Raw genomic sequence first — 144179 nt, forward strand, 5'->3', positions numbered from 1 at the left:
ATGTAAGAAAACGACTTGTGTGAGTTTGTAAACAATCATTAGGTGGTGCCGCATTACAACTTTGTTTTCCTGGCTGCCAACATTTAATTGTAAGAATACTCTTTTAACGCACTTCGTATTCCTAACATTTGTCTCCTACAGTCGTAACTACTGCCAGAACCCATAAAGGGTAAGAGATGTCAGCTCTTTATTTAGGTCTTTCCCCATCTTTTTTAGACATAAAGCGTCATTTCTTTAGTAATACTGCGTATAATTTTTATAAATATATGTAATATTTTACAGCAGTTGGGCTTTCCCCATTTAGTATATCTATATGTTCACACATTATATATGCAGCATTTTCCTTTCAGCTTAGTCCTCTCCTACTCTCCCTCCCCCCTTCCCCCTTACCCAATGAGAGGTGTCTGGTCTTTGTATATAATAACGTAATGATGTGCAGTATCCTGTTTAGAAAACTAAGAGCTTCCTTACTAAATTATAACTTTGTGTTTTGTATACCGGTACCATTAAGTAGTTACAGAGCTATTGTACCACATGCGTTCACTGACTATAAACAGTGGAGTGAAGATATTCTTAACAAGTAAACGATGGAGCCCACGCGCTCTTTATACCGTTTGGTCAGTTCTATACCGTTCTAACTGGACTTTACTCTCCGGAGGTCGAGAAGTCCTTGAACCCTCTGGGCTCTGCCGCTCGATAAGCATGCCGCGATCTTGGGAGAGGGCAGAGGATCAAGCATGGTTGTCATATTTTCAACAAAAATGATGTAACTTCGAGGCTACGTTATCATGAATTGATTCAGGGGGGGGACGCGTAGGGACATAAACACAAGAGAGACTGTATTGGCGTATTCTTCCGTACTATTAGGCTACACGAGTAGTTTTACATCAAGAAACTGCGAAGGTTCGACATTGTGTTAAAAATTTTCGGTAATCGCAATTTATCAAAAATGAAAATAGCTAGTGATAGAGAATGTTGAACTTTTAGGCTACAGGTGCCACGCTTTTATTTTCCTTCGTATGATCACGTGGTGAAGGATTTTATCTGCCGGTCTGTTTGTTGATAAGAACCTCTTTGGCAAGAACTGTGTTCAGTGGCAAACTCAAGTTGGCTATCCGTGCGCGCAGTAAGAGTTGCAGAATTAGGTTTTCAAACTTTACGCAATGGTTGTTTCCGTGCATGTCATCTTGCGATCTAGGCATATTTCGGCTCTTACATGTCGTGTGCTGCATAAAATAAGTAATGTAGAGGCCGGCAGTTGTAGTAAACGGGTAAACTTTGCTAGATGTCTCAGCACGACAGTTCCGAAGACAACAGGAGGTAGGTGCAATGATTTGGACGATTAACCATTACACACAGTCATTTTATATGTTGGAATAAAGTGCAAAATAAGTTCAGTAGTTTTAGGGTTATTTCTTAGTGCTTTGGCCAGATGTCTACCGTCTCGTCAGTCAATGCGCATGTGTTCGGCAGTTACAGTGACTGAAGTTTCTAGTTGTATTAAATTTGTCAGTAGTTATTGTGAGAGGAGAACATACTCAGTATTAAATGTCACACCTTTATGTTGCCTCAAGGGAAAAAAATTGCAGTTAAATATGCAGCTGAATTTTCTATTCTCTTCAACTTCACTTTATCTACCGTCAGTATCTTCATTTGGTAACGAGTCATTAAAAACAGCTCCTTTGACTTAGGGGCTTTGTACTGTTAATCTGCTGTTAACCGTATGAAAGTCTTTTCTATGTCATGTTTCATAGTTGTGAATATCCACGTTTCTTTTTGTGGCCTTATTGTCTTCTTTCACTATCATTATAGTTTCTGGTATATACGTGGCATAAACTGTGAGAATATTGTCTAATGAATAGGTGTTTGCAAGAAGCTCCTGATTTTTCTTTTGCTATGATCCTCAAGGCTTGCTTCTACAGTATGGAAACCCTTTTCATATTAGTTTGGCATGTCACAAGAAAGGGCACACTAATCTATAGGCTTAATATACAGTCCATTTGGTTTCAGGATTAAGGTAGCCTATAGTGACAATCTTTGTAATACTTTTTTACAGACATAATCAGCTTGCTGCTTCCATGAAAGTAGATTGCATATGCATAAACAGTGTGACTCTTAGGCTCATAGGTCCTGTATTCAGATTCTACCATAAGTGAAAGTAACTTAAAATTTTAAACAAATATTTAGGAACAAGTCGCTACTAACTTCAGTAACATAGCCTACACAGAAATTGTCTTTCACAACAGCTCGGAAGCGCATTTATTATTACATTAGCACCTTAATTAACTACATCCACGATGAATACTGATTTCCATTCTTACTGCATCATGTGATCAGTTTACTTAATCATCCTTTCTGCACAAAACACACAAATGTACACTACACCATCATACAATCAGTAATATGTATAGGTAATCAAAACATTAGTGCTGTCACTGAAACTAAATTTCTAGGGATTCGTATCCAGGAAAATCTTATATTGATCTCTCATATCACATCCCTAAATTTAAAACTAACAAAAATGAGCTATGTATTAATAATTAGTGGTGTATACTTTGCTCGTGTACATTCAGTACTGAAGTACTGTATCATTTTCTGGGGAAATGTACAACAGCCAAAACTGTTTCAGGAAACAAAAGGCAATTATAAGTACAATGAAATAAGTGAGCGAGCAGCAGAAAACGATGTAAACCTATCTTTAAAGATCTTACCCCTTCCCTCCATTTATATACTGGAAGCAGTCATGCATGTAAAAAAAGAGAGAGAGAGAGAGAGAGAGAGAGAGAGAGAGAGAGAGAGAGAGAGAGAGAGAGTAAAACAGCACTGAGAAAAAGACCTCTTTCCTCAAGTGTCCATGATTACTGTACCAGGTCAGTGACATACATGTTAGTCATTGTAACACCACATTATACCAGAAAGGTGTATATCTTGCAGGGACAAAACTATAGAGCAGATTACCATGACATATAACGTCTCTTCCTGAATGACAGAGCTTTAAAAAGTGTGTGAAGACTTCTGAAAAACTGCATCTATTCACACTCACAGTATCTTATGCTAGAAAAATTTTAATTTGTATCTTTAATTATAGAAATAAATTATAAATATACAGTGGTTAATTAAAATTGTAAGTATTAACTGTATAGATCCAATTTGTTATAAAAATTTAAATGGTGTTTCTTTCCTGTTTGTAAAAGCAATAGATAAGGTTTTCTGTCTGATATCCTGTGTACGATATAAGTACTGAAAGAGAGATTTATATGGACAGATAAATACATAAATTGCATATGAATTTGCAACAATTAATGAAACTGGAAAATGTTTACAGGTTTTACAGTATCTTTGTTGGCCATAGTTTAAAACTGCACCTTTTTGCATAAAAAACACAAATTAGAAAATTGAGACATTTAAAATTCTCCTGATGAAAATGTGTTGGATCATCCCATGGTAACTCACTACAAAGTGATGTTTATGTTGTAAGTTTTGGACAGTTAACAGAAGGAAATGCTTCTATTAAATATTTTTTATACCTCAAAACGTACTTCATACAGAATGCTGTATAAACCTAGATCACAACAGTTGTTACATTACTATATTTATAAAACCAAATCTTATAACTATTCTTGGTAACTCACATTACATTTCCAAGAAATGGCTTTTGCATATGATATAGAAAATACAGTAGTCTGCTCTGTTTTATGTGAACATTTCTTGTTTTACACACAATACCAGAAAATCTTATAAGTATTTTAACAAAGTTCCAAACATTTAATCTCCAATAAAATAAATATTAAAACATAATTAACAAGTAACTCATATTATAATATACAGTGACACGTTACATTGTCGCAGACCACAGTCAAACTTTAAATAACCATGGCAATTTACAACACTTGGAGGGTTCATTTTTCTGACAAGCTTGTCTTTAGTGTAGTATATCTCACCTTTACTTCCAGGCCACTTCCAAAACTTCCCATCTTTCATCATAACATCAACTTTAAACTCACCATTTTCATTCAATTTTAGTAACATTATCAGGAAAATATGTATTGTCATATTTTACCACCACCCAGTCATCTACTCATATATCTAGTGATTTTTCTGTTCTATTAGTGTTTTCCTCTGCAGCTGATCAAGTTATGTGTCCTACAACTTCATTATTATAGAGTTCCAAATGATAAATTTTAGAAATGTTCAAGAAAGGCTTGCAGTTCTTGATTAAGGCCAACAGATGTAGTTTTTTGCTTCTTTGGCTAAAGTCTTCTTCACCCATAAGAACTGCTATCACATTAGAAGAAGAATTCAACAATGCTTTTACAAAATCTGTTGCATTGTTTACAACACATTTCGTGCTTTTCACATGAGACCAAACTTGGTGTTTGACAGCCCCACCAATTCCATACACTGGCCAATGAGAAGTTGCAAAGTACTTCCATGTAATTCTTTTGGCATGACTCTTACTTACAACTTGTATAGCCAATATATCTGCTTTTGAACTGGAAAGTAAGACCATCTGACCCAGTTTGCAACTTCTCTAATATTTTTTGGTAGTTCTTAAAGAAGTCTATCAACATAGGGATTGACAGTGTTTTAGTGTGGTCCAGATTATCAGATACCAACATGCAGGGGTGAGAAGTACCTGAATACCAAATTATGGCAGTAAAAATACTAATTAGATTCTACTGCCAATGGCACTTTGAATTTCATATTGACTTACACATGTAACATTTTCAGGAAATTCAATTTACATCATGGCAATTAGCATTGGATTCCTTATCACTTTGATAGTTCTTTGAGTGTTCTCTCTTAGAGTAGCAGTGCTCTAAAAGTTTAGGTTCAATGGTAAGAATATGATCAATAAGATTCTGTAATGTACCTTCTTCCTCTACTTTCAAAATTCTGCCATCACTCTCGTACCACACATACCATTTCATGCCGTACTCATTTACACCAGTACACAAATCAAGAAGTTTAACTGCTTTTCTTGCACTTTCCCAACCAACAGTTGGTTGTAGGCTCTGCATAGAAAAAAAATTCTGGCCAGTCACTGGTGCACTCAGTTATTGTAGGTACTATGCTATGAAGAGAGTTAATAGCACAGATGAAATTCTTGTTATATCTGCAGAGACATGCGTTGGAAATTTATTGGCAAGCATGACATGTTTGGGTCTTAATTCTCCAAATTTACTTTTGCCAATCACTTTGACATTTTCTTCACAAAACATTGCATGGACTTCTTTCAAAGAAAACGTCAAGTATCGTACTTGCAACTTACTCTTACCTTTGTCATCCTTTCATAGAATTTGCTCACTGCACTTATTGTTTCATCACTTATTTTTTGATTAGAGATTCTTTCAACTTCTAAAGGTTCAACAGATGTGTGATACAAACTTCCAACAACACCTTTTTAATTCTGGGTGATGCTGGAAGTACACATTTCACTTTTGATATGGCTTTACCCAATGAAGACCATATTTTTATATGGTGGAGAAGCAGAACTACTCGGTATAGCTGAAGATGCTTCCTTTAGGCACTTCCTGTACTTGGCAACTCTTTCTCTAACATTCAGTTTCCTGTCTGCAGCAATCCGTTCTTGTTATTTTACTAAGACATTTTTCCTGTTCCAGCTTCTTTTTCCTGAATTTTTTCATAATTTCCTTGTGTTTGATTTTACACTCTCCATATCTGCCTTCATCATTCAATTTCTGTCTTCTTCTCCTTCTCATCTTTTCAGCTGCACTTAAAGGCATTCTGCAAAAATTGAAAATGTTGCGAAGTAGAAATAGCTATTCCCTATGGGAGTTTATGTGGCATATGGAGATAAATATACGTTAAATATGTTGAAATATATTGTTAGTTGTGTTGTATGTAATTCAGAACCAATCTGACCGCTCAAAATTATAACTAAACCTACAAAAATTATAGTAACTCATGTTACATAAATGAAGGTAACTCACATTACTTGAATTAAATATCCTATACCAGGAGAAGGCTTCCAGGAGGAAATTTGAGACACCAAATTATCAGTTAGTCTTCTGTGAAGGACAGAATGGCATGTTTCAATACTTTATGTATTTTGTGAAAATCTTTAAAAAAAATTGGCATTTGGTAAATCATATTACACATTTTTGTATCTATCATGCGTTAATTGTTTGCTTCTAAAAATATACCAAAAAGAAGTAGAAGTTATGCACTTTAAAGTGATATACAAACCGTAAAGAATTATTATAAATTTCATGATTTTTTCTTAGCTTGAAATTGATCAAATCTTCTGCATGAACAAACTTAACAATATAGTCTTCAAAACAGTGGCTCCCACAAGTAAACAATAGGTTTTAGAGGGAAAAATCAATCTTGTCAACAAAATTCAATGACCAACCTACATATATTATAGGGGAAAAGATTCCCACAGGAAAAATTAATTTTTTGATAATGATTCTGCATTTACATGGAATGACCCTGTTGTATAGTAGTCTACTTCTTTATGTTAACAAATATTTATTTGTGCTGCAAGAAAATTTACTGAAGTGATAGCTGTGCATAGATTTTTTAATTTTGCAGTCTGTTTTACCTAGCCACACTTAACACAATACAAATTTTCCATTATCACTATTTATTGCAATAGCAACATACACTTTTAGGTTTTAACCTGATAGGGACTCAGCTACACCATAGTAACACATCTGCAGTAGGTAGGTATGAACAACTGTTTTGAATGCCGAGATATTTTTGATAATTTTGATGTCACAAGGTAGTTTGTTGTACAGCTTGTTTCCTGCTTGGCGTGTTCCATTTTATTTGTGTTGTATTTGAATATCGGGCATATATATGTCTTCTGTTATGTGAGTGAATATCTTGCTTTCTGACTCCAAACTGATTTTTATTGTCTTAAGGTTTTCCTAACAAAAAGCAAAATATATAAACAATCCAATGGAGGGACTTCAATAAAGGCTTCCACAAGCTTTTGTGAGCTCCTCTTTTCATGGCTTGTGCCACTCTTTTGGGTCGAGAAACAACTTGCTAGCACTAAAATTCCCTGAGAAGTTTACATCTTGCCGAAGTTTACATCTGCTGTGACAAAGTATAGATTTTTTCTTGTTTGCTTTGATGTGCGACTTGAAAGAATTTTAATGCAGTAACAGTGGTGTTCAGTTTATTGGTTACATATTCTGTATGAGGAACCCATCTCAGATACTCGTGGATCCATATTCCAAGAAACTTAGTAGTGTTCACATTTTGTGTTTTTCTGGTGAATAAATATAGGTGGGGCTAATGGCTGCTTATTCTGTATTGTGCGTAGATTCATAGTAATTGTTTATTGGATATTTATTATTAGATTCCAGAATGAGATTTTCACTCTGCAGCGGAGTGTGCGCTGATATGAAACTTCCTGGCAGATTAAAACTGTGTGCCCGACCGAGACTTTCCATTCTGGAAACATCCCCCAGGCTGTGGCTAAGCCATGTCTCCGCAATATCCTTTCTTTCAGGAGTGCTAGTTCTGCATGTCTCGCAGGAGAGCTTCTGTAAAGTTTGGAAGGTAGGAGACGAGGTACTGGCAGAAGTAAAGCTGTGAGTACCGGGCGTGAGTCGTGCTTCGGTAGCTCAGTTGGTAGAGCACTTGCCCGCGAAAGGCAAAGGTCCCGAGTTCGAGTCTCGGTCGGGCACACAGTTTTAATCTGCCAGGAAGTTTTATTATTAGATTGTTTGTAATTTCTGAGGTGCGTATTTAGATTTCATTCCACAATTGCTGGACAGTCATTCCTTTGACTAACACACTTGTCATCAGCAAATTTATTATACTTGTGATGTGGGCTGGTTGGTCCCAGCTCGTTTACATAGAGCAAAAACAAAACTTCTCCCTGAATGGAGCCCTGTGGTACACTACACGAAGTGCACAGTTTTTCAGTTTGATAGGTCTTCATGTTATTTCATTCTTGGAATGCAGTTTTAGCTATTTGCTCTCTATTTTGTGTGGAAGACTTTAACCACTCATTAGCTAGTCCTCTAGTACCTACACATTGTCATTTTGTAAACAAGATGGTGTGGCTTATGACGTCAGATGCCTTTGAGGGGTCTAGAAAAATTGCAGAAATACACTCCCGATGGTAAATGACATTTAAAGTGTCATTTAGGAACGCCAAAATTGTAGTGTCAGTAGATCTGGGCTTAAGAAAACCTTGCTGAGTGTCTGAGAAATAGTTAATTTTTCCTGTAACGTTTATTAATCTCTTTGGTAGATTTTTCTCCGTTATTCTGGAACACCCAGATACGAATCATATTGGCCTATAGCTGGATAATCCATTTTTATCCCTTTTTTTGTAGAGAGGCTTTACTCTGGCTGTTTCCAATTTTTGGGGGGATATGACCTCTAAATGTATTTGCAATTTTTCTGTGGTCTGATAATACAACTGATCTTTTTGAGGTGTTATTATACTGAGATTCTACATTTTTTTGCTGCTGTTTCCCTACTTACAATATTCCACAAGGTGTTTATTTTATTTTCAGAGTTTTATATGTATTTCCAGAATGAAATTTTCACCCTACAGCAGAGTGTGTGCTGATTTTATATGTATTTGTTTTGGCTTGTTTTGTGAGCCTGTTGAGGATTTTCTTGTAGGATGTGAAATATGGTACAATTGTAGAGATGAGTTCTATTTAGACATTTTGCGTAGTAATCTTTGTCTTTTGTCTGCAGGTATTTGTATTACAAAGACAATCCAATTACTTTTTTACATTTCCTTTTTATATTTTCTCCTTTTTCAGGAGGAAACAGAGATACAAGTAATAAGCTACTAATGAAGCTATTGAAACTGTCATCAGTATTTGAGTATTTGTCTTTCTTCCCAGTTTTCTTTGCTCAAGCAGTGGTGAAATTAATTTGTGAATGAGATCATGGCAGAGTAAGGAGTTGTAGTTTTTTTTTTTAAATATGGCATGCATAAGTCTCTGGGAGGTGTATTTTCAGTGGTCGTAATATTTTAGTCCTTTTCTGTGGTACAAAGCACTTATTTCGAGGAGAGTTTTCCCATCTTCAAATGTAATACATTTTTCCAAAGGGGAGGGTGATTCTAAATCGTTTAATTCAAAAAAGGAAGAGCTTCATTCAGCCTAAGATCAAGCCTTGGTTACACAGTGTTCTTACATCCCCCCACTACCCCCCCCCCCCCCCCCCCCCCATGGTTGGCGTCCACTTAACACTGTTTCCTCCTTCTGCATTGACTTGACTATTTGTTGCCTGTTTTGAAGGTAAATAAAGTTACAATTTTTTGCATAGCTCAGGGTTTTAACGTTAGTATCCTTTATGAGGTCTAAAAATACAGCTGTTAAATGTTCTTTATGTTCCATCGTTGTTAAAAAGAAAGCTGCTGTTTACGGATCGGAGTCTGGAAGGTCAGATCCCTTAATAGGACAGGTAGGCTAGAAAATTTAAAAAGGGAAATGAATAGTTTAAAGTTAGATATAGTGGGAATTAGTGAAGTTCGGTAGCAGCAGAACAAGACTTCTGCTCAGGTGAATACAGGGCTATAAATACAAAATCAAATAGGGGTAATGCAGGAGTAGGTTTAATAATGAATTAAAAAATAGAAGTGTGTTTAAACTATGAACAGCATAGTGAACACATCATTGTAGCCAAGATAGACACGAAGCCCACAATAGTACAAGTTTATATGCCAACTACGTCCGCAGATGATGAAGAGATTGAAGAAATGTATGATGCGATAAAAGAAATTATTCAGAAGGGAGGTGAAAATTTAGTAGTCATGGGGGGCTGGAATTTGATAGTATGAAGAGAAAGAAAAGTAGTAGGGGAATATGGAATGGGGGTAAGGAATGAGAGGAAGCCACCTGGTTGATTTTCGCACAGAGCATACCTTAATCATAGCCGATACACGGCTTAAGAATCACGAAAGAAGGTTGTGTACATGGAAGAGGCCTGGAGTCACTGGAAGGTTTGATAGATTATATAATTGTAAGACAGAGAAGTAGGAATCAGGTTTTAAATTGTAAGACATTTCCAGGGGCAGATGTGGACTCTGACCACAATCTATTGGTTATGAACTGTAGATTAAAACTAAAGAAACTGCAAACAGATGGGAATTTAAGGAGATGGGACCTGGATAAACTGAAAGAACCAGAGGTTGTAGAAAGTTCCAGATAGAGCATTAGGGAATGATTGACAAGAAAGGGGGCAAAGAAATACAGGAGAAAAAGAATCAGTAGCTTTGAGAGATGAAATAGTGAAGGCAACAGAGAATCAAGTAGGTAAAAAGATCAGGGATAGTAGAAATCCTTGGGTAACAGAAGAGATAGTGAATTTAATTGATGAAAGGAGAAAATATAAAAATGTAGTAAATGAAGTAGGTGAAAAGGAATACAAATGTTTCAAAAATGAGATCGACAGGAAGTGCAAAATGGCTAACCAGGGATGGCCAGAGGACAAATGTATGGATGTAGAGGCATATATCACTGAGGGGTAAGATAGATAGTGCCTTCAGGAAAGTTACAGACATTTGGAGAAGGAGAACCACTTGTATGAATATCAAGAGCTCAGATGGAAAACCAGTTCTAAGCAAAGAAGGGAAAGCAGATAGGTGGAAGGAGTACATAGAGGGTCTAAACAAGGGTGATGTGCTTGAGGGCTATATTGTGGAAATAGAAGAGGATGCAGATGAACATGAAATGGGAGATACGATACTGTGTGAAGAATTTGATAGAACACTGAAAAACCTAAGTCAAAACAAGTCCCCGGGAATACACAACTCCATTAGAACTACTGCTAGCCTTGGGAGAGCCAGCCCTGACAAAACTGTACCATCTGGTGAGCAAGATGTACAAGACAGGCGGAATACCCTCAGGTTTAAAGAAGAATGTAATAATCTCAATCCCAAAGAAAGCAGGCATTGACAAGTGTGAATATTACCGAACTATCAGTTTAATAAGTCATGGCTGCAAAATAATAAATAGAATTCTTTACAGACAAATAGAAAAACTGGATTAGCTGACCTCAGGGAAGATCATTTTGGATTCCATAGAAATGTTGGAACACTTGAGGCAATACTGACCCTACGACTTATCTTAGAAGATAGATTAAGGAGAGGCAAACCTATGTTTCTAGCATTTGTAGACTTAGAGAAAGCTTTTGACAATGTTAACTGGAATATTGTCTTTCAAATTCTGAAGGTGGCAAGGATCAAATACAGGGGCAAAAGGATATTTACAATTTGTACAGAAACCCGATGGCAGTTATGAGTCGAGGGGCATGAAAGGGAAGCAGTGGTTGGGAGGAGAGTGAGACAGGGTTGTAGCCTATTCCTAATGTTGTTCAATCTGTATATTGTGCACGCAGTAGAGGAAACAAAAGAAAAATTTGGAGTAGAAATTAAAATCCACGGAGAAGAAATAAAAGCTTTTGAGGTTTGCTGATGACATTGTAATTCTGTCGAAGACAGCAAATTACGTGGATGAGCAGTTGAACGGAATGGACAGTGTCTTAAAAGAAGGATATAAGATGAACATCAACAAAAGCAAAACGAGAATAATGGAATGTCGTCGAATTAAGTCGGGTGATGCTGAGGGAATTAGATTAGGAAGTGAGACACTTAAAGTAGTAAAGGAGTTTTGCTATTTGGGGAGGAAAAAACTGATGATGGGTGAAGTAGAGAGGATATAAAATGTAGCTTGGCAATGCCAAGGAAAGTGTTTCTGAAGAAGAGAAATTTAACAGTGTGTATAGATTGAAGTGTAATCAGGAAGTATTTTCTGATGGTATTTGTATGGAGTGTAGCCAAGTGGAACATGGATGATAAATAGTTTAGACAAAAAGAGAATAGAAGCTTTTGAAATGTGTTGCTACGGAAGAGTAGAATTGGGGAGAAAACAAATTTTGTGGCACAACATGATTAGGAGCAGGAGTCGGTTGGTATGACATGTTCTGAGGCATCAAGGGATCACCAATTTAGTATTGGAGGGAAGTGTGGAGGATAAAGATCATAGAGGCAAACCAAGGGATGAATACACTAAGCATATTCAGGAGGATGTAGGTTTCAGTAGTTGCTCGGAGATCAAGCAGCTAGCACAGGATAGAGTAACATGGAGAGCTGCATCAAACCAGACTCTGGACTGAAGAAGAAGAAGAAGAAGAAGAAGAAGAAGAAGAAGAAGACACATGTTCCATCGAAGTAGCAGCCACATAGACGAAATTAAAGCATAGTTTTCCTTCAGTATTTTGGCACATAGTCCTAAAAAGATAGAACAGCTGCAAAATCAGGAAGGGTTTCAGCTATTTCTGCTGCACATTTATTTAACATAGGCTCAGGATTTTTGTTAAGTGGTAGACCTTGAAAACTTCTTTCTTTTCTTGGTTATGAAAAAAGTTCTTGTTCTTCTGTATCATTTGCTAAAACCAACTTTACACGATTTCCAGCTACTTCTTTGAAAGAGGGATTAAATTTATTTTTTACTTTGTAAAGGTTCATTATTTCCTCTGCATATTTGACCAAAATCAAGTTTTGGTTTTCTCTGAGTGTTTTTTTTTCTTTTTTCCATGTAGCAGTATCCCACACTGACCATTATTTTGTGTGGGATATTTGTTATGAGGTATGCTTTTGTTTGCTTTGGTATTTCATAATGTAATCCTTTCTTCTTTGGGGACCTATGAATCCCTAGTATAACTGGCTACTCCTCCAGTTCTTCCTCATTAATTTCCTTCTTTTGATAGGGAAGCATAATTGTGAATAGTAGGATAATCCATTAACTGTTCACTGGTGTTGTTCAAAACTTCTTCCCATACCTTCTTAGCAAGGCAGTGTACAGATAAATTTATGTTCTGATCACTGTAGCTTCTTACTTCATTTGTTACATAATAATGTGAAATATGCTCATGAGCATTCAGTTCAACTGAATTTGTTAAAGGCTTTAAGTTGTATGGTCACCAAATTTTTTAATATTGACCTCTTCATTGCTCCTCTTTATTACATTTGTAAATACCTGGTTGTTGGTTATGGCTTAGGTAGTTGTTATTTCTGTTGGTTTTAAGTTCAGAGTCAGAAGTTGACTTAGCAGATCTTTTTTTTATTTCCATTGAAAGTAAATATTAAATATTAAAAATGTCATATACAATCAGGCTCTTGTGTCCTTTTTGTCAAACTGTAAAGTGGTATCTCTGTTTATGGGAAAACAAATGTTATCCTTGGATAGTGATTTTCAGCACTGGCAAACTCAGAGCACGTTAAGGCTAGTTTCCTTCACTTCAGCATGCAGCCTTATTTTCCAACCAAATGCGCTGTTTTATACGCCAATGCTTTGTGCTTACCACCTTGAGTTGTAAGGGATAAACACCATGTGATAAATGTGGTAAGATCTCCCATGAAGGTGTTGGTTGTTCATATCCCCCCCCCCCCCCCCAAAAATGTGTGAACTACTCTGGAAATCACCCTGCCTGGAGTAGAGACGTCAGTGTCTTCCTTGAAGAAAGTAAGATACAGGAGATAAAAACAACTAAGTATGGCATATGGTGAGGCAAAATATCTACAGCACCATGCAGCCCCAAAGTTTGCTACTTCCTTTGTGTCTCATCTTAAACAGCCAGTTCAAAGGGAGATGCTGCTACACAAACGGGGTTACTAGTGTCAGCATAAGTACCTGCAATATCCAGTTCACTCATGCTGCTGCAGTTAATTTGTAACCTTCACTTCCTCCCAGAACGTCAGGCAAGGCTGTGGTAGCTAACATTGTGGAGCTCCCTTCTCCAAATATTCCATCTAACACTGCCATTATCACTGTGGTTGTGGCTCCAAAGCCTACCTCTGGCGAAAAAGTAAAGATTAAGCATCCACCACAAATGGAGTCGAGAAGTAAACTGTAATGGAGTTTGATATCAGACTGTGGCAATCATGTTGCCCGAAGACTGAATCTCACCCATTATAGGCTCGCCTTCCCAGCAGGAGGACAAGTTGAAAGTGCAGCCCGTGTGATAGATGGCTCCCATATTACAGTGGTACATTTATGGGTTCAGGACACATGAAGGAACTGAAACAGCTAACATTGGAATGCCCCCTGTACCTGTGTTTACAAGAAACATATTTTAAAGCACTGGTGCCCCTGTGCTACGGGGATAGACCCTTCACTGAAAGGATGACCTGATTGGGGACCAAGCCAAGTGTGGGTTGCTGTGTTTGTCAATAGTGCACACCATTCCTTTTGCTCTACCCTGGCTACTGACACTGCATGCAGTTGCCATTGAAATTGATGTATGTCAGAGGATCACTATTGGCTCACTTGTATCTACTTCCACAAGATGCATTAGACTCAGAGGCTCTCACAGATCTTATGGGACAACTCCCGCAACAGTTTCTCCTACTATGAGATTTCAATGCCAGTCATGTCTTGTGGGTCTTGACCTCTACTTGCTCTCAGGGTCAGGTTTTGGAGGGCATTATGACATCTCACGAGCTGTGCATCCTCAACACAGATACTACCCATGCATTTCTATGCTGCAGCTACTGGGCCATTCTCAGCCATTGACCTCTCTTTCTGCTCTTCATCCCTCGCAGACACTTTTCAATGGGAAGTCATTGATTACCTTCATTCCCACTCCGCATCCACCTAGTGGGTGGAGCATTCTCTGAAAAGCAACCACCAAAATGGATGGTCAGCAAGGATAACTGGATGTTGTTCTGCCAGCTGGCTGTGTTTGAATACCATGAGTGTGTCCAGGATAGGTGGACCACATTACATGAGTTATCATGCCACTGACATATCCATCTCAAAGTCTGCAAGTCACCTTAAGAGGCAACCTGTACCTTGGTGCACAGATGAGTAACACCCAATAACCCTGGTCAGACATGCAACTCTTCAACTGCTTAAGTACTGCCCAACAGCAGAGAACCTTCTGGTAAACAACACTCAGAGACAATGCACAGGTGCTGACAGAGCATTTTGCAGAAACTACTGCCAATAGCAGCCAGGATCCAGTGTTTTGCTACTACCCTGCAACTGTAGAGATGGGCAAGTTGAATTTCAGATCCAATAATTGTCTTACAACTATCTTTCTGCTTATGAGAGCAGGAATTGACACTGTCGGAGACTAAAGATACTGCACTCAATATCTGGTACTGCATGCTGAGACATTTGTCAGCAGTGTCAAAGGAATCCTCGTTGACTGTTTTAATTTGATATGGCAGACAGGTCACTACCTCAAGTCACACAGAAAGACTATTTTTGATCTCTCTCCTCAAGGACCACAGGTGTACCAGTAGTTACCCAAGTATTGCTTTAATGAGCTTTGTAGCAAAAACCTTGGATCAAATTGTTAACTGTCATCTGATCTGGTTATTAGAGACCAGGCAACTCCGTAGTATCTGTGTGGATTCCGGATATTTTGGTCTGCTGTCGACAACCTGATCCTATGAGATGCAGCTATTCAGCAGGCTTTCCTATGTAAACATCTCTGTATCGGCATTTTCTTTGATATCGGTAAAGTGTACGATAGTACTTGGAAACACAGTATTCTCGCACAGCAGCTTTCATGGTCACCTCCCCATCTTGATACAGTCTTTCCTGTCTCAGTGGTTTTTTAGGTACTGAGTTGGTGACACATTGTCGGATCATTGAGCAGGAGAATGGTGTTCCTTAGGGTAGTGTTTAGTTACCATCTTTGCCATAGCCATAAACAGTATCTACCACATAGAGCCCAGTACAATGATTCTTATTTGTGGATGATTTTGCTGTCCCCCCTCCTCCTCCCCCTCCCCCCTCCTCCTCCCCCTCCCCCCTCCTCCTCCCCCTCCCCCCTCCTCCTCCCCCTCCCACCTCCTCCTCCCCCTCCTCCTCCCCCTCCTCCTCCCCCTCCCCCTCCCCCTCCTCCTCCCCCTCCCCCTCCCCCTCCCCCCTCCTCCTCCCCCTCCCCCTCCTCCTCCCCCTCCTCCCTCCCCCCTCCCCCCTCCTCCTCCCCCTCCCCCTCCTCCCTCCCCCTCCTCCCTCCCCCTCCTCCCTCCCCCTCCTCCCTCCCCCTCCTCCCTCCCCCTCCTCCCTCCCCCTCCTCCCTCCCCCTCCTCCCTCCCCCTCCTCCCTCCCTCCCCCTCCCTCCCTCCCCCTCCCTCCCCCTCCTCCCTCCCCCTCCTCCCTCCCCCTCCTCCCTCCCCCTCCTCCCTCCCCCTCCTCCCTCCCTCCCCCTCCTCCCTCCCTCCCCCTCCTCCCTCCCTCCCCCTCCTCCCTCCCTCCCCCTCCCTCCCTCCCCCTCCCTCCCTCCCCCTCCCTCCCTCCCCCTCCCTCCCTCCCCCTCCTCCCTCCCCCTCCTCCCTCCCCCTCCTCCCTCCCCACTCCTCCCACTCCTCCTCCCACTCCTCCTCCCACTCCTCCTCCCACTCCTCCTCCCACTCCTCCTCCCACTCCTCCTCCCCACTCCTCCTCCCCACTCCTCCTCCCCACTCCTCCTCCCCACTCCTCCTCCCCACTCCTCCTCCCCACTCCTCCTCCCCACTCCTCCTCCCCACTCCTCCTCCCCACTCCTCCTCCCCACTCCTCCTCCCCACTCCTCCTCCCCACTCCTCCTCCCCACTCCTCCTCCCCACTCCCCCTCCCCACTCCCCCTCCCCACTCCCCCTCCCCACTCCCCCTCCCCACTCCCCCTCCCCACTCCCACTCCCCCCTCCCACTCCCCCCTCCCACTCCCCCCTCCCCACTCCCCCCTCCCACTCCCCCCTCCCCACTCCCCCCTCCCCACTGCCCCCTCCCCACTCCCCCCTCCCCACTCCCCACTCCCCCTCCCCACTCCCCCTCCCCACTCCCCCTCCCCACTCCCCCTCCCCACTCCCCCTCCCCACTCCCCCTCCCCACTCCCCCTCCCCACTCCCCCTCCCCACTCCCCCTCCCCACTCCCCCTCCCCACTCCCCCTCCCCACTCCCCCTCCCCACTCCCCCTCCCCACTCCCCCTCCCCACTCCCCCTCCCCACTCCCCCTCCCCACTCCCCCCTCCTCCTCCCCCCTCCTCCTCCCCCTCCTCCCCACTCCTCCCCTTCCCCCCACTCCTCCCCCCTCCTCTTCCTCCCCCCTACCCCTCCCACTCCCCTCCTCCTCCCCCTCCCCTGACAAAGAAAGAATACAGAAATGTAAAGCTTTCACAAAGAGCTGTTACTATTGGAGGTATATTGGTAATAAATCTCTCCAAAATATTAAAGTAGCAAAATACGTAACAAACAACAATCGGTAGATAGGGCTAATACAGAAAGTAGCAATATTAAATGAAACTGAGTGAATATATGTAAGAAAGCAGATAAACAGAAACAATCAGTGTGCAAGTGTATGTTTGTGTATAGGCAGATAAAGAAACCAATGTTCTGAAATGCACAGTGATTACAAAAAAGAAAGAAATCTGTTTTTGAGTCTGGTTTCCTTGTTTTCCTTCCAGTAATAGCAAAAAACTTATCATGGATGCAACGTACAGGGACATCATAATTATACTCAAAATGAGTAATATTTGTATTGAACAATACTGAATAGTGTAGGCAATCATCTGTTTTGAATTAGAAACAACTGTCCCAAAATTTTCCATAACTGCCATACAGTGTCTTTAATAAAACAACACAGAAATGTTCAAGGACATGAAAACACTAAAAATTCATAATATATCATAGTGTTCATATTTAGCTTGCTATTGATGTGTTTTCTTTGTAGGTTTAAGTACACTTTCATTTCTATTCTCGCTTTGTACAATATGTAATTGATGTGATGGCAGAGGTGCTGCCTGTTTCTTACTTTTGTGTGGAAACATGAGACAGAGAAAGAGCTTATTACGTTTAGCTTGAATAACTTGTTAAATGTGATTTTTTTCCCTTGCAGATCTGAGGTTCAGTGCAAAACACGAATGGATATTGTATGATGGAAAAGTGGGCACAGTTGGAATTTCAGACCACGCACAGGTGAAAGATGTTCATTCACTAATCACATTCTGATTATGAAAATAAGCATGGGATGGAGGAGGTTTTATCTTTGCTGAATTGTGTGTCCTTTAGTGTAGAAAATTTTGATTGGAAAAATTCATGCCTTGCAAATTTCCATGTAGAGGATTTTATAAATATGATAGTAATAGTGTTTATAATAGCCTTATATTGATAAAGTAACTGTCAGATTTATAAAAAGAACAACAAAATCGGTCCTTGCTTTTTGTCTTATCCTAAGGAAACTTGTTAGTGTATAACTTCTTTTAAACAGAAGTTAGGCTGTCAAAAGTTTTCCTCATTTGCATCTCTTTATTCATTTCGTTTAAGAAAACATGTGAAAATATATTACAAACCAGTATTTTGATCCTGTGAAGTGGCTGCAGTAACAGCTGTGCATGGAGGAAATCTAAATGAAGATTGATGTTACTTGGCAAGGCAGTGTTTATCCACCATTGGGAAAATAAGCTTAGTACGTGAGGAGGTACAGTCACGTTTCGATTCAGAGGAGCGCACATTGTTATCTTGCAGTGTGAGTGAGAAGTGATCACAGAAAATGCCTTCATGGGAAGCTGTGAGAACTTGATGTCAACGTCAAATAAGAATGAGAAAGGTGTGATGTTGCTAACAAAATACAATGGAATGTGAAAGCAAATGTTAACAAGCAAAAGTTAAGTCAGTGTTGTGCAAATTACAGGAGGAAGAACATGATGCTGATTGGAGCTGGATTCAGATATCTGCCCCAGAGCAGAATAAGTAAAAGACACACAATAAATATTTGATATAGAGAAATGTGATACTAGACAGTAATTTCTGCAGTATTATGAACAATACAGGGAAATACCATCTTTGCAAAAACTTCAGAACTTTTGTTGCACAAAATTGGAATTTCAAGCTAGCAAAGATACTCTGAGGAAGAAAGTGTTCCATCTATGTTGTTGTTGTGGTCTTCAGTCCTGAGACTGGTTTGATGCAGGTCTCCATGCTACTCTATCCTGTGCAAGCTTCATCTCCCAGTACTTACTGCAACCTACATCCTTCTGAATCTACTTAGTGTATTCATCCCTTGGTCTCCCTCTAAGATTTTTACCCTCCACGCTGCCCTCCAATGCTAAATTTGTGATCCATTGATGCATCAGAACATGTCCTATCAACTGGTCCCTTCTTCTTGTCAAGTTGTGCCACAAGCTCCCCTTCTCCCCAATTCTATTCAATACCTCATCATTAGTTATGTGATCTACCCATCTAATCTTCAGCATTCTTCTGTAGCACCACATTTCGAAAGCTTCTATTGTCTTCTTGTCCAAACTAGTTATCGTCCATGTTTCACTTCCATACATGGCTACATTCCATACAAATACTTTCAGAAACGACTTCCTGACACTTAAATCTATACTCGATTTTAACAAATTTCTCTTCTTCAGAAAGGCTTTCCTTGCCATTGCCAGTCTAAATTTTATATCCTCTCCACTTCGACCATCATCAGTTATTTTGCTCCCTAAATAGCAAAACTTTTATACTACTTTAAGTGTCTCGTTTCCTAACCTAATTCCCTCGACATCACCCGACTTAATTCGACTACATTCCATTATCCTCGTTTTGCTTTTGTTGATGTTCATCGTATATCCTTTCAAGACACTGTCCGTTCCATTCAACTGCTCTTCAAAGTCCTTTGCTGTCTCTGACAGAATTACAATGTCATCGGTGAACCTCAAAGTTTTTATTTCTTCTCCATGAACTTTAATACCTACTCTGAACTTTTCTTTTGTTTCCTTAACTGCATGCTCAATATAGAGATTGAATAACATCGGGGAGAGGCTACAACCCTGTCTCACTCCCTTCCCAACCACTGCTTCCCTTGCATGTGCCCCTCAACTCTTATAACTGCCGTCTGGTTTCTGTACAAATTGTAAATAGCTTTTCGCTCCCTGTATTTTACCCCTGCTACCTTCAGAATTTGAAAGAGAGTATCCCAGTCAACATTGTCGAAAGCTTTTTCTAAGTCTACAAATGCTGGAAACGTAGGTTTGCCTGTCCTTAATCTATCTTCTAAGATAAGTCGTAGGGTCAGCATTGCCTCACGTGTTCCAACATTTCTATGGAATCCAAAATGATCGTCCCTGAGGTCAGCTTCTACCAGTTTTTCCATTTGTCTGTAAAGAGTTTGCATTAATATTTTGCAGCTGTGACTTATTAAACTGATAGTTTGGTAATTTTCACATCTGTCAACGCCTGCTTTCTTTGGGATTGGAATTGTTATATTCTTCTTGAAGTATGAGGGTATTTCACGTGTCTCGTATGTCTTGCTCACCAGATGGTAGAATTTTGTCAGGGCTGGCTCTCCCAAGGCTATCAGCAGTTCTAATGGAATGTTGTCTATTCCCAGGGCCTTGTTTCGACTCAGGTCTTTCAGTGTTCTGTCAAACTCTTCACGCAGTATCATATCTCCCATTTCATCTACATCTTCTTCCATTTCCATAATCTTGTCCTCGAGAACAGCGCCCTTGTATAGACCCTCTATATACTCCTTCCACCTTTCTGCTTTCCCTTCTTTGCTTAGAACTGGTTTTCCATCTGAGCTCTTGATATTCATACAAGTGGTTCTCCTTTCTCCAAAGGTCTCTTTAGTTTTCCTGTAGGCAGTATCTATCTTACCCTAGTGAGATAAGCCTCTACATCCATACATTTGTCCTCTAGCCATCCCTGCTTAGCCATTTTGCACTTCCTGTCAATCTCATTTTTGAGACGTTTGTATTCATTTTTGCCTGCTTCATTTACTGCATTTTTATATTTTCTCCTTTCATCAATTAAATTCAATATTTCTTCTGTTACCCAAGGATTTCTACTAGCTCTCGTCTTTTTACCTACTCGATCCTCTGCTGCCTTCACTACTTCATCCCTCAGAGCTACCCATTCTTCTTCTATTGTATTTATTTCCCCATTCCTGTCAATACCATAATGTTCCATCTAAGAGATCTGATATTAAAAGAAACCAGAATAAATGAGTCATCATGTCCAGACGAAAGAATGTACTTGCAAAAAGTGCAGACTACATTAGATTTTTTATGAAAAATAAGGCTTTCGAAATTAAAGTGGGTGTTAGTTTTAGATGAACTGTGGATTCATTCCGAGTAAATAGTTGTTGTAAAGTAACAGTATGCAAATAGTATTCTCAAACAGCAGTGTTGGTTAGTGATTCATTCGTGTGAATGCAGAGTTTCATTTCCTGTTCACTTCTCCTCTATGTCAGCAATGGAAAAGTCAGACTTATCATATAGAAATGTAGAAAAAAAGGAAAAAAATATATAAACCTAAGGAGACCTAAACTTTTGGCATTAAATAAGTTCATTCCGCAGACAAAATTTTGCAAGAAAATGGTTCATTTCCTATTTCTGCCGTACTATACAGTTCCTAACAAAGAGATAGAGGGGCTGGCCAGTACTTACCTCAGCTCAGTACAGCCGATAGAAACACAAAAAACAACCGAAAATTTAAGCTCCTAGCTTTCGGAATAAATGTTCCTTGGCTTCCCTCTGACAACCATGCCTCCATCCTTGCTACCTTCCCTGTTTTCTTTTCCCTGTTGCTTCATAACCTGGGTTGTGAGTAACTAAATCCACTTTCCCTTCTTCCCTTTCTTTCCTCTCTCTCCTCCCTGATGAAGGAACATTTATTCCGAAAGCTAGGAGCTTAAATTTTCGGTTGTTTTTTGTGTTTCTATCGGCTGTACTGAGCTGAGGTAAGTACTGGCCAGCCCCTCTATCTCTTTGTTAGTAATTGTTTCACATCTTTATATGAGATTTTCCATTAATTAGTACTATACAGTTCTAAATCCTATAGAACTGCTGTGGAATCTTTGAAAGGATAAGATCAACAGTCTGAATGTGTCAGACATTTTGCTCAGTAAACTAAAAATAACACACTATGGTTTTGCTCCTAATAAATAAATATTGTGCGTCACATAGCATTTGGCAAGCCTTTTGATATCAAATATTGCTTAGGTGACTTGTATGTCAATTTCACTGCTTCTATATTAGGGATAGCAGTTATTGCTGAAACAGTTGGTTTTTGGTTATATACTTTCTTTTAACCTGACTGTTAAGACTGCTCAAAAAACTGGTTCCTGAAGTAGCTGAGGGTAGATTTTTTTATGGCTATTATTTCCAATAATAAAGTGAACAAAGATTGAAAAATTCTGATGCAGGTGAAGGAGAGAGAGATCTCCATCGATATGGGGGTTGAGGCTGTGGCAGGAATTGCTCTCATTGTCTCCAGCAAAGATGGTGAAGGACTTGGACTATTGGGTGGGGAATTGTAGGACTCCCCTCCCAATAGATGGAGGTGCACTACAAAAATGAAGCAGCTTAGGTAGCAGAGTACTTGGGGAGTCACATCGGTTTTTTTTAGGGTAGGTAGTAGTTTGAGGTACTCTCATGAACACTTGCCAGAAGGTACACAGACAGCAAAATTAGACAGTGTTCTGAGTAAAGACACTTTGTCAACATATTATCAGTAAATTGTTGAAGTATTTGTAACTAAGTTCCTGGATTTACTGCTCTCCAGGAAAGTTCTTACACTCTAAGTATACTTAGGACCAAGAACTGGCGAAACCTGAAGTAGGAAGCTCTAAGACATTTACCAAGTCATGGACTGTATGTCGGGAAGACAGATTAGATGCTACGGAGGGGGAGGGGACGGAAATGATGATTTTTGCAGCTGACAAAAATATTCTCTCTCTATTGAGATTGTATTTGAGTGTGACAGTGAGGGTATCTGGTCACATATAACAGGTGTATTTGAAATAAAAGCAATTGTTCGATGTTTTTACCAGCCACCCAAATCTGATATTGTGTGTGTGTGCGTGCGTGGGGGAGGGGGGGGGGGGGAAAGAGGGGGGGAGATACAGACAGGCAGAATTGCGAAGTGATTTTCCGCACAGTTTTCTAAAACCTGTCTTCTACATCTACATGGATATTCCGCAAATCACATTTAAGTGCCTGGCAGAGGGTTCATCGAACCTCCTTCACAATTCTCTATCATTCCAATCTCGTTTAGCGAACGGAAAGAACGAACACCTATATCTTTCTGTACAAGCTCTAATTTCCCATATTTTATCATGGTGATCGTTTCTCCCTATGTAGGTCAGTGTCAACAAAATACTTTCGCATTCAGAGGAGAAAGTTTGTGATTGGAATTTCATGAGAAGATTCTGTCACAATGAAAAACACCTTTATTTTAATGATGTCTTGTCCAAATCCTGTATCATTTCAGTGACACTCTCTCCTGTATTTCATGATAGTACAAAATGTGCTGCCCTTCTATGAACTATTTCGATGTACTCCCTCAGTCCTATCTGGTAAGGATCCCACACTGTGAAGCAGTATTCTAAAAGAGGACGGACAAGTGTAGTGTACACAGTCTCCTTAGTAGATCTTTTACATTTTCTAAGTGTCGTAACAGTAGAAGGCAGTCTTTGGTTAGCCTTCCCCACAAAATTTTTTGTGTGTTCGCTTCAAATTTAAGTTGCTCGTAAATGTAATTCCTAGGTATTTATTTGAATTTATGGCCTTCTGATTTGACGAATTTATCATGTAACTGAAGTTCAACGAATTCATTTTAGCACTCGTGGATGACCTTTCACTTTCCATTACTTGGGATCAATTGCCAATTTTCACATCATACAGATACCTTTTCTAAATCATTTTGCAATTTGTTTTGATCATCTGATGACTTTATTAGTTAATAAACAACAGCATAATCTGCAAACAACCTAAGATGACTGCTGCGATTGTATCCTAAATTGTTTATATAGATAAGGAACAGCACTGGCTCAGTGACTGTCAAATCCAGACAGCACCTGGAACATGCTTGTCGGACAAACCGGAAAGGCCTTATGTTTAATGCAGCTTGGGAAGTCTTCCTCCGCTTGCTATGCCCTATGGTGACCTCCCACTCAACCATGGGTGAGGGGTGGGTTGGCCTCCGGTGAGGAACGATCTGAGGACTTGGACGTGCTGGACGGCTGTTGGATCCCCACAGCTGGCCCACAGCAGTGGTGTCCACCCACTGCAGCCTCAAGCTGTGTAACTGAAGCCATCACAGCCTGAAGCTGAGAGTGAAGTGTCACGTAATAGGCTTACATCCGCACACAACAATCGCAGTCCCTGTCCACACTAAAGACCGCTGAAAACTAAACTAAGCAGATAAACGAACTATCGGCTTGTGCCATGCAACTCTACTGTAGACCCTGACGAAAATGCAGGAACTGTGTCTAATAATTTAGATTAATACGCAGAGTTTGAGAAACCTAACTACTGAAGCATTCAGGTGAAACTATATAAGTCATCCCTGATTAGTAACTTGAGCAGCTAGTTTGACAGCCCACACTCAGTGGGAATATTTTAGACCTTGTAGCTACAAACAGGCCTGACCTTATTGACGGCACCAGTATTGAGACAGTGATAAGTGATCATGATGTTATCTTAGCAACTACAGTTACAGAAGTTAATAAATCAGTCACGAAGGCTAGGAGAGAATTTGTTAGAGCAGATGATCTGTGGTTAGCAACTGACTTGGACTATGCATTGACATAACTTAATTCCAGTATGAGGGGAAGTACATGCGTAGGAGGGGGATTAAGGATAGAACGGATCCACCATAGTTTAACTGTGAAATTTGGAAGATGCTGAGGAAGCAAAAGCTGTTGCACTCTTAGTTCAAAAGAGAATGTGTAAATATTGGAAAGCTAAAGGTAGTGGAGATTTAGGCATCTGTAAAAAGGTCTGTCAAAGAACAAGAGAAAATTCTGGCTCTAATAAAATTGCTAATGTTGTCTAATGCTTCCATCTAATCACTCGTTGACCAATCTGTTGAGGCAGTAGAGGATAGTAAAACAAAAGCTGAAGTTTCAAGTTTCGTATTTAACAAATAATGCAGGAGATCACGCAGTCATAACTTTTTTTGACAATCACACAGACACCCATATGGACAACATAGTAATAGGCATCCTTGGCACGGAGAAGCAACTGAAAGAGTTGAAAATAAATAAGTTGCCACATCCGGATGGAATCCCAGCTTGGTTGTAGAAAGAGTACTCTACAGCACTGGCCCTTACTTATCTCGTGAATCTCTTGCCCAGCGGAAAGTCCCAAACAATTGGAAAATACTGTTGGTGACTCCTGTATATAAGAAGGGTAAAAAATGGACCCAAAAAATTAAACCTATGTCCTTAACATGAGTTTTCTGTAAGTCTTGAATGTATTCTCAGTTCAAATATAATAAATTTTTGTGAGACAAGAAAAGTTCCTGACCACGAATTAGCACGATTTTAGAAAGCATTGTTAGTGCAAAACAAAGCTTGTCCTTTTGTCACATCATATATTGTGATCTACGGATGAAGGGCAACTGGCAGATGCCACATTTTTAGGTTCCTGAAAAGCATTTGACACAGTGCCCCACTGCAGACTGTTAACAAAGGTGCGAGTATGTGAGCAGCTCGAAAACTTCTTAAGTGATAGAACCCAATATGTTATCCACCACAGCAAATGTTGGTCAGACAAAGGTATCATCAGAAGTATCCAAGGGGAGTGTGATAGAACGATTATTATTTTCTATATCCTTAAGTGATCTGGCGGGCTAGATAGTCGGCAATCTGCAGGTATTTGCTGATGACACTGTGGTGGTTCAGGAAAGTGTTCCCATTGAGAGACTGTAGGAGGATACAATGACTGAGACAAGATTTCTAATTGGTGTGATGAATGGCAGCTAGCTGTAAATTTAGAGAATGCATAATGTTCAAATACAGAATTTCTAGTATGCTGCTTAAAAGTCACGTTATTTAAATATCAAAGTGTAACCTTGGAAAGTAATATGACATGAAACGAGTATGTAGTACTTGTGTTAGGTAAGGCAAATAGTCAACTTCAAATTATTGGGAGAATTTTGGAAAGTTTTGTTCATCTGTAAAAGAAAGTGCATATAGGACACTAGTGCAACGTAATTCTGAGTATTGCTGAAATGTTTGGGATCCGCTCCAGGTTGGTTTAGAGTAAGACATGGAAGCAATTCAGAGGGGGTCTGCTAGGTCTGTTACTGGTAGCTGTGAATGGTGCACAAGTGTCATGGATTTGCTGCAGGAACCCAAATGGGAATCCCTGGAGGTAAGGCAACATTCTTTTCAAGGATACTATTAACAACATTTAAGTTGACTGCAGAATGATTCTACTGCCACAAACATGCATTTCGCTCTAGGACCACAAAGTTTAGAGAAATTAGGTCTCATATGGAGGCATATAGACAGTCATTACTCCCTTGCTCTATTTGTTAGTGGAACAGGAAATGAAATGATTAGTAGTGGTACAAAGTACCCTCTGCCTCGCACCGAACAGTGGCTTGTGGAATGTGGATGTAGATGTAGAATACTGGCACTGCAAGAGTGGGAGGTCACAAGTCAACGAGTTCCCTGCATTTTTTTTTTTAAATGTGATAAGATTATGGTCTTTAGGCCTTCTCTTACGTCGGACCAGGGTTTCACACAAACAATATAGGTGTAGCATTTAAATTTGCCTTGTCTTCCAAGGAACATTTTGGATGTTTTCTACTTATATGATGATGTGCTTCCTCTGTTTTCATCACTTAAAGCAAATACACCATCACACTTCATTACTACCATAAAGCACTTCCAAATTAGGAATGATGTCATTCTGCAGTACTACCACTATCCAAGGATGACAGCAAAAAGCTACCATATAGACCAGCTGTGGGTGTGTGTTCCTGCATGTGCAGGCCTGTTGTGTAATAGGCCATGCCACTAGATACATTGTCTTAGCAATGCTCTGCCAATTCTGATGATGCTAGTATGTGTTTGTTGCTATTTTGTAACTTGTAGGTTTTTATAAACCTACACTGATTGCTTTTCCCATTTTCTATAATAACTGAACATTCCAGAGCAATAAAATATTCTAATACTGCTGCAGTGGCAAATTGATATGCTAGTTTTTTTACCCAGTTCCCAGTAAACATGAAAATAACCTGTTGTAACTGAAATCAAGCAAATACCATTTATCCAAAACTAAAATACTGATATTGGTTTAACTTGTCAGTTCTTCCCTTCCCTTTTCTGCACTCGAGCAACTTCTCAGTCTCAAAAGTCAAGAGAATGCTCCTTCCAGACCTTGAAGTTATCACTGGAAATTAGACTGGACCCTGACATTAGCACCCAAAAACTCTGCTAGACCATGCAGGCAGATTAATTTTATTGCTGTGGCATTAGTTTTAGTGATGTGCCTTTAGGAAATGAAAAATGCTATTTATAATGAATAAAAAAGTTTGTGAATACTTGTGGAGGAGAGAGACTTTGATGGTGGAGGAAACTGAAAATATAACAATGATTTGGCATAGATTCAAGCAAGGAGTCTACACAATCACCTCTGACTGAATGAGCAAACGACAGATGTGAACATATACAGCTGTGGAAAATACGTCACTGCGAAGAAAGTTTTACAGATATTGCCCATGAAGTGTCATGAACAGTCAAGATGAGATACACTGTGTGTCTTGTTTACGTCCTTGGACATAAACATTTACATCAACATTCATACTCTGCAAGCCGTCATACAGGTCCTGATGGAGGCTACGTTGTATCTTTACCAGTCATTTCCTTTTCTCTTCCACTTACAATTGGTGGAAGGGAATAATGACTGTCTATATGCCTCCATAAGAGTCGTAAATTTTCTTATTTTGTCTTCATGGTCCTTAAGTGAATTCTACATTGGTAGCTGTAGATGCATTGTACAGTCAGCTGCAAAGGCCTAAGTTTCTTCAGTAGTGTTGTGAATTGTCTTCCCTTCACGTTTTTTCATTTGAGTTCATGAAGCATCTCTGTAATACTTGTGTGTTGATTGACTGTACCAGTAATAAATCTAGCAGCACACCTGAGAGTTGCTTTGATATTTTCCTTTAATTTGACATAGTGGGTACATTGTGTCGTATATAGATGAACTAGACTGTCCTAAAATTCTCCCAATAAACCAAAGTCAACCTCTTCTACTACCTTCCTTACATACTCGTAACCTTTCATATTTCTTTGCACCATTATGTCTAGTTACTTAATTGATATGACTGTGTAAAGCAGCAAACTTCTAATACTGTATTTGAACATTGCAGTTCTGTTCTTCCTACTCATCTTCATTAACTTAAGTTTTTCCACATTTAGACCAAACCACCACTCATAACATCAAATGGAAATGTCATCTTGTATCCTTATACAGATGATGAATGATGATACTTTTCCATGTACTGCAGTATCTCCAGCAAACAGTTGCAAATTGCTGTTCACTCTGTCCACTGCATCACACACACACACACACACACACACACACACACACACACACACACACACACACACTACTGGCCATTAAAATTGCTATACCACGAAGATGATGTACTGCAGATGCAAAATTTAACAGACAAGAAGAAGATGCTATGATATTCAAATGATTAGCTTTTCAGAGCATTCACACAAGGTTGGCGTCGGTAGCGACACGTACAATGCGCTGACATGAGGAAAGTTTCCAAACAACTTCTCATACACAATCAGCAGGTGACCAGCGTTGTCTGGTGAAATGTTGTTGTGATGCCTTGTGTAAGGAGGAGAAATGTGTACTATCACATTTCCGACTTTGATAAAGGTCAGATTGTAGCCTATCGTGATTGTGGTTTATCGTATCGCGACATTGCTGCTCGCGTTGGTCGAGATCCAATGACTGTTAGCAGAATATGGAATCGGTGGGTTCAGGAGGGTAATACAGAATGCCGTGCTGGATCTCAACAGCCTCGTGTCACTACCAGTTGAGATGGCAGGCATCTTATCTGTATGGCTGTAACGGATCGTGCAGCCATGTCTCGATCCCTGAGTCAACAGATAGGGACGTTTGCAAGACAACCACCATCTGCACGAACAGTTCGATGACATTTGCAGCAGCATGGACTACCAGCTCGGAGACCATGGCTGCAGTTACCCTTGACGCTGCATCACTGATGAGCACCTGCGATGGTGTACTCAACAACGAACCTGAGTGCACGAATGGCACGTCGTCATTTTTTCGGATGTATCCAGGTTGTGTTTTCAGCATCGTGATGGTCGCATCTTGTTTGGTGACATTGCGGTGAGTGCACATTGGAAGCGTTTATTCGTCATCGCCATACTGGCATATCACCCGGTGTGATGGTATGGGGTGTCATTGGTTATACATCTGTCACCTCTTGTTCGCACTGACGGCACTTTGAACAGTGGACATTACATTTTAGATGTGTTGGCTCTACCTTTCGTTCGATCTCTGCGGGACCCTACATTTCAGCAGGATAATGCACGACTGCGTGTTGCAGGTCCTGTGCGGTCCTTTCTGGATACAGAAAATGTTCAACTGCTGCCCTGGCCAGCACATTCTCCAGATCTCTCACCAATTGAAAACATCTGGTCAATGGTAGTCAAGCAACTGGCTCGTCACAATATGCCAGTCACCACTCTTGATGAACTGTGGTATCGTGTTGAAGCTGCATGGGCAGCTGTACCTGTACATGCCATCCAAGCTCTGTTTGACTCTATGCTCAGGCGTATCAAGGCCATTATTACAGCCAGAGGTGGTTGTTCTGGGTACTGATTTCTCATGATCTATGACCCAAATTGCGTGAAAATGTAATCACATGTCAGTTCTAGTATAATATATTTGTCCAATCCTTCGACACTTCCCTGAGGCACTCGGGCCGTTCCGCTTCTCTCTGATGTACAGGCACCACTGAGGACAGTGTAATGGGTTCTATTAAAAAGGTAATCAAGCCACTCACATATCTGGGAACCCATTCTATGTTCTATGATATTTGTTAAGTCTGCTGTGGGGCCACTGTGTCAAATGTTTTTTGGATCATGACAGTACTGGGCATCTTGGACAGGTAACCAGTTCATATGTTTCACTTTGAGCATTTTTCTAATTGTACCGAGATCTAATATACATTACCTAAATGTCATGTCAACAAGGTATAGCCAATTTTTTCAGACACATATGCTTTAAGTTTTGAAACTAAATTTACTAAAATTTAAAAGATAGAACACAGTAAATGCAGAGGTGCAAAGCTTTACATTTCATAAACAAGTCTTCTGATTTGTATCATTGATATTCTTAATTGTACCACTAAAAAATTTTCTCTTTCATAGCAATAAATTCAAAAATTTGGTATGAGCAATATTTATTTTAATTTTTCAGACATTAAGAAAGAAATCTGAGCCCTTAATACATATTCATTATCTAAAATATTAGCCTACTTTTGGACTTACACTGAACAGTTTCAACATTAACTATTCATTCAGGTTTGCAGCTATCACGTTACAATACCTTTTTCTTTGCACATCCTGTTGCTCATCAGGTATGCAATCATACACCACATCTGAGGCACTTAATCATGTGCTGTTTAGTTTCCTTAGACAGACTTTCATTTCTCTCATATTCTGTATCAAGGAGTACATCTTGTAAGGACCACCGGTGATTGCAAAAGCAGATGATGTTCCTCTGCTTCTTTTTCTTTGTCCTTCGGGAGCATGTCTAATAGCATCATTACCCCTCTCCATGTATTCTTGGCACCAAAAACCATATTCCGTTGGTACCGCTACATGAAAAGACTGTAGTGTTGTAAGATAAGTTACAATCTGATAATATTATCATCAGCAGCAGCATATTTATAGTTACTAATTCACTCTTACTACATCACTGGGGCTCTAGTAACTAGTTTTTATTTTGATGAAAAACTGAGGAATGTCTTTTTTTTAATTATGTGATTACTAACATAACATGACATAATTGTGTTTCAATAAAATGATGCAACATGTGAAGCGCAGTAAGACAGTATTTGTAATTGTAATTATAGATATGACATCTGCTCCATTTTAAGGTTACATAAAATGGAAGAATAAAGCATTTGAAATTCAATCTTCCAATAAAAACCATAAACAGGACCTCTTCATTGGCTACACATGTAGCAGTACAATATTATTAGATCAAATCAGTTGGTAAAATATGTACAGTGAACATTATTTTAAAATGTGCTGCTGCAGTATATAATAAAAGTGGTGGTACAATTTGATATATTTTTAGACATGCTTTTTACTGCAAAGGTGCTAGGATTTAAAATTTTTCTGTGCTGTATTATTACTGAGTAAGTATAGTTATACGCTGTATAAAGTGTAAATAGACTTGACATACCTGTAAGAGTACAGATGCTTAACATCACAAATATTTACTTCATCAGAGCACAAAATAAATTAGTTCCTCCATGCCAGTATTCTCAATAGTCTGGTGAATGGCACTTACAACAGCTAGATACAATCTAAAATGCATTCTGTCCATGAGGTATTATCATGCAGATATTTTGTTTTGCATGTCTGAAAGAAGACTGTGAATTCATTTGATTTCAACTGTACTAGGTTTTAGTGATACATGAAAATTTGTGCAAGTCAAGGAATCGAACCTGAATTTCCTTCAGACAAGCACTTGCAATAAGTGGGAAATCATGGTTTGAGTCCCAGTCCAGCATTAAGTTTCACATGCTGCTATTGGGTAGTAAATCTGTGCATAATGCAGCTGATGTCAAGAAATTTGCAGTCAGCGCGTTACTTTCTAAGCAACTGATATGCAGTCTTCACTAGAGCTGCTGAATAGTTTTGTTAACACTTCATGATTGCATGTAGTCGCGCGGGATTAGCCAAGTGGTCTGAGGTGCTGCAGTCGTGGACTGTGCGGCTGATCCCGGCGGAGGTTAGAGTTCTCCCTCGGGGATGGGTTGGTGTGTTTGTCCTTAGGATAATTTAGGTTAAGAATTGTGTAAGCTTAGGGACTGATGACCTTAGCAGTTAAGTCCCATAAGATTTCACACACATGTGAACATTTTTGATTGCATGTAAAATTATATATGTGAATACACTATTCATTGCAAAACATGTTAAAAACCAATAATTAGCAATAGTATTCTAACTCTCCTAGTTTTAAAATTTGTTAATCCACCATTCTTAATGTTATTAATGTTAGCATACATTTTTAGGATTCGTTGGGGGAAGTGGTGTATGCCCAACTGCCAGATGTAGGAACCGTTGTCAAAAAAGATGGTGAGATTATGTTATTGATTTATTCACATTCAAACAATGGAAAATCCAGCATGGAATGTAACAATACCAGAGAAGGAAAGTTGCTACTCACCATATAGCAGAGGCACAAAAAAAAAAAGATTCACACAATTAAAGCTTTCGGCCATTAAGGCCTTTGTCAGCAGTACGCACACGCACACACGCGTACGTCTGCAGTCTGAGAGCTGAAACCACACTGCGAACAGCAGCACCAGTGCATGATGGGAGTAGTGACTGGTTGGGGGTAAGGAGGAGGCTGGGGCGGGGAGGAGGAGGGATACTATGGTGGGAGTGGCAGGGAGTGAAGTGTTTCAGTTTTGATGGAGGGCAGAAGGTGCGGAGGGGGGAAGGGGTAAGTAACGGAAAGGAGAGAAATAAAAAGACTGGGTGTAGCAGTGAAATGACCACTGTGTAGTGCTTTAATGGGAACAGGGTGGGGGCTGGATGGGTGAGGACAGTGACTTAATGAAGGTTGAGGCCAGGAGGGTTACGGGAACGTAGGATGTACTGCAGGGAAGATTCCCACCTGTGCAATTCAGAAAAGCTGATGTTGGTGGGAAGGAAGGTTCCAGAACCTCACAACTTCTCCCCCATTTGCTTCACCTAGTCGTACTCAACCCAACAAGTCACCTTCCTAGATGTTGACCTTCACCTCAGAGATGGCTACGTCAGTACCTCCGTCCATATCAAACCTACTAACCACTAGCAATACCTCCACTTCAACAGCTGCCAGCTATTCCATACCAAGAAGCCCCTTCTGTACAGCCTAGCCACCTGTGGTCGTTGCATCTGCAGTGGCAAGCAGTCCCTCTCAAAATATACCGAGGGTCGTGCTGAAGCCTTCACTGACCGTAATTATCCTCCCATTCTTGTACAAAAACAACTCTCGCATGCCTTATCTTTCCAGTTTCCCACCACCTCCCAAAGTCCCACAGTCCGGCCACAGAGTTAACTCAGTACCATCCGGGTCTGGAGCAACTGACTTACATTCTCTGCCAGGGTTTTGATTACCTCTCGTCGTGCCCTGAAATAGGAAATGTCCTGCCCACTATCCTTCTCACGCCCACCCCCTTTCCTGTGGTATTCCACCGTCCATCCAACCTGCACAATATACTCGTCCATCCTTACACAACCCCTGCTCCCAATCCCTTACCTCATGGCTCATACCCCTGTAATAGACCTAGATGTAAGACCTGTTCCATACATCCTCCTGCCACTACCTCTTCCAATCTGGCCACTAACATCATCTATCCCATCAAAGGCAGGACTACCTGTGAAACCAGTCATGTGATTTACAAGCTAAGCTGCAGCCTCTGTGCTGCATTCTATGTAGGCAAGACAACCAACTTGCTGTCTGTCCACATTAACGGCCACCGACAGACTGTGGCCGAAAAACGAGTGGACCACCCTGTTGCTGAACACGCTGCCAAACATGATATCCCTCATCTCAATGACTGCTTCACAGCCTGTGCCATATGGATCCTTCCCACCACCACCAGCTTTTCTGAGTTGCGCAGGTGGGTATGTTCCCTGCAATACATCCTATGTTCCCGTAACCCTCCTGGCCTCAACCTTCGTTAGTCACTGTCTTGACCCATCCAGCCCCCCTCCCTGTTCCCTTTCAGCACTACACAGCTGTCATTTCACCACCACACCCAGTCTTTTAATTTCTTTTTATTTCTCTCCTTTCCTCTACTTACCCCCTCCCCTCTCCTGCCCTCTGTCTAAACTGCAACACTTCACTGTCCGCCATTCCCAGTGTACATCCCTCCCCCACCCAGTTGTCACTCCCATCATGCACTGGTGCTGCTGTTCACATTGTGGTTTCAGCTCTCTGAGACTGCAGACATGTGTGCAAGTTGTGTGTGTGTGTGTGTGTGTGTGTGTGTGTGTGTGTGTGTGTGTGTGTGTGTACTGCTGGCCGAAAGCTTTAATTGTGTGAATCTTTTTGTTGTGCCTATCGTGACTCAGCATCTCCGCTACATGGTGAGTGGCAATTTTCCTTCTCTGGAATTATTGATTTATTCATATTAAATATTTGAGATTTTGTTGTGCTCTAAATCTAAATTTTGGAACACTTAATTGCTTTACCAAATATAATTGTTGTAATTTAATCTCTTTTGGTTTTGAAAAGCAACAGTTATCATGAACAAATCCAGATTTGTCTGATTATTTTTTAATATAAATAGTTAAGAGTGGTGGTGTATTTTAGTTTCTATATAGTTTTAATGTGCTGTGATTCCAGATGAATGTGGTGCACTGGAAAGTGTGAAAGCTGCTAGTGAACTGTACAGTCCTATATCAGGAAAAGTAGTAGAAAAGAACACATCTGTCGAAGAAAAGCCTGGTTTGATAAATAAATCCTGTTACAAGGAAGGTAATAATATAGTTGTAAATTAAGAGAAATCATTGATACACTCCAATCACTTTTCAGTAATGTAGTTGTTTATTCCAATATTAAATCACTTTACATGCTTACATTTTTCACATGAGAGAGAACATAATAAACCTTTCACAAATACCGTGCACACAGTAAAAAGTTGCACTGTTATTTTGTCCTTTTTTCTTTTTTAATAAAAAGAGCTTGAGGTAATAGTTTTAATTTTTTCCTTAACAAAAAGAAAGAAAAACTGTTATTGGGTTGTTAAACTGCTTCCTCCAGTGTTTTGTGATGTAACTGTGTAACTTCAGCGACTGCCAGAAATTTCTCATTTTTTCCCGTACAATTATATAGTCAAATTTTTGTGTCATGGTTAAGTTACTGTTGGAGAGCATGGCTTCAGCGAACTGATTTAGCAAGAAAAGGTGGCTAACTTTGATAGTTCACATTTAGCCACAAAAATCTTGTATTTCATAATGTAGTTGCTAAAACTGAAGTATCATCAAATGTCATTCTATTTAAGTAGTTTCCCTTTATACTTGGCATAATATTGTACACTGATCAGCCAGAACATTATCACTACCTACCTAATAGCCAGTATGTCCACCTTTGACATGGATAACAGTGATGACTCATCAGGGCATGGAAATAATGAGGTCTTGGTAGGCTGCTGGAGGGAGTTGGCATCACATGTGCACACACAAGTTGTGTAATTCCCGTAAATTCCAGGGAGGAGAGCTCTGATGCCACATTCAATGACTTCCCAGATGTTTTCAATCAGGTTGGAGGGCCAGCACGTCAGGTGGAACTTGTCACTGTGTTCCTCAAACCACTCCAACACACATTTGACCTTTTGACATGGCATGTTATCCTGCTGAAAAATGCCATTACCATTGGTAAACATGAAGGGATGTATGTGGTCTTCAACCCTTGTATGGTACTCCTTGGCCATCCTGGTGCCTTGCACAAAGTCCACTGGACTCATGGATGCCCACGTGAATGTTCCCCAAAGCAGAATGGAGCTGCCACCAACTTTTATACATTCCAAAGTACAGGTGTCAAGGAGCTGTTCCCCCAGAAGATGATGGATTCACACCCACTTATTGATATGATGAAGGTGAGAGATTCATCAGACCATCCAATGCTGTCCGTGTGCCAGTGTCCAGTGCCAATGGTCATGTGCCCATTTCAGTCGTAGTTGTTGTTGTTGTCGTCGTAGTGCTAAAATTGATACAGGCAGGGGTTGTCGGCTGTGGAGGCCCATTGTTAGAAGTGAATGGTGCACTGTGTGTTCAGACACACTTGTACTCTGCCCAGCATTAAAGTCTGATAATACTTCCACCATAATTTGCTACCTGTCCTGTTTTACCAGTCTGCACAGCCTATGATGTCTGACATCTGCCATGCGGGTGGCCACCCAACCCATCTCATCTGGACATGGTTTCACTTTTGTTTTGCCTTGTGTTGAAGATGGTCACCACAGCAGTACTGAACACCTGACAAGTCATACCGTTTCCGAAATGCTTATACCAAGCCCCCAAGCTATCATGATCTGCACTTCGTCAGACTCAATTAGATCATGCGCCTTCCCCATTCTAAACACAGAGAGCATGCTCACTGATACCACACACACACACACACACACACACACACACACACACACACTGTGCATGTGTCTGACTAGCAGTCATTCCTCACCAGGAGATGCTGCTATCGCCTGAATAGGTTTACATAGATAGCGGGTCGCTGATCATAACATTTTGGCTGATCAGTGTATATTGCCGGATGTATAACTGGAAGATGCCATCAGTGTTGAGTAATGATTGCAGTATCATTTGTTAAAAGGCTGTTCTTAGAAAGAATTCTGTTCTTAGAAAGTATTCTGTTATGAGCTACCTCATCTACAGTGAGACCTGGTTGGCAGGTACTCAGAGCACACAGGGTAAAGTTATGATTGTGGATGGGGCCGTAAACAGTTACTGTGAGTTGCACAATCAAACACATAACTTTATTTTCTATGAACCACTCATTTACCCATTGCTATAAAAGGTCACAATTAAACAATACAGTTGAAGACCTAGTAAAGAATATGAGATGCTTTCTGGGCTGAAAGCCCAAAACCACACCAAAAACAAGAACGGCTGAAGGCCTGGCTTAGAAATCAAAAGCAATTAGAAATAGAAAGTAATTTTTTTCCTTAGGGAAAGAAAACCATGCAATTGAAAAAAAAATTAACGGCTGAAGTTCTACACTACAAACCTGAAGGACAACTATAATAAAACATATTAATAAACAATTTTTCCAACCAAGAAATTTTATTAAACTTAAAACAGAACAGCCAAAAGTCTAATTAAAGAAATATTAACTTATTGCACAGCTGAAGGCCACAAAAAAATTTGAAACAAGAAACAAACAGTTTAAAATAAACCCCTTCCTTCTTATAAAAAATTGTGCCTGTAAAGAGTACTCACGACTGAGAGCTTTATTAAAAGGGCTTCACATAAATCCTCAGCTGAAGGCCACACACAACACTGGGGTGTTAATGGCCACAGGGCAGAAAATACTGCTGGTGCACTTCACTGGCAAGTAACAGTCAATTTAATAATTAATCACAATATAGGAAGATGGCTGCAAGATTTCACCGACTCCAACACATCATACGTTGGTGCTAGCCCGAATGGCCCAGGGAGCAACAACCTGCAAATGAACGAAGAGATGTCACAGTAGTTGAGATTTCTTAACAGATTAACTGATTACTCAACTCCAGTGTCTAGGTTCGGTGGGCAATGAACTTTGTCGCTCTCGCAGCTAGCACCTCACAATTCGACAGTGCATGCACGCTGCTAGCAGTTCCGGCCTGGCCTCGCTCTGTGGAGACTTCCTTGTTGCTCTGTCCCAACCAACTGACTACCTCAACCCAGCACGCAGACACCATTAAAATAAATGCTCTGTCAAAACCTCACAAGCTACACACAGTTTTGCAAAAACACTTCCACAAACAACTTGAACAATACTAAAACCTCTCACTGTGGAACAACTAAGAGGAATCACAAGTAAACATACACAGAGAACCCGGAAGTGATAGTTGACCAAATACATGTCGTCCGATTAGACGAATGACTGAATGACTAACCTAGGTCATCCCCACTGAAGTCAAGTGTGCCGGCAACGGTCGGGCGAGTCATGGCTGTCCGGACCTCACTGCTGCTCCGACCCTACTCAACTCGCTCGACGGCAGTACCACCAAGACAAGATGTGAAGCAATAACAGCACAAACATGAGCTGCGCATGGCTCACACAGCAAAAATGAGAATGTGACAAAGAAGATGCAGTCTACAGTTAGTCATTTGCTTAGTTCAATTTTAATAATAGGACAGGTGGTGAACTGCGGTGGAACTAGCATGAGACTTTAACGGTGGACAGAGTGCAAGTGTGTTTGAGTATGCAGTTTACCAAACACTTCTAACAATGGGTCTCCATAGCTGACTGTCCATGCATGTGCCAGTTGCATAGGGTAGCATTCAGGAAATACACATTGACTCGCTGGCGGATTGCAAAGATAAGTATCAAGTCAGCTCAAGATTTCAGTGCTTTTGTTGAAATATCATAACCAGAACAGTTATTACTTATGAACCCTCTAACATTGGATGTGGCAAAACTGATGTCTGTAGCTAAAACTGCAATGCCTTTCTAAGTAAATTTAACTTCTTTCCTGTGTTTTCTGCTATTTACAGGAAGAATTTCTTTGTATTTAGAGGCCAATGATTTCAATTTAACGTTCTCACTACTGATGTTGTTAGAGAGTTGAATATCATTTACCTTACTGAAGTCACTTGTTTCATGCCTAATAATGTCCCCAATTCCCCATAATGTTCCCAATTATTTGCTTTGTTGTGGGAATTTCGATTTTCTTTTGGAGGTGTGGTTACAGGGTAAAAATTTTTTAGAAGAATTGTGTTTTGCTACCTAAATTATATAAGTAAACAAATCCAGTTTATTTTGGATGTTTCAGTTATGACACAGACTGATGGAAGGTTGGTACAAGCTATTCAGACCATACCCACAATAAGAGGAATGTCTCGTTAGAGTCAAAAGAATTTGCCCACTTAAACTCGGTTATTAAAACATCTGAAGCAGGCCTTTGAGAAAAATAGGTGTTCAGGAGAGAAACTAGAGTTGTATGACAGTAGGCCAAAGAACAAGGATAAAATGCAGCCATGGGAGAACAGTTTTCTCCTTTATATTAAAAAAAATAACTGATCAATTCAGAAAGATTTTATAGAAATGTAACACCAGGCCAGTTTTTAGGCCAACAAAGAAATTATTTCAAGCCCTCACAGCTGTAAACCATAAATCACGTGGTCTGTTGGCATGTGTATACTTGTGTGAGGTCTACATCAGAACTAAAAAGAGGTGTGTTAATACACATTTGGAAGAACACATTAGCCTTCACTGACTTGGGGAAGTAGAAAAATTAGTTGTAGTAAAGCACAGTCTTTGGTCAGGAAATCATAAAGTGAAGTTTTCCAAAATCAAAATTTATCAGCAATGACTGTTATCAGTGGCTGTATAGATAAACCACTGAAATAGTGATACAAGGATTGATAGATAAGCTTCATCTCTGACAAGTATTACCTCTGCTGATCATGTGTAAACTTTCACAATGCCCCTTTCCACAGAATTCATGTTGTTCTCTGATATCTCTCCCATCTGCCAACAAGACTAAATTGGAACCAGGACCACCTCTGAAGACGTCCAACCCAGTTCTGGATGAAGCATCATGAACGAAAGTTTCATTAACCACAACCATATATCCCAGAAGATTCACCAGCAACTAAAATATATTCTCCTTTTTCTTTATTTATACAATGGAAACACTTTGCCACTAATCCAAAACTAACATAAAACCAACACTGAATCTTGCCTCTCCCAGTTCATGCCTCAGTCCAACCTTTACTCTCTGACTCAAGTCAGCTACTTGCTAGTTACTTTCCAGCAAGTCATTACTTGCATCCTGGCCAAACCCCCTCCTCTTCTATATCCCTATCCAATAACCTGTAGCTCTCTGGAGAGAATATAGTAGCCATTCTCAGTCTCAAGTCAAACCCTGATTTGATCATTCTCCCTGTGAACAAAGGCTCCCCCACTCGTACCGAATTAGTGTGATTACTGACACAAGGTATTGTAGCAACCTGGGTTGAGTGAGGCCGCTATATTGTAGATGTGGTGGAGTATCGGGTTATGGAGGCAGTGGAGCTGATTAGGAGATCTCTGCTGCAAGATACAGCATATTTTACTCATCTTGGATAACAACATCAGAGTACGGTAATGTCCCTGGATTCACCCTTTGCCAGTGTGGGGTCCACTGTTGACGTTAGAAGGTTTTAGTGATGGGATGGCCATTTTGTGTCTGTGTTCTGCACTGTTGGCACTTCTTCTCACTCAGCAGTGTGTACCTGAGCTATCATTATGTGGCTGTGAGTGAACAGTGCCAGCAACACATACGTCTGCTGAATTACCGTAGGCGGCCATGGATTAGCTCACCCTGCTGTGGAGGGGTGGAGTCAGTACTCCACCCTGTCTGGGAACTGCTGCAGAATTTTGATGCTGTTGTGGTGCGGGGGAAGGGGGGGCAGCAGACTTAGAATCAGGAGTTGGTTTGGTGGATCTGGTTGCCCAGACTGGTGTTAGCTGCTGCCTGGCAGATAGCATGTTGGTGGCCGACCTGGACTCAATGTTGTGGAGGGTCTACCAGACTGCACATAACTGTCATAGAAAAAGAGTGTACTTATAGCAATTAGTAGGGCCCTTGTTGTGCCATTACACTGCTTCCATGCATATACAGATGAGAACCACATCTGTTTTCCAATGGTATTGAAATATACTGCAGGTCACCATGTCATTTCATTACGTTTCTGTGATGTCACCGTGATGGTGCAGCTTAACCTGACTGCGGCAATGAAATTACGTATCAGCACCTCTGTAGCTGGCCACTTGCCTCACATATGGCTGCTCTCTTTGGGGGACACGTGACCAGTCTGCAACAGAAGACTTCCTTACAAATTTGACACACGTTATTTTACAATTTTTGCTCTTACATCAAGAACAAACTTTTAAAAAGGAGCATATTCCTCCCCTACAATTCCCAGCCCATTGGTTCCATGGTCCTTAAGCTACTACATAAAACTTCCATTCTTGTTTCAGCTACCTCTTAACCATTAAACCCCACAAAACAGTAAATGACTATTTACATGAATATTGTCTTATTGTGCCTTTATGACGTCTTGTATGGTAAGCAGCAATACTCATTTCTACAACACTCACAGTTTCTTGTTCTTCAAATTACAATTGAGACTACAATCAATTACGTCTAGCTTTTGCACTCATCATACCTTCTCATGTACGAACAGCTAACTAGGCAAAAGGTATCTTATGTACTGCAAGATCGCATTGGCAAGCTGTCCTCCGCCTAAAGTAAGTGAATGCTGTGCAAACAGTCACTATCACAGTGCATGTAGATGTGACATTAGAGATCTTCATGTGCTGCTGCTCCTTCCAAGATCACTGAGCATGTGAAAGCATTTGCTCTACAGAAATATGCCCCTCTTGCATGTCTATTAGTTGGTCTAAAGGCAGTATAAGATGAGAATCCAATGTTTCACTCAGGTAGGTCTAGGAGGACTACTAGTGACTTCTCTGGCCAGTACAACTATGGCTGTGTGATCTTAGTTTCCCGTGTAGCAGAGGCTGCCAGATGAAATGTCTGTCCTGTTATGTCACAGTATATCCTGTTAATAATTATTCTACTCTTGAGCTTACCTTGCTTTCACTAGTTTGCTACTATTATTTCGGTGCTGTTTACAAAAACCACCCAATGCAAACCTGCTTGCTGAAAATAGGGTCATTTCTTCAATATGTCACTTGGACAATCCTGACCTGCCTACCTAAATACAACAGCTTCTGACAGTGATAGTTTGATTAGCAACATCACCATGTGATTGCCACCATTTTCTGCGATCAGCACTGCTCCTTTTGTCTTTACTTGTACAAATTTCACCAAATTTCCTCAATTCACAACTTAATCTGGCTTGCCCATTGCTAATTGGAAACCATTCTGTTATATACAGCTGCAGTACATCTGTCCTGATTTTGATCTGTGCCATATGGTAATAACAGTGATAGGTTCAACATGTTTGGTTGAACTAAAAGTTCCATTTCTGGCAGCAACTCCTCCTACACTTTCCATAGGCCTACCAAGAACTGATTTGGCAGTAACACAGCTGGACTCGCCCATCTGTGTGCCGCATGTAAGGCCTCTTCCTGCAACTATTTTACCACTACCAGAGTGTTCCACAAGCTATTGGCCGAAGACTGCAACAGTCTTGTTACTGCCAATATCCTGTCCAAAATATCCACCTGAGCCTCTATAACTTCCAGGTCCCAGTTTATTGTATTTACTGCTGTCTACATATAATGTAGTTCCCTGACATCTGAAAACACTTTTTAATAACCTTTTCCCTGTGTGTTACCAATCCCACTTAAGACACGATACTGTGCGTGGTACTGCTTCCACTCTTTGCTGTATTTGGCTTCACAGTGACTGCTGCAACTTACTGTACTCACACCTCATTTCCTTCAACATTTCTCTCTGTTCCATTTCCCTTCATAAATTCTTAAAAATATCTTCTAAATGCCTCACCTCATTATGCATTTTCCAAGTGTTCTATCAGCTTCAATGCCCAACGAGTGCCTTATCAGCACCATGTCCTCTTGCCTTCTAAAAAGTGCTCAAATTTCCAATGGTAACACCTGCAATGCCCCCACTCTACTCCTGGTGAAGAGGTGCAATACTGATTATATTCTATTCATCATAAGAATAAACCTGATGTAAACATTATGCCCTGTATCCTTCTGCGTCTGCGTGAATGTCATTGGATTTTGTTTCACATGGAGTGAAAGCCAAGCCATGACTGGTACAGTCAAGTACGATCATAATGATATGTTTTATGCTTGTATCAATGCACATAGACTGAGCAATAATGCGAGACAACAGCTTTATCGGCACATTAAACTTGGGACAGCACCGGTGAACCAGCGGTCCAACTAACCTGTAATGATGTGAGCAATTGCAGTTCAGGCATAGAAAGAGATGAGCAAAGAAACAATATATCTTTGAACATCATTTAACTCTTAAACAGAATGAAATAATATTCCACAAAACTCCAGCACTACTGTGTGCTTCTAAGGTGTCTAGACGGGAAACATAAAATGGTCTCATTCTCACCTGACATGGTATTCTAATTACGAATAAGGGTGGTGAAAGTTTCTGACTTAAACACAGGGTAATTTTTTTCTGTGTGTGCTGCAAAAGCATACTGCAGGGATTTCATTATATTGTTGAATACTGAAGCCACTGAAGATATTAATTACAGTATGTTGTCTGGTAATCTCTTAGCTTCTTCCTTATCTGAATCTGAAAAATACATTTCTGTTTTGGAAGTGTCACCTGCCATGTTGATAACGTGCCTATCAACAACAGAATCCATGAAACCAACCAGGCACCACGTTTTCTCCTCTTCTTTCATGACAAGCTGTTCTATATGCGGCCAATATTTGGCAGTGATGCGTGAAAAACCTGTGTGCATTAGTTCCAGTACATCTGACAGCTTAACTGTCTTGTTATTTCTCGGGCCAAATCCTGTAACTCCAGATCATTCTATTGGGTTCATATTGTAATGGTACAGTGGCAAATGTAAAAATTCAGCATTTGTATGGTGCGCTCGATGTTGTGAAAATGATAGTTTTTCATGGTTCTACAACACTTATCTAAATCTGTGGTAGAAAACGATGGACATAGCCCAAATAAAGTGTGTCTGGTTTTTTATTTATGCCTTAAAAATTAAATTGTTATGTTTCTGTAATTTAACCAACTTCTATCAACAATCTTTCATAAAATATCAATAATTAAGAATTTATATTTGAAATGAAAACAGGAATACCGCATCCTATATGCAATTAGAAGCAAGATGATGTGCATTATTCATAAAAAATTATGATGAATTTTACAATTACAAGATGTAGGTATTTCAAATGGAATGAGAAAAAACAATGCCTTAGATGAGATTTGATAGAGAGAACCACGAACTGTAATACACTACAGATTCCATTACACTACAGATTCGGCTATACACTCAGTATGTGTTTGTGTCTCAACTGTTTATAATACTGTCCCTCGGAAAACATCAAAGCTGACTATCTCCTAAAATTTATGAAAAACATTGAGAACAACCTATTCCTTGGGATTTTTAACAGTGTTCCACACGCATGTTTCATGACTGAACAGGAAGCAGCCTCGGCCATTTTCATACTGTGCATTAACAGCGCAACAATCAGAGCACAACATTGCAGAGGCTGTGACTGTACATGATTTTTTAAATAAAAACTACATAGCTACAGTGTGATTAAGAAAAACGTTGATGACTGTTGATACATTTGAACATCCTAAAGTTTCATTTAACGTAATTTAGTAATAATATACCTAATACGTAAGTGGGGCCTACTTCCAAGAGCAAACAACACCAGTGTACGTGTGCTATGGTTTCTGTGTCCAATCATTACGTTTTTGTTTGTTCGCATGATGTTTATTCTTATGATGAATGGAGTATAGATAAGGACTCCCTTCATCTCTTACTTCAACCTCCAGCAACCTGGGAACAGGGAACTCCCATTGTTCCCCTCCCTCTCTCCATCAAGAGGTTACCATTATGTAGTCATACAAAACAAAACTCAGCCCTAAAGTATCAAACTTACACACAACTGAACATAAAAGTATAATCCTACATATACCATGAACAAAACTTCTTCCTACAGTCCTCATCTTCTACTGATACGCTAATCCTTATGCCTCTAAATGGCATATATACTCTACCCAAATATAAACTATTCCATCCTATTTGCTTGGTCTTAATCCATATGGAACCCCTTGTAAAGATCGTGCAATGTTTCCATACATCCTCTTATTCCTACTCTTACCCTCAATGGATGACGACTCCTGAAACAACGCATCTGGAACACATCGAAATGACTTTAGATGCCCCAAATGCACAATAGTTATTATAGTCAGTAATTGAAGCTTGATGTTTACTGGCAGTGTTGTCTCAGCTATCTAATACGGCCCTTGATAATGAGTTACAAATTCTTTGGTCTTATCCTTCTGCAGGTACAGGTTCAATAACATTATCCAATGACTGATTTTATACTGTGGTATTATAAGCTACCTTGTATGCTGCTAACCTGGTTTCAGAATGGACTTTTGAATTACATGTCCCAATCATTATGGCGTATGCCCACATAATGACTCGACGTCCTTCCATTTGTGGGATGTACCATCTCCAGCTCCATCTCACCAGTAGTGTGAGGGTGCAATGGACTCCTACATAACATCTTAATCTTAGCACATTACACAGCTCCTTTAACCTTAACAAATCAAATGTAAAGTTGGTCCCTTGATCAGTGATCATAGTTTGTGGCACACCAGGTTTGAGCACCCAGCTGTTGGACCAATGCTGCCTGTTGTGTAGGGATTGAAATCACTTCCACAATCTAGAAAAATTATCAATAATGGTTAATCCAAACTGATTGCTGACTGGAGTCTTGCTGTATGGCCCAAGGACATCCAACCCAATGCCTTTAAAAAGCTCCATTGCTTCTGGTAACTTCCTTCCACTGCATGTGTTGCATACAACCTCGTACATACCAATCTGCTTTTCTTTCGTAGACCTTTACCGGTAGCACACCATTACTCACCTGTTCATTGTTCTACTACCCCTGTGTCCTGATAACAAGTGGTCATGCACTCCTTTCAGTGCTTCCTCTTCAAGATTTCCTGGCGCTATTACTCATTTCTACTACCTCATTGTCTTACACAATAACACCTCCCGCACAGTGAATTGTGGATGTGATATACTGCTTAAATTCCAAATCTGTCTGTTGCACTGCTTGCCATTGTGCAAGTTCATGATCCAGAGTCTGTATCACTGTTATTTTTCAACTTAAACTATGTGCATTTGTGTATGTCTTACCAGACTTGTGTATATCTTCATACTCATTCACATAACTTCAATTACCATCTAGCCAGCTTATTAGAAGGGTCCTTAAGCCCTAACAAGTGTTTAAGGACTGCATGGTCCATTACTACTTTAAACCTTTTTCCATACAAATAACATCTAAAATAAGTGAGTCCATATGTCACACTAATTACCTCATTTTCTGTTAACGAGTAGTTTTCCTCTGCTCTGTTCATCCACCTGGAGGCATATGGTACCGGATGTTCCTTTCCATTTACCATCTGACTGAGAACACACTCTATAGCCTGACTGAAAGTGTTCATTGACAAGAGAAACTCTTTCCCATAGTTCAGAAAAATTAGCACTAGACTTGACATCAATGCTCTCTTTAACTCTTTGAATGTACCTTGGCATTCCTTCATCCATTCAAACTTAACCCCCCCCCCCCTTTTTTTACAGTCATGCAAGTGGTCCCACTGTATCTGCAAATCCTTCCATGTGAATTATCTATAGTAATTTTCTAAACCCAAAAAAGATTTTACTGCTCAGCATTACTAGGTATCAGAAATCCCTGTACTGCCTGCATCAAATTCGGATCCATCTTAATCCCTTCACTGCTAATAACATGCCCTAAATATGTAACTTCTAATGCAGAGCAACATTTTGCCGTGTTGTAATGTTAAATTCACTGCTCAAAATCTTATAAAAGGCTGTTGCTTTTGCTCTGCCGTGTCCTTTGCAGAAATGATTACACAACACAGATTCACTATGCACTAGTGAGGTTTCAGCTCCCTCAGCACTTCATCCACCAAATGCTAAAATATTGCTAGAGCATGTTTCAACCCAAACTGCATTCTGCAATACTGAAAATGGCCCCAGGGAATTGAGAATGCTGTTTTTGGATGGTTCTCTGGGTATACCTATGTCTGACAGTAGTCAAGTACCTACAATGACACAAATTGTCAATAGTTTCAGTAATGTTTGGGTTTGGATATACATTAGTTATGGTTTTGCTGTTAAGACGTCTGTAGTCCCAACAGAATCTATACATTTTGCTCCCATCTGGGGACTTTTTTTAATACAACTATGGCAGGTACACTCCATGGACTAGTGCTGTCCCTTCTTTTTTTAAATGCCCTTGATGAAAAAACATATCTTCAAATTCAAACAATAATTCTCCATTTCCAATCTATCCATACCTCTAAGATGCTCGAACTTCCTACACAATGCAGTTTTATTGGTGGTTTTCACATTACTCTTGTGCACACTGACAGTCCCTATCTGTATCATCCAAGACTTTCAAGCTAGCTACCTACATTCTCTTGGTGAGCATTACTCCATTGGCACCAATATTATTGAAAATCATGGGCATGGCCTTCCCATCCAGTTACTCTCATACATATGTGTACTAAGCTTCTTATGAAGCAACATGATGAGTCTAATATATCATTTTCTGCCAGTGGTTATATCAAGGACAGTGCATTTACTCAGGCCAACTTCTCAGTATCTTGCAGCACAGTAATGTGCAAATTAATCCTTGGTACTGTTGACTGCGGTTTCAGTAGTTCGACCTTTAAGATTGGTGCACTTCGCAGTTTCTGCTTAACTAGCGACAGTCCACCTAGCTGGAACTTTGTCCCCCTAAGTTCAACTACGTGTTGCCAAAGGTCAGTTTTGTCGTGCTGTGTTGCCAGAAAGTCTAATCCTGAGATCATGCCGTAACCGTCACTGACTTGGGGTATAACGTCTACACATTTCCTAAAATGCTGCATCACCACCTGAAAATCTATCATTGCTGAACCCAAAGATTTCGCATCACCATTTCCAACTCCACATAAATTATACCACAGAGGGCTTAATGTGCCCCTGTGTGTAACAAAAACTTGTGCTTTCTACCACTGTACTACCTTCCACCTCTGCATTCACATTTGCTGCATCGAAATTTATCAGGAACTGCGTGTGGGTGGCCTGAAGTGTCCATTTACGTTTACCACCTGCTTACTCAAGCTGTGTTTTCCCTTACTATTTCTACAATCATGTTGGTGTTGTCCAACCACACATCTATTACACTGACGTTAGTGACATTGCCTCTGAACTTGACCTTTCCTCCTACATCTGTAACACCTCACATCAGTGGAAAATACTCCTCTATTATTCCGTATTCCTGTTAAATCAGTTTCTTCAAACTGGCAAATTTGAGTCCAGAGTATAAATCCTTTGGCGTACCTGCTCTTATCCTTCTACACACATCAGGCAACAAGCCCCTCAAAAATATGTCCAATTCTCTCTTCTCTGCTTCATGGAGTATGACAATTCTTCTCGTCACTGTCCCCTAATTTGTACGTCTGTACGTTCACTTTCCGTATTCTGTTTGCAAAATTCTCTACCGACTCATTATACTTTTTTGACATATTACCCAACTCCTCGCAAAAAACCTCACACTGTTTTGATTCTTGCAATTTTTCAGCAGTCATTTTTTCAATTCATCAAATGTCCATGCCTCTCTTAGTCCCTCTGTACATCTGACACATATTTTGGATTGCCCTACTAACCATAACTTTATCAACTGTAATAACTGATCCTGTGACCATCCCCTAATATTAGCTGCTAACTGTAGGTCATCCAAAAAAGACATTATGTTGTCAGTCAACTTTACAGAGAAGGGTGGGATCTAATAGAGTAGTAGTTTGCTCAGCTAATTCCAGTTCTCCCTCCATAGCTGCAAGTTTATTACACAAGTCAGAATTTTCTGCTTTAAGTTGCATCATTTCATTAACCAGTCCTTGAATTGCCTCCCAACTAGTGACACCCTTTGCTTGAGATTCTGCTGTTGCGGAATCTTAATCTCCAGTACACACCAAAAGATACAAAACACAACAGGTTTTATGATCCCATACAAACTTGTGCTGATCAGCCAGAACATTATGACCACTTACCTAATAGCTGGTATGTCCATCTTTGGCATGGATAACAGTGATGCGTCATGGTGTGGAAGGAATGAGGACTTAGGTCGCTGGAGGGAGTTGCCACCACATCTGCACGTATGCGCGCACGCGCGCGCGCGCGCACACACACACACACACACACACACACACACACACACACACACACAATCTCTCTCTCTCTCTCTCTCTCTCTCTCTCTCTCTCTCTCTCTCTCTCTCTCTCTCACGTCACCTAGTTCCCTTATATTCTGTGGAGGGGACGTTGAGCTCTTACCCCACAATGTCACATCCCAGATGTGTTAGGCTGAGTTCAGATTTGGCAAACTGGAGAGCCAGCACATCACCTCAAACTGCTCCATCACACTCTTGGCCTCGTGACATGGCAAATTATCTTGTTGAAAAATGTCACTGCCTTCGGGAAACATGATCGTTATTTAAGGAATTTACATGGTCTGCAACCAGTGTATGATACTCCTTGGCCATTGTGATGCCTTGCAGAATCTCCACTGAATCCATGAATGCCGACATGAATGTTTCCCAGAGCATAATGGAGCCACCGCCAGCTTGTGTCCATCCCACAGTACGTGTCAATGAGCTGTCCCCTGAAAGATGAGTCACGCCCTCCGGTCAGCATGATGAAGAATGTACCAAGATTCATCAGACCATGCAATGCTCTGCCTTTGCGCCAAAATCCAGTGCGGATGGTCGTGTGCCCATTTCTGTAGCTGCCGATGCAGTTTTAAAATTGACATATGCATTGGGCATCAGCTTTGGAGATCCATTGTTAAACATGTGGTGCACTGTGCATGCATTCAGACTGACGTGTACTCTCTCCAGAATGAAAGTGTGATGTTAATTCCACCACATTTTGCTGGCTGTTCTTTTTTAAAGTCTGCCCAACCAATGATGTTCGATATCTGTAATGAGGGGTGGCCACTCAACCACATGATGCCTGAACATGCTTTCACCTTGGTTTTGCCACTTGTTGAAGACACTCATCGCAGAACTCCTCAGAACCCAACTGTGTGTACAGTTTCCAAAATGCTCATGCCAAATCTGTCACAATCTGCCTTTGGTAAAACTCATTCTGCAGACAGCATGCTCACTAACACTGCGTTTGCATCACATGTGTCTCTGACTAGCAGTCATTCCTTGCCAGGTGATGCTACTATCCCCCGGATGGGTTTATATTGATAATAGGTCGGTGGTCGTAGTGTTCTGCCTGCTCAGTGTATATCTTGCATCTTACCATCACCTGTCCTGACTCTGTGCACAATGGAGCATATGCCTGAAGTGATGAAAATTAACATAAATTACTGGTACTGACCCTGTATACAATGCAGAATGCAATAATGGTTCTCTGTACTACCATAGGATTGCCGAACATCAGCAAGTTCCCACTGGCTGTAAAAATGTAACATTCAAATCACTATACTCCATGCTACTTACACACAAAACAGGGAGGGGGGGGGGGGGTGAGGGAGGAAACAACAAATTGGGACAGTGAACCCAAGGTGTTGGATGGTTGTATATGTCTCTGCTAGTGTTGTCATGCTGAAGACGGTGCTCCATGAACGGTTGAACTCTTTGAATTCGAAACTCAATTACAGAATGCTGTTTCTCACTTACATTGCTGCTTTACACTCTTCCATTTTACATGCTAAAATTTGGAATCTTCTAGCAGCAGATGGGTGCAAACGTGCAGACATGAAGAATAAAGATGTAAAATGTTAATAATGTTTGAGCTATAAAAAAAATTTACACAAAAAATTTGGAGACATTACTTACTAGCATGTCCTCATAGTTATTTTCTCTTAATTGTAATTTACTTCCCGGGTTCGATTCCCGGCGGGGTCAGGGATTTTCTCTGCCTCGTGATGACTGGGTGTTATGTGATGTCCTTAGGTTAGTTAGGTTTAAGCAGTTCTAAGTGACTGATGACCATAGCTGTTGGGTCCCATACTGCTTAGAGCCATTTTTTGTACTTTACTTGTAGTTAAGCTCTTTGCATGCTTTCTCCTCTTGTATGTGGGGCATTTTTGTTTAGTGTTTTTGACTTTTTTCTTTATTATTTCTTTTGTCTCCATATCCTGTTGTTCATTATAGTATTTATCATTTATTATAAATTATATTGCAACTTATTTCATTGAATTGTGACATCACTGTTTCACATAGAATAGTTGGTTCCTTAATACTAAGCAATGCAGTCTCCTGCTGTTTCTGAAAGTTGGTGTTAAATATAATTTACATTAGACCTGTATATGATGCACTACTACTGACAGTATTTCAAGTTAGTTAATTATTGTGTTGATAGTTGTGTAAGAAACATGCAGATTGTTTGTCAAACTAAACTTAATAACCAAACTTATTTCTGATTTGATCAGTTGGAAATGTTTTGTGATAGTCTGCAACTGTGAAAACAACGAGGTTGTTTATAAATAACTTTTGTGCTACCAGTCAAAATTTTTCTTATATATACCTTACACTGCGTGTTTCGTGAAATTATTCCCATTTTCAAGTGCGTTTTTCCCTGTGACTACGCCATTTTGTCATGTTTTTAATTTCGGAGGTTCTGCTTTAATCCGTTGAATTTACTGCAGTGTATAAAAACACACACAATTTTCTACATCTACATTTATACTCCGCCAGCCACCCAACGGTGTGTGGCGGAGGGCACTTTACGTGCCACTGTCATTACCTCCCTTTCCTGTTCGTCGCGTATGGTTCGCGGGAGGAACGACTGTCTGAAAGCCTCCGTGCGTGCTCGAATCTCTCTAATTTTACATTCGTGATCTCCTCGGGAGGTTTAAGTAGGTGGAAGCAATATATTCGATACCTCATCCAGAAACGCACCCTCTCGAAACCTGGCGAGCAAGCTACACCGCGATGCAGAGCGCCTCTCTTGCAGAGTTTGCCACTTGAGTTTGTTAAACACCTCCGTAACGCTATCACGGTTACCAAATAACCCTGTGACGAAACGTGCCGCTCTTCTTTGGATCTTCTCTATCTCCTCCGTCAACCCGATCTGGTACGGATCCCACACTGATGAGCAATACTCAAGTAAGGTCGAACTAGTGTTTTGTAAGCCACCTCCTTTGTTGATGTCCTACATTTTGTAAGGACTCTCCCAATGAATCTCAACCTGGTACCCGCCTTACCAACAATTAATTTTATATGATCATTCCACTTCAAATCATTCCGCACGCATACTCCCAGATATTTTACAGAAGTAACTGCTACCAGTGTTTGTTGCACTATCATATAATCATACAATAAAGGATCCTTCTTTCTATGTATTCACAATACATTACATTTGTCTATGTTAAGGGTCAGTTGCCACACCCTGCACCAAGTGCCTATCCGCTGCAGATCTTCCTGCATTTCGCTACAATTTTCTAATGCTGCAACTTCTCTGTATACTACAGCATCATCCGCGAAAAGCCGCATGGAACTTCTTGCTGGCCGCGGTGGTCTCGCGGTTCTAGGCGTGCAGTCCGGAACCGTGTGACTGCTACGGTCGCAGGTTCGAATCCTGCCTCGGGCATGGATGTGTGTGATGTCCTTAGGTTAGTTAGGTTTAAGTAGTTCTAAGTTCTAGGGGACTGATGACCACAGCAGTTGAGTCCCATAGTGCTCAGAGCCATTTGAACCATTTGAACGTCCGAGAATATCTACTAGGTCATTCATATATATTGTGAAAAGCAAAGGTCCCATAACACTCCCCTGTGGCACACCAGAGGTTACTTTGTCTGTAGACGTCTCTCCATTGATAACAACATGCTGTATTCTGTTTGCTAAAAACTCTTCAATCCAGCCACACAGCTGGTCTGATATTCCGTAGGCTCTTTGTTTATCAGGCGACAGTGCGGAACTGTATCGAAAGCCTTCCGGAAGTCAAGAAAAATAGCATCTACCTGGGAGCCTGTATCTAATATTTTCTGGGTCTCATGCACAAGTAAAGCGAGTTGGGTCTCACACGATCACTGTTTCCGGAATCCATGTTGATTCCTATAGAGTAGATTCTGGGTTTCCAAAAACGACATGATACTCAACCAAAAAACATGTTCTAAATTCTACAACAGATCGACGTCAGAGATATAGGTCTGCATCTGCTTGACGACCCTTCTTGAAGACTGGGACTACCTGTGCTCTTTTCCAATCATTTGGAACCTTCCGTTCCTCTAGAGACTTACGGTACATGGCTCTTAGTAGGGGGGCAAGTTCTTTCGCATACTCTGTGTAGAATCGAATTGGTATCCCGTAAGGTCCAGGGACTTTCCTCTGTTTTCTATTCCTTGGACACTTATTTCAACGTCACCCATTTTTTCGTTTGTGCGAGGATTTAGAGAAGGAACTGCAGTGCGGTCTTCCTCTGTGAAACAGCTTTGGAAAAAGGAATTTGGTATTTCAGCTTTACGTGTGTCATCATCTGTTTCAATGCCATCATCATCCCGGAGTGTCTGGATATGCTGTTTCGAGCCACTTACTAATTTAACGTAAGACCAGAACTTCGTAGGATTTTCTGTCAAGTCAGTACAGAGAATTTTACTTTCAAATTCACTGAACGCTTCACGCATAGCCATCCTTACGCTAACTTTGACGTCGTTTAGCTTCTGTTTGTCTGAGAGGTTTTGGCTGCGTTTAAACTTTGAGTGAAGCTCTCTTTGCTTTCGCAGTAGTTTCCTAACTTTGTTGTTGTACCACGGTGGGTTTTTCCAGTCCCTCACAGTTTTACTCGGCACGTACCTGTCTAAAACGCATTTTACAATTGCCTTAACCTTTTTCCATAAACACTCAACATTGTCAGTGGCGGAACAGAAATTTTCGTTTTGATCTGTTAGGTAGTCTGAAATCTGCCTTCTATTACTCTTGCTAAACAGATAAACCTTCCTCCCTTTTTTATATTCCTATTAACTTCCATATTCAGGGATGCTGCAACGGCCTTATAATCACTGATTCCCTGTTCTGCACATACAGAGTCGAAAAGTTTGGGTCTGTTTGTTATCAGTAGGTCCAAGATGTTATCTCCACGAGTAGGTTCTCTGTTTAATTGCTCGAGGTAATTTTCGGATAGTGCACTCAGTATAATGTCACTCGATGCTCTGTCCCTACCACCCGTCCTAAACATCTGAGTGTCCCAGTCTATATCTGGTAAATTGAAATCTCCACCTAAGACTATAATACGCTGAGAAAATTTATGTGAAATGTATTCCAAATTTTCTCTCAGTTGTTCTGCCACTAATGTTGCTTAGTCGGGAGGTCAGTAAAAGGAGCCAATTATTAACCTAGCTCGGTTGTTGAGTGTAACCTCCACCCATAATAATTCACAGGAACTGTCCACTTCTACTTCACTACAGGATAAACTACTACTAACAGTTGATTATCAATCTTTATACATAATTAGTGGTGAAATTTGGAAGAACTTGTACTTAGTTTTCTTCTAGTCCACTTGTGCAGAGTCGTGCACATATTAAACATGACACACAATTTTCTGTACACATTATATATTGAGAATAACAAACTTGCATAAACCAACAGTTCCAATGATGTTTTGAGATGTAGTCACCGAGATAATGTTACAGGTTTTCTACAGAGTGTGATATGTTTTTGTACAGAGGATATTTATCGTAATTGGCTTATATCTATTTACAATGGTGCTTATTTCTGTGTGTTACTATTTTTGTTTAAGTTTATTGCCAAAGAATCTGAATTCACTGATTCACTTGTTTAAGAATTCATCTTCACATTTTCTGTAATGGAAATACATCTCCATTTCATCTAACATATCCATTTTACGCCCTTTATTTAGTTGGAGGAGTACTTTGACATTTTGTGTGTCTTAGGCCTTAATGTGCTCTGTGTAACTGGCCTTGAAATCTCGGCCTGTTTGTTACATCTAAACATGGAGCATTCCTGGTATGTTACTTTGTGTATTCCATGGTCTGAGTATAGGTCATGATAACACAGTTATGTTTTAGTTTATTAGATGTAGGGAAACTCAGTTTTTACTGTGTGGTTTTTGAAAATATTCGGAACCTTCTGTGATACATTGCCAATGTATTGAATGCTGGATATACATTTTTTTTCTATGGCAATGTTTGTGTCTGGGTAACATAGCTGATATAAATCACTTTGAACTGAAATTATTCAACAACCAATAACCCTGTCTAAAGAATACTGAATTTTAGAGGCGATATTTAGATGCCTTACTAACTGTAGTATAAGGGGATGCAAAGGATACAAGACATTCTAAAATGGCTTCAGTAGCGTACATTAAATTTACAGTGGAGCATGAACAAGACACGACACATGCACATTCAAAATTTATAGGAAAAATACAATGACCGACAGCACAATCCCTGCAATCTCATGCCACCGAAACCTCCAAACAGGCAGCATACAGGTCAACGCTGCTTAGGCAACTAAAATACCTTTGAGCCAAGAAAACATGCAACAATAAATAAACATAGTGAAACAGGTAGGAGTTGCCAGTGATTATACTGCTTCCACGATTGACACAGTCCTAGACAATGTGAAGGAAAATGCAGACACAAACCACAACACAAGGAAAAAATCAAATATTCGTCTAACATCCCATACATTGACAATATATCACAGAAGATTGCAATTGTTTTAAAAACACCACAAAGAAGAAATAGTGTTTCTACTTCTAATAAACAACAAAAAAAAGCTAATGCGTAACAAAGTATTATCATGACCCATACCCACACTCTGGAATATTCAAAGTAACATTCCAGGAATGCTCTTCATTCCACTTAGGACAAACAGGTGGAGATTTCAACACCAGGTATACAGAGTGCATTAAAACCTACATATGCAACACACACACACACACACACACACACACACACACACACACACACACACACACACACACACACACACACACCAGCAATAGTGACACACATACACGATACTACAGGACACTCATTTGGAAAAGTAGAGCAAAAGTCAAAGTACTGCCCTGTCTAAATAAAGGATATAAAATGGATTTTTAGATGAAGTGGACATAGAGGGGATAGGCAAAATAATGTGAACAACTGTACTTACTTTGGGAATGGTTGGACCGCCATTTGCCTGTAATACAGCTGTGATTCTTCTTGGAATGCTGGCATATGATGATAGTATAGTCTCCAGTGGAGTGATATGCTGTTCTTCGATCAGAACCTCTTCTAACTCCTGTAGTGATGAGGGAGGCAGAAATCTGCTGTGGAATCTGTGCTCCAATACCACCTGCAAAGGTTCAACAATTTTCATATCCAGGGACTGTGCTGCCCAGGGAAGATCCTGTAGTTCAGTTGCATACCACAATTTAACTGTCCTGACTGTGTGAATGGGTGTATTATTGTCCTGAAATAAGGCATCATTGTTGGGAAACATCATTTTGAATAATGAGGTGCACCTAATCACCGAAAATGTTAACAGAATTGTTAGCTGTAATGTGGCCTTTCAGAGTATTAATGGGACCAGCAGAAACCATGATATGGCCTCACCATCACACTTCCACCTCCATGCTTTTCTGTTACCATCAAGCAATCAAGAGTGTAGGCTCTTTCGGTGTCGTCCTGACGTAAACCCAACCCTGTGTTGGAAATAACGAAAATGTTGACTTGTCAGACCATATGACTTTTCCCACTGATCGTCTAGGATTTATGCTACTGACACCATGTTTTACGCTTCTTTGAGTTGGTTGTCATCACTAATGGTTTCGGTATAGCAGCTTGTCCATGAATATTTGCTTTATGGAGTTCTTGGTGGATAGTGTCGATAGACAAGGGGTATCAAAGCTGGCTATTGAACTCTGCAGTCACTTTTGTCATAGTACTTTCGCATTGTTTTGACACAATTCATGTTAGTGTATGACAATCTCTGTTACTTAGTTCTGATTTGCATGCACTATTTTATTTACACAATCATGTCTTTCCATTTTTTTTGTTTAGGCTGTCAAGACTGTTGAAACATTTTCTCTTGAAACATTCAATAAGTTGGCTGCTTTGGTTACTGATGCTCCAGCTAATTGAGCCCCCACAATCTGCCCTCTTGGGAACTCTGTCAGGTCTTTCATTGCACGTTGACCTTGGCCTCTGAATGCAAATATAAAGTGTGCACTACTCATAAACAACCTGCACTCATGCCTAGTCTGTACTGATTGTGCACAGTCCAGTGTGACACGTGCTTTACCTGCGTTGTTGACTGTCGATCACAACTATCCCATTACTACCATTGTTCACATTATTTTGCCTATCCCCTGAATGTTTACATAACAGAAAATATGAAGATAAAACATTAAACAAAAACTTGAAAGTGAATCAGTGAATTTCTTCAGATGCTTCAACAATATACTTAAATAAAAATAGTAACGCACAGAAATAAGCACCTTGGTAAACAGATATAAGCAAATTGTGATAAATACCATATGTACAAAAGTATATCATACTTTGTATAGAATCTATAACATTATCTCTGTTGATTACATTGAAAAAAATCATTGGAACTTTTTCTTTATGTAAGTTTGCTCTTCTCAATATATATGGTGCACAGAAAATTGTGTGTGATGTTTTAACATGTGAAACTCAGCACAAATAAACCATATAAAAACTGTAAGTACAAGTTCTGCCAAATTTTGGAACTAGTCATGTATAAAGATCAATAATCAGGTAAAATGTTTTTATATACTGCAGTAAAGTCAACAGATTGAATTAGAACATCACATATCAAAAACATTATAACAAAATTGCATAGTACACAGAGAAACTCACTTGTAAATGTGAATCATTTCCTAAAATGCTTTGTTTGAAATGTAAACAAAAGCAAATGGTGACAGTTAGCAGAAAAGGTATTGTGCTCTGATCACAAAGTAACAAATCATCTCTGGTAAGAGAAAGATGTTTCTGATTATATTCCTCCCATATCCCTCCCCTTTGTTGCTTAATACTAATTGTGAGTACAGTATGTATAACATCATCTATCTGGATTCACAGCTGACGTCAGCTGTTCTTCTTGCTCAGATTGTCAATAAATTTGTTCTTTGAACACTAATTTTTGGCAGTGCAGTGACAGCTGTTTAAAGATCAGGAATGAATAATGGATAAAGATCAGGAATGAATAATGGATAAAGATCAGGAATGAATAATGGATAAAGATCAGGAATGAATAATGGATAAAGATCAGGAATGAATAATGGATAAAGATCAGGAATGAATAATGGATAAAGATCAGGAATGAATAATGGAAAGAAGTTAATTTTGAACTGTGTGTTATTTATCTGAAGTATTAATGGATTGCATTGTCAGTTCAGCTTCTCAGCCATAGCTAAAAAATCTTGATAAGATGATTTCAGAAGAAGGGCAAAGAAGATCTTTTACCTGACAAGTGATGTGAAGACCAGGCCAGATAGGCAGTGCTATCATGTTTACATTTGAGGTGCGGGCACGGGAGGAAGTAATCACTTACAATCGAAACAGAATGTACTGCATATCTCATCTTAGCTGCTCATGACACTTCAATGGAACCACATGTAAAACTATTTCCCCCCATTATGAGATCTTTACCTTTCTCAGCTGTCTCTTTCTTTTTGTCACCTGCTGTTTGCCATAAAAGGTAACTTTAGAATCCATGCTTGCTGATAGCTATTAAGTCTCCTCATCCTTTAAAGTCTCTCTCCTCTAGTACTTAAGACACACTTTTTTCATGATATAAAGCTGTCTATGGTATCCTAATTCCACAGTGGCAAAATATCTGTACCAGGCTGAGTGATATATTAAGTTCGTTTATTACTAGTTTGGAAACGATTAATCTTTACTTATTATGACCAGGAATCTTATTCTTTACAAGATTCCAGGCCAGTTCTGTGCTATTTAGGTCTAGATGGTTATTGAAGCAGTAGGAGGGGAATCATTTTCTTGAAAAATTCAGTTAAATAAACAATTTGGTGCTTTTCCTTGATGCCAAAAGTTTGTCTATCCTTATTTCTACATATTTTGAAGGAAAAAATCTATGTGATAATCAAAAGTTTTGCTGTTGTAGGAGAACTGAACAAAAAACAAAACTTCTATCATTGTCCTCAAGCACAACACTGGAACGCTTAATGGCACTATTGTTTGGCAGTAATCCTTGCTCTCTGTCACTGTGCTAGCAATTATTCACAGTATAGCATATCTGAATCTACTTTTCATGTGAATAAAATGCTGGCAGCTTTAATTCTAATGCGTTATTTCTTTAATAAAAGTCTTTCAAACATGACGACCCATTTATGCTGGTGCCTTTTAAAACTGAACCTCATACATGGAACAGTGTTTCTTAGAGTTGCTTGAGTAGACTGAAATTTGAGTTAACTATGGGAAAAGCTGTGAAGTTTTTACAAAGATGGCCTTTTTTTCTACTTTTCATAGAGCAGAAATATCTGCCTAAAAACAAATTTATCCATATCATTAATGATGAAATATTTATATTTATTTTGCTTCTTTTGCTGTGGGGTAGGTACTTGAATCCTACTCCAACCAACATTATGTCATCATCTCCCCCCTCCTGTAAATCAAATGCCATGGGCTTGCTTACATTTGATTGCACATTCCTGCATCCTCTATTGGCATTATCGTATTTTTCTCTGCCCCACCATCAGTAAATTTATTGATCTTAACAGTATGTCATCATGCCTGCCACAACAATGTGTACTGTGCTCTTTTTCTGTGCTAGCACTTTGATGTAGTGTGTGCCCAAAATAGATTAGTCACACCTATATGGACGGGACAGTAGGAAAGGCAGAAGTGGTGGTGGTGGTGGTGGTGGTGGTGGTGGTGGTGGTGGTGGTCTCAATTACAAATGACTGCGTCAGTGCAACCAATAATTCAAAAAATAGAGACATTCAAAGTCAATAGTTCTGACTAGAGAACTCAAAAAGAAATACACAAACAAAAGATCAAGCAAAGCAAAACAAGTCCAACCATTCGTTAACAGAAGGAAATCTTGCAAAACCAAAAAGAAGGGTAAAACATGCAGTGGACAGTACTCATTACAATATTGACAATGTAAAATAAAGAACGTGGGTCATAGGGAAATTATGTCTCAGTTCCCAGGCAATCTTTTTGGCAGTATTACCTAAAAATAAAGTTTTTTGCCTTCTTATGTGTCTTTCCAAAGTCGTGAAGCCTTAGGAAGAATTAGTAGCTATCGTTTTCTGCCCCTCCTCGTTTATTCTCATTACTGTGCAATTGGAATAGCTAGTGCTTTCTTCAACCCTCTGAAGCTCAATTTTAAATGTGATTTTTATTTCATTGTACACACCTTTCTGACAAATTTAGTGGCATTGCTTGTAATCCCTTGTTCTTGATTAGTTAGAATGCTCCCTACACCTACCTTGCATGAAGACTGTGGTTGAATACTATGCAGTAAAGAGAATGTAACAAGAATGCTCAAAATGCACATGTCATCAGGCAATGTGCAACTGAGGCAGCATCACCTTTGGAATAATGGTCTGGACATGGCTGGAAATCAGTAAGAGAATGCATTTCTATACAGGTGCTATGTTATTTTGTGTTAGCTAGAGCAGCGTACACTACTGTGAATTGCAGCATGGCTGTACTTAGTCATATGACCAAGTTTTCGCTGGGGCCATATGTATGGTTCACTTGAGCAAGCAACACACACACACACACACACACACACACACACACACACACACACACACACCAAAAAAACAGCAAGCCTTAAACTTACTACTGGGGATGGTAGTGTGGAGATTCCATTCATGTCTGCTCCAACAGTGGCCAGAAATCTTGATCTGCCAGCAAGCATGAGTACTGCCTGCTAACGTTGTCATGTTGCTCATTTCTGTCACTGCAAACATGCAAGAAAACAAGATGTTATACCTTACCATCAAGAAACACACACACCATTTGGTCGCAGGACCTTCCAGCTGGCAAAGATGTCTTTGACTTAGTGGTATGGGCTTACAAAAAGTATTTGTTCAGTCAAGACTGGAAGACTTGTTTCTGTGAAGACCCAAAACTACTCACCACTCTTCAAATCACATTGTTGCCACAGCACAGAATGGAAATATGAGCTTGGATGTTTGTTTGGATAACAGCAGTTGGAGTGAAAGACTTGGTCAAAGTTCCATTTAGTGCGCACACCTGTTTTAGAAAATGTATGCTACCATCTATTCAATCTCTTGATCCGGCAGACATGATTCTGGTCATTGACTTTATGCACAACAGCAGTAGTGCATACACAGAAGCAATATCTAAACTTGGCTGAACTGACATCCAGAGGTATTCATATTGGAATAGCCCCCAATGTCTCTAGATATACACCCGATCAGTCATGTTCGGGAATAGGTGATTTGAGATTGGGGGCTGCATCATGAATGTACTTCAGACTTTGCAAACGAGTCTTACAATATGGGAGAGCATTAGTTCAAGTCAGCATATTTTTAGATCCTTTGTCCCTCAGACTCAACACTGTTTTGGATAGTGAGGGACAATGCGTTCATCAAAAATAAGAAATGCATTTGTTTTCTGTTCTCAAAATAATGCAGTGTTTCCCAAATACATTGCACCATGTCAGTTCTGGACAAAGGATATTCATGGAGGTCGTTAGTATAAAAAAGTTTATTATTGGTTTATCATTTTCATGGTCACCTGTGTTCTCAAGTCCCTTAAAAAGTATTTTGATAATAAAGTAAGTGGAGCTTACTGGATGATGACTCTTACTTAAAAATTACGCATTTTTTCTTAGTTTAACCAAGCCCATAATTAGAAAGTTTTTGATTCAGCCATATCACGAGTAAGCTTATCAAATATGTACATCAATAATTTGATTCCTGAAAAAGTTCAGTGACCAGTCGCTAAACAATTATTTACTACAAAACTATGGTTCATTCTAAAGTCATAAGTATGGAGTCCTCTCATCTTCAGATGGCTTTAAACTTTTTAAAAATTATTTCAATCATTTTCTTATAAAAATCTATCAATGTAAAAAAAAATTATCTGTGACTGTGATTTTTTGGGTGGTTTCCTGACATGAAGGAAAATTGAAAAGTATGTATCGGTGTGGATCTATTATTAATGAATTATCTGAGGCTCTTTGCAATACTCACTTGGAAATCCCTTTTTCCACATATAAAGTTCTTCTTCTTCTTCTTTAAACTTGTTTTTGATGTGTTATGTGTTTCCTAACCATGTCAGGGGTTCATTGTAATAAAGATAAATACATGAACAAAAAAATCTGTAATGTAATGAAATATCAGAAACTAACTCTGCCAGGACCGGTCACCCACTGATTTGGGTGACCTTTGGAATACTGACTGGGGATCACTCAAAAGTAACAGCTGTGAAAGAGTTTAGGTGAGTACTCTGTGTGAAAAATGTGTCGAAGGTGGTGATGTAGGATCTATTCCAGAGCAGGTGAAGTTGTTAGAACACACAGAGATAACAGAATGTTATACATACATATGAGGCTCACATCCTTATAGTTCCTGAAAAGTTGAAGAATTAGTGACTTCATTTCATTACACATGTACTTGAGGAATTCTTGTGTTATGTGGAACAGTGGCCACGTTGCATAGGCCATGCATCCACATCTGTTTCTGTGCAGATGGGTTTGAATTACTCTCTTTTTTTTCTCGTTCGAAAGAGAATAAAGGCCCTCACAAAATTGTTACTTTAAATAAAATTTCATTGTGAGTAAGAACAAAAGTTTGATCTTCAGTACCAATTTACTGAGTGATTTTTTTTCCATGTGTTTTTTCCCCCCTCACAAAATGTTATACTTGTTTATGGAATAAGATGAAATGTTGACCAGAAATGTAATACAATTATTGCTGTAATCTCTCACTTTGTTTTGCAAAGACTCACTTATTTTCTTCATCGTAGTAAACCTTCAGCGTAATGTGCTGATATTAATCATAGGGGCAGTGATAGCAGGGAAATCTACTGCACCCTCAGTATCTAATGAAAAGTAAACTTGGTATATTTATGAAGATACTTCTCTAGACAGTTAATTTTGATGCATGCCACGTGTATGATAACTTTGTGGGAAGTATTGGGACTGACCAATAATGACTTTAGAACTTCACGTATAAAAAAAAAAAGTTGTAAGAAGTGTGCAAGTAAGTAGCCTGTAATGTCAAAGCAGAACGCATACCTCTTGATGGCCATTTCAGTTAGCAAGGACATAACTGTATAAACAGATTCTGTGTCATAGCCTTTGACCTAGATTTTTTGGAAACAGCAGTAAATTAGTGTAATGACTTCAGCCATTTCACAGGTGTGGTCCTAGACTAGTAGATCATTGAAATCAAGGAATAACATGATCTGACCTCTCCTTGTAAGCTTTCTTGGTTTGAAATTGTTAAATAAACATGTTATTGTTTTTTTTCTGAAAGAGGACCATTGTTTGCTGTCTTATGTGTGATATACAAAAAAAATGCGTTGCACCACTGCAAGTAGTAGATATATACACAGCTTTTGCTGACTGTGTCATCCATCCTCAAGGGTTGTATGCTGCCACACTATTCACATGTCACAAAGTTTTTTAATTTTAATGCAAGTATACAAATATTGGCCTATATGTGTCATTTAAATGAGTGGATACAGAGAACAGAAATAGAATGGAAAGCTGTGCTTACTGAAAACTGTAGAAACAAGGTTTCTGTGGAAGACTCTGCAGGAGATATGCTCAGTAGCTCGGTACAGTCTTCTGTTGAAGTTTTGAGAACACACCTTCATCCAGGAGTCAAACAGTATATTGCTCCCTCCTTTGTATATCTCGCGAAAAGACCATGAGGATAAAATCAGAGAGATTAGAGCCCACACAGAGGCATACAGACAATCCTTCCTTCCACGAACAATATGAGACTGGAATAGAAGGGAGAACTGATAGAGGTACTCAAGGTACCCTCCGCCACACACAGACAGGTGGCTTGCGGAGTATGGATGTAGATTTAGATGTAGAGAATGACATTAAATGGAAGTCTTGAGACATGACTGTTATGTATACAAAGTTTAGGAGCAACCTTGACAGAAGTGTCATTCACAATTCATCTTGTTAATTATGAAATTTGTGTTGACTGTGTCTGCAAGATCAGTCTCAGCTTTATAGAGAAATTTATTGCTTTAATCTGAATGGCTCCAAAGCATTTTAGATGTGCTCTGATTTCCCATGTGCCCTTCAAGCTATTGCACAAATTTATGCAATAGATAAACAAGTTCACAATATTTAAAACTCCCTTCTCTGCTTGGAAAGGTTCTAAAGCAGAGGAGGTGGTATTATTCAACAGTACACATACAAATTCAACTAAATAATGGATGTGGCAGTTGAGGAACCCTGCGTGATACTCGCTTCCTCACATTGATGCCTTCCTGTGTGGTATGATCCATCTCTCTCTCTCTCTCTCTCTCTCTCTCTCTCTCAACAGAATACTGGTGACAGGTGAATGGATGGTTGTAAGAGACAGTCATTTGTATTCAGAAAAAGCAAAATGAGCAACCTCTTCACAGGTACTTAAACAGGATATGATTTTCTCAGCTATCTTGTGTAAAGGATACTATCATATGATGCATGAAGTCTTTCTTAGCTAACAGGACCTATGTGCTTAAAACTTTCTTCACTTTCTTTCAGTAAAGCTCATGTAGGGAGTAGCTGTAAAGCTGTCTATTAATGTGACCTGTTTTAAGGAAACCAAGTGATTCTTTTTTATAGTTATTGCCTCACTATCTTAATATATCAACCTCAATTGTGTTAATTTGCTTGTATGTATATTTTATACCATTTCTTCTTTTTAGGTTCTTGGGTGAGTTTGTGTGAGTGGGAAGTTTGACAGATTCTAACATTATTGTATGGTTTTATTCAATGTACCTCAGTCTGTTGCCACGATAATTTTTGGTTGGCGACTGTGTTTTTCTTCACTGCAGAAATAGCATAGAGGGAAGTCCAACAGCAGATAGCAAATGATGGGTTTCTAAATCCTTTGGATTAATCTTCCAGTGCATGCAATGAAATCTCTGTATCCATAGAAACAAATATGGTTTATTATTGATACAGTACTTCTAAGAAATCTGTATTGACAGTTGAAAATTGCATAGTTGATGTTTGATTATATTCTATATTTACCTGCAGTGAAGGTACTAGTCAAGATATGTTGTCTGTTCTAGGTTGGCTGTTCAAAGTAGAGGTTACAAAACCAGAGGAACTAGAGAAGCTGATGACTGAGGCAGATTATAAAGAGTTCTTAAAGTCAGAAGAAAATTAGGCTGGGATATTTGGTTGTTATGGAATAATCACAATGTTCTGGATCCTGCATAATTGTTATTGAAAGAACATCATTTTATTAAATGGTTTTTTATATGTATAAAGCATGTTGTGTAAGTACTACACATTTCTAAAACAGCATTTTCTGTTATGATGTGTAATATGTTTTAGTCATGTTGAGAAGGAAATGGAGCTGCACAAAATGAGTTTTCATATTTATTGCAATTAAAGGCTTCTCTGTAGCATCTACATTTTATTTTATCATTACTTTTGTCATTAACTATGGCTAATATATCTGGTTCTCTCAGTATTTTATGTAAAGAAAGTCATAAGAAGTATGTGTAAGACAATGACGACAGTGATACACTCTTCCAGAAGTTAACTGCACACTGGGACTTTCATAACCATGAGCCTTTATCTAGTTGTTTGACCTATGATAGCCAGTTTGTCAGAACATTTCAGACTGAAATAAGTATCATAGAAGCCAATTAGTAAGTTGGAGCATTCAGCTAAAGACAACCATGTTTTTGAGATGGACACCCTGGAATCAGTGGGCTAATGCATACAGGTATATTCAGTATTTCTCAATTTCTAAAAAGTTAGTTCAGTAGCACATCTACATTTGTCAAAACTACAATCATATGGGGTATCAAGTGAAATCTGTGGCTGGATTGAGAATTTATTAGTACAGAGGATGCAGCAAGTAATCTTTGATGGAGATTCATTAATAGGTGTAGATGTAACTTTGGGTGTGCTCCAGGGAAGTGTTTGGACTCTTGCACTGATTTTTTTATATTAATAATCTTGCAGACAATAGTAACGTTACTTTCTGCAGATGATGCAATGATACAGTTATCTATAATGGAATACGATCTGAAAGAAACTGCAAAAATATTCAGTCAGATCATAAGATTTCAGAGCGATGCAAAGACTGGCAACTGACTTTGTGTTCAGAAATGTGTAATTGTGCACAACAAGAGAAAAAAGGGTATCCTGTAACTACAGTGTCAGTGAGTCCCAGTTGGAATCTGTCAAACCATAAAAATACGTAAGTGTAACAATATGTAGGGATATGAAATGGAATAGTGTCAGTTATAGGTAAAGCAGGTTGCATACTTCAGTATGTTGGTAGAATACTAGGGAAACAAGAAAACTGTATACAGAACACTCTTGTGACCTATCCTAGAATACTGCTCAAGTGTGTGGGGCCCATACCAAATGGGAGTAAGGAATGTATACAAAGAAGGGCAACACAAATGGTCACAGGTTTGTTTGACCCTTGGAAGTGTCATGAAGATGCTGAAAGAACTTAAATGGCATATGCTTGAAGATGGGTGCAAACTATTGCATGAAAACCTACTTAGAAAGTTTCTACAACTGCAGGTAATGACTCTTAGGAATATACTACAATCTGCTACATATTGCTTCTAAGGTAATCCAAAAGGCAAGATTACACTAAGCCACAGAAGAGCCTGAACGTCTCATGCCTGCCAGTGCAACATCCTTCACTAAGCATGCAACAGTCAACGAGTTACGTGAATAGAATGTGAAAAACCCCTAAAAAAAGTACATTGGCATATATCTTCTGCCATAGGTGACATTTTACCCAATAACCCAAAAAATAAGTCAGTCTCAAAACACATTTGTTTAACTTTTATTAAGGCTAGAGCGAAACAATTTTTGTTATGCTAGTCAATATCAGTGAATTAAAGTAAGGTAATGAATCTATTAATAAGATTATATTTGAAATTTTGCAAGCAAAAAACTTTATAGATGGCATTGATGTTGAATATATTTTCCTTCACTTAGAGGTGTATTAGCCAGTGGCAGATTTTGCTGATTATTTTTGTTGATACCCAGCAGGATTTCTTCAATTGATATGCTGTTTTTAAAGTTTAGAATTTTAATTTTCTATGCCAATGTAACATTATTAAAATATATTAAAAACAAAGATTCCAAGACTTACCAAGCGGGAAAGCGCCGGCAGACAGGCACATGAACAAAACACACAAACACACACACACACACACACACACACAGAATTACGAGCTTTCGCAACTGGCAGTTGCTTCGTCAGGAAAGAGGGAAGAAGAGGGAAAATGAAAGGATGTGGGTTTTAAGGGAGAGGGTAAGGAGTCATTCCAATCCCGGGAGCGGAAAGACTTCCCTTAGGGGAAAAAAAGGACAGGTGTACGCACGCACGCACGCACACACACACACACACACACACACACACACACACACACACACACACACACACATATCCATCCGCACATACACAGACACAAGCAGACCAACATTATTAAAATGTAGATGTTAATATATTCTTGCCTTATTTCCTAACTCGTTGGATACGTCGGATTTAACCATTTGAGTGTGTAATTGCAGACGTTAAAATCAAAATGGTAGCATCTTTAGTCATATTAATAATGTAAATGGGTTTTCAATATGGAAGTAATCTTATATTTTTTTAAAAAAAGTCAGCAATAGTTTGAGATTCAGTAACCTTTGTGTATGGCACTTCGTGTCAAATTGAGCCCGTGGGTCATGAGACATTCCTGAAATTCACTGAATCGGGTATGGTATATAAAATATGAGGATTGTAGAATATTTTCCCCTTTCGGATAAAGTTCTGCAGATGTCCATGCATGTAGACATTGTATAATTCCACATTTTTAGTATTTCTTGGCATTGGCTGGTAATTTGAGAAGAAACATTGTTAATTGAAGGTGCGGCACTACTGGAAGCTTTTATAACCCAGATCCATCTGGCATATTTAGTTGTAAGAAGGATGGTGAAATATTTTTCAGGTTACGTGACAAATAATTCTCTGGTACATTTGTTACTAGTTACTATCCATTATACATCTGCAGTCTACAAAATACTATGAACTACACGCAGGGGATACATAGTAGACTTTCTTGGGATTATTTCTGTCCCTCTTAAAGAGTCTGTTCTTTCAGCATCTCAGTGAACATGTCGCACAACCATGGGTCAAACAAACCTGTGACAATTTGTGCTGTCCTGTGTACGTCCAGTATCCCGTGTTAGTCATACATGCTAGGGGTCACACATTTGAAAAGTATTTTTGGATAGAGCATATGAGAGAACTGCAAGCAGTCTCCTTTGTGGACTGATTGAATTTTCTTATTATTCTATCAAGAAACAGAGAAGTCTGCTGTCTACTTTACCCATGACTTGAGCCTTTGTGGTACTTCCATTTCATGTCTCTAAGTAAGTGTTACACCCACATATTTGTATGAGATTAAAGATTCCAGCTGTAACTCGTTGATATTATAGTCATACGATATAAGTTTTTTGTGTTGTGAAGTGCTTAGTTTTACATTTCTGAACCTTTAAAGCAAGTTGCAGATCTTTGCACCCTAACTGAATATTTATACAGCTTCTTTCAGACAGTACTACATTAGAGATAACTGCATCATCTACAAAAAGTCTGAGGTTACTGTTAATACATTAGCATACAATATGAACAGCAATGGTCCCAACACACTTCCTTAGGACACCCCTGGAGCTAGTTCTACATCTGACGATTACACTTTGTCCAAGAAAACATGCAGCATTCTCCCTACCAACAGGTCGTCAATCCAATCACATATTTCACTTTATACACAGTATGATCGTACTTTAGACAATAAACTTAGGTATGATAGTAAAGTAAAATGCTTTTTTTTTAAATCAAGAAATACTGCAACTACCTGACTGCCTTTATCCAAAGCTTCCAATATTTCATATCAGGGAAGTGTCATCGGGTTTCACATAATCTATGTTTTTGGAATCTTTGCTGGTTGGCATGGAGGAGGTCATTATGTTTGAGATACCTCATTATGTATGAGCTCAGAATATGTTCTACGATTCTACAACAAATTGATATCGAGGACATTGGACATTAGTTTTGTGCATCACTTCAACCACCTTTCATGTAGATGGATGTGACCTGTGCTTTCTTCCCACTACTGGGCACAGTTTTTTATTTGACAGACCTCTGATAAAGTATAGTTAGAAGAGGGGCTAACTCTGCCGCAAATTCAGTGTAGAATCTGATAGAGATTCTGTCGGACCCCAAAACTTTGTTCAGTTTTATCGATTTCAGGTGTTTCTCAACATCACTTCACTTATTTCACTCCTCTTTTTCAGTGGTTCGAGGATTCAGTTGTAGCGATTCTCAAGGGTTTTGCTTTGTAATGGAGCATTTGAAAACAGAGTTAAGTATTTTAGTTTTTGCTTTTCTACCCTCCGAATTTCAGTTTGTCCCATTTGTTGGGGACTGGACACAAACTGTGGTGCCATAAACAACCTGTACATACGACCATAATTTTTTTGGGGTTTTGTGATTAAAGTTGATACGTGTGACTGTTTCGGAGTTGTGCGCGAATGTGGTTTGCCCCTCCCAGACCGTCGTTGGCTGGATGCCTACCGGAGTTAAAAGTCCTCAGTATTTCGATCTTGATACTAAGCGAGTCACGTTATGTGGATGTCTTTTGTTTGAGTGGCGGAAGCTAGGTGACGTGCGCGACTCCGCTTCCGTCAAGTTCTCCGCCTTCCGCTCGCCGATCGTGTGTGCGAGAGAGGACAAGACACGCAGCCAGCTGTTCAGGAAGCTGCCGCAGATGCCGTCATTCAGAGCAGAATAATCAGGCGACAGGAAGAGTGTCTTTTCAATATATGTCTTGTCTTGTTTACGAGATCCTTATGGCGGAAGTGACGGTATTATGTTTTGCGCTGTTTGTAGCGCGTCCTTTATCAGTTAAGACATTTGTCGTATTTCTTCTCAAACTTCAGAAAGACTGCATATGACTAAAGCGCCATGACAGTTTTTTCTCACTTTTTACACAGAACTCTTGAATCGTCTTACAGTTAAACGTATAGAGTTCAGGAAAGTCAATTAATGTATATATATCTCCATATACATTCCGATTCTTTCCCTTGATTCAGTAGGGCACAACGTTTTTATGTTATTCACGTCATTAGGAGAGATCACTCGGACCCCAATTCATTGACTGTGTATGGCAAATGTGTCTGTGATATATGTGCGACCATCGTACAACGAATGGTTTCAATCTCTAAAATGGTTTTAGAGGTTTGTTTAACAGCCGGTTAAAGTTGCCTCGGGGCAGTGGAATAGTTTGCCTTAGAAGGGTCCTGTTCAAAATTTGTCGCGGAGCCGTTTTGCCTGACTGTGGCGAAGCTCAATTAGAAGCTACAGATTTTTCACAAAAGAAACAAACTCACTTTGAATAAAAAAAATACGTATTTATTAAGTATAGGTTACATAGGTAAGTAATTATTTACAATTAATTCTCCTAGGAGCAAAGTTAGGCAAACAATTAAAATATATTCTTTCCTCGCCAATTCCCGGCAAACTTACTTATTAAACATCGATAACTGAAGATGATTTTAGTTTATCGAGATGTTCTGCCTCTATAGAAAGCACTGACAAATCTGAAAACCGTTCGTGGTTTACATAAGTACTAAGGTAGTTTTTAATCAGTTTTAATTTCGGAAAATTCTTTAAACTGTTGCAGTTGTTACAGGAAGGGTCAAAAATGGAAACATGCTGTTATTACCTCCGAAAAACTGGATGAAAGGCTACTGAATTAAATCAGTAATAAGTCAGTGAGTTCCTTAATGGGATATTCTGAACTTAAGTTTTATGCACATTTTCAAAGAAATTATTGTTCGTACAGATCAAATGACACGTCTTTACAGTATTTAGCAGGCAGTTTTTCGTTTGAAAATAAGAGTTTCTCCGGTTGTAACAGTTCGACTGTATTACTAAGGTCACAGACGCTTTGAAACTTTGTTTAGGTGAGGAAATATATATATATAACAGCAATAGTACACACTGACTTTAAAGTACAATTCCGGGTCTGAAATTCTCATCTTTCGATAACTTATAAAAATATCGCTTCATCTTCCGTCTTTTATTTCTGAAAACAATTGTTATTCCCCCACTGTTTTACAAGGTCTCTGTACTCTTTTAGCAAACCATGGAATGAATTTTGGTTTTTTATTTCGCTCAGTCTATTCAAAACACTACTTAGTAAAATACTAGCTTTCTGTAAGGCATTATTTTCATGCTGTATAGCCTTAAAAACTGGAATAATGATTTCAAATAATGAATTTAAAAAAGGCGACAAGCACTACAAAATCGTTTTTCTCTCATATTAATTATACTTTTACATTCGTCAAGCTCGTCTTTTTCAGTGGAAATTAAATTTATCTTGTACAATGTTTTCATTATTGATTAATTATTCATTATAGCCGATAAAGCGCCGTGTCTTGAAGACCATCTAGTACGGCATACTTCTTAAGGGTAATTATATATTTTAAATACTTATCGTTACTCAGTATTGACCAGGGTTTTATACTATAATTATCGAAAAAAATGACACTTCAGTAACACGTTTCGCAGCATCATTTAAAATTAAATTTAGTGCATGTGCCGCACAATGAATATAATCGGAATCTGGCGCATTTTCTTTTGTAAGGGCTAGTAATCCTCAATATACACCCGACACACCATTTGCTCCGTTGTAACCGTGCCCTCTACATTCGGACGAATCAATTCCATATTCTTTTATACTATTAAAAATTTCAGTTTTCAGCCCTTCTGCACTACAATAAGCTACTGATATTAATCCCAAAAAGGACACGCAGATTTTTATTTCTTTAGGCACATATCATCATTTTCTGCTATTGAGATGTATCGAAAAACTACAGAAAGTTGGTAAGTTTTTGTCAGGTCTTGAGTTGTATCCAAAATAATCGCCAGAAATGAAGCTTTTTTAATTTGTGAAACAATAATCTCATTTTCAGTCGTGGAGCTTAAATAATTTTTCACCTTTTGGCTTTAAAAGTAGTTCTTTTAAAATAGGGTTATAATTAGATAGTAAATTGATGGTAATAGATTGAGATGAAATTTCCATATTCGGAATTAAGGCCTCTTAAAGGTAAATTGCATAAAGCTAAAGTAATTGTGACATTAATAACACGATGCAACATATCTCGCCAGAAAGTAATTTTACTCTTGATTTCACTTTGCAGTAAATTATCGATGTTTTTACCATGTAACCAATTATTAAAAAATAGAGCAGCGCTAATGCGGCTGTGAGTTTTCATGGTCAGATGTACATTGTGTAAAATTGCTTCTAACTGAAACACCATTGGCCCATGCGGAAGAGTGTGATTTGCTTTGACCATCTGCAAACAACCAACAGAAGTGACAGTACGATTTGTTTAAAATATTAGAATAACATAGGCTTGGCCTTGAAATTTTTATAATAGCCGTATTGAAATATGGGTAATGTTAGGCTGAACAACATAGCTCTTTGGAAAAGGCTCTTGTGGTTTAAATGGGCCTAAGTTAAAAATTATTTTTCGTTCGCAATCAGAAAGGCTGTCACCAAAATTTCCTCAATGTGATGAAGTTATATTATGAAATTCCCCAGACTTAAGATATTCGGTATGTGTTTCTTCATTTCCCGAGTCTCTGGCAGGCAATGTGTTCCAGATGAATCTAAAAATAAAATGAAGAAATATTAATATTGAGAGGTTTTGGAAGTTATTTTTCAAAACTGTGCCGTTAAGTGTTAAACAAATACTTAATTTTTAAAATTAATCTTTAAACCTGACTCGGCGAACCAAAATTGTTTCACGGGCCGCCTCGTTGACGTGCATTGTCAAAGCGGGCCATATTTTATAGATTGTTCTGTCTTAAGATCGCTGCGGTTTGGGGGAGGGATGCGAGGTGCAGAAGGCGTGTGAACATCGGTGCGGTGGGAGTGAAATAAATAGGCCTAATTTGCGCCATCTTATTCAATACACACACACACACACACACACACACACACACACACACACACATTTTCCTGTCGTGCCGCACGACTGCTATGGTGGAGATTTAGGCCTAGTTTACACGACGACATTGGGTTGCGCTACTCGTTGCGTGGAATGAGTTGCACGCAGGTGGTTGCATATTTGACCGTATACAATGAGACATCAGTATACCTTCAGTTCATTCGTGTTGTGGGTCCCTGAGTCGTGTCTGAAATGAAAATTTTGGCAGCTGGCTGGCAGCTGCACGTTTCACGAGTTGTGATGGAGTTAAAGCTTCTAGCGTGGAATCGCTGCTCAAGAAAAAAAATAAGAAACCTGTTTCAGTTCGTGACTGGATGAAGAAAAGACGTCAGCTCGGTTGCTCAGCATCCTTGCTGAAATAATTATAACGGAAGACCCAAGAATTCTTTTAATTATCTTTGAATGCTACCAGAACTGTTCACGTTTCTTCTAAATAGTCAATTATGTGATAAGGAATGAAGGTACTGTAATGCATGAAAGACTGTCGCCAGAACTGAAATTACATATTGCGTGCATTACAATCGAGAACTGCCCGCAGCTCGTGGTAGTGCGGTGGCGTTCTCGCTTCCCACGCCCGGGTTCCCGGGTTCGATTCCCGGCGGGGTCAGGGATTTTCTCTGCCGCGTGATGGTTGGGTGTTGTGTGATGTCCTTAGATTAGTTAGGTTTAAGTAGTTCTAAGTTCTAGGGGACTGATGACCATAGATGTTAACTCCCATAGTGCTCAGAGCCATTTGAACAATCGAGAACTCTCGGCATGCTATAAGTTGCGAGTTTAGTTGGTGGTGACACCTTTTCATTAACACCATTAATTATTAACATTAACAGCAATAAGTACTCGAAGCAGGCCGCATTAAGAAGAGAATGGTTTGCAAAATATTATCTTGAAGATAGATCTGTACAGTGGCAATATTCCAAAATGCTAACATGTGTCAATGGGGAGCACTACTGCGACATTTTAAAATAGATGAATGTTGAAGAAAGAATGCAGCTTCCTGAATTTGTATAGCCAACAATATTCCTTAACAAAGAGTCGGCCAACTTTAACGATGCGACTTTAGTCTTGTATACGAGAGCATTGCCAGAGCTAGAATTACACTTGCCTGTATTTTTCGTTATTCTGTTGTATGTGTGTTCCTAACTCAATAAATGTTGCCCTGCAGCTCGGATATTGTCAAACCGTCTATTTTATTATCGCATATGAAGGTCTCAGGTGCAGCAATATGTTGCTTATTTTTATCAGCCTCACTGAAATCCCACAAACACCTATGCAAAGCATAGATATCCAAAAACCGAACGTTATTCTCCGTCCCCCAATTCATATTTCAGTTTGTTAACTGATGCTGCATCACATCACATCACAAATGATCTCTGCATAGATTGGCTGATGCTTCAGAGCAGCACGAAAAAGTTCTAAGCATCACGGGCGAGATTCATTCAAATCATAGGGGATCATCAAAATGTGAATAAAATAGTGGAGCACAGTGGTTAATTAAGACCGGAACGGCGTTTCGGCACCACCGAGGGAAGACTTTTTTTGGAACTGAGTGGACCAAGTCCGCTTCGGAGATTGAAAGTACACTTATTTTAAAACTTAATGTTAGGAATTCGCCGCTGCGCAGGCAGCGGTGGACGTAAGAGTGATCGGTTTATATGTTAAGAAAGTGTTACGGATTCGTTTGGAAAAAAAACCATACGAAAATCTATTTGCAGTAGCTGCAAAATGCACTAACCGACCTCTCCGAATTTGTGCTCTTCTAATTTGTAATCCCCTGAGAGTTTGGTTTATATCGAGAGATATTTCTGTTGATTCATGTTACACTTGTGCAAAGTTTACTTATGTAATGTTCCTCATCTTTTTCGATGTAAAATGTGCCTTTCTTTTCTTTGGTATGGTATTTTTTCATCCTCTCCATTCGTGGCAAATGAATGTTGCAATAAATACTATGAAAGCTTATTGACCTATGATGTTTTCCAAGGCGCATCAAGATATGTAAAAAACATTTGTAGAAGCTCTAAGTATAATTAATGGTCTTGGGGAATATATAACCAGAAAAGTCAACACATCGAACATACCATCCTGGAATTTATATCGTTGATTCAGACGTTTTCGTCTTACCTATAATCCATAAATTCATCGAACTTACTCGAAAAATTCGATTATCATGCTTAATTATAACAAATTTTCCATCGGGCCAGTTCTTCCAAGGAACTATTTTATTGCTATTGAAGCTCTCAGACTTATTTTGTTTTCATTACGCGTGGCAAAGAGCAAATATCTGTAAAACCTACTTTATAATCTTTGGTTAAATGTACCGCACGCGCTGATAATCGCGGCTCCCGACCTACAATACGTTAGAAACGAGGCAACAACGGGTAGTTTTCTCTGTAGTTAAGTTTCTTGCATTCATTCCGGAAAAAAATTACGGCAACATTCTAAGTTTGTGTTAAAATAAAATTTAATTACGCCTGTGACGGAAAAGAGTTCGTAAATCGCTTTAACCGAAATTCGTGTTAACCGATAAAATTTACAATTAGGATTAATGTATTCGTATTTTTTTTCCGCTAACCATCAGTTTGTCGTGAGCGGTTTACTATACTGATAAAAAAATTTTTTTTGAGTGTGTACTTAATAAAGCCTAAATTGACTTTATTTTTCATCGCCCTTTCCACACCATATGTGTTGGCCGGAAGAGATCTCTTCCTGATATGATCTCAGTTCTGTAAACAAGTTTAATTTATCACTATCTTATTGTGTATGATAAAAAATTTATTTAATTAATATACTCTGCACGAAGCGCATAAAATTAAACATCCATGTACATACACCTAATGCGGGAAAATTTGTGTATATAAAATTATGGACTGTTTTTACTTGTACAGGGTGTTACAAAAAGGTACGGCCAAACTTTCAGGGAACATTCCTCACACACACACACACACACACACACACACACACACACACACACACACACACACAGAAAGAAAATATGTTATGTGGACATGTCGGGAAACGCTTACTTTCCATGTTAGAGCTCATTTTATTACTTCTCTTCCAATCACATTAATCATGGAATGGAAACACACAGAAATAGAACGTACCAGCGTGACTTCAAACACTTTGTTACAGGAAAGGTTCAAAATGTCCTCCGTTAGCGAGGATACATGCATCCACCCTCCGTCGCATGGAATCCCTGATGCGCTGATGAAGCCCTGGAGAATGGCGTATTGTATCACAGCCGTCCACAATACGAGCACGAAGAGTCTCTACATTTGGTACCGGCGTTGCGTACACAAGAGCTTTCAAATGCCCCATAAATGAAAGTCAAGAGGGTTGAGGTCAGGAGAGCGTGGAGGCCATGGAATTGGTCCGCCTCTACCAATCCATCGGTCACCGAATCTATTGTTGAGAAGCGTACGAAAACTTCGGCTGAAATGTGCAGGCTTTCCATCGTACATGAACCACATGTTGTGTCGTACTTGTAAAGGCACATGTTCTAGCAGTACAGGTAGAGTATCCCGTATGAAATCATGATAACGTGCTCCATTGAGCGTAGGTGGAAGAACATGCGGCCCAATCAAGACATCACCAACAATGCGTCCCCAAACGTTCACAGAAAAAATTGTGTTGACGACGTGATTGCACAATTGCGTGCAGATTCTCGTCAGCCCACACATGTTGACTGAAAATTTACGATCTGATCACGCTGGAATGAAGCCTCATCCGTAAAGAGAACATTTGCACTGAAACGAGGATTGACACATCGTTGGATGAACCATTCGCAGAAGTGTACACGTGGAGGCCAATCGGCTGCTGATAGTGCCTGCACACGCTATACATGGTACGGAAACAACTGGTTCTCCCGTAGCACTCTCCATACAGTGACGTGGTCAACGTTACCTTGTACAGCAGCAACTTCTCTGAAGTTGACATTAGGGTTATCGTCAACTGCACGAAGAATTGCCTCGTCCATTGCAGGTGTCTTCCTGTCGGGACACCTTCGTTCTGGAAATCTGTCTCGATACAAACGTACCGTGCCACGTCTATTGCCCCGTGCTAATCCATACATCAAATGGGCATGTGCCAACTCCGCATTTATAAACATTGCACTGACTGTAAAACCACGTTCGTGATGAACACTAACCTGTTGATGCTACGTACTGATGTGGTTGATAGAGCAATGAGCAGCATGTCAACACAAGCACCGAAGTCAACATTTCCTTCCTTCAATTGGTCCAACTGCCCGTGAATCGAGGTAGTACAGTACATACTGACGAAACTAAAATGAGCTCTAACATGGTAATTAAGCGTTTCTGGATACATGTCCATATAACATCTTTTCTTTATGTGTGTGTGAGGAGTGTTACCTGAAAGTTTGGCCGTACCTTTTTGTAACACCCTGTATAGATGCGTACTGCCTGTGTTCAAATCTAGCGAACGCGCTACTTCTATGCATTTACCCAGCGCAGTTGGTTTGACTAGGCGATAGACCTAGATGCAGCTTTTCAGGCGCCGCTGCTCTCGAGCGACATACATCGCATGCGCACCCTCGCTCCAACCCTATAATTTGTTACCATAATTCAAATAAAATTATGTATGTTGTACATTTCCGCGACGACGTGTAATGATACGAGTCGCACGTTACACAGCGTAGAACGCTACATAACGTGATGTAAATTATAAACAAGAAGTTTTTTTCCGTGGAGATAGGTAAGTTTTTAGTACTTAAAATTGCAAATTAAATCACTCACAGAATCTTATTGTTGAAAAACTGAAGAAATTTTGGGCAACTTCTTTGTAATTTCCTCCTCCACCTCCTCTTTATTTCTTCTTTTCATAGCTTCGATGAGGAGCTTATGACTCAGTTCCTTCACAATTAAACTTATTAACGAACAAATAATCACTACATTTACACCGTATGAATGTCATTAACCGCGTGCACAGATTGAAATAAACACGCGAAGATTGTTCTCATTTAACAGAAAAGGAGAATTACCGTAATCATTGTTTGCTGAGGTGTGCCCCGGGAATCCTCAGACGTTCAGTGTTGCCAAAATTTGGACGCTGCGTTAATTAAACGTTTGGGCTATAGCGTAAGACATAAGCGTTCATCTTGAGTGATATTGTGAAAAAACATTTTACGAATTTTTGCTAACGTATGTCGAAGCCCCTGTGGCCAAAGGGCCCCATATCATTGATACGGCGGTAGCTACGCCCCTGCCTCTGGATAACGGAGTGCGTGGAAAGTCGTTCTTCACGTTGAAATACAGTATCGTTTGAGGGTTCATAGATAGATTGTGTCAGGCTATGTCCACAAAATCTTAGCCATATGTCAGACTTCGCATCCAAGCCTCTCAGCAAATTAAGTAATTAATATTCGTGATGTACTCTTCACAATCTTCAAAGCTCAAATCGCGTCATCATTTTCATAATGACGTTCCGAGCTGCTCAGAAACCTAGTGGCACCAAATAATTAAAAATTCCTTAATGACTGAAAAAGTCATGAACTTAGTGATAAGCTCACAGCTGTCTACGCCATCACGCACCTATACGTGAAGAGATTTTTTGTTTGGGGGCGTTGCTGTAGTGTATATGTAACGTAGCGCGTCTCAGCTGCGGATGTAGAAGCACCGACATGTAGGCAGGGAACCAGTGTGGCATTCGTGTCTGTCCGACGTGCGTGCGGTAGATGGGGAAACGAAATATGGCGACGTTATTACCAAATACGTGCATACAGGACCAACGTGTTGATATTCTTTTCTTGGCTGCCGAAGGACCGAACACCAGTAGACATCCACCGGAGAAAGAATGTGTATGCGGCAGCATGCCTGTCGAAAACCACCGTGGTTGAATGGGCTGGCAAGGCAATGATGCTCACGCTACTCCTTGAATACAGGGGCCCATTGCTGAGTGATTTCAAGGAACTTGGCATCTCCATCACTGGGGAATAGCACTGCATAATGCTGGAGAATTTACGGAGTGCAATTGCGGCGAAAGTAGCCGGAAAACTGCGACAAGAGAGGCTGCTGCTTTATAATAACACACTCTGCATATGTCAAATTTAGTAACGCAGAAGTTATGCCATCTCAAGTGCAAGACCCTGGGGTATCCGACCTATATTTCTGATCTCTCACCCATGCTAATATCACTCCTTTGGCCCATTAACAAGCTACTGAAGGGTCGACAATTCCTGTCGGACGAGGATGTGCCGCAGGCAGTTAAGATTTCTTCATGCAGCAGGACACAGTGTTTTAGATTTTTTTGATATCAGGTAATACAGCACACTTTCTAAACAAATTAGAAGTATTTGGAATATTTTTGAACGTGCTTAGGGCTATTAAAAAAATGCAAAGAAATTGATGCAAGTTTTTCCAAAATGCTTCCTCAAATTGATGTACCATTTAATCCAGTGTTATATATTTGCAGGAAACCAAATTTTTACCAGATATGCATGACATGATGGCTGAGGTAGTAGACCTATTTAATTCCATCTATTACGTATATTACAAGGATAAAGAATATCTTCTTATATTTTAATTTTTATAATTTTTTCCCAGTAAAAGTTATTTTTCTGTAATTTAGTTGATTATGCAACAAAGCTTAGGTCTACTACATAGGCAAAGACTATTGCAAGTTACAGAAAAAAATTAGAGTAATACTTTATAGACTTCAGGAAATATTTGTACCTGAATTCTGAAAAATACAACTTTTGGGAAATTGCAAATGAAGATATGAGTCCAATTAAACTGTGCCTCAGAACATTCCTGAAGCATAGTCTTTATCCTGCAGCATTTCATCTTCAAGCTTCCTTTCATTTGTATTCTGAGTTCCCCCATGAAGATATTTACTACTCAGGTCTCTAAAATTGATTTTATTTGATTAATAACAGGTTCAGGAAGGAATGCTTTTGCTTGTATATTTGACCACTTTTGATTTTTGGTAACCACACCAAGAATCTGCTATTTTAGGGCAAAGTCCGTGAACAGGGTGGTCATATGTGGACAACTTATGAAAGTAGGTGACCCATACAGCTTTTCTCATTGCTGTAACATCATTCAGAGGTGCAGTTCGTCTAATGGCCAATCCATAATAACTCTGAAGGTCTATTTAAGTTTCTGTCAATCTGACTCCGCCAGACAGAGATTTTCCATCAGATAGAAACTTTCCTTTAATTTCTCTTCGTAGCTTGCTCAATCTAGCACCCATCTTGCACTTGTCCACAATACTACAGTTTTGTTACCAAGACATCATCATAAACATTGAACTCATTAGAGTTCCCATCGCCTAGGTACTTCATATATCTAATGTGATAAATGGGCACCGACCTCAGAAATATTTGTAGAGCTCCATCACACTCCAGACCTCCGCTGTTACCTTCATAATTCTTAGAACACTGATGTTCAATATGCCCTTCAGTGTTACCATGGCAGGTGTGGCAGTACTTAGATAAGCACTCAGCATCAACACCTTTTCCATTCTCCAGAGAAGTAGCACTTACAACACCATTCTAGGAACGATGTTCTTTATGTTGCCATGTCCCATCAAGTGCAACAGCAATGTCCTTCTTCTACTGCACATGTCATAGATGCTTTAGACACAACCGTGAAGGCACCTAAAAGCATTTTTATGTACTTGCTGAACCTACTGGGAGGATGAAGAGGACGATAAGGACTCAGAAGAAGAAGAAGAAGAAGAAGAAGAAGAAGATCCATCAAACCACAAAACGTTTGAGCAACCTTTTTTCCTATTGCACGCATTGCATACACTATCTTCAAATTGCCATCATATGAATTATGCACAATGTCAGAAGTCATTTTCGAGGTAGATTTATTGCAGGATCCGCAAAGAACAACTAATTTTGACGTTAAACCCTTCCCGCTACTCTGTTGTTCATTTATTTCCAGACAGCCTACATCATCACATTGTTTACACTTCACTACTTTCTTTATCAATGAAAAGATGCCCACATCAACAACAAGAAGTCCACTACAAGCACCGTCATTGTTAACACAAAAATTTGAATCACCAGGAGGCGTGCCATGTGGGGATTTCTTTCCTGAAGAACTGATACATAGGTTATTTTGAGTGTGGCTTGCTTTGTTTGTGAACTGGTTACCACGGAATTTCCTTATATTGAATTTCTTGATGTGTGGCATAGTTCGCATTTATTGCACAACAAAGGATATGTACTTCCACAAATATATGTAGCACTTGGGCAACATACATTAATTAACACTTGAACAAACTCCATCAACGAAAAAGAAGTAAATACTAGTAAAGTTAATCATTTATAGACACTAGAAACCTGTACTGTTACCAACATACAAAATGTATCACACATATAATCGCTGGAAATAGAAAGTCTACAGTTCTTTTCGAAATACTGGTTTCCGTAACAGAAATAAAAGGGGTGTGGCAGCATACATGACCGTAACTATAAAATTTGGTATACATAGGTAAGTTTTCATTTAAAACCCTATTATGGATAATCAATGTAATCAGGAAAGACTTTAGAATTTAATAAAGTATAAAAAATTCAATTTTTCCACCATTTATAAGTACTCTGTATCCTTAAGGGTCTATGTTTCGCAATTATAAAAGACTGAAAACACGAGTGTTCATCTTAAGAGACACCTTTAATTTTTCCCTCCTGGATGTGATAAATCGTACTTAATAAAAAATAAGCCTACTTTCCCCCGTCCCTTTGAACAAACAACAATCACCTTGTGATTACTGACCAGTTAGCACCTCACCCACAGTTTCCAGAGCCCCGAAATATATTGTTCACCATCAACTGTGCGAATAGTTAAGCAAATTTAACTTATGTAATAAAAATCAGTCTCATTTTCGTAAATTATGAGCACAAACACTGCATTAAGACAACCGATGGCCTGAAGTATGCCAGGATGATGCCCAGCTAGCCAGATGTCTGATTGTAATGGGAAATTTAATGCCTGGAGTGAACCAAAATTAGTGATCTTGATGTCAACGGCCCAGATATCGGTAGAGAATTTTATGCAACATCCAAAAGGTAGAAGAAGCGGAAGATACCTCTTCAGGGCAGGCCTGCCTGGGAATGTTACCCAGTCGGCGCAGAAGCTGTGAGGTAGCAGTCCCATCACCAACTTAACCTGCCATTGCCCATAATCCAGGGGTTTCATACATACTCGCACTTTTCATAGTACACAGCCTCGGATGAATAGCATGGATTATCGAGACGACTTAGGCAAGTGCAGGATAAAAATTAAGTATCACAGATAGGTTAAAAATAGCTAAATCAAAGGTAAGAGGGACTGGAAATAAATAGACCATAAATTAAGAGGTAAACAAACTGATATGGCTGTTATAACAGAAACAAAGAAATTGAAAGGAAAAACATTTATTATTACACAGTGGTTTACAGCAGAGTATTTCAAAATACATCAGCAATTTGGGGGGTAGCAATCCTGATGGATAACAAATGGGAAATAAAAAGTATAGAATATTTTTATCGGTGAAAGAATTGTCACAGATAAATTTAGAACTGACGGGGTAAGTTTGATTGTTACTTGAACTGATGGACCAAGTAACTGGGGGGGGGGGGGGGGGGGGAGGGGGTTATGGAACTAAATGGCCAGGTCATCAGCCCTGTGCAGTCCACTAAAAGTGGATAGATCGAATCAGAGGAGTCCAACTATAAAACGAAGTTAAAACATACACAGTAGAAGATAAAGAGTAGTCCAAACGTAAAAACTGAAGAAACAGAGGGATAAAAGAGGGGTCTTTGCAGTTGAGTGGTCATGGGCCCTAGAAAGAGAAAACATGAAAAGGCTCCAACTACAACCCTGACCCTACTCTGGGAATAAAGCAGAACCTTGTATCTGAAAATGAAAACCACTTTCGTGGAGGAAACTGAGGATCAGTTCAACCAACCATGAATCATCTGCTAATATTAAAATGAAGGAATCTGGAAGACTATACTTGGTATGAAGGGCCAAAATCTGGGGTATGTCAGTCTGGCTCCACAACCACATTATGGGGATGGTTGGTTATGCAAGAGGAAACGATGAGTGAGCCTGATATGACCAATGTGCAGATGGCATAAGGCAGTGGACCCCCTCTGAGAGGATCAGAAGGAAGAGCGCCAAACCACAGTAGACTCCTTGATTGTACAGAGTTTATTACTGAGAGCAGTAGCACTCCAGATGTCATTCAAATTTGGGGAAAAAAGAGATTTGAGGTACATCCGCATATCTTCAGCTGAAATTATGACAGGGAATCGGGATAAGTACCCGCTTGTCTAACCAAATTGTCGTCTAATTCATTCCCTGGATGCCCACTTGGCTTGGCATCTAGAGAGAGACAACTTAGTAGGTGGTATGGCCAAGGGCAGAGAAAAGGTGATGGACAGCAGATACCAAAGAATGATGAGACTAGCATTGGTTGATAGCCTGCAGGCTGCTCATTGACTATGTCAGTATTAAAACACTGTGGAGGAAGGCCTGATTAACAATGGCTAGCAGCTCTGCTGTGAACATGCTACATGATCCTGGCAATAAATGGTGTTCTAAGCCAGTAGGATACGTGAAAGCATATCTCACCTTATCTATTGTCTTAGAACCATCAGTGTAGACAATGGTGGCACCTTGGAACTCTGCAAGGATGGAATGTACAAGACACTGGAAGTCCATAGGGGTGATAGAGACTGTAGAATGCTGGGATAGGTTGGTGGTAATTTGTGGTCTAGGCACCATCAAAGGGGAGGGGTGTGTGTGGGAGAAGTAAATGGGTGCATTCCAGTGAGTGAAGGTCGAGATCCGAACAGAGGGAAGTGAGCTGCTTCTCAACTGGAAATCCCACCTGTGAGTGGTGATCAGGAGTGAGACATTCCTCGTTTGTCAAGAGGACAGTGTACACGGGATAGTCAGAGAGATAGCTGAATGGCGATTGTGTAAGAAACCAGGAGGTGGTTCCATCATATTTGTGGAGCGGGGACCCACACTTCTGCAAGGAGTGTATCAACTGGACTAAAGTGAAAGGCACCAATAGCCAGATGCACCCCATAATGATGAACAGGATCAAGTATTTTCAGTGTGGAAGGAGCTGCTGGCTATAACCTGACTACTATAATCTAGCCTGGACAAGAGCAGAACGTGGTAAAGGTGGAGAAGAGTGGCTAAGTCTGCACCCCAAGATATGAGGACCAGGTGGCAGAGTGCATTAAGCTTCCTCATGCATGTAGTCTTCAGGTGGTGAATATGGGGCAGCCACATCAGCTTTTTATCAAAAATAAGGCCCAAGAAACGGGACTGTGGAACAACATATAGGAACTGGTTGCCTAAATAATGTTCTGGATTGAGGTGTACTGTAAGTGGACGAGAAAAATGCATAACCCACGTTCTGGAGGGAGAAAATTGGAAGCCATTGGAGATGGACCATGCAGAGGCCCGTCTGATGGCGCCTTGGAGCAAACACTCAGCAGTTGCTACGGAGTGGGAGCGACACCAGATACAAAAATCGTCTACATACAATGGTGAGGTAATGCTGGAGGGTAAGTAATATATAAAGGCGCCAAACCATGCCATATGACTCATATAGGTCAAAGAAGACGGCAAGAAGGTGCCGGCGGTTAGTAAAATGTTGTCGGATTGCTGTTTCCAATCTGAGTAAATAGTCAGTTGTAGATCATCCTTCCCAGAAGCCTCACTGATATGGGGACAAAAGGCCCCAAGATACCCATCATAATCAGAAGCTAACCATCCTCACACTCACCCTGTCCTCAGGCCACAAGTGGCCCATTGGGACCATACGACCGTTGTGTCATCCTCAGCTGATGATGCGGATAGGAGGGACGTGTGGTCAGCACACCACTCTCCCGCTCGTTATGATGGTTTTCTTTGACCAGAGCCACTAGTATTCGGTCAAGTAGCTCCTCAATTTGCATCACGAGAATGAGTGCACCCCGAAAAATGGCAACCATCCTCTCAAGCAGTTTATAAAGTACATTCATGAGGTTAACTGGGCAGTAGCTGTCAAGAGCTGTTAGGATCTTCCTAGGCTTAAGAAAGGAATAACTATATTGTCTCACCTTTGTGAAGGGAAAGCACCCATGAGCCAAATGTGGTTGAAGACCCTGAGTAGATGTTGCCTCTCGGTAACATCGAAGTGTTGGCTCATCTGGTTATGGGTGGAATTCTGGCCTGGGGCTGTGTCATGTCAAGAGGTAAGAGCCTGCAAGAATTCCCATTCAGTGAAGGGTTCATTGTAGGCTTCAGCTTGGTGAGGGACTAAATGGGGGTTTGTTCAACTCTACGTTTCTGCCATGAAAGGTAGCAGGATATGAAGACACTGATGCCATCCCAAGGTGTGTCACGAGGTGTTCTGCAAGAACCAATGGATCACAGTACACAGAGGACCATTGAGGATAAGATCCTGGACAGTTGACTGTCGCTGGCAACCCAGAAGGCTGGGGAACAATGGCATCACCAGAAAGTGGTCACTTCACAAATCATCATGGTGTGGCCAATGTAGGGAAGCCACAAGAGCAGAGGAGGAGAATGTGAGATCGATAGCAGTAAAGGTGCCATAATGGCACTGAAATGGGTAGAACTGTCTTTGAGGAGACAGCGGATGTTGTGCATTGAAGGTCCAAAGGAGGAAATACGGGGTGGGAGTTGCTGTATTAAGGTAAACAGTTCAATACAAGCAAGTGGCCTACCTGGAGAGAGGCAGACATTACAAACAGTGATTGCCGGAGTCATTTGGACTCTAACCACTATTGCTTCTAGGTTGGTATGAAGGGGGATCGAGTCACCAATGACAATGGAGTGAACCCAAGTGCAAACCCCTCCATATGCTATCCTGGAGCTGTCACAGTTTCAACAGAACACCCAGTAACCACAAAACATTGGAGAGTGATTATCGCAGAAGTGCGCTTCTTTAAGAGTGGGACAGAACACAAAATGGGAGGAAACAAGTCATTGTATTTCTGGTAGGTGGTGATGGTATTCGTTGCAATTCCAATAGATTATCATGTGGCTGGAGTCCAGGTTAGACATAAAGAAGCTGATGGGTCAGTCAGTGATTGTCGCTAACAAGGATGGGGTGACATCCATTAAAAAGATGTAGACTCAAGTTGCAGGGGGGGGGGGGGGGGGGAGATGGCAGATGCTGGGGGCCTTGTCCTGGGATTTATGTTTCTTCTTGTTCTCTTTTGGAGGTGGTGGTTGGGGTACAGAGGGGGTACAAGCTTCTGCAAGATCCAGAACCTAAACAGAGTGGTCTACATTGTGCCGAGCTGTGGTAATAGGCTTCTGGCCTGAGAGACACCAAGGAGAGTGGTCCTGGGGAGGAGTCCCATCACTGGCAGGTGCCAAAGAATGGGCACTTCTTGGGATGGGAAGGAGGATTGGCTCTCAGAGGGGATGGTGTGGGAAGTGCAGGGGAGGGGGAGGGGAGAAGGGGAGGTAAGGAATAGGTAGTTGGGGGGAAAGGATGTAACTGAGGAAAAAGTTGAGGAAAGTGGCACTGGATGGAGTCTGTCATATTTTTGGCGAGCCTCAGCATAAGGCAGGCAGTTCAGGGACTTGTACTCTTGGATCTTTCTTTCTTTCTTGTAAGATGGGCAGTCTGGCAAGCAAGGAGAGTGGTGGTCATGACAACTTACACACACAGGTTGTGGAACACAAGGGCTTCTCTCATAATGTGGGTGTCCACAGCCACTGCATAGAAGGTCTGCTGTACAGTGGGAAGACGTACGTCTAAAACTTAAGCACTGAAAGTTCTTATGGTTGGTGTGATAGATGGCATCATGTCACATCTGTGGCACTTAACCTTTACATTCTCTGTAAGGATATCTCCCTTAAAATCCAAAATGAAGGCACCAGTACCAGTGCAGTTGTCTTAATGACTGTTCTGCACATATCGAACAAAATGAATGCCATGTCGTCCCAGATTAGTTCCTCATCAGTTTGCAGGATGAGTTCCCTATGAAAAATAACTTCTTGGACCATATTCAGAGACTGGTGAGGTGTAATAGACGCTAGGACATTGCCAAGACAATCACAGGCACAAAGAGGTGCAGATTGGGCTGCAGGAGAATCTTTGACCAACAGAGAGCCTGATGGCATCTTACCGAGAGACTCCACTTCACCAAACTTGGCCTCAATATTCGCCACAAAAAACAATGGCTTTGTGGCAGTGAATGTGTCCCTGTTTGTCCTAATACAGATAGAGTAGCAAGCAAAGTGCATCATCCGACAATGGGGAGCCTGCCCCTCCTTCCACTGTCTAGCCATGAAGGGTACCCTGCCAGGCCATACGAAGCAGCATTTAGTGATCCTTCACCATTTGAAGAGACAGCTGTTTGAGAATGGCCAGATTTTCAGCTAAATGCACTTCATGCACCAAGCATCCATCCTGGTACCATCCACTCCGATCAAGGGCTCTCCACATGGGTGCCTCCCAGACACAGCAAGGACTGCCTGGCACAGTGGCCGTTGCTGGGAGTTCCAATGCTCCAGGAAGACAAGCAACCACTCCTTGGCATACATGACGAGGGAACAGCTCAGGTATCAGTAATGTAATCCCTGTGTTGTAAGGGAGCTCAGCCAGATAGGTACATAACAGCCCCACACAGACTGGCCACATGTGCTGGTGACCTAGCAGAGCGGAAGAAAGGGAGGAGGAACAGATGAGGAACCTACACCATAGACACTATGGAGGGAGTTTTTCCCCAAATGGCACATACTAAAAACAGAAAATTTAGAAGTCAAGTTAAAACCTCAAATGGGGACCTAAACGACAAAAAAGATGAAAGAGAACAGACCAGAGGAACAAAATTGCAAGCAAAACAGGGAACCAGATGGACAGCCAGGTCGACATAAATCAGAACACCAAGACAGGGGGAGGAGGGGGCAGTGGCGAATGAGTGAGGGTAGGGAGAGAGGGCCAGGGTGAAGGAAATGCAGCCAGGGGAGGTACAATGGGTTGCAGTAGCTTGGGGCTCCGTGTTCTCTATGCACGACTTCACGAAAGATCTATGAGTCCCCCTGGGTAATCGTTACCTGAAGACTAGAAGAAAACTGTTCTATGTCAAACTGCAAATGGTCCTAAATAAAGATAAGAAAACAAAAAATGGTGAAGAACTCCAGACAGTTCGTAATCTTCAACCAGCTTAAGATCACTAACAGTTTTTTTGGGAAAAAAGGGACACATAAGAGAGAGCGACGTCCGTCCCGGTCACTAGTCATCACAGGAATTGCAATAACAGCTAGGAGGAAGATACGCAGGCAAAAAAAAGACGAAGCTTGAAGATGGCCTTAAGTGGACTACAGATATATTTGGTAGACTCCCCTGTAACAACTGGTTTATTTCGTGCCTGGAATACTGAGTACAAGCAAAGTGGGCATATCTCATTGGCGCAAAATAACAAGCACCATCTACACTGATGAGCAAAATATCTGGTATACGTCGTGAAGGGCCCCTGCGAGCACATGTCGTGGCCTGGACTCGACTAATGTCTGAAGTAGTGCTGGAGGAAGTTGACTCCATGAATCCTGCAGGGCTGCGCATAAATCCGTAAGAATACGACAGGGTGGAGATCTCCTCTGGACAGCACGTTGCAAGGTATCCCAGATATGTTCAATAATGTTCTGGAGAGTTTGGTGGCCAGCGGAAGTGTTTAAACTCAGAAGAGTGTTCGTGGAGCTACTCTGTAGCAATTCTGGGTGTCGCAGTGTCCTCCTGGAATTGCCCAAGTCCGTCGGAATGCACAATGGCCATGAATGGATGCAGGTGATGAGACAGGATACTTACGTACGTGACACCTGTCAGAGTCCTTTCTAGACGTATCAGGGGTCCCATATCACTCCAAATGCACACGCCTCGCACCATTACAAGGCCTCCACCATCTTGAACAGTCCCCTGCTGACGTGCAGGGTCCATGGATTCATGAGGTTGTCTTCATACCCATACACGTCCATCCACTCGAAACAATTTGAAACGAGATTCGTCCGGCCACGCAACTTCCAGTCATCAACAGTCCAGGCGAGGCATAAAGCTTTGTATCCTGCTGTCATGAAGGGCCCACGAACGAGCCTTCGGCTCCGAAAGCCCATATCATTGATGTTTCGATGAGTGGTTCGCACACTCACTTGTTAACGGTCCAGCATCGAAATATGGAGCAATTTGCGGGAGGGTTGCACTTCTATCACGTTGAACGATTCTCTTCAGTCGTCGTTGGTATCGTTCTTACAAGATCTTTTCCGGCCGCAGCGATGTCGGAGATTCGATGTTTAATCGGATTCCTGATATTCACGGTACACTCGTGAAATGGTCGTACGGGAAAATCCCCGGTTCATCGCTGCCTCAGAGGTGCTGTGTCCTATCGCTTGTGCGCCGACTATAACACCATGTTCAAACTCACTTAAATCTTGATAACCTCCCATTGCAGCAGCAGTAACCGATCTAACCACTGCGCCAGACACTTGTCTTATATAGGCATTGCTGGCAGCAGTGCCGTATTCTGCCTGTTTACATATCTCTGTATTTGAATACGCATTGCTATACCAGTTTCTTTGGGGATTCAGTGTTAATTTCTAGATAAAGCCTATTTTGATTGCATTCGTGGTAAAACAGGCAAGAATTTGCAGCACTGTTATGAAAAGTCATTTTCTTCATGACTTTCATAAAACGTTGGACTCGATGGAGATTCCGTTCCAAGAGACACGCTCAATTTTCCTTCTGGTTGTTCCTTACACAGTTCTTCTTCAAGTATTCATTCAAGAAGGCTGTTTTCACGTCAGGTTGAGTTACCAGCATCTTCTTTGAAGCTGCTACCACTAGCGAGGCTTGAATGGTGTCATAACAAGCAACATGACTAAACGTATCTTCATAATCGATTCTTGTTTCTTGAATATACGCTTTAACAACCAGTCGGGCTTTGAAGCGAGTACTTCCGTCAGCTGCAGTTTTTTGAGATTGAGGTCAGCGATAGTACAGTACCTGGGCCATCGTGTGACGCCCAACTAACACCCTCTGATTGTTTCTCTTAAGTTATTCAGATTCTTCATTTATAAATTGCATCTACTTTTCCTTCTAGTTTGGCTGCAATACTTCAGAATAACAGTTTTGGTCTTTATATTAGTCGCCAACGACTTTTGTTAGCATCAAGAATTCATCACTTTCCGTCCAGGCAGAGATTAGACCAGCATGGTATCAAAAGCAGACAGTGGAAACAATATAGAGGCAGTCCTAAAAAGGATCTAAATTTTGTTTGTTTCACGTCTCTCTCTAAACACTGTGAATACTTCCAGTAACGAGTTGTTATTAACAACATCACATTACAAATGAGTAACTATCCATCAGTGTACTATTCCATCAGTATTTTCCGAAAAACTCATTCCACAACTACGAAATAGGCAAGATTGCTATGATTTCTGCATGAAACCGACACTGTATGTAGCACATAATGCGTACATAGGGTAAGAAGAAATCCAATACTGATGTTCTACGCTCTCGCTGGAAAAATTAACTTTCGTAAAACATCTAGGAGTAAGCGTCTGGAGTGAGCTAAAGCATATGTCGGGTTTGCATTCGTTTGCACGAATCTTAAGGAAAGTTCTTAGTCATGCCTGCAAGAAGACCGTGTTTGCTGGTCGGCCTGACAACCTTACCAGGTTGGATTCATAAAAGAGCTATGCTTTTCTGTGATAGGATGGAAATCATATTACAGAATGGCCACCACCACCACCACCACCAACAACAACAACAACAACAACGAAGACGACGAGAGAGGCGTTGTTCACCATGGAGAGGTACTTAGTTCAGTGTATGAGTGTGCCGGTTGTATGGATGACTTATCAATTTTATTTTGTGCTGAGGTGATGCTGTCGGGATTAGATCATTTATGCTTAGTCACGTATGCCGCAGAAAGAGTCTGTGAATTGACTGGTGTTGTCTATACGGTCTTCCATTGTACAGCTGGGCACGAAATCGGTCGTAGCAGCGTCTAAGGAACTATTACGGCATTCCTGTGAATCACCTCAACGAGAAACTAGAGAAAGGTACTGATGGCTGACTTTATTGAAGGTTTTTATTCTCTTGGGAATGAATGCAATTATTCTGGGTGCTTTCTCCAGAGTATATATGTCTGCAGCATTATTTCTTCCCTGCTACTTCTGTGAACTCTTTCTTGACGTCTGATCGGAAAGTTTTGTAAAATTCATTGGGGATACCGAATACCCCGGACGCCCGTGTTTTGTCATGATTTTTATTATGTCTTCTTCGGATATTGTTCTTATCACACTCGCAAATATATGTGCAATCTTGTAACAGCTGTGCTGGTTTCGTGTGTCATTATATATGGTTGTACCGCATACAGCCTTTGGAAATGATTTTCTTTATCCCCCCCTTCCGGCTAACATGTTTGTTCCCATATGCAAACACGATATTGTCTGTTTGTCTATGTCGTTATTACAAAATTATCGCTAGTGTTTAATTGTCGAACAGTGTACTATTTCTTCGTCATTTTCCTGAAACTCATTCCACAAATACGAAATTGGTAGGTTCCTATGATCCCCACATGAAAGTGAACAACTGCTAATAGGCATGAAAAAACGGGATGCATTCGTATCTTTGTTACTAGAGGCGGGCTTACAACTCCGATTACGCGGATTATTCAACAATTATTTTTCAGTGTGCATCCACTCTCGTAGCTTGTTGTACATTTTGCGTAAAACACCACAAATGATGCACGATAAAAACTGTTCAGAATCAGAATCACTTCCCGAAACATGTCAGTATGTAACAAATAATTCGAATTGTAGACCGGTCCGGATAAGTAATCTAACGAATTTTACCGTAGCTTATTGCCTTGGTGTAACTTCGTGCGATTTCAACAGATACTGTTATGTGTTTGTATTGTTAGAGCATTAAGGGCTAGGACATACGGGTGAAGCTGAAATCGCGAACCAACCAAGCACGCAACGCATTTTTATCAGTAGTGTCAACATGTGTTCTAATTTAAGAGTCATGTACCTGAAGTGTCATCATGATCACGTGACCTACTTATGCGAAAAAAAGCTATCCAGCATTACAGTCATAAACCATTCCTCAAGCAAAGTATAATACAGTACTAGCTGAAGTACAATGTTATGAAAGCGGTATTATAATAGTATTCTCATATGCAGGTGTCCACAGTGTATTAAATTACAAAGGGCGTTCAAAAAGTTTCCACAGTCGTCTCAATTTTTTTTTATGTTTGGCAGGAGGAGAATAAATTTTTTGTGAACAGATTTGGAACATTTAGCTATACATTGAGTCTACTCAATGTAGCCTCCGTCAGCTGTGACGCATCTGGCCCAATGTTCTTTCCATGATGTAAATGCACTTTGGTAAAATTCTGGGGATTGACTTTTACACCATCGCTTGACACAGGAAATAAGCTCTTTCTCACTATCAAATGTTTTACCGCGCGGGTGGGCCTTCAGACGACCAAAGAGGTAAAAATCAGATGCAGCCAAGTCTGGACTGTAGGGAGGTTGAGGAACAATTTTCCAACCCATTTTCCTGATTTTCTCCTGCGTCATAAGAGCTGTATGGTGTTTTGCATTGTCTTGGCGTAGTCTGATGAGCTAACACTGAAGCTGTGGTCTGTGGGTCTTGATGGCACGTTGCAGCCTGTCCAATGGCAAAAAGTAACGGTCCCATTTAATTGTGGAGCCAGGTTCCAAAAAGTCAATGAAAATGACACCACACTGATCCCAGAAGGAGGAGGCCATCACCTTTCGGCCTGCTGTTCATGAAAGTCTTGGTTTCTTCTTCCGAGGGGAACCCGGATGACGCCACTCCATGGATTGGGTTTTGCTCTTAAGTTCCCCCCAAAAAAACCATGTTTCGTCTTAGGTGTCGTGTCGTGTCGTCACACTTCTATCATTTTCGATGATCTGATCAGTGGTCTCCTTATTCACATCACTCACTGCCGTCGATGGTCTACCGCATCGTGGATCGTCCGCTAGAGAGAAATCACATTCTTTAAACCTCTGCAACTACCGCTGGACACTGCTGCGATCCACTGCGTCCTCCCCATAAACAGGGAGCAACTTCCTGTGAATCAATGTGGCAGAGTCATCGCCGGTCTTGAAGAGGAACTCAATCACCGACCGCTGTCGCAACCTGAGATCTACTTCACGGTCCATTATGGCTCACCTGTAAATAAAAGAAAATACTTCTATATTCCAACTTATAGCTAATGTTCCAGTATGTTCACAAAAAAATCATTCTCCTAATGCAAAAAAAAAATTAGAGACGACTGTACAAAACTTTCTGAACGCCCTTTGTATGTTGCAAGGCTTGTACTTGGTGGCCGAACCCGAATAGGGCCTCCCGGCCAACAATACCATATGATTATTTCATTTCATTAGTGGGTTTATGTGGTAGCAGAATCAAATATTTGCTGCGGCATGCAGTCGGTACTAGGTTAGTGAAGTGTACTAGTTGCCTCTGAAATGTTACTCTTTCATCACTAAACACCCTACAGAAATGCGTACAATATTTCCATTCCAATACCATGACTGTCATTCTACAAAAGCTGTAGGGCAGGTCTACATTAGTTCTGCTGTGTTGGTATAGAGATCGGACTCACACGTGACTATTAATAATTGCTTCCAGCTACAGCAGTATAGGATGGGAAGCTGCCGGTTTTGATCTCACATAAGTTCCTTGCACTGCATTTAGCTTAACAATATGACCAGAATTCATACCAACAGCAAAAAATTAAAAAAAATCGATAGTGCATCACTGTAAATAAAGCTGTTACACAGTCTGGGTCCCATTGGCAACTTATCAAGAATTCGACGCCAGTAAGTTGTATAATGAATCGTGAAAAGTGTTTGCACAAGTGTAATCGATTTCCATGTAGTTTACCTCTCCACCAACACAAATTCTCGTTAAATATAATTATTCCACAGGTTTAAAAGAAAACTCAGCAACGAACTGAAAGAGTGCTTTAATAACCTTTTCATAATGTGGGGCCACAGTCATAATATATTTCTTTAAAGTCAGTACCGCTAATAGACTTGTTTATTTACAGTGTTACATTTACACTTACACAATTGTGATTTCGGCTTCAGAGTGCCATAAGTGTTATAAATCGCCTCAGATGTAAAACTGTCGTATTAAAATACACTATTAGACACATTGTCTAAGAGTCGATGTATCTGGCAGAGAATTCTGCTTTGTTTCATTACTAAGTACACCATCTTATAACAATACCTCCACTAACAGTTAATTAGTTCAACAATTATCTCGTCGCGCACTCAAAGTATGATCTTTTTATTACGCAACTAAAACGCCTTTAATGTGGCAGGTATTGCTACATCAATTGGTTACAGTCGCTGAAGAAAATTAACAATAATATCACTTATCTTGTATTTGCAATCCAACGACGATCTCGCTCTGGCTTTGGATCGTAATTAAAAATGTTGTCTAGGTAGCATGACTATCGCTCTTGGTGCAAAAGGCACTGGGATGTTAATTACGCCGACATGAAGAACTTACGAAGACAATCTTTCAGGATTAATTTGATGATTTATGTGTTTCATTGCAATGTACTTCATACTTTTTTAACCATGGTCACTTGGAAACAATTCTTCACACTCACTTGTCACAGAAATTCACATTTATTAAACTTTTTATACTTTCGCATGTTCAAAACATTACTTCATCATACAATTTCGCAGCCGTTACTGCTCTTAATAAAACCCACAACATTTTTCATTGTCCACAACTCAGACTCATCTTTTCATTTCCAACACAAAGTCAAGATTGTTCATTTTCAACACAAAAACTTGACTACCCTGTACGCTTCCGCGCCGAAAGTCACAAGCCAGCATCAAAGATAGCAATAAGTACAAAGATATTTACACTAGATGTTATATCGATTTCAACATCTCAAAATATCGACGTACCTACATATAAAATGAAACCAAATTTGAATATAGTGAAAAATATGAAACATTACGTAGAATAATATTCATTAATCTGAGGTATCAGAAAAATTGGGTTGGCAGGTGGTAATGGTTTCACAAATAAAGAACCATTACAATCTTGAGTCAAGAGTCATTCACTATCATACACTATGAAACATCATAGACAAGGAAAAAAAGAACAATCATTAACAGAATTCCAAATACAGGTAACAAAAAGGAGACGCAAAAAGATGTCACAAAGAATGATACCTATTAATTCCAGAAGTAAAAGTACCAAGACATCACGTTAAGAAAAATCAGGCTAGACTCAAAATCTATGGTGATTAATACTGAAAGTAGGATGAAGCGCCACATAATGCTCGTAAAATACAGAATGGTTATAATTACACTTTCGCTGCTTTAAAGGGTCTTCATGAAACACGAGAGCTCTCGTAGGAGAGTGAAACATCGTCGAAACATTTTCAAGGACACACAGAAGTGAAATAACGAATAAAACATTGAGCGACACACATTTTAATTTCCACATGAAAGTCAACGTCTTTTTAATTAGGTACCATGTTTACGGTACCACGTTACAAACATTGCCCAGTGTGACGACCATGTGCGTCTGCGACAACTCGATACCGCGCTATAGATTGCCCCACTCCTGCTCGAAACAACGGACCGTGGAATGTTCAGCTGTCGTGATACAGCTCATGCACTACTTGAAGATCGCACATTGCGTCCTGCATTCTCAACCGCGCCAATGATAACTTATTCAACAGTTTGTGGCGCAATTGGCCGTCAACCACTCCCAGGAACAATTCTCAATACTGATGTTTTGATAAGAGCTTTACGACTAAAGCCATCTCACCTTTTCTGGACGAATGTTTACTGTTTGCAACTGTAATGCACGCTGATGCATTTAAACCCTACGTCGACTTACCAGTACCGGCGTGTAGCGGGAAATCATTACACAAACACTACTAAAATCCTGCAGCGCGCAGCCCGAATATCATTCCTATAATGTTGGCATCCTTACGGTAAATAGTTTTTGTCGGCACTGGCTCAAGTAGCGAACGTTTAATTATAAACAGCTTGTACTACATAAAAGATATAAATAACTATTTTAGGCATATGACCTGGTTAAAGTTAACTATTACTTTATTTTGCTAATATAGTAAGAAATAGAATGTGTAAGTGGAGTATGATTGAAGCTCCCATAGATCTCAACTAACTTAAACAGTATATATACAGAGACAAATGAAAAACACATAACTTGAATGTGAAATTAGTTTTCATATTTTATCTTTTCGTTGAAAGTGTTGCTGAAGCAAAAATGTACTTTGAGAGGGTAACACAGCTGACACTTTTATATAAAGTATTGGCTTTATTCCCCGTCTACGTTCGGGGAACCGTGTCACACCCAAGTTTGGCACACGCATAGCATACACAGATATTGGCACACGAACGAAACAGGGAGACGATGTAGTTCATTTCAGTGACGGGGGACGGGGGGAAGACCGATTTTCGCCGGCATCTGTTGTTTGCTGCTTCCGTCATATCAGGTGAATTCTGTCGGTACATCCATCATTGTGCTTTTTGAAGTACTGAATATTCCATGAGATTTCGGGATTGCAGCCGAATCATGTTGACTTCTTGCCACAATATTTCGTCTGGCAGCCCTCCCAGCCATCTTTAGGCGAGTGTCCGCCACTAGAGTCTACTAGTCTACGATGTCGGCTTTATAGCAAAAATGTGAGCGGAAACACATGCGCATTGGCCGCTGTAAATGGTACATCCATTTCCGATCAGGTCTCTCTCTTACGGAATGTTTTCCGCCAGACAACTTCCTCGCTGCATCTGTATGTTGATGTGGGATGCATGTCAGGACCGAGACAAGACAAAAGCTTCTCCTAGCGACATATTTATGAATTTCTCGGGGCCTCATAGTCTCTCAGCAAAAGAGAAGCTGTTCATGTATTATAGTTGTACTTGTCGTGGTAGTCTGTGCGCAGGTATTGACAGTTAAAAACTAGTTTAGCATCCGTGGGGTCCAATCACTGATCATAAAAGAGCAAAGGAAGAATTTGTTTGTTGGACAACGACACCAAACACAGGATACTGTTTACAGGTTACTGCGAAAGACGAACGTGCTTCTCAGACCATTGTATCGTGGGTGAAATCTAAGGGGTTTCTCATAAAGAGAGAGAGAAAAAAAGATATGTCGTTTTGGACATAGCGCTGCCAGGCATAGCGGACTATCCTCGATCTTCTTCGTCCGAAGATAGTGCGTTAAAGTGTCGCCTGGCCCTGCAGTTATTTACGTCCCCAACCCTTGCAGGGATGGTTCAAATGGCTCCGAGCACTATGGGACTTAACATCTGAGGTCATCAGTCGCCTAGAACTTAGAACTACTTAAACCTAACTAACCTAAGGACATCACACACATCCGTGCCCGAGGCAGGATTCCAACCTGCGACCGTAGTAGTCGCGCGGTTCCGGACTGAAGCGCCTAGAACCGCGCGGCCACCGCGGTCGGCTTGCAGAGATGGTTTCAGTGTCGTTTCCCGGCTGTTGCATAAGTTTAGTGTGGTCAGACTTCGTGTTGCACTTCATACGGCGTGCGAGGGATCGCCGTGCCAGGAGCAAGAGCCTTTTCCAAGTCGCCGCTCTGCCTGCCACAGTAGAAGCCCTGTCATTGTTCGGAGTCAGACTGAGGGTGTGCCGGCTGCTCCGTTACTGAGGTTAGGGTTGCGGAAACAGACTGGTTGAAACTGATACTGGTATTTTAGTTCTGCATAACTGGCAATTTTCGGCATTTATTTGGTCCTGGTTGTAACCAGGTAAAAAATATGTTATCAGTTTATCATAGCAGCGGTGCCAAAATTTTTGGTTTTAAATAGAATTTTTTAGAAAGAGTGATGTTAATGAACAGACATGACAAATATTGGCCATTGGCCACTGGAATACTGAAATTTTTAGCTACTGTCATGAAGTTGTTCGTGATAAACGTTCCATTTCACATAGCATCTAAATTGTTATTTGAACTTTTTGACAGTGCATTTCTTTTAGTTTTGTCAGCAAAAAATCAATTGTATTCAGATTCTCGTTTAAAAGGAAATAACCGATTTGACTACAAAACTGGTTTTTCATTTGCAATAATCATAGAAAAAGAACGCTACAAATTTTACGCAAAGCTTATTAGTTGCCTGCAATTTCTACGAAATAATAAAATAGAAAGGAAATTAATGTTGCTGTTCTTTCAAAAGGCTAAGCCTTGTCTATGCAGCTACAGCTTCCTCTCTTCAGGAGTCCTCTTCATCTCGACATATTGAGAACATCCCATATGTTCTCAATCGTCCCGTTATTTTCTTCCATATGATCTTGCCTTCGAAAATGTTTTGTAGAACAATATCAAATCTAATGAAGTATCCAACGATTTTTGTGCTGGCCTATAACTTTGAGTAGTTCTTTCTTCTCTCCTATTTCATGTAAAACTATCTCATACTTTTTGCTGCTAGTCCAGCCAGTTCCCATTCTTCTCTATGATCACGTTACCGCTACTCAGACGCGAGCTTTCTTCTGCTTTGCTAACGTCCGGGTTTAACATGTCAGTATACTCAACACAAATGTCCTTACAATCTTTTCCTAGTGTGGGGGTGAGTATTGGAACAACCTGCTTACCCATCCAAAGTACCGTTATCCAAGATGTCGGCCGTGACGACACAGACACATCCCCAATGACATCACGCAAGATGGCTGATTTTGGCGGGAAGTTTGAATTTTGGCGGGAAACTGCTACGCCTCCCCTCGCCCAGAAAAATGTCGGAAAGCTCAAATTCCAACATGATAATGCGTCACACCTAATAAAATCGCAGGAAGATAGGTCACATGAACTTTCGCTACCAACCTAAGAAAATTGTGGGAAAGAAAGGACACTTGTAATAACCTCAGCTACCCGACCGCCACCTCCTCCTAGAAACTGGCGCCAAGTTTGAATTCTGGAAGTAAAGAAAGGTCACTTGCGCTTTTGCTACCATAGGAAGAAAATTGTTGCAAACGAAGCTCACCACCACCAATAAGCTAAGTCATCAGGCCACCACCTCTTCCTAGGGGCGGGTGATAAAAGGACTCAACCTGCACTAGGCTAGTGGAGAGAGGAAGGAATGTACTTTATTTATTTTGTAGCAATTTATTTAGGGACGCAGTATATGTATCACAGAACACACGCTCCTACGTAACTCATCTATAGCGCTCTACACACACACTTACTAATTGTAAACAGTTAAAAAAAAAAAAAAAGCATTGCACAGCCTTTAGACATGTGAATCACTCGTAAATAATGCAATACATTTACCACCATAGAGCCAAACAACTAGTAAATAATAATAACAATAATAATGCATCTAAAAGACTCTGCTTGCTAATCGTCAACTGTCTAAATCATACACCAACCCTTATTTAAACAATTTGAGGCAGCAGCACCACCCAGTATATTCGCCACTGAGTTCATAGCCCAACTGACTTAGTTCATATCCATGCCATTAGAGGATGCTGTAGTGACATCAGGTGATGACGCACATACCGTAATCTAAGATGGCGCCACCTAGTGGGTTCACCACGAGCTTCAGACCCCAAATGTCTTAGTACATTTCGTCGCCGCCGTGACACCAGCTGATGACGGAAGTACAGTTGTCCATGATGGCGGCAAACAGTGTGTTCTCCACGAGGTCTAGTACTCAGTACCACCAGCTGTCGTCCTTTCCGTGACGTAAACCAAGATCGTGAGGGAAAATGGTGTGAAAACGACTCAGCCTGCTCTGGGCTGCCGAGGGGAGTAAAGATGGGATGCACTCTATTTATTTTCAAACAACTTATTTAACGATAGATTATATCTATCACACTCGTACAAAACATACACCCTGTTGTGCCTGGGGTCGTGCTGCACAGCCGACAGATACGCAACCAACTCGTAGTTTCAGTAGACAATAGCAAACTGCCCCTCCTAAATAATTTGGCGGTTGATTCTAGTAATCATAGTAACTCCTACATCATTTGCGGTTTGTCCTCCTCTTTGCTTTCTTATCTGTACAACTTCATATTACCGTCGTAATTTTGTTCCCCCACAGCCTCACTCTTTTTACATTTGTGGATCGGTAGTTTTCACATAATTACGTTATTTCTGGAACTCTTTCTTTAATTGCTCCTGAAAAAGTATTGGTCACAAGGCTTATAACACTTTCCGTCGGCCTCTGAGTCTACTTACGTTAGGCATCTGCCTTTGCACCTGTTCTCCATACTAGCAGGCATTCACTTCTGCGTCTGTCCGCGAACTAATGCCTCTTTACACAAAAAATCGATTAAAAAACCATTTTCGTGATCCGTTTTCGCGATTCAGGTACCCCTTCTGTGACTTCAGCACGATCTCCTTTCGATAACTCGCGCAGTCTGTCTCATAAAGCAAAAACAACAGACAGAGAGCAAATCTTTTATCCACAGCACACTTTCAGGTATCGAAGTATTATTATTTTCGTAGATAAAGACGACAGAAATTGGACTTACCAAATACTCACTCATAAAAGATACATTCAAGGATCAGCAAACATCCATAGGTAAGACAACTACTGCACGCTTACAGCCCCCCAGATTCCTTTTTTTTTTTTTTATTCATCTGTCTCGTTTTCTGGACTTCTTTACGATCTCTGTCTCACAAATCATCCAATAAAGAAACAGGAGGAGAAAGAAAACTCCTCCACAAAGCGTTATAACCTCCAAATTAATGCCATACAGTAGATTAAAACTTCTTAACCAATACATTCCTGCATTTTGAATAGTGTTTTATCTGCAGATTTCGCATTTTACATGCACCGTTGCTAAGCGCAAGTAAATAAAGAAAATCAACACGACTTCTCCTCTCAAATAAAGGTTTCAGCAGTTAATTTAATTTTAATGTGATTAACGAAGAAGTGGAGATTTCCGACGTTACATCGAAAAGTATTCCCTTTACATGGAAGGAACTACATAATTACTATATTTGGGCAGATGGTTCTAAAAATGATCAAAGAGCATATTCCTTTCCTTCAATGACATGTGTAGTAGCAGCATAATGAAGATAATAATAGCAATCATGACAGTAATCATCGAATTATCTGGTAACCTCACACGCTGCAGTTGTATCTCTCGAACTAAAACATTAGTTGGCATAGAAAAAAATTCATATTGGCATCAAATCAGAGCTATGAAGACTAGAATGGTGCTTATATCACGCAGTAATGAGATTAGAATCTAGGAAGTCATGAGATTAGAATCTAGGAAGTAATTAACCAGTTAATCGAGAGAGCCGGATTTTTTCAGTGTCTCTAGGCGCATCGTCGACACAACAACACAATCAGGACGTTGCCAACTGAGAGTTGGAGTGGTCCGCTGGGTTTATCTTAGTTTGATAATTGCGGGGTATAGGTACGATTCTCACTAATGGCGCCCATTTTTAACATTCATGAAAAGATCTAATTCACCTATGGTAACGCCAAGTCCAGAATGTTAGGTCGCACAGTGGTTCAGAATCCGCATTAAAAACAATATAGCCTCACTACCAACAGCGTCAGAGCCGGTTTAAATGACGCCATAACAAAGGCGCTAGCCACCGAATGCACAAACTATGTCGCCAGTAAACTAGCACTAAAGAGTCGAAACAAGGCCCCGGGAGTAGACAACATTCCATTAGAACTACTGACGGCCTTGGAGAGCCAGTCCTGTCAAAACTCTAACATCTGGTGAGCAAGATGTACGACACAGGCGAAATACCCTCAGACTTCAAGAAGAATGTAATAATTTCAATCCCAAAGAAAGCAGGTGTTGACATGTGAAAATTGCCGAACTATTAGTTTAATAAGTCACAGCTGCAAGATACTAAGGCGAATTCTTTACAGACTAATGGAAAAACTGGTAGAAGCCGACCTCGGGGAAGATCAGTTTGGATTCCGTAGAAATATTGGAACACGTGAGGCAATACTGACCCTACGGCTTATCTTAGAAGAAAGATTAAGGAAAGGCAAACCTACGTTTCTAGCATTTGTAGACTTAGAGAAAGCTTTTGACAATGTTGACTGGAATACTCTCTTTCAAATTCTGAAGGTGGCAGGGGTAAAATACAGGGAGCGAAAGGCTATTTACAATTTGTGCAGAAACCAGATGGCAGTTATAAGAGTCGTGGGGCATGAAAGGGAAGCAGTGGTTGGGAAGGGAGTGAGACAGGGTTGTAGCCTATCCCCGATGTTATTCAATGTGTATATTGAGCAAGCAGTAAAGGAAACAAAAGAAAAATTTGGAGTAGTTATTAAAATCCAGGGAGAAGAAATACAAACGTTGAGGTTTGCCGATGACATTGTAACAGCAAAGGACTTGGAAGAGCAGTTGAACGGAATTGACAGTGTCTTGAAAGGAGGATATCATATGAACATCAACAAAATCAAAACGAGGATAATGGAGTGTAGTCGAATTAAGTCGGGTGATGCGGAGGGAATTAGATTAGGAAATGAGACACATAAAGTAATAAAGGAGTTTTGCTATTTGGGGAGCAAAATAACTGATGATGGTCGAAGTAGAGAGGATATGAAATATAGACTGGCAATGACAAGAAAAGCGTTTCTGAAGGAGAGAAACTTCTTAACATCGAGTATAGGTTTAAGTGTGAAGAAGTCGTTTCTGAAAGTATTTGTATGGAATGTAGCCATGTATGGAAGTGAAACATGGACAATAAATAGTTTGGACAAGAAGAGAATAGAAGCTTTCGAAATGTGGTGCTACAGAAGAATTTTGAAGATTAGGTGGGTAGAGTACGTAACTAACGAGGAGGTATTGAATAGGATTGCGGAGAAGAGAAGTTTGTGGCACAACTTGACTAGAAGAAGGGATCGGTTGGTAGAACATGTCCTGAGACATCAAGGGATCACAAATTTAGCATTGGAGGGCAGCGTGGAGGGCAAAAATTGTAGAGGGAGACCAAGAGATGAATACACTAAGCAGATTCAGAAGGATGTAGGTTGCAGTAGGTACTGGGAGACGAAAAAGCTTGCACAGGATAGATCAGCATGGAGAGCTGCATCAAACCAGTCTCAGGACTGAAGACCACAACAACAACAAAGAGTTTATTTCATTTAATTTGGGAATGGTTATTTCGTTCACAGTGTTCATATTTAATTTGAACTCGAGACGTTGCAATTTTTGGTCCTCGACTGGAATTCGAATTCGGATCTCTAGGAATGAAACGTATCTGGGTTGCAATCCTGGCCCAGCACAAACATGTCCATAATTTCATTTTACGCCCTAGCGTGTGTATACTGACATATCATCGAAAAGCAATTTGCATATTTAATGTCTGTTCATGGACAGTCAACAATAACGATAGGTACCGCTATTTCTAGTGAAACATGCGAGCATCTCACTACTGGTTAGCAAGCAGTTGATACTTAACCTCTATTAATGGATGGGTAACAGCGACAGTACGCTTCGATCCCCGGAGCAAGCAAAACAAATTGTCCTCTCATCTCATATTGACACAGCTCGCTGCTGGTGAATAAATTCGATTTCTAACATCTGATTTTACTTAGTTAACAATCCGATAACGTGCTGGGTAGAAAATCCCGTCACAACATTTTAAATCATAGCATTCCAATTTTCAGCACACCCATACTTGGTTACTTGTGAAGGAGTGTATATTAAACTTCCTTCGTGATTAGTTAACAGGGCGATAATGGTTTTGATGTAGTAGAAATAATTTCGTCATATCGTTTCAGGTTTAGACGTGTTAACTAATACTTTATATTTCACGTCTCTTTACGGGTAGTCAGCATTGATGATCGTTGCCTTGATCAAGTCCCGGGCAGGTGCACAAGTGTATTTTAGTTAGTTGTGGCCACGTCTGCTGGGTTTCTGTACAGATCCAGAACAAAAATTTTCGCCACGTCATTTATAGTTGAAACATGTGGGCAAATAATTCTTCACGAATATTTAGTACAGTGACGTTACTGATTACACTCCATTAATGTTGCGGTTTCTATGGGGCGTTTATCGCGTTTTCTTTCACTAGTTCCTTTAACGACTAGTTTATGCTGTAATATCTCTTTATATTCGATGAATTATTCTGATACAATTCTACCCTTGAATGACATTTACAAAATTTCTATCTTCATACTCGCAGAATCCATACGCAAAATAGTTTCATACAATAGCTATGCCATGAGCGCATAATTATTCTTTGTAGTACTCTCTCTGGTGGTTGTGAGAACAAAAAAAGGCTTCCGAGATTGTCTTCGTGCCGATTAACCTCAGCTTTGTTTGAATAACTGTAATCTGATTATTGAGATTTATGACCGAAGATAACTGGTACGAAATTGTACTATTAAAAGGGAAATATATATATAGCTCCTTCAAACAAAGGTGTGTATTTGACAATTGAGAATTAATGATATTCATCGATGTATTGCGTAGTTGTTAATCAGAAGGGAACTTCCGAAAAACTGGATACGAACCTGCATTTAATAATCCAAGAGCTCCATTACTTCTTCGGAAGGTTGAACTTCATCAAAGCCAAATATCCGCTTGATCTGAGGTTTCCCAGCTGATTATACAACGCTCCCAAAATTACGAGATATTTTATTTGTACAGATTAGCAGACTACCGCAAAGCACGAGCTTGCAGAGAAGAAGAATCATCGCCTGATTTCATTCTAACAAGTAAAATTTCTGAATAATTTTGAGTGACTGTATTTCCTATCATGAATGACTGATTGCTCGAACGAATTGAGAACTACATAGATAGGAGGAAAAATTACAGTGGCGACCGTGACAGGACTCTCTTGGATTGTTATATAATATATGTATTTTTTTGTTTCATGAAAACCAACGAGAACGAGAGGTAACTAATCTGAAGAGAGATTCGGTGCCCATAGGAAAAGATTGCGCATACCAAGAAACGATTTCAACTATTGGACAACACCAAGACTACAGAACAAGGCCAGAGAAATCTAATTTTTTTATCCTGTAATTCAAATAGTTTGAAATCAATTTAGAAAGAACTTTTTTCCAGATAGTAGTTTGATTGTAGAACTGTATATTGTGTGATTATCGTATCTGGACATTGAACTTTATAGCATCTGTGAAGTAATTTGAAAGTTAAGTGTGTCTACGACAGTAAATTTTAAACTGTATTTAGTGACTAGAACCTGATATTGACAGTTATTTAATGGTATTGACTAGAGCGGCATTTAAAATGTCATTGAATCAGCAACGAGACGTGCAACAGCCTTCAGCTGTTTGCGCAGAAGCAGAGGCCACGGATACCAATTCTGAGACTGTTGTGGCTAGCGGTAGCAATATAAATAATCCCGCTGCTTCAGAAAACATTCATACAACAGCTGATCAGAGCGTTGTTGACACATTAGTTGTTATTATGCAACAGTTGTCTCTATTAGCCGAAGGTCAAGCGGAGGTAAAACAAGACTTATCCGCCATACAAAATGAACTCCAAAATCAATTAGCCGAAAATCATACAGAATTACAAAATCAATTAAGAGCAACCTTTACCGAATTAGATCAGAGATTAAATACCCAGACACTGGATATAAAAGAACAGGCAGTAAGGACAGAACAGAATCTTATTGCTCAAATTGAGCAGGTGCGCCAACAATGCCAAGAAAACAATAGTAAATTAAAAGCGGAACTAACCGAATATGTATCCGTCAAAATTGACACGATACAAAAACAAGTAGAATTGTTTCCTTAAGTAATACAAGCTCAAGAGGACATACAGTGTTCCGTAGCTATGATACCAGAAATTATAGAATCCCAACATAATCTAAAGAAGCAATTTGACGAAGTGAAGGAAAAACAGGAGACAGTGGAACATAGAATGAATGTACTTGCGGGAAAGTTTTCAGAAATGACATTAGAGCGGCAAAATTTTCCTTCGGAAACGAGCGAAGAAACTGTGAAACTGTGTGAATTTCAGAGAGTTCCGAGGAAAATTTTTTCAACAAAGGGTTAAAGGAAGGTCGTGAACAACTTGGCGAAGAAGTCTCGCGTTGGAAAGAAAATATAGAAAGATCACTAAATCTCTCGCAGGAGGATTTAGAAACAGCGAGAAGTAGGAAAAAAAATTCTCAATCTGCGCGTGACATTCCGTCCACGTCAAGATCCGATGTAGACAAAACTGGAACGTCACAAGTTAGATTCGATATAACGGATAGCCACAGGGTAAAGTACGAACAGGATGATTTTTGGAATCGTAGTACCGTTGAGGAGAAGATGATTAAACAGAGACAGTTTCAAATCTTTAACCCTGACAAAAGGAATGTTCATCCTTTAGTCTTTATTCGAAGTTTCAGAGGTCTATTTCCACGATCTTGGACAGAATGGCAAAATATTAGTTTTGTATCTGGATATATACAAGGATCAGGAGCATTGTGGGATCCGAACAAACATCTTCTTGTAAATGTTATAAAGAATTTCAGCAGGCTTTTCTAGCAGAATATTGGTCTGCTGGAATACAAGAAAGACTTAGGCAGGAAGTATTACATCTGAGCCTTTCTCATTTCTAGAGGATCTCTAAAGATATATTTTGAGAAATACATTAATAAATCTTTGTATTGGGATGTACCGATTCCTTCGCCGGATATACTTAGGATACTCAAGTCCAGACTACCCACCAGTATAAGGAATCAGCTGTTATATATAAATGATAAGGATATAGACTCATTCATGACTACGCTTGATCATATTGATATAATTGAGGAGGACAATAAAAGGGCAAGAGAAATGTCATATAAAAGAAGGGTAATAGACGCGAATCCGAGCTGCAACTCGAATGGGAATGGCATTAATGATAGCAGTAACAATAATCATAACCAACTACACTCTCCGAGGAGGCTTAGAAATGGACAAAATGCAAACAATAATTATTACCATAATGGAAACTTTAGTAATGGTGCAGAGAGGGGCTATTTTAGGAAAAATAGGAATTTTAATCGATATAATCCAATGCATGGCAACACAGGACAGTTCTACCAACACCAGCAGAACAACAGCAATAATTACACGAATCAAGCAAGACAATATAGACCGAATTCACCAAACAACCGATAATGACTGAAGTAGCTGAAGAGACAAATACCAATCGGACCAACAATCAGTCAAACTAAATATGGCCGCATCATGCCTTCGAGGAGCGGTCAGGGGATCTGTTAGGGGCGAAACAGTAAATTACGATTGTTAGGATATAATGATGGTGAGCTGTTGACTGAAGAGTTAACAAAGGATTTAATAAAGTCTGGTAATGACAGGTCGAGTGTTCCGGTATCTGAAGTATTTGTTGAAATAGAGGAAGTTCCAACGAATGTGATATTAGACACCGCCGCTTCCGCCAATGTCATCTCAGGCGCTCTTTTTAGGAGAATTATTAGGAAGAAGAAGGTACCAATTTTACCGGTACAGAACTGCAAAATCATCGGAGCTGTTGGAGCACGCTCTCCCAATGTCAAAATACAAACACAATTAGAGATGAAAATGGGAAATGTAGCAATAAAATGCACGTTCCTTGTAGTGGAGAAGTTACTGTATTCTTGGTATTGGGAGTATGCAGGAGTACGATTGTCAGATTGATTTTTTGGAAGGAATAGTAAAATTTAGATTAAATGGAGAAGAGATAGCACTGGATTTAAATAGAAAGGAAACTGTGCATGAAAAATATTGCCGCAGTGCCATAATTCAATTAATTGACACTACAAATGGTCATTGGAAGGAGCTTTCAAAGGATTTGATACAACAGGACTTTAACCAAACAACAATGATAAAAGCTAGTGAATCAAATCAGCTTACCGGAGAACAAAGGCAGCAGCTTCATTAGTTGTTAGAGGCATATGAAGAGATTTCTGATGAGAAACTAGGAATTATTAAAGGGTATATTTGTCACCTACAAGTGAAGCCACATCAGACTTACTGTTACACGCACTATCCGATTCCCTGGCGTTTAAAACAATCTGTTCAAAGGGGGATAAATAGAATGTTACAATGGAACTTGATTGAGCCATCAACTAGTCCATATTGTTCTCAGCTCTTAGTCGTTCCAAAACTTGGATGCAACGGAAGAAAAGTAGGAAGACCAGAATTTAAAATGAGAGGAAAAGATTCGACTCGCACTTGTCAATTTAACTAAAAAGGCAATACAACGGAAATTGACATATGATAATCGGATTCACGGGATTCAGACGTTTCATCTTGGAGAAAAGGTTTTATTGAGGCGACACATCCACTCCTCGAAACTGATGAAGAACATAAAGAAATGGAATCTTACTTATACCGGACCATATGCTATCGTAAGTATACCAAATCCTGGATCATACTTGCTGGCATATCCCGAATCGAAAAGAATAAAGGGATTATTCCCGCGTAATGATATTAAGAAATTTTTTGAATGATTGTAGATCTGTGATACAAATATGGAGAAGAATTTAGAGTGGAATTTGACTATGAGTCGAATGTGTATATAAATATCAAAATGTTTATGTTGTCTAGAGGGTAAGAGACAGTGAGATTGCTCCTGTGATAGGTTAAGAGACAGTGAGATTACTCATGTGATAGTTTAGCACAAAATTTTAAGATAGATAGAAGAAATTGTTAAATACTAGTGTTTTAAGTGTGAACTATGAGCAGAAGCCATAGTGATATACAATGAAAGTGCATCTACATTTCCTCAAGACACGGCACTTGTGTGAGAATTGCGTGTGAAATTTGAACAGTGCGGGATATGTAGGTAAATACACTGTGTGTATGATGTGCGCTGTTCGCGCGAGAAAACAAATGAACTGTGAAATGAAGCAACAGTCGATAATGTCACTGCTGCAAACAATTGAAGAAACTCTCGGATTGCGCAAGAGAAAATTATTATAATTTTTAGATTCTTCATTATGCCTTCTCTACCAGGAGAACAAATTTAAGAATTTTAATTATCATTTCAAGAATAGCAGTTCGTGTGTTTCATATTATGGACTTAGTTGTTGAAATATATTTCCGTAAATGTTCATGAGAGAATGAAGAAGATTCTGCGAGTGGCTGATTTGTTAATTGAAGATATGTCATCATTAATGATATTTATTTGCAGGTGGATTTATAAATCAATTAATTATAAGAATAATGAAAATTTTTCAGAGAATTTTTTTCTAGAAATAATTCTCTTTGTGGAGTCAGTGTCATATGCCTATGTTCAAAATTTTTCATCAGGTGTAAACTTAAATTTTATCCATAATTTCGTAATTGAAAGCAAACATAGGACAGCTTCAATGCTCTACTTCTACCTGCACTATAACAAAACGAAGATTAGAAAAAAATTGAGAGGAGTACATTCGATATGAGCTACAACAAAATTTAACTGCCCACAGTCTATTTGGAAATGTTGTGGACAATCAGCAGTTGTAATGCAGAACAACTTTGGTATTGATGACTATAAAAAAAAAAATAATTCGCGATTGCCAGGACTGATGGATGTTCGAATCTAGTACAGATGGAAGAATATAAGAATCCACTCCGATTTTGAGTTCAACGATGAAATATGGACTTCGATGCCTTAATCTACTCTCTTCCAGGGATTTATTCAGTCAGAACCTTTTCTTATTCCTCTTTAAACCTGTTCCATGTTCACGTCCCTGACCATCTGTTCCTGAGATCATCTTGCTGTGTCTACGGCACGTTACCAGCTTCTGTCCTGTACCATAAGCCATCGCCTGTCCTCCGTGCCGCTTCCACCAAACGCTGTACGTCGCCTACCCGCTGTCCGTACCCAGTGTTCCTGTTCCATCGACTATAAAACGAGATCGCCGGCTACATCGTCGAAAGAAGAACTTTGAAAATTTTTTTGGAGCACTATTGTAAATTTTTTTTTGGCTATGGGGCCCTTTTCCTTCGATCTATCGAGCTCTTATATACACTCCTGGAAATGGAAAAAAGAACACATTGACACCGGTGTGTCAGACCCACCATACTTGCTCCGGACACTGCGAGAGGGCTGTACAAGCAATGATCACACGCACGGCACAGCGGAAACACCAGGAACCGCGGTGTTGGCCGTCGAATGGCGCTAGCTGCGCAGCATTTGTGCACCGCCGCCGTCAGTATCAGCCAGTTTGCCGTGGCATACGGAGCTCCATCGCAGTCTTTAACACTGGTAACATGCCGCGACAGCGTGGACGTGAACCGTATGTGCAGTTGACGGACTTTGAGCGAGGGCATATAGTGGGCATGCGGGAGGCCGGGTGGACGTACCGCCGAATTGCTCAACACGTGGGGCGTGAGGTCTCCACAGTACATCGATGTTGTCGCCAGTGGTCGGCGGAAGGTGCACGTGCCCGTCGACCTGGGACCGGACCGCAGCGACGCACGGATGCACGCCAAGACCGTAGGATCCTACGCAGTGCCGTAGGGGACCGCACCGCCACTTCCCAGCAAATTAAGGACACTCTTGCTCCTGGGGTATCGACGAGGACCATTCGCAACCGTCTCCATGAAGCTGGGCTACGGTCCCGCACACCGTTAGGCCGTCTTCCGCTCACGCCCCAACATCGTGCAGCCCGCCTCCAGTGGTGTTGCGACAGGCGTGAATGGAGGGACGAATGGAGACGTGTCGTCTTCAGCGATGAGAGTCGCTTCTGCCTTGGTGCCAATGATGGTCGTATGCGTGTTTGGCGCCGTGCAGGTGAGCGCCACAATCAGGACTGCATACGACCGAGCCACACAGGGCCAACACCCGGCATCATGGTGTGGGGAGCGATCTCCTACACTGGCCGTACACCTCTGGTGATCGTCGAGGGGACACTGAATAGTGCACGGTACATCCAAACCGTCATCGAACCCATCGTTCTACCATTCCTAGACCGGCAAGGGAACTTGCTGTTCCAACAGGACAATGCACGTCCGCATGTATCCCGTGCCACCCAACGTGCTCTAGAAGGTGTAAGTCAACTACCCTGGCCAGCAATATCTCCGGATCTGTTCCCCATTGATCATGTTTGGGACTGGATGAAGCGTCGTCTCACGCGGTCTGCACGTCCAGCACGAACGCTGGTCCAACTGAGGCGCCAGGTGGAAATGGCATGGCAAGCCGTTCCACAGGACTACATCCAGCATCTCTACGATCGTCTCCATGGGAGAATAGCAGCCTGCATTGCTGCGAAAGGTGGATATACACTGTACTAGTGGAGACATTGTGCATGCTCTGTTGCCTGTGTCTATGTGCCTGTGGTTCTGTCAGTGTGATCATGTGATGTATCTGACCCCAGGAATGTGTCAATAAAGTTTCCCCTTCCTGGGTCAATGAATTCACGGTGTTCTTATTTCAATTTCCAGGAGTGTATTTCAAAATTACTGGATTTAGGCTTTCCACTCTTTAATACCTGAGCTGGGGTCTATTCTTCCGGGTTTTCCAGGGTTTCCCTGTGAAGGCCAGTTCCCAAATGGGTAGACTTTTTTCGTAATTACACCAATCTACATCTTCCCTGGTTATGTACTCGCGATGCGGGTATACCCCAGTACATGTAAAAGCTACAGCTTAGGTATTCTCGTAACTTACTGTCTTAACATGATACCCATACTCTCTATAGTAAAATTCTATTAATTCAAAATATTCCTCTTTTGAATAAACATCCCAACAAATTTTTCCTGTTAGCTCGCAAAGTGTATTATCATTAACTTTGCTCGATGCGAGGGGCAATTGTAATATCTCTTTATATTCGATGAATTATTCTGATACAATTCTACCCTTGAATGACGTTTACAAAATTTCTATCTTCATACTCGCAGAATCCATGCGCAAAATAGTTTCATACAATAGCTATGCCATGAGCGCATAATTATTCTTTGTAGTACTCTCTCTGGTGGTTGTGAGAAGAAAAAAAGGCTTCCAAGGTTGTCTTCGTGCCGATTAGCCTCAGCTTTGTTTGAAGAACTGTAATCTGATTATTGAGATTTATGACCGAAGATAACTGGTACAAAATTGTACGATTAAAAGGGAAATATACAGGGTGTTTCAAAAATGACCGGTATATTTGAAACGGCAATAAAAACTAAACGAGCAGCGATAGAAATACACCGTTTGTTGCAATATGCTTGGGACAATAGTACATTTTCAGGCGGACAAACTTTCGAAATTACAGTAGTTACAATTTTCAACAACAGATGGCGCTGCAAGTGATGTGAAAGATATAGAAGACAACACAGTCTGTGGGTGCGCCATTCTGTACGTCGTCTTTCTGCTGTAAGCGTGTGCTGTTCACAACGTGCAAGTGTGCTGTGGACAACATGGTTTATTCCTTACAACAGAGGATTTTTCTGGTGTTGGAATTCCATCGCCTAGAACACAGTGTTGTTGCAACAAGACGAAGTTTTCAACGGAGGTTTAATGTAACCAAAGGACCGAAAAGCGATAAAATAAAGGATCTGTTTGAAAAATTTCAACGAACTGGGAACGTGACAGATGAACGTGCTGGAAAGGTAGGGCGACCGCGTACGGCAACCACAGAGGGCAACGCGCAGCTAGTGCAGCAGGTGATCCAACAGCGGCCTCGGGTTTCCGTTCGCCCTGTTGCAGCTGCGGTCCAAATGACGCCAACGTCCACGTATCGTCTCATGCGCCAGAGTTTACACCTCTATCCATACAAAATTCAAACGCGGCAACCCCTCAGCGCCGCTACCATTGCTGCACGAGAGGCTTTCGCTAACGATATAGTGCACAGGATTGATGACGGCGATATGCATGTGGGCAGCATTTGGTTTACTGACGAAGCTTATTTTTACCTGGACGGCTTCGTCAATAAACAGAACAGGCGCATATGGGGAACCGAAAAGCCCCATGTTGCAGTCCCATCGTCCCTGCATCCTCAAAAAGTACTGGTCTGGGCCGCCATTTCTTCCAAAGGTATCATTGGCCCATTTTTCAGATCCGAAACGATTACTGCATCACGCTATCTGGACATTCTTCGTGAATTTGTGGCGGTACAAACTGCCTTAGACGACACTGCGAACACCTCGTGGTTTATGCAAGACGGTGCCCGGCCACATCGCATGGCCGACGTCTTTAATTTTCTGAATGAATATTTCGATGATCGTGTGATTGCTTTGGGCTATCCGAAACATACAGAAGGCGGCGTGGATTGACCTCCCTATTCGCCAGACATGAACCCCTGTGACTTCTTTCTCTGAGGACACTTGAAAGACCAGGTGTACCGCCAGAATCTAGAAACAATTGAACAGCTGAAGCAGTACATCTCATCTGCATGTGAAGCCATTCCGCCAGACACGTTGTCAAAGGTTTCGGGTAATTTCATTCAGAGACTACGCCATATTATTGCTACGCATGGTGGATATGTGGAAAATATCGTACTATAGAGTTTCCCAGACCGCAGCGCCATCTGTTGTTGACAATTGTAACTACCGTTATTTCGAAAGTTTGTCTGCCTGAAAATGTACTGTTGTCCCAAGCATATTGCAACAAACGGTGTATTTCTATCGCTGCTCGTTTAGTTTGTATTGCCGTTTCAAATACACCGGTCATTTTTGAAACACCCTGTATATATTGCTCCTTCAAACAAAGGTATGTATTTGACAACTGAGAATTAATGATATGCATCGCTATATTGCGTAGTTGTTAATCAGAAGGAAACTTCCGAAAAACTGGATACGAACCTGCATTTAATAATCCAAGAGCTCCATTACTTCTTCGGAAGGTTGAACTTCATCAAAGCCAAATATCCGCTTGATCTGAGGTTTCCTGACTGATTATACAACGCTCCCAAAATTACGAGACATTTTATTTGTACAGATTAGCAGACTGCCGCAAAGCACGAGCCTGCAGAGAAGAAGAATCATCGCCTGATTTCATTCTAACAAGTAAAATTTCTGAATAATTTTGAGTGACTGTATTTCCTATCATGAATGACTGATTGCTCGAACGAATTGAGAACTACATAGATAGGAGGAAAAATTACAATGCAAAAACCAATCGTCACTGGGACATTTAGCATGTGCGGGGAAACCTTATACAGAGGAAAAATACTTCGAACTGTCATAGACCTTTAATAGTCCAGACATTGTCTCACAATATCTTGTTGTATGTGCCATAGTTAGTTCTTTCAGATTGTAATGAGATGGTAACGCTTTTGAAAATCATTGTAACCTGTATAAGCGTTAGGGACTAACTCAGCTCTAATTACGTGTTTTCTAGTTTTTGCAGTATCATGGTGTGATTTTACATCGCACTGATTGCCTTAAAGAAAAATGTTGTCTAGTGGTCTCTCGTGGTATCCATTTTGTATGGTCGAATGACTGTACCGCAAAGCGAGTAGAGGACCCGCTAGACAGCTACGTTATGTTGGTTGCATGCAAATCAGGCGGATCACAATTCAGGCCGTTCGGATACTATTGCGCATGATAGTACACGAAACAGACTGAAACATTGCAGAATTACAGTGATATCAAATTCTGCTCATGTATTTGCGGTTAGAAGATGATTGAACTGAATCATTACCTTTCAACACATCTCCACGTGTTCAAATAATAGCCTCTGAATCACCTAAATTTCAAAGTATTCAACACTCGTTTTATTAAAATAAAAATTCACCACAAAACTAATAGTCTGCAAAGTTATAAGAGATAAGCGTTAGGGATTCAGTTAGACGGAAAACTAGCACAAATTCAAACATTACCTGAACTATCGAGGAGAAGATCTTCCGAGTAGATGATCTTACCAGACAGAACCAGGGTTTATTCCTTCAAGGAAGTGACCAGAGAGCAGGCCTTTGCATTGTGCCAACCTTCACGAAAGGTTCGACCAATGCAAACAGAAACCTCTTTGCTCTCCACCAAGCATCTACTAAAGTTGGATGCCGGCCGGTGTGGCCGAGCGGTTCTAGGCGCTTCAGTCTGGAACCACATGACCGCTACGGTCGCAGGTTCGAGTCCTGCCACGGGCATGAATGTGTGAGATGTCCTTAGGTTAGTTACGTTTAAGTAGTTCTAAGTTCTAGGGGACCGATGACCCCTGATGTTAAGTACCATAGTGCTCAAGGTGATTTGAACTAAAGTTGGCTATACTGTCGCGGTAGCAGATTACCCTGTTTCCACGGTGGTGTACAGCAAATTCGTAACTGCACACATCTACATTCATTCGTTTCATTTTTCCAGCAGAGAAAAGAAAGAACAGGTACAGTTAAATATGGCGCTAAAGCATTGTAAACATGAATATGGGACTCGAAGAAGTACCATACTTGATAGACATTGCACACGTACATCTAGGTTGGGCAATTAGCAAACTAGTTTAGTGTAAAATATGAAAAATATACAGGGTGAATCACCTAAAACTTGCGCACCCCAAATATTCCGGTAATGGAAACAGCTATTGATGTGTGGTTTTCACAGAATGGATTGGTAGTCAGGAGCCCGTATTGTTAGCAAATGAACAGATTGTAATAATACTTAGAAAGTGTATTTTTTGTGCAAACATACACTTTTTAAATGCAACAGTGCCCATTGACGTTAACACGCTAAAGGTGGGGTAAATTAGATTGCCAGTAGTGTTTGTTGCTGGATTGTAGTGCTAGTCTTTTACGAGATACTGTATTTTGAAAAGTTTCCACACCGACAATTCTTTGTGCAACTTAGCCTGCGTAGTTTGTAGATACGATGTTGTTATGTTTGCTTACAGTGTGTTTGTGTGTTCCTTTCGTGCATTGCGACTTGCTAGTCAGTGAGTGTGTGACAGATCAAGCAGTAGGTTGCAAGTAGACGATGGGATTTACCAATGCAGAAAATGCCGACACGTGGGTGTAGAAAGAATGCAGTTCGTTCTTGTACGGTGTATGCGGCAATATGTCCCAACAGACGTCAATCATATCGGCAGTTATTTATCAACCTCTTCAGCCAGTTACGTGGAAGTGCAGTGCAACACCTAGACAAAGTAAAAGAGGGAAAATAAGTGGCGACAGAAGAGGGGGAAATTACGGTTCTTGCTGCTGTTGCAGTTGATCCGCACCTTAGCTCTCGCGCAATCGCACGAGGAAGTGGCATGAGTCAGACAAGTGGCCTACGCATTCGCCATTGACATATGTTCCATCACATCTCTCTCCATAAAGGCCGGCCGGAATGGCCGTGCGGTTCTAGGCGCTGCAGTCTGGAGCCGAGCGACCGCTACGTCGCAGGTTCGAATCCTGCCTCGGGCATGGATGTGTGTGATGTCCTTAGGTTAGTTAGGTTTAAGTAGTTCTAAGTTCTAGGGAACTGATGACCTGAGAAGTTAAGTCGCATAGTGGTCAGAGCCATTTGAAGCCATCTCCATAAAGAGCTGCATAGAATCATGATAACTTCTATACATGGGCAACGACAGGATACTCCTGGTGTATCATGTGTATTGTTTAGTGATGAAGTCACATTTTCCAATCAAGGCCAGGTAAACTGCCGAAACATGCACTATTGGTCGTTGACAATCCCCGTTGGCTTCCATCATGTGGAACGTCAGCGTCTATGGATTGTAAATGTTTGGTGTGGGATAGTGAACTATCAGCTCGTAGGCCGTTTTTCATAGACGGAACACTGAACGCGCACTAGTATCGCAGCCTCTTAACAGACGATCTTCCACGGATGCTAGAAGACATTCCTGTGCGCCGGCCGCAGTTGTCTCGCGGTTCTAGGCGCGCAGTCCGGAACCGTGCGACTGCTACGGTCGCAGGTTCGAATCCTGCCTCGGGCATGGATGTGTGTGATGTCCTTAGGTTCGTTAGGTTTAAGTAGTTCTAAGTTCTAGGGGACTAATGACCACAGCAGTTGAGGCCCATAGTGCTCAGAGCCATTTGAATCATTTTGAACCATTCCTGTGCAGACAAGGAGGAACCTAGTCCAGCCCAAATTCCACCAAGTACTACAGCGCGTCTTCACGAATTGTTTCCCAATCGTAAGACTATATGCAGAGGACCTGTATCTTGACCGGCCCGTATCCCGAAATCGACGCCCGTAGAGGGTTTTTTTATGGAAAAAGCTGAAAGACGCTGTCTAGAAGGACATACCAGCTATAACCGATGTTATACAACGACGTATTACTGCAGCCTGCTCGGACAATTCCGCTGAAATGCTACCACTTGTGCAGCAGCCGTCCCATACCAGACTGGAAATGTGTATTGGCACTACCGGTGGTCATTTTGAACGCAACCTGTGATGGTCAGTTGTCTCGTTACTGGTCAGATCCACATAACTAGTGTATGCACTTTTGCTGCTCTTTAGTGCGTGCTACTGCACGCATTGTGCAAGTGTCGGTGAGGAAACTTTTCAAAATACGATATCTCGTAAACAACTCGCACTAGAAGCCTGCAACAAACACCACTGACACTCTGTTTTATCTCACTTTGAGTCTGTTAACGTCATTTGGCACTGTTCCGTGCATGTTGACACAAAAATGCAGTTTATAAGTATAGTTACAATCAGATGATTGGCTAGCACATCAATAGCACTATCATCGGTGCAAGTTTTAGGCGATTCACCCTGTCTAAAATGTGGCTCTGCTGCTCACTCTTTTCATGCCGGAGGAAATTTACTAACTGCACTGTAAGATGAGGTGCCAGAGATACTAGTATGAGGTTATTTTAAATAAAATCCCACGAAGTCGTTCATATAGAGACCCTTCGTCACACACAATCTCCGGGGAAAAGATTGTACAGGGACTGGTTTTGCTATGCAAAGACATGTACAAGCAAACTGTAACTCACTCTAGCAATTCACAAAAATTGAGTATTTTCCAAAAACACGGAAAGTTTTAAACAAAAAAATCAGAATTAAGAGAAGGCAACTAGCACTGTAACCTAGCACATTACTCAACACAATTTACATTTGAATCATTTAATCGTGTGCCACTACTTTTAAAATTTAATTAAACTTTATTTTTCTGAGCAAGACTGAATTCGACACTGTGTTGTTCCCTCACTTCAAAAAAAAAAATGATCACCCTCTTCATGGTTCAAGTTTGACAGTTCAATGGAATATCACAGGTTTGCTAGACTACTCTACATTTGCATCACAAATAATAGGCAAATGTGCCTCAGTAAAGAAAATAAGCAAAAATGATATCAAGCAAACACCATAAGCTTACGGCGTGTAAAACGGGGGCGCAGGAGAGGCAGTCGCCTCCTCCCCCACTTCAATGTCTGGGGGGGGGGGGGGGGGGTGGCACGCGGTTTCTGACCCCCCCCCCCAATGAAGTTGGAGTTTAATTTGATCTATAGGCAGAGCCAGTGACTAAACTATGCTGCTATCAAGAAATATGGGATCAGTATTTTTGTTGGCAGCGATTTTTGCTTTTGACTGAAGCATCTTATAACACCTACTAAATTCTGTCCTCTCCGTTCGTCCCATTTTTCGGTCTGTGGCTCCTAATGGGGGACAGTCCATGTTAAGCATATGTTAACAAATTCTGCATAGCACTTAAGAACAGTAGTTGAGACTGGTCGGGCCCGTAGGGACGGCCATGTAAAGGCGAGCTATGGAGTGGCCAGTGCGCCGAATTTGGGGAAGGAGCGCCAGATTTAAGACAGAAATCTTGACTGTAGAAAACGATTTTGCTCTCCCTTCACGTTGTTAACAGTTATCCTCTTCACCTGCGTGATAGTATACTGTACTACCACCACCCTCGTTACTTACAATTCGGTTGCCCTTGAATCTAAGCCAGCATACCTTCGCAAATCTGCAGGTGGTGCAAAACTTTCTAACACTCCCACCTTTCACCCTCCCTTCACGACCACCATGCCTTCACGCTGCAGCTATATTGTCAGGCATCGTTGCTCTGGTATCGAACGTGAAACGCGTACAGTGTAGTCAGTGATTTTTCTCCAATTTTCTTTACAGAGATGAAGACACACACATTTGATTTGTAGTTTCAAGGTGATATCAGTGAACCTTCGTGGTGAAAGGTAGATAATTATTTTATGTCATTTGTTTGTCATAAATCTCCTAGCTCAATGGGAAGCGGGGGTGGGGGGGGGGAGGAGGAGTTATGGCGTATCCGAAAGTATTTTGCACAAACATGTCAGTTTTTTTCCGATACAGCGGAAATGCTGTTGAGTTAAAGGGGACACCAAATCTCAATGTAAAAGAGATAAACATTGCCTTGGTCTACACTGGAATACTCAGAACTCACTTGATTATCCGTTAGCCCCAAGGACTCAAGCAGGAAAAAGCAAAGAAATGTTCCTGAAATAACTAACAACGGTCGGTGAATAAGAGTTCCCTACCACTACAACAAAGCAGAGGTTCAATCAAAAAAGGTGTCGATAATCACTATGTAACAATATAAGTGAAACTTGTACTTAAAGGTGCAAACTACGTACATTTAACATCGCATCGAGAACGGAATAATTCTTGAAGTTGCAGGAACTAGTACTTGGACGCATACGTTTCTCCTAGGTGTAGTATTGCAAGAAAATCCCTCCATAACCCTCACAGCTTGTCCTGAAATTAGGCATCACGACACTGTTCTCATATCATCCTTTTATTCCACAGCAAGAGAAAGTCCATTGCTGTTGCAACATCAGTAAAGTGAGACTATGTTCCGGAACATAACTATATAGCAAGTTGTTGTGTAGTTCATAGTTCATGATACGCACTACATTCACATTTCAGTATGAAAATCTTAATTAATTTGGCTAGCAACAAATATTCCTCATTTGTGTTATGTAGGTATACATATTACATTCATGATTTGACCTACGCTGCTTTGTTTAGGGGCCACATTTCTCGTAGTCAACCCTGCAACAGTAGATAAGCAATGCACTCAATCAAATCAGTCGTGGCAATTATTGCTTGGATAATGCCTTTCATGCTAAAAACAGCCCTCTGTTTACTTAGGAGCTATAGATAATTTTGTCCTGAAGTCTAGTACGCACTGATTTATTATCCAGATTCATTAATGCAATTCGTTATCCCAGGCTCATAGATGCAGTATTATTGTTGCAGACTGTCTGTGGAGAACTCACTCGCACTGCAACACAAAAGAACCGAAGCGGAAATCGAGTCTTCAGTCATATGGATCACTGTTTTCTATAAATGAGGCAAATATCCATCCTTTTCTCAAACTAGTTTGTTCGAAAAACGCTTTACGATTTGCATACAAAAATTAAGAAAATACTGTTTTTGGATTTGTATGGGATTTTCCTTTTCACTATGCACAGTTTGTCATGTGATTTCATTAAAAAATTGATATATTAAAGCTGAACATTGGTAATTGGCAGTGAAGTTTCGTTGGTAGTCATAATTTTTACACTGTTTATAAATGAAGTACCATAGTTCATTCAACGTAATTTGGAGAATTTGGAGTGAAGAATGACCTCACTGGCTACTTAACGTTTTATGCACTTTTGGTCATGCAGTGAGGCATACCAACTGACGCTAACGAATTTTTTATCGTGGTAGAAAAATCTGTATCTTTCTAGTGACGAGTCAGTGGTTTGTATGTGTTGGTGATACACCGCACATGATAAGTCTCTACACGCCATGCCGAGTGCAGTGTGGTAAGTCACTACACATAAGCAGTTCAAGACACTGAAACAAGATTTTCAGCGAATAATAGTACGTAAAGGGATGAGCAGTTCTCTGTACAATAAATACTGAGGTGTTTTTATTTATCATAATGTGGAAGTATGATAATGCCATTTGTTAGCTTATGAAAGGATAAGTAGGCCTACAGTGCTATAATGCAAGTCAAAGTTTACAGTAAAACTTGTCACAAAAACAGCAGAAACTAAAATATACAGTCGCTTCTGGTAAGAAGTTTTAATACACTGCGAGTGTGGCTTCATTCTTGCCTGTTATACAGCCACTGAACAAATCATTCATACACAGAAAACAAGATTTGAGTTCCCTGTATTTCATACCACTTTCATCACAAATGGTACTGAGAGATTTGGTGACATGCAGCTTATGTTCTTAGGGAAGATGATCTTTATTACAATCTGATTTGATACATCACGATGAAATGGTGGGTAGTAGACGCTCTTTATCAGGTTACCCTCCATTCAGAGGCTGTTGCACAAAGCGACTGTTATATCGACTTGTAAATAATAGATTTCAGCTATCAGTCGTCTTTTGAAATTTTTATTGGCAGATCTAGCTGAAATCTAGATCTGCCACTAAAAAATTCCAAAGGACGACTGATAGCTGAAATCTATTATTTACAAGTTAACACTCTTGCTTGTGTGCTCTGGTGAAGGAATAACGGTAAGCTTTAAATGCGTTCAAAGGAATAGGGTGCTGATTTAAAGGACTGCAGTAAAAGCGTACGGCAACTGAGGGCCCATGGGGGATAGAGTCTGTGCCAGTCACCCTCTGAACCGTTAGAGGTACTGCTTCTAACATCACACACACAACGAGTGATGCTTGGCTGTACTTATTTGTCTTGAGTCGGCCGTCTACACATTTGACATATTCTGTCACGCATAGTCATGAGATGGAGTCAAATTGGTTTTGCAGAGCAGCAAATGGGTCCACATGCACAGTGGACTCCATCAGGGCTTCAGAGGGAAGTACGTGTGTTCTGAATTAGCCGAACGTGATATCACGTACTTACATTTTTTGAGCGAGCGCCATTAATAACGCCGGCCGCGGTGGTCTAGCGGTTCTAGGCGCGCAGTCCGGAACCGCGCGACTGCTACGGTCGCAGGTTCGAATCCTGCCTCGGGCATGGATGTGTGTGATGTCCTTAGGTTAGTTAGGGACTGATGACCACAGCAGTTAAGTCCCATAGTGCTCAGAGCCATTTGAACCATTTTTAGCCATTAATAACAAATTGCTGCCGTCCATGACTTCAGTCGCCGAACGCATCGTGGTGTGCCGCTCTGACCAGCATAAGGGTAAAGTATTCGCCACTACGGCTCCAATATATGTTTCTCAGCACCCTGTTATTTCGAACCATATTTTTCTTCTTGGAATAGTAGATTATAGATGCTTGATGACGGCGTAGTTTTTGTGGCGTACCCCGGATTCACGTGTATGAAGTCAGATAAAGAGTGCTGATTTAAACGATTGCAGTAAAAGCGTACGGCAAATGAGGGCCTGGTTAGTGCCGTGTGTCGATCGCCAGCTGATCACTTTGTCCACCATAGACCTCAAATTAGTGAAAGTGGTTATCAAGTGAAAATGTTTGTGTGACGTTTCTTTAGCTATTTTTTGTCTTGTGATGTTAAGGATGAATAATGCTATTGTTATTTACATCATAACTCCATGTGTTCTGGTTAACATTACCTTTGCCATATTTATTAAAGTCTTGGTTACAAAAGAAAGTAGCAAGTTTGCAGTACATGTAATGGTACAAACATTGTTCAACATACTTAAATTGATTTAACAACTGAAAGTTGAATGTCAAATAAACACAAAAACACAGTGCTTTAAACAGCAGTTCATTACTGAACAAATATGGTAGTACAGATTAAGTTTACAGCTGAAAATATTTTATTTGCCATGTAAGTTTCCTTCTAATAAACCATCAGTCGCAGTCGGCTTGGTATGAATTGTGCAAGTTTATTTGTTATGTATGATTTTAATGTCCTTCCATTTACATTACAATATTGCTTTAAGATCTGATTTTCATCCTCTTTTGTAATTCATTATATAGACGTTCAATATTGGTTACAGTGATTCCTCTTACTTGAGACACATAGGAGTACTATTAGTGAGTTATAGCGTCATTTTTAAATTTCAGTATCTAACATTTCGTTCCCTTTTTATGCCTACATCGATCCATAGGTCATGGCTGATACTTATATATGATCATTGCTATTTTGTTATTTTAAGTGCGGTACTGCGCAACGTCAGAAACATTTATCAATAAACTTTCTGTAGGTGGTAGTAGCACTAAAAAATCTGAAATCGTTTGTATTAGCGTCACCCATGTCAATAGCCAGTCTCAGTCTGATAGTACACTCCTGGAAATTGAAATAAGAACACCGTGAATTCATTGTCCCAGGAAGGGGAAACTTTATTGACACGTTCCTGGGGTCAGATACATCACATGATCACACTGACAGAACCACAGGCACATAGACACAGGCAACAGAGCATGCACAATGTCGGCACTAGTACAGTGTATATCCACCTTTCGCAGCAATGCAGGCTGCTATTCTCCCATGGAGACGATCGTAGAGATGCTGGATGTAGTCCTGTGGAACGGCTTGCCATGCCATTTCCACCTGACGCCTCAGTTGGACCAGCGTTCGTGCTGGACGTGCAGACCGCGTGAGACGACGCTTCATCCAGTCCCAAACATGCTCAATGGGGGACAGATCCGGAGATATTACTGGCCAGGGTAGTTGACTTACACCTTCTAGAGCACGTTGGGTGGCACGGGATACATGCGGACGTGCATTGTCCTGTTGGAACAGCAAGTTCCCTTGCCGGTCTAGGAATGGTAGAACGATGGGTTCGATGACGGTTTGGATGTACCGTGCACTATTCAGTGTCCCCTCGACGATCACCAGAGGTGTACGGCCAGTGTAGGAGATCGCTCCCCACACCATGATGCCGGGTGTTGGCCCTGTGTGGCTCGGTCGTATGCAGTCCTGATTGTGGCGCTCACCTGCACGGCGCCAAACACGAATACGACCATCATTGGCACCAAGGCAGAAGCGACTCTCATCGCTGAAGACGACACGTCTCCATTCGTCCCTCCATTCACGCCTGTCGCGACACCACTGGAGGCGGGCTGCACGATGTTGGGGCGTGAGCGGAAGACGGCCTAACGGTGTGCGGGACCGTAGCCCAGCTTCATGGAGACGGTTGCGAATGGCCCTCGCCGATACCCCAGGAGCGACAGTGTCCCTAATTTGCTGGGAAGTGGCGGTGCGGTCCCCTACGGCACTGCGTAGGATCCTACGGTCTTGGCGTGCATCCGTGCGTTGCTGCGGTCCGGTTCCAGGTCGACGGGCACGTGCACCTTCCGCCGACCACTGGCGACAACATCGATGTACTGTGGAGACCTCACGCCCCACGTGTTGAGCAATTCGGCGGTATGTCCAAACGGCCTCCCGCAAGCCCACTATACGCCCTCGCTCAAAGTCCGTCAACTGCACATACGGTTCACGTCCACGCTGTCGCGGCATGCTACCAGTGTTAAAGACTGCGATGGAGCTCCGTATGCCACGGCAAACTGGCTGACACTGACGGCGGCGGTGCACAAATGCTGCGCAGCTAGCGCCATTCGACGGCCAACACCGCGGTTCCTGGTGTGTCCGCTGTGCCGTGCGTGTGATCATTGCTTGTACAGCCCTCTCGCAGTGTCCGGAGCAAGTATGGTGGGTCTGACACACCGGTGTCAATGTGTTCTTTTTTCCATTTCCAGGAGTGTAGTAATACAAGTCGAAGATACTTACAAGAAAGCACAAGCATTGAACTGGTAAGTTAAATATTTTATGAGTATTTATTCCTACGCTTGTGCTATTATACTGTGTGTTCATCCTTAACATACTTTGCTTGTTGAAAGCTATTTCTATGTTAGTATGGTGTTGTGTGAGGTGAGTCATATTGCACATTTTTATGCTTAACGATTTTAGGTAGAGGCGATGGACATAAAAATTGTGGGATAGGACTGTCACAGCATGCAGACACCCCATTCTCACGTCCGCCTCTGTAGCTGAGTGGTCAGTCTGCCGCCGGCAGTGCTGCGAGGCGGTCACGCGCCAGGGCGTTGCGGGCGAGGAGCGGATCGTGTGTTTGTGTTTACTTCGGCCGCTGTTTTTCCTTCTAGACCACCATGGCGCACAACTATCGGAAAAATATACAACGTTTCAACTTTTGTTCAGACTTCGCCCGACCCAAGGCCCTGGAGGTAGAACGATTTATTCGCGACGAAGTTAAAATACTACCAACGGGTCTAATTGGTATCCACCTGTCCATAGTTAGCAGTAGCGTATACGTCAAAATGATCAACGATGCGACGTTCGACAAGGTGCTTCAAGAGGTTCAAATGGCTCTGAGCACTGTGGGACTCAACTGCTGTGGTCATCAGTCCCCTAGAACTTAGAACTACTTAAACCTAACTAACCTAAGGACATCACACACATCCATGCCCGAGGCAGGATTCGAACCTGCGACCGTAGCAGTCCCACGGTTCCGGACTGCGCGCCTAGAACCGCGAGACCACCGCAGCCGGCTCTTGAAGAGGCTAAACGTGGACTGCGCTTCTGTCATTCCGACGGCAACGTCGGACCCGTTACCGTCGATCACGCAGGTCTCGGCACAAGAACGATAAGGATCTTCGAACTGCCGTTCGAACTACGTGCAGACGTCGTCATCGCGGCGCTCGGTCCCTATGGCAACGTTCTGGAACATGTTGCCGAACGATGGGTACCATTTTAAACCTATCCTGTTTCAAACGGTGTCAGACAGGTTCGCATCGAGTTGCAGAAACACGTGCTTTCCTATCTAGGTATCGGAGGCTGCCGTGCCATTATAATGTACAAACCTCGCACCTGTTCCGGTTGCGGGCAAGAAGATCACCTACGGTCTGAATGCATTCAACGACGTGTCGCGCAGCTCCCGTTGTCGGAAGCGTCCGTCACACCCACGATGACCGCCCCACCGGTCACTTACGCAGCGGCTCTCGCCACGTCTGCAGTTTCGTCCAGCCCGTAGCCCGGTCCCTCCGATCGGCACGTCCCACCGTCCCAGTCACCTATGGACGGTGTGGACGTCCCACCTGACGACCTTGCCGCCGAACAGGCTCCCGCACGGGACTCTGAGGAGACCAGTACTTTTTTACAACACCTGGTTGACAATTCATTGTACCCAATGACGCCTTCGAACCAGATCGACGCTTCTCCTTGCCGTCGTCCGACACTGAGAAACACGTGCGCAAACAACGCTCGCCACGTAGGCGCAAACGCTGCCGCCGTCCACACACGGGCTCTCAAAGCGTCGCCACCCAAGACGACGAAAACGACACCCAACCAACCGACATTTCCACGCAGAGGTCGGCGGAGAGCTTTCACGATGAACAAGACGTTTCGCAGGACGGGATCACCCTGGAGGTCTCCACGCTCAATGACACGATCGGTGCGCAGGTTGAGACGCCTGTCTCTCCGCCGACAGCTCCAGATCTCTCTCACCACGACGCAATTCCCGTGGACACTCGACAGACCCACAGCACAGGAGCATGGCCGACGACGTTGAGGAAGAGACGGCCCCTCCTCCGGATGAGTTGCCTCCTCCGGACGAGGCTGCCTGTTAACGTCAAAAGCGAGGCACTGCAGCAGATGGGACGGGACTTCCTGTCGGTGCCCTCCTCATACTCCCCTTTGAGATGGTAGATACGCATCCAACACCACTGAAACAAACGTACCGGCTCGCCACACTGAACATCAACAAGATCGACAGTGCACCCAAGCTGCAACTCCTATGTGACATGCCTCGGGGCTCTGAGGTCGACGTCGCCCTTCTTTAGGAAGTACGCGTTGCCACACTACCACCAGTCTACGGCTACGACTCATACACGTCCACATGTGATCAATCAGGGCGTGGTGTGGCTTTCTACATATGCAAAGGAATCCCACTCATGGACACGACAATCCTTTCCTCTGGTAGGGGCATGGCTGTTACCATCTTCGACACGCGTTTCATCAATATCTACGCTCCGTCTGGCTCTACGAACCGTCGGCAGCGGTCCAGTTTTTACGGACATAACGTGGCGCCCCTGTTTTCTGGGCGCTATGATCGCCTTATCAAGAGAGGCGATTTCAACTGCGTCCTCCGTCCGCAGGACCAAATGCCTGGTTATTGCCGTGCCTGGCGCTGCTCACCTTAATCGAAGATTTTCTTCTATCGGACGTTTGGGAGAAAATTGTGGCAATACCCCTGGTTTTACCCATTATACAGCACATTCTGCGAGCAGACTGGACCGGTTTTATGTCTCTGCTCACCTTGGCAACGAAGTCTCGCAAACAGAACGACGGCCCCTTAATTTTTGGACCATTGCGCCGTCATTCGCTCCCTGGCTTTGCCACCTCAGTCAGTATGGCGCAGCATTGGTTACTGGAAGGTTAATGCCTCCCTCTTTAATGATCCACACTGCCAACAATGTATTGCCACTACATGGGCGTCTTGCGGAAGACGGCCCCCGCAGTACACATCCACGTCCCATTAGTGACTCAAATGTGCCAAACCTGCAATCAGAAAGGTCTTCATGCAATGTAGCAAGGAAGCAGCAGCATGGCATCGAGACCCACAAATTTTCACTATGCCATCCTCCGTGATCTCGACGCGCTCCCTCCATCACCTGAAACCCACAAGGAACGACAGCGTACTAAAGTTTGTCTCCTCTCTCTCCAACGTGCACCACTGTATGGTGCAGTAACGACAGGACCTCCTCCACGACGAAACTTCATCCACAATCTATGCCGCATCCGACCATCGTCGTCGCCGTCGACAAGACCCCAACATCACGATCTCCGACGGTTTTCACCACACAACACAGACGGCAGTGGTGTCTGCCTTTGCTGTACACTGTCGCCAATTTCATGATGACGAACCGATGGCAACGCCAATTCCTGATGATCTCCATCCTCCCCCTGATCGGACCCTCACCGTAACGGAGTCAACGTCCATGATATCTGCAATCACCGCAGGAGAGGTGGTAGATGCGATCAACAAGGGGGCCAAGAACAAATCATCAGGACCGGATGGTCTCCCCGTCGAGTTTTACCGGGCGTTCACCACATTAATGCTTCCTCGCTGGACGGAAATGATTCAGGAATTCTTTACTCCGTCCTTCCCAGTTCCACCTGAATTCGTCACTGGCATTCTTCTACCTGTGCCTAAGCCTATGGGAGGGTCTCATGTCTGTGCATATCGCCCCCTTACATTAATGAATGCAGGCAATAAAATCTATGCACGCCTCTTAGCAGCGCGCATACGTACCGTCTTACCTACGGTAATTTCACCGGAGCAGACTGCACGTGGCTGTGGGGTCACCCTACAAACAGCCCCAGGAGAATGTCGTGACCTCATCGCGCTGGCGGCAGTTTGTCGCCTTCGTGCAGCACTGGTATCCATCGAGTTGACGAGTGCCTTCGATCGCGTTCGACATCCATCCCTCCTCATGGTGGCGACACGTATGGGGTTCCCATTACTCTCTGCCGATTCCATTAGCCGGTTACTGCTTCCTGCGGTTTCCATGGTACAAGTCAATGGGAGGCTTGTAGGACCGATTCCTATACGCCGCTCTGTGCATCAGGGATGCCCTATGTCTACTTTACTATATGCCATTGTACTTGAGCCTCTCATCACTGGTCTTACCTCTAGACCGCAGGGTCTCACTTTACGTGACTGCACTTTTCACTGCAGGTCTTATGCGGACGCCCTCCTCCTTCTCACCTGCTCTCCACGGATCTCAATGACGCCATCCACCAGTATGGACGTATTTAGGGTAGCATTCTTAATGTACGCAAATCTACTATGATGCACATTGAGCGTGGCCTCCCGGTTATGGTGCCGACCCTACACCCAGTCAGTACCACCCTTCGTTACTTGGGTATCGAATTTACGAGCTCCGTACACCACACAGTGACCTTCGCTTACCGACGGCTTTTGCAGTCGATTTGGCACCATGTTCGCGATCAAGTGCACCGTAACTTAAACCAGCTCCAACGTGTGTCCTATGTCAACATGTATCTCGCACCTAAACTTCTACACGTCGCCCAGATACTCTCAGTGCCGTTACTCCTTGGCCGCCTAATCCAATGACCCTTTGGAAATTTCGTGTCAGCAGGGGCGCTTTTCAAAGTCCGCTAAAACACTCTGACACTGCCTCCTGCAGAAGGTGGCCTCGGACTCGTCAACGTGCGGGCACGATCTTCTGCACTCTTTGTCCACACTCTGTTCCGGGACTGGCGGGGGCCGGTCCCGTCCTTAACACACAGTCTCTTAGACATCCTCCGACCAGCTTCTCTCGATCCACCGATCAATGTGGCACCTATTTCTCCATTATTATACCATGTCATCAATTGTTTCATATAACTCAGCTACGTTTGGGCCGATCTTCCAGTCACCCGTCCTCCCCGTACAAAAGACTATTATCGTTTGTTTATGCTGTCCAACCCTTGCTACGGCACCCTCACATTAACTGGCGAACGGTTTGGGGGCTGTACCGTCGTATGTGTCTGCACTCTGGTATGCTTTAGTCTATGGCAAATTCCCGACTAATAGTCGACTTTATCGCGTAGGACTGGCCACCTCCTCACTTTGCTCTGACTGTCAGCTCGAAGACGCCGACGAGCACCGTCTTATGTGCCCCGTGGGCTTTTACCTCCGTGCTCCGCCAACGAAGGTAACACCAGATTTCTTGTTGTTACCCCAGACATTCCACTACCCTCTTGCTAAGCCCCATACACTCATCTGGTTTCGAGGACAGGCTTTAGTATACCTCTTTCAGAGTGGTCCACATACAGTCCTCGACTTCTGGTACAAAGTTGTGACCGCGCATAGCACCCTCACCCGAAAACCATCTTATCGACAAACTTTTGCCGGTTATCTTCGCAGCGTCTTTCCTGACCCCCTCAAAGTTGGGGTGTGCCATGCCTACCCGTCACATGATGAAACACCCTTATCCACGTTCCCATGCATAAAAAGTGTTATATTTTGTTGCATTTATGTTTTTCTAATATTTTTGTTAAACTAACATTCATTTGTGAATGTTTAAATTGTACCTTGAAGAACTGTTGCATTGTGTATGTATATGCACTGTTACTTTGTTCAATAAAAAAAAGGTCTAGAGGTAAAATGGTGCATGGAAACCCATAGGTCGTGGGATCGAATCTCGGTCGAACCACGTACTTAAAATAAAAAAGAAAAAAAAATTCGTCAGCGCAACGGAATGTCAATCCTAAGGACCGGGTTCGATTCCCGGCTGGGTCGGAGATTTTCTCCGTCCAGGGACTGTGTGTTATATTGTCCTAATCATCATCACTTCATACCCATCGACGCGCAAGTCGCTAAAGTAGCGTCAAATCGAAAGACTTGCACCCGGCGAACGGTCTACCCGACGGGAGGCCCTAGTCACACGACATTTACATTTATTTTACCCCATTCTCACATGAAAACACAATGGGCTCTACGTCAAGTATACCTGGTTTTGATACAAAATTTCTCCCATCAGGGAAGCATAAGTTTCCACAAGGGAATGGAAGATCTTGTTAATCGAGATGGTTTGTCGCAGTGGCATATCCGTGGCTACATTACGAATAAAAGAGTGGCAGTGTTTTTCGCTATGACTGCATTCAGTCCATCCGCTTAGTAAACAATAGAAGACCACAGAAAGAGACGGCTTTTCTTAAAGAAGGTTTCTGTAACTGGAAAAAAAGCTACGGAAAAGTTCACGATACACGAGGAGAGTGTTTCGCATCGAGAGTCTCTCGCAGTATTTTAACAGCGTGAAATTACCACACCTGTGATTTCCCAAGTCACGCGACATCTGCTGATCTATCAGGAGAAAGCTAGAACCGCGTTACTAATAATTATCAGTTCACCCAGGTTTCTGGGTCGAACAGGAAACGCACTGAGAAGAACATGAAACGGTCGCTGGGAACCTCATGAAACTGCTCGATCAGAGGAAGAATGATGTGCCACAGCTGAAGATATGGCTGAAATGCCGAGACACTTGGTTGGTGCCAGCGATACAAAAGAAATACTGTAAATTACGGTTCGCATGGTCCAGCGAGAAATTGTTCGGCAAATAAATTCCCCATTTTACGGAATTGTGGTACATTGAACGACGGCCGTGGCTGGCCAGGAGCAGTTCAGTCTCTGTGCACGTTATGTTGATACTGACACGCAGTACTCCAAGGCGCAAACGCTGACAACTACTGTTAAAGACATCCTTCTAAGACTGTCACTAGAAACTGAGTTTCTACGCGCCGACTGTTTCGATGGTGCAGCTAATATGTATTGGTGGAACGAAGGTGCGAAGGAAATCCTTCTTCAAGATCTGCCAAAGAGTTGTTATATCCACTGCAGCAATCATTGTTTGGATCTGGCACTACTGGAAGTTTCAAGAAGCTGTGATCCATTGTGCGATGTACTGGTAGCTGTGAAAGACGTCTCAAATATAACTCTAGAATTCGCAAAAAGGAAAGCAGATGCTGTGCTACCACACGGTGTCCATGAGACGAATCCAAATCCAAAAGCTCAACGACTGACGCCAATGTGTCCCATCCGATGGTCAGTAAGAGTAAAACCTTTGACACGTTTCACGGGAAATTATGAGCGGATCCCGAAAACGGTGATCGAAATATTGAATGTACCGAAGTCAGTTAGCGGTGAAAGGAGGTCAGTCCTTGCCATACGAAGTGGCTCTAAAAGTTTGAAAGTATTTTTTATATAACAGTAGCTTATTGTTATACCCTTATATAACAGTAGCCAGACTTAGAAGGATGTAGGTTGCAGTAGTTACTCAGAGATGAAGAAGCATGCACAGGATAGAATAGCATGGAGAGCTGCATCTAACCGGTCTCTGGACTGAAGACCACAAAAACAACGTAACAGTAGGATCTGAAATGTTCGGGCTATGTGAGGAACTGACCCGATCTCTACAGAATCCAAATTTTAATGCAACCAGAGTGAAACATTCTGTGGAGGTTCTAAGAGAAGCTTTTGCAAATGTTAGGATTACAGAACCATTTGATGTGCTGTTAGAGAAGTCCAAATATTCTGAAAACTTAAACATGAAAGACCCAAATACCTCACTGCCAAGAAAACTACCAGCGGAATTACAACACACAGAATAACCGTCTGTTCCCAAAGAATTGTCTCAAGAACAAAAATTTAGGAAAGATTTGTTTGAAATTCTTGATCTGCTTCTGAATGAGATTGATCGAGTGTTCAGCCAAGAGGATCTAAAGCCGCTACCCTATGTTGAAGAGATACTTATTACGTCCTCCCAAATACATCCTCCATCCACTTGATGTTTGGAAGAATTGCTTGCAGTACATACAACAACTTTAACCTGGACAGGCTTCATACAAAACCAGAAATGCTGCGAAGCATTACGACTGCTATACAACCACTGCTATACAACCTCTATTGGAAGAAAACTTATTGCTGAACCTGGTAGGGTTAAAGAACTCTTTCAGGAAGTTATTCATCAGTCTGATACTGACAGTTCCAGTTCGTCGGCATCCTCTGAGAGGTCATTCAGCGCCTTGAGACGACTTAAAACTTGCCTGATACCAACAATGATTCAGTCGAGACTCATCCATCTACGCCTTCTCCATGTTTATCAAAACAGGGCTGGAAAGATGAATGTTATTGATGTCATAAAAGAATTTGTTTCCCAAACTGTCGAAAGGAAAACTACATTTGGAAATTGTACGTAAAATTTTTTAGTCTAAATAAAAAAAGCCTTCTTTTTTTTCAAACAATTTCTTTTCCTTTTTTTAAACCAAGATGTGATGCACAATGTTTGTAAAATAGTAATAATAACAAAAGTTTTCCCTCTGGCCAATTGATATTGCAGTCTACAGTAAATATGAACTACTTTCGTCTCGAAAGAAAGTAGGACCAATGTCTCACCACCAGATAAATTATGTCTTTTTAAAAATTAAACTAACGAAATTGTTTTCAAAAGCGCGATCTATAAAATTTGGTCTATATTAGTATTAATGAGTTGGTTCTCTCTGTGGAACAACATAGTACTGATTACCTAACACACTTTCCCACACTATCGATATGCATTTTTTAAACGGTTTTGCTGAAAGACGAAATCCGTAAATTAGTATGCTTGCCCCCATTTAAAGAAATAGTTGGTACGCCTCTGCCAGGAGCAAAATAAATCATTAAGTACTAAATATGATTGGCTAGAGCGTCACAGAAGAAACTATACACTGGATTCCAGTAATCAAAATAGTATCAATATGATCACGTAAGTAATGACATTCAGATAAAAGACAGAGTAAGCAAAATATTATTACAATAATCAATGGCAATTAAATAAAAGATATAAAGCAAACAATGATTAAAACCGCATAAATACTTCAAGAATACGAAAAAAACGAATTATTTAACAGGAAAATAATTACTTCTCAGATCTAGAATGTTGTTATCGTAAGTCCTTCCCTCTTACAACCACACAGACTAAAAGATCCTTCATACATATTCAGTAAATTGTTATTGTCCTCTTAAATCCTTCAAGATTCGAAACTTTAAATTGAACCGAGTCATTCCAAAGAGTTCAACTTGAAAAAAAAAAGCGGCTTAATTAACACAATTACTGGTGACAAGATAACTCTAAACTCCACTGAAGGAAAATCACACAGTATGTTACTGCATTCATTGCACTCGAAACTGATACGTGTCACTGCACAAACACAAAATTTGTTAGGAGAACACTTTGGTGGGAGTCCTTCATCGAGGACAAAAGGAAGAGGAGCTCACCGTCACAGCTGCCAGTGGTCGTTGGCCGAGACGCGGCCTTCCTACCACTGAAGTTCCATAGCGCTGAGGCAGGTCGTGCGGACTCACTCTCGATGCGGGCAGTAGTAGCAAAGCAAATTTCTCGTAGCAGTATGCTGAAGTGTGATCAATGGTAGGTTCCTGAGCAACGGTGGCATGAAGGAGCTCTTCTGTGTGCCCGCTCGGGAACAGAGAACCTTGCCCAGCCTCTGCAACGGCGATCGTGGTATCACCAGACTATCGTCAGATGGATAGATGTATTGGCCTGCTCTGCTAGTACCTAACGTCATCCATCGTCCGTGAATTGCACCAGCCAGGCATAATATGCGCTCGCAGCGCACCAAGCTTCCTCCGGAGACCCTCTGGTCCTGTACTGCATGGGTCGAGTAATGGTACTCTCTGCTCCATTGATGCTACAGGTGGACGGCTCGTGCGTAAGCACTGCACGCACTGTTTTGACAAGTGTCACCTGCTTGCGCCCAGCGGTGCCGTAAACACATGGACTAGTTGACACCCCGGTATGCAGCGCTCAGCCAGCCACGGGCGTGACGTTGCCCGCCGTCTATCGTAAGTTCCGGCCCAGGATTGCCCTCTCGGTTGGGAAAACCTGATCGCAGGTAATGGTGACCGCCGCTTCGCCATCAGAGGAAGGATTGAACGTGCGGTCCGTTTATATTCCGGATGGAACCCGCACTAAGCCAGGCAGGGCGGTCCCGGTAATGACCACCGAAATCCCCAGTTTAGCAACCGCTAAGTACATCGCTCCAGTAAGGGCAAGAAAACACATACAGCGCTGGCCATCCGATTGCAGCCTCACCTTTCAATAGCAGTGCTGGATTCACAAAATATTCGACCAGATAGATTTATATAACGTAAGACTATAACATTCAATGCGTACTTTCGATGGCAACAAAACTAAACTAACCATGTTGCGTAATATTGTTGTTGCTGTTGTAGTCTTCAGTCCAGAGACTGGTTTGATGCAACTCTCCATGCTACACTATCCTCTACAAGCTTCTTCATCTGCAACCTACATCCTTCTGAACCTGCCTAGTGTATTCATCTCTTGGTCTTCCTCTATGATTTTTACCCTCCACGCTGCCCTCCAGTACTAAATTGGTGCTCCATTGATGCCGCAGATCATGTCCTACCAACCAGTCCATTCTTCTAGTCAAGTTGTGCCACAGACTTCTCTTCTCCCCATTTCTGTTCAGTACCTCCTCAGTAGTTACGTGATCAACCCATCTAATCTTCAGCATTCTTCTGTAGCACCACATTTTGAAAGCTTCTATTCTCTTCTTGTCCAAACTATTTATCGTCCACGTTTCACTTCCATACATGGCTACACTCCATACAAATACTTTCAGAAATGACTTCCTGACACTTAAATCTATACTCGATGTTAACAAATTTCTCTTCTTCAGGAATGATTTCCTTGCCATTGCCAGTCTACATTTTGTGTCCTCTGTACTTCGACCATCATCATTTATTTTGCTCCCCAAATAGCAAAACTCATTTAATGCTTTAAGTGTCTTATTTCCTAATCTAATTCCCTCAGCATCACCCAATTTAATTCGACTACATTCCATTATCCTCGTTTTGCATTTGTTGATGTTAATCTTATATCCTCTTTTCAGGACACTGTTCATTCCGTTCAACTGCTCTTCCAGGTCCTTTGCTGTCTCCGACAGAATTAAACTGTCGCTGACGAACATCAAAGTTTTTATTTCTTCTCCATGGATTTTAATTCCTAATCCAAATTTTTCTTTTGTTTCCTTCACTGCTTGCTCAAAATACAGATTGAATAACATCGGGGAGAGGCTACAACCCTGTCCCACTCCCTTCCCAACCACTGCTTCCCTTTCATGCCCCTCGACTCATAACTGCCATCTGTTTTCTGTACAATTGCTCAATGGTGCATTATAAATGAATTACCCCCAGGAATTTTAAAACTGCACCTTAAAAAAAGCTAGTCTAAGCACCATAATGTTTTGTAATGAAAATAAATTACCCCAAGAATTTTACAAAAAACGAATCGAAAGTTAATCTAACTTATTCACTGTGATGCAGTATGAAATAAGAAATTCCCTTTTTACTTAACGAACAAGTCATAGCAAAATAGAAATGAATCCTGCATAACCAATAATATAGTTTACTGAAAAAAAAAACATTTAACTTGATATGATTACGTAGGCTTTCCCGGCGTAATAAGTCTTGAAAGTCTCTTCGGGTTTACTGCCGGATCCTAAAATCAACTTGACTTGATTTTTCCGCGATCCAACTGTTCACCATCTTCAGAAAAATGCTGCTTCTGCTGATGAGTCCCGCTGAGAACTGACGCCAGGCTACATCAACATTTAACTTACTCATTACATTAAAAAATATAAAGGAAGGAAATCTGATTGATTTAAATGAAATCATCCTCAAAGCGTAGGTCAGACGCACATGTCAATATGATGTTTGTTGGCATTAATTTTGTCATTCTCAATTTCTCTTTCATAAAAACGAGACCAATTGTCCCATCCATACTTTGAGGGTAAAATTTGCTATAGGACGTAGGAAGGAAAAACAAGAATGCTGTTTGTGTTAGCTACATCACAACATTTACCCAGATTTAATACTCCTACCTGCATCTAGACATACAACACATACTATCTAATATTGTGGGAGCAATCAGTAAGTACTACAACACAATTTTTCTGAAAGCAGGTTTATTTAACTTAGGATTCGAATACACCATATTATTCCCCACTATTTTCAGCATAATCTCTGTTCATTGCGACGGTCTTACGCCACTTTTCTGGGATAGCCTGTACCAATCTACAGTTGACGTTAGAGCCAACATCTTGCTGCATCAATAACATCCTTTTCATCCCTGTACTGCTTCTTGTCGAGTGCATCCTTCAGTGGGCAAAACAAATGGAAATCCGAAGGTGCGAGATCTCAGCTGTAGGGTGGATCAAGAAGAGTGGTCTAGTGAAGTTTTGTGACCCCTCCCAGATGCACGGACTTGTGTGGGACCTAGCTTTGTCATGGAGAAGTTCGTTTGCCTTTTTGTGGCAATGAACACACAGAAGTCGTTTCGTCAATTACCCGAGGGTGGTGCAGTATACTTCAAGAGTTGAACTAGGTGGTGTAGAACCACTCTATGGATTACTGTTTAGTTTCCGGTTTGAAGTGATGAAGCTATGTTTCATCGCCTCTGACGATGTTCGACAGAAAATTGTGACGATCAACCTCGTAATGCGCAAGCAAGTCTGTACAGATGGTTTTTCGTTGCTCTTTACGGTCTTGTGTCAAGCAGAGAGGAACCCAGCGGCCACACACCTTTGAGTAGTCGAACTGGTGGACGAGTGTGTCAGCTCTACCAACAGAGACATGAGGCGTTAGTGTGACTCGTTGATCAGCTCAGATAAGAGTGTCTTCACCTTTTAACATTGCAGGAGTCACGGCAAGCATACGGGAGATTGGACAGGTTTGCCTTGCTTTATTTCGATAAAGACTGACGCCTCTCCCGACGACCCTCAGTGCTTTTGTCCTCTTCCGGATCTCTGTAGGAGCTCTGGTTTTCTACCATAACAAACTCAATGACAGTTCTCTGCTTGGAAACGAATCTCTGTTATAGAGTTCATGAAACTATAGGGACTGAAGCGAAAGTATTCCACGATGTCCCACAAGAAATTTCGCATTTTTCAACCGGAACTGGCCGAGGAAATAATGTTTTTAATTACTAGCAGAATGTCTGTTATACTTCGATATGTACATTACCACCTAACACACCCATAGTACCACAATCACCACATACTGGCCAGATCTAAACCGCCTGGTACCGTACACTTTGAACAATTGTTTGGCAGTCTCTCTTCCTTTCGACACTCCCACACTTCTTGATGATGGTTGGGATGCTCATGGATTCAGCTCAAGATGGTGAATCGATAATAGAACATACCAGCATTCGCTACATCATATACAGTACGAGCAATAACATTTTATCATTAAATACACATATATTCAGCGTCTTCCTGAAGATATGTAACATATGCACTAGGTTTAACTGCGCACAATCTCACAAAAATTACACTATCTTAACTACTATGTACAAGACACAAAATAAATAATCAAGATATTTTTATTATCCAAACATCCCAGTGGTTCTCTTAGCTATTGACTTCCCGCTCATTCGAGGAAAGGCTTTATGTGGGACGTGTGGTGCAGTTTTCTTTATCGTCTAGATTGAGGTATATCCACCTCCAATGCGTTGGGATGTGGAATACGCCCACTGAAAACAATAGAGAATTTTTTTACGGATGGTGGAATGTTTTTAGCAGTTTGTGGTTTCTTATGAGGACAACACCCTTACGCTGTGGAACCACTGTAACAGCTTGCCTAAACTCTGTGGCCTATCCGCTTCTGGCACCTATCTGTTTCTGGCATGTTATAGTATTCACTTGTCTGGAATCTAACACTAAGCATGCAGATCCATCACGTTTCAGTACTATCAATAATGGCGAATTTTGCGAGGTCACCGCTCTTTCAATCATTTATTGGTACAGCGTAACATTAATTTCATTCTAAGCCGGCCGGAGTGGCCGTGCGGCTCTAGGCGCTACAGTCTGGAGCCAAGCGACCGCTACGGTCGCAGGTTCGAATCCTGCCTCGAGCATGGATGTGTGTGATGTCCTTGGGTTAGTTATGTTTAATTAGTTCTAAGTTCTAGGCGACTGATGACCTCAGAAGTTAAGTCGCATAGTGCTCAGCGCCATTTGGACCATATGAATTTCATTCTCTGCTTGCGCCTTTTACGGCAGCGGAAAGACGCGTGACTTGAAAAAGAAATGATTGTGCTCACATACCTTAAACTGATGCACGAAGCCTTTGATCACACTAGGAGTATCCTAAAATACCCGAACGTGATCTCACGAAATGTGGAACAATCTCTTCCGGTCGACTTCTAACGCTCCATCGCCGGTAATACACCTTTCCGCAATCCGCGGAAAAACAGCATATATCTGCGCTCGTCGAACAGACAACTCATTAATGTAACTGACAAGAACGTCCAGTTCAGGTCGCGAGCCGGATCGAGTACAAAATCTCAAGCAGTTCACCTCAGATTCACTACTGAGAACACATTCGTTAAAAACTGGCACTATGGGGCCTCCCTGGATTTCAACAGTCATCGTCCCTCCACACAGGTCAAACGCTGCCTGATAGGTATTCATAAAATACGTCCTCAGAACTGCTTCGAAATTCAGCTACGGAACTATCAAGAAATTACGCGCATATTCCTTCCCTTGACAAATAAAAATAACTCGAGCCTTATTTCCGATGCCGGCGACGTGGCCGAGCGGTTCCAAGCGCTTCAGTTTGGACCGCACGATCGCTACGGTCGCAGGTTTGAGTCCTGCCTCGGGCATGGATATGTGTGACGTCCTTAGGTTAGTTAGGTTTGTTCCATAGTGCTCAGAGCCATTTGATTTCTGATTCTGATACTCTTTCCATGGATCACTCACCACATCTTCTTTCCTGGCAATAGAGAGATGGGTCAAGCTCCCACCTCCTCGCACTTTAAAAATGACACTTCAGTCAGAATACGAAAGGGGCTCCCAGAGTCCAGAGTGCATTTGTAAGGTGGTCAGGCCATTCTGGTTTTTGCATGTTTTCGATGTGCACATCAGAAAGAGAAAGAGGCGTTACTGATAAACAATCTTTGCCCTTGTCTCTGGTCCGCAGCTCGTGGCCTCGCGGTCGCGCTCTCGATTCCCGAGCACGGGGACCTGGGTTCGATTCCCGGCGGGTCAGTGATTTTCACCTGCCTCGAGAAGACTGGGTGTTTCTGTTGTCCTCATCATTTCATCATAATTCATGAAAGTGGCGAGACTTCACTGAGTAAAGTTTGGAAATTTGTACGGGCGCTGATAACCGCGCTGTTCAGCGCCCCCCACACCACACGCCATCATCATCTTTGTCTCTGCGCAGTCTGATACGTTCTTAGTTGAAGTGTGGTAGGTGATGGACGTAATTAGTAATGCTGTGTGGACTTGTGATGGTGTCTGTTAGATGAAGAAAGATTTATTATAAAAGACAACAAGGATGAAAAAGATGTATATATTAGAATGCGAAGAGAATATATATTCTGAATAATGTCATCATTTTTGAAGAGAAGGTTTGAGGTAAGACTGCGGCTCTGCGCAGCTCGGAATGATTATTTTCTGCTAGTTAACTTGCTCAGAGCAGAGAGAGAGACCACCTACCTCATTGAGTCATGCCTTGACATGTTAACTGATTAAGCTGCTTGGTTTTTATAGAAGTTCTCTGTTAACATTGTACCCTTTTAAAATCATTCTTCACTTTGTTAAGGATTGTATTGCTCAGACCAATGTTATGTGTGAAGATCATGCGAAGTTTTACTCTGTCTTGCTTTGAATACATGCTTCATTCTAAAGTCGTTGTCTCGGAATATCCTTTCATAGGAGTAGTTACTCTCTCTATCCCAAACTTTATCATTACTCATTATAACATCACACAGTTTGAATGTGTTGTTGTTGTGGTCTTCAGTTCTGAGACTGGTTTGATGCAGCACTCCATGCTACTCTATCCTGTGCAAGCTTCTTCATCTCCCAGTACCTACTTCAGCGTACATCCTTCTGAATCTGCTTAGTGTATTCATTTCTTGGTCTCCCTCTACGATTTTTACCCCCCACGCTGCCCTCCAGTACTAAATTGGTGATCCCTTGATGCCTCAGAACATGTCCTGCCAACCGATCCCTTCTTCTAGTTAAGTTGTGCCACAAACTCCTCTTCTCCCCAATTCTATTCAGTACCTCCTCATTAGTTATGTGATCTACCCATCTAATCTTCAGCATTCTTCTGTAGCTCCACATTTGGAAAGCTTCTATTCTCTTCTTGTCTAAACTATTTATCGTCCATGTTTCACTTCCATACATGGCTACACTCCATACAAATACTATCAGAAACGAGATCCTGACGCTTAAATCAATACTCGATGTTAACAAATTTCTCTTCTTCAGAAACGCTTTCCTTGCCATAGGCAGTCTACATTTTATATCCTCTCTACTTCGACCATCATCAGTTATTTTGCTCCCCAAATAGCAAAACTCCTTTACTACTTTAAGTGTCTCATTTTCTAATCTAATTCCCTCAGCATCACTCGACCTACATCCCATTATCCTCGTTTTGCTTTTGTTGATGTCGTCTTACACCCTCCTTTCAAGACACTGTCCATTCCGTTCAACTGCACTTCCAAGTCCTTTGCTGTCTCTGACAGAATTACAGTGTCATCGGCGAACCTCAAAGTTTTTATCTCTTCTGTGGTGTCACCGCCAGACACCACACTTGCTAGGTGGTAGCCTTTAAATCGGCCGCGGACCGGTAATATACGTCGGACCTGCGTGTCGCCACTATCAGTGATTGGAGACCGAGCGCTGCCACACGGCAGGTCTAGAGAGACTTCCTAGCACTCGCCGCAGTTGTACAGCCGACTTTGCTAGCGATGGTTCACTGACTAAATACGCTCTCATTTGCCGAGACGATAGATAGCATAGCCTTCATCTACGTTATTTGCTACGACCTAGCATGGCGCCATTATCAGTTGTTATTGATATTGTGAATCATGTTCCGTCAAGACCGACGTTCGTCATTAATGGATTAAAGTTAAGTATTCCACCAGCTACGTCCGTTTTTCTCAATTCTAATTTCCTTGTCCCGTTCCAGACCTCACAGCAGCCTGCGTGAGCTAAAACGCGTGCCTTTCGGCCTCCTCTAGGAACACGGTTTTGGCTCTCATGCCAACCTCAACATTGGCGACGAGGCACAACCGCGTTCTTATCGATATTGCCCTGATTTCCTTGTGTAATGGCTTCGCCACAATCTCCAGATGTACTGTCCGAATTTTATCGCTTACAGAATCAGAAGACGCAGGCCTTACTGGATGCCCTTGGACAGCTCGTCCAGGGTCTACATGCGTTGCAAAACGATGCGGCAGCAGCCGCTTCACCGCTAATGCAGCCACAACACGCTATTGCACCAACTTTTCGTCCTTTTGATGCTGCACTGGAAAGCTGGACGGAGTGGTCACACCAATTTGGATTCCATCTCGCCGCCTACAGAATTCAAGGTAACGAGCGGCAGCCTTTTTTGTTGTCTTCAGTCGGCGTACAAACGTACCGTGTGATAGTCAAATTATTTCCCCGCCGCGACGTAGCAACTCTGTCCTACGAAGAAATTTTGTCTGCATTAGATGCATATTTCAAAGAATCAGTCAATGTAGTTGTGAAAAGGTATACCTTCTTTCGTACAAAACATACGACAGGTCAGACTAATCGGGAGTGGGTTGCAACCTTGCAAGGCCTCACTAGGGATTGTGCTTTTGAGTGTCAATGTGGACTCCCTTATTCAGATACTATGGTACGTGATGCAATTGCACAGAACGTTTCTGATGTTCGTATAAGGGAACAGATTTTGAAACTAGTATATCCATCCCTTCAACAAGTGATGGACATATTGGATCGGCAGGACACACTTGACTTTGCTCAGGAATCATTTCAAGCTTTGCCAGCAGTGTGTCAGGTTAACCGGCCCGCCGGGCGAGCTGCACGGAGCAGTAAACAGCCCTCGCGCCCGGCCGCGCCGCTGCCGCCAGGCTCTCAGCCACGTGTACCGCACCGGCAAGCAAATGCAGTGATCAAATCATGCCCGCGGTGTGCTACTAAACATTCGCGTGAGAATTCCCCGTCACGCCAAGCTATTTGTTCTTATTGTAATAAAAAAAAGAACATGTTCAGAGTGTTTGCCAGAAAAATCTCAGACCGGAAGCTCAAAACCGTTCCAGGCCCTTTGCTTCGCGCCGGAATCGGAATCGAACCAAGGATACTCCGGCTCGTGAAACTACGCCCATGGAAATTCATGTAGTTCATTCCACTCCGCCCAGTGCCACTCTCTCTAACAGTGACTGTGTTCGTCTCAAAAATAGTGTGCGTCGACATCGCCGGAACTCCCGTCAAGTCGCAAGTGATTATGTACCAGTGTCAGTTCACGTTGCACGAGACAGTCGCTCTTGTCGTCAGCAGGACAATAAACATTTTATAGACTTGGACATTAACGGCAAAGTGATACCATTCCAGCTCGATACAGAAGCTGCAGTTTCACTGATCAATCAAGACGCCTACAAACTGCTGGGCACACCTCCGTTGCGTGCCGCAACTGTTCGGTTTACCACCTATTCAGGTCCAGAGATCCCTGTGTTAGGACAGTGCAGCCTTCTTGCAACATACAAAGGACAAACAAAACTTGTGTCATTTTACGTCCTTCGTTCTTCTTCTGTAGTGAACTTGTTTGGTTTCGATCTATTTCAGTTGTTTAACTTGTCTATAGTAAATCAGGTCCTATCAGTGAACCAGACGGTGCCTTCAGACAGTGTTTCTCGTCTATGTGAAGAATTTGCAGACATTTTTGCACCGGACCACGGTTGCGCTAAGAACTATAACGCACATTTGGAACTGAAAGCAAACGCGCAACCGAAATTTTTCAGAGCGCGCAATGTTCCCCACGCACTGCGTGATGAGGTCGCAAAAACATTACCCGATTTGGAATCACAAGGTGTAATTGAACGTGTGCAGGCTTCTCTCTGGGCATCACCCTTAGTAATTTTGCCAAAACCTTCCGGAAAGTGGATACTTTGTGTGGACTTCAAGGCAACAGTGAATCCACAACTAGTGATTGCAACTTTTCCTTTACCCCGCCCGGAAGATCTTTCTGACAAACTGCGCCCGGGTTAATATTTTTCGAAGTTGGACATAGCCGATGCGTACTATCAAATACCGGAGGACGAAGAATCCCAGGGCGTTTTGGTGGCTAACACGCATTTTGGTTTGTATCGATTCAAACGACTACCATTCGGGTATGCATCCGCCCCTGCATTGTTTCAGCAATATCTACAAATTGTTTGTGCGTCGGTCCCTATTACAGCAAATTATCTGGACGATATTGTGATCTCCGGAAAGACGGAAGAAAAACATTTGGCCAATCTTAGAACATTATTTCAGGTCTTGTGACAAAATGGTCTTCGCTTGCGGAAGGACAAATGTGTGTTTTTTGCTCGTGACTTGCCATACTTGGGACATGTACTCAGTGCCCAAGGCGTACATCCCAACAACGCACCTCCGTGCCTTACAGGAGTTGCCTTCGCCGTAGAATTTGAAGCAACTACAGAGTGTGCTGGGAAAAATTACATATTATAACCGCTATGTTCCGCTTGCCTCTTCCATTTCAGCTCCGCTTCATCGCTTACGGCATGAGGGTGTTCCGTTCGTCTGGACGACGGAATGCGAACGCGCCTTTCGCAAGTTCAAATCGGCGTTGCTTTCCAATACTTGCCTTACGCCATTCGATGCCCAGAAGCCCCTTTTGTTGATGGTGGATGCATCGGATTTTGGGACAGGTGCTGTGCTTGCGCACAAAGATGGATCGCACGATCGCCCTGTTGCCTTTGCGTCCAAATTGCTCTCGTCTGCGCAAAGAAATTATTCACAGATCGAGAAAGAAGCATTGGCTCTCGTATTTGGTGTTACAAAGTTTCATGATTTCTTGTATGGTCTTCACTTTACCATTATCACAGACCACAAACCTTTGACATCGCCTTTTGATCCGTCCAAGCCTGTACCTCCACGTACAGCGCAGAAATTCATTTGCTGGTCTATTTTCCTCTCGCAGTACCGCTACAATATCTTTTGTCGGTCCACTGCTAAGCACGGAACCGCCGATGCGTTGTCCCGCTTGCCTGTTGCTGAGGACAGGGCATTCGATTCCTCCGAACTTGCTTGCATGTTCACTGGTGTGGAAACCGATGACGTGGTCGAATCGTTTCCGATTGATTTTCGTCGTGTAGCTACAGCCACAGCTGCCGACCCTGTCCTTGCTCCCGTTCTGCGTTATGTTGCTACGCAATGGCCCTTGACAAAGTCACGGATCGGGGACCCGTTGGTTAGCCGATTTTTTGCTCACAAGGAGAGACTTTTTGTACTACGTGGTGTTTTGCTGTTGCGTTCTGATAACGATCAGTCCAGG

The 144179-nt window shown here is 41.3% G+C and overlaps 1 protein-coding gene and 1 non-coding gene across 2 annotated transcripts; both read left to right on the plus strand.

The window, feature by feature from the left end:
- The first annotated feature begins 619 nt into the window (after positions 1 to 619).
- LOC126267350 (glycine cleavage system H protein, mitochondrial) lies at positions 620 to 65014 on the plus strand. Its single transcript, XM_049972475.1, has 5 exons — positions 620 to 1320; positions 17839 to 17918; positions 32025 to 32088; positions 34352 to 34483; positions 64669 to 65014. The coding sequence occupies exons 1-5, from the start codon at positions 1164 to 1166 to the stop codon at positions 64764 to 64766; spliced, it is 531 nt and encodes a 176-aa protein (XP_049828432.1). The 5' UTR covers positions 620 to 1163; the 3' UTR covers positions 64767 to 65014.
- Positions 7590 to 7664, plus strand: Trnas-cga (transfer RNA serine (anticodon CGA)). The gene has a single exon. It is a non-coding gene; the product is annotated as a tRNA-Ser (tRNA).
- Positions 65015 to 144179: the final 79165 nt, after the last annotated feature.

Source organism: Schistocerca gregaria, chromosome 4 (genome assembly GCF_023897955.1).
Source record: "Schistocerca gregaria isolate iqSchGreg1 chromosome 4, iqSchGreg1.2, whole genome shotgun sequence".
NCBI classification, from domain to species: domain Eukaryota; kingdom Metazoa; phylum Arthropoda; class Insecta; order Orthoptera; family Acrididae; genus Schistocerca; species Schistocerca gregaria.

Excerpts from the sequence above, each read along its gene's own strand:
- LOC126267350 (XM_049972475.1), top strand. The coding sequence starts at position 1,164 with ATGGTTGTTTCCGTGCATGTCATCTTGCGATCTAGGCATATTTCGGCT. Across the intron at positions 32,089-34,351 it reads AACCGTTGTCAAAAAAGATG|ATGAATGTGGTGCACTGGAA; the intron begins GTGAGATTATGT and ends CTGTGATTCCAG. Across the intron at positions 34,484-64,668 it reads TAAATCCTGTTACAAGGAAG|GTTGGCTGTTCAAAGTAGAG; the intron begins GTAATAATATAG and ends TGTCTGTTCTAG.